This window comes from Lissotriton vulgaris, chromosome 6 (assembly GCF_964263255.1).
Source record: "Lissotriton vulgaris chromosome 6, aLisVul1.2, whole genome shotgun sequence".
Lineage (NCBI taxonomy): Eukaryota > Metazoa > Chordata > Amphibia > Caudata > Salamandridae > Lissotriton > Lissotriton vulgaris.
The window spans coordinates 17,011,719-17,155,897 of record NC_141694.1 but is presented as its reverse complement, the minus strand read 5'-3'; the positions used below and the strand labels follow the sequence as shown (position 1 = coordinate 17,155,897).

At 45.8% G+C, this 144,179-nt stretch overlaps 1 protein-coding gene across 1 annotated transcript; it reads left to right on the top strand.

Annotated features, from left to right (window-relative positions):
• The first annotated feature begins 36,565 nt into the window (after positions 1-36,565).
• DRC5 (dynein regulatory complex subunit 5) lies at positions 36,566-142,761 on the top strand. Its single transcript, XM_086925116.1, has 5 exons — positions 36,566-36,855; positions 97,397-97,646; positions 107,670-108,241; positions 110,686-111,135; positions 142,256-142,761. Exons 2-5 carry the CDS (start codon positions 97,463-97,465, stop codon positions 142,442-142,444), a joined length of 1,395 nt encoding a protein of 464 aa, XP_086781242.1. The 5' UTR covers positions 36,566-36,855; positions 97,397-97,462; the 3' UTR covers positions 142,445-142,761.
• The last annotated feature ends 1,418 nt before the right edge of the window (positions 142,762-144,179 follow it).

Below are 144,179 nucleotides of genomic sequence, written 5' to 3'. Positions count from 1 at the left end.
AAGGGAAGTTTTAGGGACTGGCAAGTGGGTGAACATGCCCAGTCAGCTGACAGTACCAGACTGCATGCAGGCTCCGCAATTTTAGAAAAAAGTCAATGTATCTGCCAAGAGGCTCAATCCCTTGCCCGAAATAACGAGGTTGTGATCAAACCAGCCGATAAAGGCGGTGCCATTGTTGTCCAGGATGTGTCAAAATACAAATCTGAAATTCTTCGTCAATTGAATGACGACATAAGTTACCAACAACTGAGATCTGATCCTTCCAAAGCTATTGCCCTGGAAATCTTGGAATTGACACAAGCCGGCCGTGATCAGGGTTTCCTGTCCTGAAAACGAGTTTCTCTATCTCAACCAAAAAAGCCCTCGACTGGCCACCATTTACACCATACCCAAAATTCACAAAAGCATGGTGGACCCCGCTGGACGCCCCATCGTCTCGGGGTGTGGCTCCATGCTTGAGCCTCTTGGCAGATACATTGACTTTTTTCTAAAACCCCTTGCTGAATCTACCCAATCCTATTTATGTGACACCATGCACACAATAAACATCGTCGAGAATTTATCCTTCGACCCTCAACATCAAGTGCTAGCAACATGCGATGTGGTCTCGCTATATACCTGTATTCCTCAACAAGAAGCTCTAGCTGTGATAACCAGATGTCTACAACGAAGACCCGCTCCTGTACCAGTTCCTACTGAATTCATTGTGGCCCTTCTAAGATAGCCATGACAAAAAAATGTTTTATATTCAAAAATCAGTTCTATCTCCAGACATCAAGTGTAGCAATGGGGGGCTCCCTTTGCTCCAGACGTGGCTATTCTCTATATGGCGGCTTTCGGGGATGACACTGTCCTCAATGATTTCAATCCATTCAGAGACCGACTCAGTCGCAGGATGAGATACATTGACGACATCCTGTTAATCTGGGACGGGGATTCGGATGGACTAATTTCCTTCTTTACATGGCTCAATCAACAATCCCCGCATCTTAAATTCATGATCCAATCAGACAATCGGACCATAAATTTTCTTGACATTACCATTTATGAGAATTCAGGTACCCTACTTACCACACTTTACCGCAAACCGGCCGAAAGGAATTCTTTGTTACAATACAACAGCCATCATCCTCGAGCACTTCGTGACAATGTGCCTTTCGGGCAGTTCCTACGTATTCGTAGTAACTGTTCAAATAAAGACCACTATTTCAAGGAATCTGAAGATCTTTCAAATCGTCTCCAGCAACGTGGATACCCTTGACGACTTGTCAGAAGAGCAAGGAAGCGTGCCTGGTTCTATCCGCGAGAGCAATTACTTTCGCCCAAAGACAATATTGGCCAACAAGAAGACAGGATTGTGTGCGTAACAACATTTACCACCAAAAGCAATAAGATCAAACGCATTGTGAATCAACATTGGAAATTAATCTCTGATGATGTCAACCAGATGGGCACACCACTACACGCTTTCAAGAAAGCAAAAAGTGTTAAAGACTATGTAGTACGGTCCTTCCTACAAACTCCTGATGATCTAACTATTACTTCACTATGGAACCTGCCACCAGTTGTAGGCCACTTCAGATGTGGCCACTGCAAGGCCTGCGACACTACAATACAAACTAAGGAATTTGAGCACCATCAACATAAAATCCAGCTCAGATCGCACAGTAACTGCAACACATCCAATATTATCTACGCGATAATATGCCCATGCAACTGTATCTATATTGGTCAAACACAACAGAAGGCCAAAGTGAGAATCCTCCAACATATGAGCCGGATTAGGTGCGAGGTCCAGGGTGCACCGCTTGTAGATCACTTCAAACTCGCTGCACATCCCCCAGAAAGTCTCCGATGGGTTGTGTTAGAAAAGGCAGTGTTAGGACCCCGGGGGGGCAACATTTCCAGTATTCTAAATACACATGAATTGAAGTGGATGCTTTTTTTCGATTCAATCCTCAAAGGTCTCAATGAACAGGACAGTTTGTTTTCCCAACTAGCAACCCTGCCTTAAGTTCTTCTTAGGCCACACACCTAATAGTAACCTGCAAGGCCCAATGTCGCTGACCAGAACTGGCATATACCCTCCTGTGAGAGGTACGCCATTGCAGGAATTAGCCATACACGCATACCCCAAAAAAAGGGATCAAGTGCAATTATTATTAACATTCTTTGTCTAATTATTAATCATTTGTCATGTTTTCTACTGTGGCAATAAATGGCCTTACCATTGTATGACAGGTACGCCATACGGATATATATATGGTTCCCTTGACCCTGTCTGTAATTGTTTTGTAATTACAAATGTATGCACCATGCACTGTACTAATCTGTTCCCATGTGGGATTTTCACCACCAAATGGCGAGTACAGCAATTCTCATCCCTTTTGTTACTCTACTGCTTCTTGAGTATGCATTCATGCCAGTTAATATTAACATTGTGATGATTCCAGGGTGTCATTGGTCGGCCTTCATTGTCCATTGGGCGCTGAAAAGCACTCCCCTTGCCTGGCATCACTACGTATAGTTAACACGCATTGAGTGTTCCTTATGACAAACACCTGGTTGTGCCAGGACAACACTATTTTTCAAATGTAGCCATGCTAGAATTATTTTTAATCATTTCCAACCCTGTCCAATTCATATTAAATGCTTCATTCATTTTAAGATCTTATACAACTGATGGTCTTTCCACTATGTCCACACCCCAGCCCAGGGTCACGTGACACGGTCACCATAGTTACGGTAAAACCAGGAAGCTCGATTCGCCATTGCAAACACGAGCGGCACAACACGCCAGATTCATTCGGCTTACGGTGAGTCATATCTCCCTGCTATTTCGGCCCTAAGCAGCCCATATTTGCAATTTATAACTCAATCTAAATCAATGACACGCTTTTCGTGTTCTCCCACAGATGCCGTGGAGCGATTCTTCCTTTAATCAAAATACCCTCGGACCAAAGCGCCACCGTAATTCAGTTTCCGGGTAAGCAGCGTTACTCCACTAGTGATGCGGAATATATTTGTCCCGCATGGCCACAAATCCTAGCAAAATATCTTGTTCCAGATATTGCCATATCCACCGTCCCCGGGCCAGATTCGACCTCCACCGCTCCCAGAACGCCCTCATTGTAAGTCAATTTTATTCACATATACGGGCTATGTGATGCACTGCCATGCCTAGTAATGCTGCTTAAAACGACATGTCTATTCCTCCTCTTCCAGACCTATCGGTTGTTACCAACTTAATGAATTCTTTTATTTCCTCTTTTTTAGGAATTGAACAATTTCCTGAGACGCTATTCCTGTCCTTTATTTACAAGATGAGCATCAACTAAATTGGTATGCTCTATCTCTTATTGTGTGCTTATGACTTTAATTTAATGAAACGTGTTGTGTCTCACGACCAGTTGAGCAATTATAATTAAATAATCCCTTTAATATATATTGATTAGGTTGCCTGCCCCGCACCCTGTCCTGATGAAAACCCCACAGCAAGGGTACTACTAATCCCTGCGAACTACTGAGGGTCGAAACGTCGACAAATGCTCCTTGTTTATCAGCTTCACGCCAATATTTCAACATTAAAGGTAATTTGTGAAGTATGATATATGTTTAGTGATGCATTGAACCTATGGTCTTTTGTTTTGTATATTGAAATTCACATACAAATGCATCTCTGATACTTGGTTGATTTTACTGTCACGATTCCCTTTACCGCACTATCCTCACCTAATCACCTCCCCCTCTCCCCTTAGGGCACTGCACAACTGATTATAATTTGTAACTATCTGATACTATATTGGATAAACCTAACCCCATTGTGAATAAAAACAATGCGGATTGATTCATTGTCTTTCTAAATTCTTTTGTAAATTGTGTGCTCATTGTTATATTTACGCTGGGACCCCTCCCTCTCAGTACTTACATAACCCAGGTCCAGTGACTATGTTTGGGTAAACCCTCTATATATACAACGCAAGCCCACCAGTAGCATTTGGATGTATACGCCCTGGGCACACTCAGTGCACTGTACTAGGGTCTGACAAGTAAACCAAATAGACTATCATGGATTCACAAGTTAATACATTCATTTACAGTAGGGAGCACTTGCACTGTGGCACTGGACACCAGTGGCACAGTGCCCAAAGCATCTAACACCTGCAAAAATACATGAGGCAACAGCAATAAACGGAAGGGAGATTCACGCCAAGGGTGCCAGGTCTAACATGCGCACTTTGCATCTTCCCCACCAGGATGCATAACACAGCCTAGTGAGGAACATGCACAGGCTCCCTATCCCCATCTGAACACTGAACCGTGGCGCTCATACCAATTATGACGCTGCACTGCAGCATTGTGATTGGCTCAGGGGAGCCTGGGTACTTCCTGCTGCCAGCCAATGGAGACTGGAAGAAGGAAGCTGAAGAAAATGAGGACGGAGGAGAGGCAGCGGCCGGCCGTTTCGGGTAAGTTATTTTCTCTGTTTTCATTTCCTCCCGTTGACTCCCTCTGTAGACCCTGCAACCCTACCACCCCACCAACCTCTCCGGTAGCAGCCGCTACTGGACTGTGGGCTGATCCTTTAATTTCCAAGAGCGCCTGGATAGCTGTGCCGTAAAATTAAAGCTACTAATTTAAAATAACAATAATAAATCAATGCAGCGATCTCAGAGGTGGGGCCGGGAAAGCTCTGTTGTGAGATGGGAGTGGGGGAGACGGCAAAAGGGAGATTAAATGAGGGCACTGCACTGTAAATCATGCGTAAATTAAGCAAATGAGAAAAACAAGCAGTGGCCTCGAAGGGGTGGCGGGAGCCGGCAAGCAGTGTTCAGGGAGCAGTGACTACGGGAGAGGCACAGGAGATTAAGCGACAGCACGCAAATGAAGTGGACCGAAGTTTCATTGCACAAGTAAACAGAACACTTAACCAGCAGAGGTAGGTCAACCAAAAAAAGAGTGCTCTCAAAGTATAAATAACTGGAAGAGTAAGAACACATGTAACAGGGGTAGTGCATCCTTCTAAGAACCCAATATATTTATGCACGTGCTTGTCACAATGAACCCTATCTATTTATGCACGTACTTGTCACAATGAACCCTATCAATTTATGCACGTGCTTGTGACAATTAACCCTATTTATTCACGTATTTGTCACAATGAACCCTATCTATTTATGCACGTGCTTGTCACACTGAACCCTATATATTTACGCACATGCTTGTCACAATGATCCAATCTATTTATGCACGTGCTTGTCACAATGAATCCTATCTATTTATGCACGTGCAGGTCACACTATATCCTATCTAAGAACCCTATCTATCTTGTCACAATGAACCCTATCTATTTATGCAAGTGCTTGTTAGAATGAACCCTATCTATTAATGCACGTGCTTGTCACAATGAACACTATCTATGTATGCACGTGCTTGTCACAATGAATCCTATCTATTTATGCACATGCTTGTCACAATGATCCAATCTATTTATGCACATGCTTGTCACAATGAATCCTATCTATTTATGCATGTGCAGGTCACACTATATCCTATCTAAGAACCCTATCTATATTGTCACAATGAACCCTATCTATTTATGCAAGTGCTTGTTAGAATGAACCCTATCTATTAATGCACGTGCTTGTCACAATGAACACTATCTATGTATGCACGTGCTTGTCACAATGAATCCTATCTATGCACGTGCATGTCACAATATATCCTATCTAAGAACCCTATCTATTTATGCACGCGCTTCTCACTATGAACCCTATCTATTTATGCACGTACTTGTCGCAATGAATCCTATCTATTTATGCACATGCTTGTCACAATATATGCTATCTAAGAACCCAATCTATTTATGCACGTGCTGGTCACAATGAATCCTATCTAAGAACCAAATATATTTCTGCACGCGCTTGTCACTATGAACCCTATCTATTTATGCACGTACTTATCACAATGAATCCTATCTATTTATGCATGTGCTTGTCACAATATATCCTATCTAAGAACCCAATCTATTTATGCACGTGCTGGTCACAATGAATCCTACTAAAAACCCAATCTATTTATGCACGTGCTTATCACAATGAATCCTATCTATTTATGCACGTGCTTGTCACAATGAACCCTATCTATTAATGCATGTGCTTGTCACAATGAAGACTGTCTATTTATGCACATGCTTGTCACAATGAATCCTATCTATTTATGCACGTGCATGTCACAATATATCCTATCTAAGAACCCTATCTATATATGCACGCGCTTGTCACTAAGAACCCAATCTATTTATACGCGTGCTGGTCACAATTAATCCTATCTAAGAACCCAATCTATTTATGCATGTGCTTGTCACAATGAATCCTACCTATGTATGCATGTGCTTGTCACAATGAATCCTATCTATTTATGCACGTGCTTGTCACAATGAATCCTATCTATTTATGCACGTGCTTGTCACAATGAACCCTATTTATGCACGTGTTTGTCACAATGAACCCTATCTATTTACGCACATGCTTGTCACAATGAATCCTATCTAAGAACCCTTTCTATTTATGCACGTATTTGTCACAATGAATCGTATCGATTTATGCACGTGCTTGTCACAATAAACCCTATCTATTTATGCACATGCTTGTCACAATGATCCAATCTATTTATGCACGTGCTTGTCACAATGAATCCTATCTATTTATGCACGTGCAGGTCACAATATATCCTATCTAAGAACCCTATCTATCTATGAAAGTGCTTGTCACAATGAACCCTATCTATTTATGCATGTGCTTGTCACAATGAACACTATCTATGTATGCACGTGCTTGTCACAATAAATCCTATCTATTTATGCACGTGCAGGTCACAATATATCCTATCTAAGAACCCTATCTATCTATGAAAGTGCTTGTCACAATGAACCCTATCTATTTATGCACGTGCTTGTCACAATGAACACTATCTATGTATGCAAGTGCTTGTCACAATAAATCCTATCTATTTATGCACGTGCATGTCACAATATATCCTATCTATTTATGCATGTGCTTGTCACAATATATCCTATCTAAGAACCCAATCTATTTATGCACGTGCTGGTCACAATGAAACCTATCTAAGAACCCTATCTACTTATGCACACGCTTCTCACTATGAACCCTATCTATTTATGCACGTACTTGTCACAATTAATCCTATCTATTTATGCACGTGCTTGTCACAATATATCCTATCTAAGAACCCAATCTATTTATGCACGTGCTGGTCACAATGAATCCTATCTAAGAACCAAATCTATTTATGCACATGCTTGTCACTATGTACCCTATCTATTTATGCACGTACTTGTCACAATGAATCCTATCTATTTATGCATGTGCTTGTCACAATATATCCTATCTAAGAACCCAATCTATTTATGCACGTGCTGGTCACAATGAATCCTATCTAAGAACCCAATCTATTTATGCACGTGCTTGACACAATGAATCCTATCTATTTATGCACGTGCTTGTCACAATGAACCCTCTCTATTACTGCATGTGCTTGTCACAATGAAGACTGTCTATTTATGCACATGCTTTCACATAGAATCCTATCTATTTATGCATGTGCATGTCACAATATATCCTATCTAAGAACCCTATCTATTTATGCATGCGCTTGTCACTATGAACCCTATCTATTTATGCACATACTTGTCACATTGAATCCTATCTATTTATGTACGTGCTTGTCACAATATATCCTATCTAAGAACCCAATCTATTTATGCACGTGCTGGTCACAATGAATCCTATCTAAGAACCCAATCTAGTTATGCACGTGCTTGTCACAATGAACCCTACCTATGTATGCACGTGCTTGTCACAATGAATCCTATCTATTTATGCACGTGCTTGTCACAATGAATCCTATCTATTTATGCACGTGCTTGTCACAATGAACCCTGTGTATTTATGCACCTGCTTGTCACAATGAATCCTATCTATTTATGCATGTGCTTGTTGTAGGAGAGTAGGGTCTGCAATCCTATGATCACCCAGATTTTTTGCTTTTGTTTCACTGGTTTACGACTTTCTCTGGCTGTGGGCCTGCCAATCAGACCCACAGCCTGGCTGTTCTCTTTCTAAATTACGATATGTACCCTAGGTGCATTTACCAATTGGTACTGGGCCACCTTATCAGACCCCGTAACGCAGGGCATAGGTGTACCCAGGGCCGCCAGGGGCTGCAGCATGTATTATGCCACCCCTGGCTGGCCTCCTAAATTTGACACAACTGGCTGCATGACAGCTGGGGCAAAGTTGTGTAATCACCCTTTGCTTTAGGTATAGTAGCTCTATATCTAACCATACAATGGACACCCGAGTTCCTATCAGTCACTCCTATGGCAGGCCTTGACAATCCTGAAGGCAGAGTGCGTGGGCTCGTGTGAACTAGGTTCTGGCCCGAGCCGAGCCCGGTTGCAGCTTGCGGAATCAAGACCCAATGGCTGTTCCATGATAACGCGTACCACATCGGTAACTTCGGTGTCGCGTTATCAAGGCATGTCGAGTAAGGTGTCATACGAATCGGGATGCTGCCCCCTCACCAATTCTGGCGACGAGGTTAGCATTCCGCCCTTCTAGAGGGACACGACATGTACGTAACTGTGAACCCCGGTTAAAGTTAACTAAAGCCTCAGCTCCACAAAATGGAGGCTGCCACCACAGACACGAGTCTGACCTCCTGCTGCTGGGAGTCCTTCCAGCGAGGAGAGCTTGGACAAAGGGTTTCCTGTCGAGGGCGGTGTTCGCACCGTCCCAGACAGGGTTTGTGTATTCTGGGTAGGTAGGGCTTTTGCGAGAAGGTGACTGCGGAGTGGCACCCCGGTGCTCACTACGCATCTGCCGGTCAGAACCAGTTCCAGGGGCGCCAGCCCTGGCCTGGGGAAAGTCCGGCAGGGGAGAGGGGTGTAACTACCCCCCTTCCTGGTCCCACCCATAGGGCAGGACCTAGTCATGTACCCACCCCTTTCTTTAGAATAAAGGCCGGAGCGGGGACCCTTCCAAATTAGATCATCTTTGAATCAAGAACTACTTTCTACGAAAGGACATTCGAGACTCTTCTCAAGATTTCTCCCTTGTGACTAAGGAGTAGTCACCCTGCATCAGCAGGCACCATCTAAGAACTCTGCGGTTTGCTGTAAGTCCTTCCTCAAGGAATCCGACGGCTCAGCTCGACGAGAACCGACTTCCCTGGCACCTCTGACCTCTACCCACGTCATCAGCTCAGCTGTGATCTGTGGGTGCGACGAGACCTCGAGGGACTGGCCATCATCAAAACCTGCACGCTTTCTTAACCAGCACGACCATCGAAGTAATTCTCTGGTGAGTGCTCTGGGGTCCGAGAAGCCCCGACCCTGAGCCGCTCCAGCACCGAAGTGCAGTCTCCCAGCATCTCCACGATCTGCGTGGGGCCCTTCTGCTCGCTGCTCAGCACGTTGTCTGGTCACTAGCCGCTGGCTTGTGCCCTTCTGTGACGACATCCGACAATCACCTCTGCTGGTCTGGTTGCTCCAGACTGGCCCTTGCTTCCATCATTGCGAGAAGCACCCCGGACCCTCCTGGTCCACTCAAGACGCCATCTTAGGCCCACCACGTGGCCCTGAGATCTGCCAAGGCTTGTTGCCCCATCCTGGGCCCAGCGACGCCGACAGCATCATCCTTCGTGGGACAGCTCGCACCTCCACCGTGGTCGCCGACAACGCCTCCTGGTCCGTGAGACTGCAGAGCTTAGCGTCGCCCACTCACCTGGTCGAGGTGACGGCCAACCGGTGCCTTCCTGGTACCCTCTGACTACTGGCTAGTAGTACGAACTTGGTCCCCTCTGCTTTCAGGTATCATCAGTCTCTGATCCAGGCTTGGATCCCTACAAACTATTCATCACTGGTCGCCGGCCAGCAACTCCGTTTCTTCCGGCTCCTGGCTCGTCAGCGAGGACCCCGACGCCTGTAAGACTTGTGCAGCCGCAGCCCTCGTGGCTAGGTAACTCGGCATTACTGTGCCTGCATAGCCTCTTTACTCTAGGGTCCCGAGTCCCTCGCTTCCGACTTGCCTTATCGGGTCCGCCCGAGACCTTAAACTTTCCGTGTCCTCGGACACTTGTTTTAATTGTGCACTTGAAGTATTTTCCTAAGAGATTTGGTTTGTGCTTAGTACCCTGTCCTCATAAAGAGTCCAGGGCTGTTTTGAATCTTAATAAATATCCTGTTTATTTTTCATAACACTTGTGTGGTGTCCTTTCACTGGGTGTTCAAGGGGTACATGTGTGGTAAACAGCTGGCTTAACGCGCCCTCTCGAGTCTTTAGCCTTAGACTGCTCGTATCCACGCTACTAGGATAGCTGGTCTATAGGTTGACTTACAACCAAACACCATAAGGGTCGTTGGAACGATACATAGCGGTCGCTAGAATAGCGAACGTTGCATATCGGGCCAACTTCTCACATTGGTGAGCAGCGGTTGGGATTTGAGCTTGCTGTTGTTTTACCACACGTATCCTAAGAATATCTTGTTGAAAGATCACATAAGTACTGTTAGTACATATAACTAAAGCTTAGAATACTCTGAGTTCTACTGAACCAGCTGTTGCAGCTCCTCAAGGCTTAGCACACCTTGGCTGCAACTCTTAGCAAGGGAATAGTAGGTAAACACATAGTGTAGGTAGGTGCATCACTTACACCACACTAGAAACAGTATGTCGGACAAAGGAGGAAACTCTGAGTCTCCCCTTGTGTCAGTTGACCCTCCACAGGTCATCCCTTCGAGATATACTGTGCTGAGCTTCAAGGAGTTAAGACAAGTGTGTCACTCCAGGAAGATCAAGCAGGGGTCTAACCCCACAACGTCCTTTCTGATTGGTCTCTTGGAGACTTATGATGCCAGAAAAGCTGAGATCCTTCCCAGCTCTTCTAATCCAGAAGGAGACATGCCTCCCCTCGAGGGAACCAGAGACGATCCTGACCTCATCCACCTCGCAACTGAGAACGAAGATGTGGAGGATGATGAGGATGAGGATCCCTCTGGGGATGAGGCAGATAAGGGACAGGTAGAAGTCGTTAGACTAAGCAGGTCCAACTTAAGCAAGCATGACAGTGGTACTGGGGGACCCCTGGGGCCACTATCAGGTCAGCTTAACATTGGGAATGGACGAGCCCGATCTCTGTCAAGAGACTCTGGCAGATCCCTTCAAACCAATGGCTCTCACAACTCTTCTCAAAGAGGGATGACGTCCCCTCAGAGGAGAGTGTACGAAGCTAAAGAAAGGGCAGCTAATCTGAGGATTGAAAGGGAAGAACTTGCCCTGGCCAAAGAGAGGCTTGCCTTTGCTAGAGAGCAACAGTTAAGTGGGGCAGTCCCCACTGGTGGCAGCAATGTACCTAGCAATAGGGAAAGGAGTTTTGATACGAAACACCTTGGTAAGATAGTGCCCCCCTTTAAACAAGGGGACGACATCCACAAATGGATTACTGCTTTGGAGAGGGCCTGCACTGTGCAGGGTGTTCCCCAGAGTCAGTGGGCAGCTATCTTGTGGCTCTCCTTTGAAGGAAAAGGAAGAGACAAGCTCCTCACCACAAGGGTAGAGGACGCTAACGATTACCAAGTCTTGAAAAATACACTCGTTGAAGGGTTCGGCCTAACCACTGAGCAGTACAGGGTGCTGTTCAGGGATACCCAGAAAACGCAGTCTCAAGATTGGTCTGACTTTGTCGATTGTGCCACTAAGGCTTTTGAGGGCTGGTTGCTGGGCAGTAAGGTTACTGATTACAAAGGATTGTATAATTTGATGATGAGAGAACAAATTTTAAACAATTGTCAGAACCAGTTGTTGCATCAGCATCTTGTCGACTCGGATCTGACCTCTCCCCAAGAATTGGGAAAGAAGGCAGACAGATGGGTTCGTACAAGAGTTAAACAGAACCAGGGCCAGAATCAAGGTGGTCAGAAGAAAGCAGACCAGAAGGGTAAAGATTCTAAGGGGGAACAAAATGACCAGAAGTCTTCGACAGGTCCCCAACAACCCAAAGAGGGTGGGGGTCAGGCTCCCCAAAAGAAGAAAGAAGGCCAATCCAAAAGATGGTGCCAGTACTGCAAAAGTAAATCTCACTGGTTTAGTGAGTGCACCAAGAAAGGAGGAGGGCAGGCTCCTGCCACTGCAGCCCCTAAGGCACCTGTGCCCCCTAGTACAGCCAGCAGTGGTAGTGCACCTCCCAAGGGTTTAGTAGGGTTAACCCTGGGTTCTGAGGGGCGTGACAACTTAGTTGGCACACTCACTCAGGCTGTCCTTGTCAGTACAGGGGACGTGGACGTGTCCCCTGACGTAAGCCCCAATACTTTGGGCAAATACCGACAGACGCCTTTCATAAATGGAAAGATGGCTCAGGCCTATAGGGACACTTGTGCCAGCGTCACCATGGTGACGCCTAACTTTGTGGACCCTGGACAGATCATGCCAGGTACGGAATTCCTGGTGACCAATGCAAGCAATGTCACTACCAATCACAGTATGGCAATTGTAGCTTTCTCCTGGGGAGGGGTAACTGGCCAAAAGAAGGTTGTAGTTAGTCCAGACCTCCCAGTGGATTGTTTGTTGGGCAATGATTTGGAGTCATCACAATGGTCAGAAGTGGAGCACCGGACTCACATGGAAATGTTAGGCTTGCCAGCACATGTGTTCGCTGTGACCAGGTCACAGGTCAGGAAATGCCCCACTGAACAGGTGCTGGATCCTGGAACAACGGACCAGACACCTCCCAAGAAAAAGAGCGGTAGGGTTAAGGCTGCGCCTTCCCCCTTGCCCCAGGTCGTGGATCAAGTCTCAGAGGAGGCTGACCTACAGGAATTGAGGGAAACTGAGCCTAGGGAGTTCGAACTTGATCAAGTTGAATTCTTGGGTTCAGGGGGACCCTCAAGGGAAGACCTGGGGAAGGACCAGTTAGACTGCCCTTCTCTTGAACCCCTCAGACAGCAGGCTGCTGCTGAGGCTGCTGGGAACGCCACAGGTACCCACAAGGTATACTGGGAAGATGGACTCCTGTACACTGAGTCAAGAGACCCCAAGCCTGGCATGACCAGGAGGCTGGTTGTACCCTTGTCTCAGCGTGGTTTCCTACTTACCTTGGCCCACGAGATTCCCTTAGCAGGTCACTTAGGCCAGACGAAAACGTGGGACAGGCTTGTCTCACACTTTCACTGGCCTCATATGAACGAAGATACCAAGGAGTTTTGCCGCTCCTGTGTCACTTGCCAAGCCAGTGGTAAGTCAGGTGGCACGACAAAGGCCCCCCTTATACCAATGCCTGTGGTGGGGGTGCCCTTTGAACGGGTGGGGATCGACATCGTCGGTCCCATGGAACCACCAACAGCATCAGGGCACAAGTTTATACTGGTGGTAGTGGATCATGCCACCAGGTATCCTGAAGCTATTCCCCTTAGGACCACTACAGCACCTGTTGTGGCAAGAGCCCTAGTTGGAGTATTCTCCAGAGTGGGCTTCCCTAAGGAGGTCGTCTCCGACAGAGGTGCAAACTTTATGTCGAGCTACTTAACTGCTATGTGGAAGGAATGTGGTGTCAACCACAAGTTCACTACACCCTATCATCCACAATGCAATGGGCTTGTTGAGAGATTCAACAGGACCCTTAAAGGGATGATTCATGGACTACCTGAAAAGCTTCGGCGTAGATGGGACGTCCTGATCCCCTGCCTTTTATTCGCTTACAGAGAAGTCCCACAGAAGGGGGTTGGCTACAGCCCTTTTGAACTTTTGTACGGGCATCCTGTGAGAGGACCCCTATGTTTGGTGAAGGAAGGATGGGAGAGACCTCTCAAAAAGCCTGCAGCCAACATAGTGGACTATGTGCTTGGCCTCCGCTCGCGGATGGCTGAATACATGGAGAAGGCATCGGAAAACCTTAAGGCCAGCCAAGAACTCCAAAAAGCTTGGCATGACCAAAAGGCTGTCTTGACTGTTTACCAGCCCGGACAGAAGGTGTGGGTGTTGGAGCCAGTGGCCCCAGCAGCACTCAAGGACAAATGGTCCGGGCCCTACACCATCCTGGAGAAAAAGGGAGAGGTCACCTACCTGGTCGACCTGGGAACTCCCCGGAGCCCCCACAGGGTGCTTCATGTCAACAGGCTCAAGGCATATGTCGACAGGAAGGACATGAGTTTGCTCATGGCCCTAGATGAGGGACAGGAGGAGGAGAGTGACCCTCTCCCCGACCTGCTCACTCAGAATCCTGACGATGGATCGGTAGATGGTGTTGTCTTTTGTGGCAGCCTCTCCGAACATCAACAGAAAGACTGTAAACAGGTTCTTCAGTCTTTCAGACATATGTTTTCTCTAACACCCAGTCAGACCGATTGGTGCACCCATGAGGTTGACACTGGTGACAGCTTGCCAGTCAAGAGTAAAATCTACCGGCAGCCTGATCACGTTAGAGACTGCATCAAGAGTGAAGTGCAGAAAATGTTGGAGCTGGGAGTCATTGAACCCTCGGATAGCCCTTGGGCTAGTCCCGTAGTTCTAGTGCCGAAACCTCACACCCCGGGCGGTAAGAAAGAGATGAGGTTCTGCGTAGACTACAGGGGTCTCAATGCAGTCACTAAGACTGACGCCCACCCAATACCAAGGGCAGACGAGCTTATCGATAGATTGGCTTCGGCCAACTACTTAAGTACGTTTGACCTGACAGCTGGGTATTGGCAAATCAGGTTAGCTGAGGACGCCAAGCCTAAAACCGCATTTTCAACCCCTGGTGGGCATTATCAGTTCGTGGTGATGCCTTTGGTCTGAAAAATGCACCTGCCACCTTCCAAAGGTTGGTGAATCAAGTCCTTACTGGGCTGGATGACTTCTGTGCGGCGTATCTTGACGATATTGCTGTCTTTAGCTCCACCTGGGAGGATCACCTGGTCCACCTGCGGAAAGCGTTAGAGGCTCTGCAAGCAGCAGGCCTCACTATCAAGGCCACCAAGTGCCAGATAGGGCAGACACAGGTTGTATACCTGGGCCACCTTGTAGGTGGAGGCCAGGTTCAGCCACTGGAGAGCAAGATACAGTCAATCAGGGACTGGGCTCCTCCAACCACCCAGACGCAGGTTCGAGCTTTCTTGGGCCTGACTGGTTACTATAGGAAGTTTGTCAGGAACTATGGTTCACTTGTGACACCATTAAATGAACTGACAAGTAAGAAAATGCCAAAAAAGGTTCAGTGGACAGCGAGCTGTCAAAAAGCATTCGATGACCTAAAGCAGGCCATGTGCACGGCACCTATCCTCAAGAGTCCGGACTACTCCAAACCATTCATTGTCCAAACAGATGCTTCTGAGTTGGGTGTGGGAGCTGTTCTTTCTCAACTGAATTTTGATGGTCAAGACCAGCCCATTGCTTTTATAAGCAGAAGGCTGACCCCTAGAGAGAAGAATTGGTCAGCTATTGAGAGGGAGGCCTTTGATGTGGTTTGGGCCCTGAGGAAGCTGAGGCCATACTTGTTTGGCACTCACTTCAAGATTCAGACCGACCATAAGCCCCTCTTATGGCTAAATCAGATGAAGGGTGAAAACCCCAAACTGCTTAGGTGGTCCATTTCCCTACAGGGGATGGACTTTACAGTGGAACATAGACCTGGTACTGATCATGGCAATGCCGATGGGCTCTCCAGATATTTCCACTTAGAACAAGAAGACTCACCTGGTCAAGGTTAGCTTATTGTTCCGACGTTTGGGGGGGGGTCATGTAGGAGAGTAGGGTCTGCAATCCTATGATCACCCAGATTTTTTGCTTTTGTTTCACTGGTTTACGACTTTCTCTGGCTGTGGGCCTGCCAATCAGACCCACAGCCTGGCTGTTCTCTTTCTAAATTACGATATGTACCCTAGGTGCATTTACCAATTGGTACTGGGCCACCTTATCAGACCCCGTAACGCAGGGCATAGGTGTACCCAGGGCCGCCAGGGGCTGCAGCATGTATTATGCCACCCCTGGCTGGCCTCCTAAATTTGACACAACTGGCTGCATGACAGCTGGGGCAAAGTCGTGTAATCACCCTTTGCTTTAGGTATAGTAGCTCTATATCTAACCATACAATGGACACCCGAGTTCCTATCAGTCACTCCTATGGCAGGCCTTGACAATCCTGAAGGCAGAGTGCGTGGGCTCGTGTGAACTAGGTTCTGGCCCGAGCCGAGCCCGGTTGCAGCTTGCGGAATCAAGACCCAATGGCTGTTCCATGATAACGCGTACCACATCGGTAACTTCGGTGTCGCGTTATCAAGGCATGTCGAGTAAGGTGTCATACGAATCGGGATGCTGCCCCCTCACCAATTCTGGCGACGAGGTTAGCATTCCGCCCTTCTAGAGGGACACGACATGTACGTAACTGTGAACCCCGGTTAAAGTTAACTAAAGCCTCAGCTCCACAAAATGGAGGCTGCCACCACAGACACGAGTCTGACCTCCTGCTGCTGGGAGTCCTTCCAGCGAGGAGAGCTTGGACAAAGGGTTTCCTGTCGAGGGCGGTGTTCGCACCGTCCCAGACAGGGTTTGTGTATTCTGGGTAGGTAGGGCTTTTGCGAGAAGGTGACTGCGGAGTGGCACCCCGGTGCTCACTACGCATCTGCCGGTCAGAACCAGTTCCAGGGGCGCCAGCCCTGGCCTGGGGAAAGTCCGGCAGGGGAGAGGGGTGTAACTACCCCCCTTCCTGGTCCCACCCTTAGGGCAGGACCTAGTCATGTACCCACCCCTTTCTTTAGAATAAAGGCCGGAGCGGGGACCCTTCCAAATTAGATCATCTTTGAATCAAGAACTACTTTCTACGAAAGGACATTCGAGACTCTTCTCAAGATTTCTCCCTTGTGACTAAGGAGTAGTCACCCTGCATCAGCAGGCACCATCTAAGAACTCTGCGGTTTGCTGTAAGTCCTTCCTCAAGGAATCCGACGGCCCAGCTCGACGAGAACCGACTTCCCTGGCACCTCTGACCTCTACCCACGTCATCAGCTCAGCTGTGATCTGTGGGTGCGACGAGACCTCGAGGGACCGGCCATCATCAAAACCTGCACGCTTTCTTAACCAGCACGACCATCGAAGTAATTCTCTGGTGAGTGCTCTGGGGTCCGAGAAGCCCCGACCCTGAGCCGCTCCAGCACCGAAGTGCAGTCTCCCAGCATCTCCACGATCTGCGTGGGGCCCTTCTGCTCGCTGCTCAGCACGTTGTCTGGTCACTAGCCGCTGGCTTGTGCCCTTCTGTGACGACATCCGACAATCACCTCTGCTGGTCTGGTTGCTCCAGACTGGCCCTTGCTTCCATCATTGCGAGAAGCACCCCGGACCCTCCTGGTCCACTCAAGACGCCATCTTAGGCCCACCACGTGGCCCTGAGATCTGCCAAGGCTTGTTGCCCCATCCTGGGCCCAGCGACGCCGACAGCATCATCCTTCGTGGGACAGCTCGCACCTCCACCGTGGTCGCCGACAACGCCTCCTGGTCCGTGAGACTGCAGAGCTTAGCGTCGCCCACTCACCTGGTCGAGGTGACGGCCAACCGGTGCCTTCCTGGTACCCTCTGACTACTGGCTAGTAGTACGAACTTGGTCCCCTCTGCTTTCAGGTATCATCAGTCTCTGATCCAGGCTTGGATCCCTACGAACTATTCATCACTGGTCGCCGGCCAGCAACTCCGTTTCTTCCGGCTCCTGGCTCGTCAGCGAAGACCCCGACGCCTGTAAGACTTGTGCAGCCGCAGCCCTCGTGGCTAGGTAACTCGGCATTACGGTGCCTGCATAGCCTCTTTACTCTAGGGTCCCGAGTCCCTCGCTTCCGACTTGCCTTATCGGGTCCGCCCGAGACCTTAAACTTTCCGTGTCCTCGGACACTTGTTTTAATTGTGCACTTGAAGTATTTTCCTAAGAGATTTGGTTTGTGCTTAGTACCCTGTCCTCATAAAGAGTCCAGGGCTGTTGTGAATCTTAATAAATATCCTGTTTATTTTTCATAACACTTGTGTGGTGTCCTTTCACTGGGTGTTCAAGGGGTACATGTGTGGTAAACAGCTGGCTTAACGCGCCCTCTCGAGTCTTTAGCCTTAGACTGCTCGTATCCACGCTACTAGGATAGCTGGTCTATAGGTTGACTTACAACCAAACACCATAAGGGTCGTTGGAACGATACATAGCGGTCGCTAGAATAGCGAACGTTGCATATCGGGCCAACTTCTCACACTTGTCACAATAAACCCTGTCTATTTATGCATTTGCTTGTCACAATGAACCATATCTATTTATGCACGTGCTTGTCACAATGAACCCTAAAAACCCAATCTATTTATTTATGCACATACTTGTCACAATGAACCCTATCTATTTATGCACGTGCTTGTGACAATTAACCCTATTTATTCACGTATTTGTCACAATGAACCCTATCTATTTACGCACGTGCTTGTCACAATGAACCCTATCTATTTATGCACATGCTTGTCACAATGAACCCTATCTATTTATGCACATGCTTGTCACAATGATCCAATCTATTTATGCACGTGCTTGTCACAATGAATCCTATCTATTTATGCACGTGCAGGTCACACTATATCCTATCTAAGAACCCTATCTATCTTGTCACAATGAACCCTATCTATTTATGCAAGTGCTTGTTAGAATGAACCCTATCTATTAATGCACGTGCTTGTCACAATGAACACTATCTATGTATGCACGTGCTTGTCACAATGAATCCTATCTATTTATGCACATGCTTGTCACAATGATCCAATCTATTTATGCACGTGCTTGTCACAATGAATCCTATCTATTTATGCATGTGCAGGTCACACTATATCCTATCTAAGAACCCTATCTATATTGTCACAATGAACCCTATCTATTTATGCAAGTGCTTGTTAGAATGAACCCTATCTATTAATGCACGTGCTTGTCACAATAAACACTATCTATGTATGCACGTGCTTGTCACAATGAATCCTATCTATTTATGCACGTGCATGTCACAATATATCCTATCTAAGAACCCTATCTATTTATGCACGCGCTTCTCACTATGAACCCTATCTATTTATGCACGTACTTGTCGCAATGAATCCTATCTATTTATGCACATGCTTGTCACAATATATGCTATCTAAGAACCCAATCTATTTATGCACGTGCTGGTCACAATGAATCCTATCTAAGAACCAAATATATTTATGCACGCGCTTGTCACTATGAACCCTATCTATTTATGCACGTACTTATCACAATGAATCCTATCTATTTATGCATGTGCTTGTCACAATATATCCTATCTAAGAACCCAATCTATTTATGCACGTGCTGGTCACAATGAATCCTACTAAGAACCCAATATATTTATGCACGTGCTTATCACAATGAATCCTATCTATTTATGCACGTGCTTGTCACAATGAACCCTATCTATTAATGCATGTGCTTGTCACAATGAAGACTGTCTATTTATGCACATGCTTGTCACAATGAATCCTATCTATTTATGCATGTGCATGTCACAATATATCCTATCTAAGAACCCTATCTATTTATGCACGCGCTTGTCACTAAGAACCCAATCTATTTATGCGCGTGCTGGTCACAATTAATCCTATCTAAGAACCCAATCCATTTATGCATGTGCTTGTCACAATGAATCCTACCTATGTATGCATGTGCTTGTCACAATGAATCCTATCTATTTATGCACGTGCTTGTCACAATGAATCCTATCTATTTATGCACGTGCTTGTCACAATGAACCCTATTTATGCACGTGTTTGTCACAATGAACCCTATCTATTTACGCACATGCTTGTCACAATGAATCCTATCTAAGAACCCTTTCTATTTATGCACGTATTTGTCACAATGAATCGTATCGATTTATGCACGTGCTTGTCACAATAAACCCTATCTATTTATGCACATGCTTGTCACAATGATCCAATCTATTTATGCACGTGCTTGTCACAATGAATCCTATCTATTTATGCACGTGCAGGTCACAATATATCCTATCTAAGAACCCTATCTATCTATGAAAGTGCTTGTCACAATGAACCCCATCTACTAATGCAGGTGCTTGTCACAATGAACACTATCTATGTATGCAAGTGCTTGTCACAATAAATCCTATCTATTTATGCACGTGCATGTCACAATATATCCTATCTATTTATGCATGTGCTTGTCACAATATATCCTATCTAAGAACCCAATCTATTTATGCACGTGCTGGTCACAATGAAACCTATCTAAGAACCCTATCTACTTATGCACACGCTTCTCACTATGAACCCTATCTATTTATGCACGTACTTGTCACAATTAATCCTATCTATTTATGCACGTGCTTGTCACAATATATCCTATCTAAGAACCCAATCTATTTATGCACGTGCTGGTCACAATGAATCCTATCTAAGAACCCAATCTATTTATGCACGTGCTTGTCACTATGTACCCTATCTATTTATGCACGTACTTGTCACAATGAATCCTATCTATTTATGCATGTGCTTGTCACAATATATCCTATCTAAGAACCCAATCTATTTATGCGCGTGCTGGTCACAATGAATCCTATCTAAGAACCCAATCTATTTATGCACGTGCTTGATACAATGAATCCTATCTATTTATGCACGTGCTTGTCACAATGAACCCTCTCTATTACTGCATGTGCTTGTCACAATGAAGACTGTCTATTTATGCACATGCTTTCACATAGAATGCTATCTATTTATGCACGTGCATGTCACAATATATCCTATCTAAGAACCCTATCTATTTATGCATGTCTTGTCACTATGAACCCTATCTATTTATGCACATACTTGTCACATTGAATCCTATCTATTTATGTACGTGCTTGTCACAATATATCCTATCTAAGAACCCAATCTATTTATGCACGTGCTGGTCACAATGAATCCTATGTAAGAACCCAATCTAGTTATGCACGTGCTTGTCACAATGAACCCTACCTATGTATGCACGTGCTTGTCACAATGAATCCTATCTATTTATGCACGTGCTTGTCACAATGAATCCTATCTATTTATGCACGTGCTTGTCACAATGAACCCTGTGTATTTATGCACCTGCTTGTCACAATGAATCCTATCTATTTATGCATGTGCTTGTCACAATAAACCCTGTCTATTTATGCATTTGCTTGTCACAATGAACCATATCTATTTATGCACGTGCTTGTCACAATGAACCCTAAAAACCCTATCTATTTATTTATGCACGTGCTTTTCACAATGAACCCTATCTATTTATGCACATGCTTGTCACAATGAACCCTATCTATTTATGCACGTGCTTGTCACAATGAACCTGATCTATTTATGCACATGCTTGCCACAATGTACCCTATCTATTTATGCATGTGCTTGCCACAAGGAACCCTATCTATTTATGCATGTGCTTGTCACAATGAACCCTATCTATTTATGCATGTGCTTGCCACAATGAACCTTATCTATTTATGCATGTGCTTGTCACAATGAACTCTATCTATTTATGCATGTCACAATGAACCCTATCTAGCCATGCACGTGATTGTCACAATGAATCCTATCTATGCATGTGCTTGTCACAATAAACCCCTGTCTATTTATGCATTTGCTTGTCACAATGAACCATATCTATTTATGCACGTGCTTGTCACAATGAACCCTAAAAACCCTATCTATTTATTTATGCACGTGCTTTTCACAATGAACCCTATCTATTTATGCACATGCTTGTCACAATGAACCCTATCTATTTATGCATGTGCTTGTCACAATGAACCTGATCTATTTATGCACATGCTTGCCACAATGTACCCTATCTATTTATGCATGTGCTTGCCACAAGGAACCCTATCTATTTATGCATGTGCTTGTCACAATGAACCCTATCTATTTATGCATGTGCTTGCCACAATGAACCTTATCTATTTATGCATGTGCTTGTCACAATGAACTCTATCTATTTATGCATGTCACAATGAACCCTATCTAGCCATGCACGTGATTGTCACAATGAATCCTATCTATGCATGTGCTTGTCACAATAAACCCCTGTCTATTTATGCATTTGCTTGTCACAATGAACCATATCTATTTATGCACGTGCTTGTCACAATGAACCCTAAAAACCCTATCTATTTATTTATGCATGTGCATGTCACAATGAACCCTATCTATTTATGCACGTGCTTGTCACAATGATTCCTATCTATTTATGTACGTGCTTGTCACAATGAACCCTATCTATTTATGCACGTGCTTGCCACAATGAACCCTATCTATTTATGCATGTGCTTGCCACAATAAACCCTATCTATTTATGCACATGCTTGTCACAATGAACCAATATCTATTTATGCATGTGCTTGTCACAATGAGCCCTATCTATTTATGCACGTGCTTGTCACAATGAACCCTATCTATTTATGCATGTGCTTGTCACAATGAATCCTATCTATTTATGCACGTGCTTGTCACAATGAATCCTATCTATTTATGCTCGTGCTTGTCACAATGAACCCTGTGTATTTATGCACCTGCTTGTCACAATGAATCCTATCTATTTATGCATGTGCTTGTCACAATAAACCCTGTCTATTTATGCATTTGCTTGTCACAATGAACCATATCTATTTATGCACGTGCTTGTCACAATGAACCCTAAAAACCCTATCTATTTATTTATGCACGTGCTTTTCACAATGAACCCTATCTATTTATGCACATGCTTGTCACAATGAACCCTATCTATTTATGCACGTGCTTGTCACAATGAACCTGATCTATTTATGCACATGCTTGCCACAATGTACCCTATCTATTTATGCATGTGCTTGCCACAAGGAACCCTATCTATTTATGCATGTGCTTGTCACAATGAACCCTATCTATTTATGCATGTGCTTGCCACAATGAACCTTATCTATTTATGCATGTGCTTGTCACAATGAACTCTATCTATTTATGCATGTCACAATGAACCCTATCTAGCCATGCACGTGATTGTCACAATGAATCCTATCTATGCATGTGCTTGTCACAATAAACCCCTGTCTATTTATGCATTTGCTTGTCACAATGAACCATATCTATTTATGCACGTGCTTGTCACAATGAACCCTAAAAACCCTATCTATTTATTTATGCATGTGCATGTCACAATGAACCCTATCTATTTATGCACGTGCTTGTCACAATGATTCCTATCTATTTATGTACGTGCTTGTCACAATGAACCCTATCTATTTATGCACGTGCTTGCCACAATGAACCCTATCTATTTATGCATGTGCTTGCCACAATAAACCCTATCTATTTATGCACATGCTTGTCACAATGAACCAATATCTATTTATGCATGTGCTTGTCACAATGAGCCCTATCTATTTATGCACGTGCTTGTCACAATGAACCCTATCTATTTATGCATGTGCTTGTCACAATGAATCCTATCTATTTATGCACGTGCATGTCACAATATATCCTATCTAAGAACCTCTCTATTTATGCACGCCCTTGTCACTATGAACCCTATCTATTTATGCACATACTTGTCACATTGAATCCTATATATTTATGCACGTGCTTGTCACAATATATCCTATCTAAGAACCCAATCTATTTATGCACGTGCTGGTCACAATGAATCCTATCTAAGAACCCAATCTAGTTATGCACGTGCTTGTCACAATGAACCCTACCTATGTATGCATGTGCTTGTCACAATAAATCCTATCTATTTATGCACGTGCTTGTCACAATGAATCCTATCTATTTATGCACGTGCTTGTCACAATGAACCCTGTGTATTTATGCACCTGCTTGTCACAATGAATCCTATCTATTTATGCATGTTCTTGTCACAATAAACCCTGTCTATTTATGCATTTGCTTGTCACAATGAACCATATCTATTTATGCACGTGCTTGTCACAATGAACCCTAAAAACCCTATCTATTTATTTATGCACATGCTTGTCACAATGAACCCTATCTATTTATGCACGTGCTTGTCACAATGAACCTGATCTATTTATGCATGTGCTTGTCACAATGAACCATATCTATTTATGCATGTGCTTGTCACAATGAACCCTATCTATTTATGCATGTGCTTGTCACAATGAACCCTATCTATTTATGCATGTGCTTGTCACAATGAACCTGATCTATTTATGCACGTGCTTGTCACAATGAACCTGATCTATTTATGCATGTGCTTGTCACAATGAACCATATCTATTTATGCATGTGCTTGTCACAATGAACCCTATCTATTTATGCATGTGCTTGTCACAATGAACCCTATCTATTTATGCATGTGCTTGTCACAATGAACCCTATCTATTTATGCACGTGCTTGTCACAATGAATCCTATCTATTTATGCATGTGCTTGTCACAATGAACCTGATCTATTTATGCATGTGCTTGTCACAATGAACCATATCTATTTATGCACGTGCTTGTCACAATGAACCCTAAAAACCCTATCTATTTATTTATGCACGTGCTTTTCACAATGAACCCTATCTATTTATGCATGTGCTTGTCACAATGAACCCTATCTATTTATGCATGTGCTTGTCACAATGAACCCTATCTATTTATGCATGTGCTTGCCACAATGAACCCTATCTATTTATGCATGTGCTTGTCACAATGAACCCTGTCTATTTATGCATGTGCTTGTCACAATGAACCTGATCTATTTATGCATGTGCTTGTCACAATTAACCATATCTATTTATGCATGTGCTTATCACAATGAACCATATCTATTTATGCATGTGCTTGTCACAATGAACCTGATCTATTTATGCATGTGCTTGTCACAATGACCCATATCTATTTATGCATGTGCTTGTCACAATGAACCCTATCTATTTATGCACGTGCTTGTCACAATGAACCTGATCTATTTATGCATGTGCTTGTCACAATGAACCATATCTATTTATGCATGTGCTTGTCACAATGACCCCTTCTATTTATGCATGTGCTTGTCACAATGAACCATATCTATTTATGCATGTGCTTGCCACAATGAACCTTATCTATTTATGCATGTGCTTGTCACAATGAACTCTATCTATTTATGCATGTCACAATGAACCCTATCTAGCCATGCACGTGATTGTCACAATGAATCCTATCTATGCATGTGCTTGTCACAATAAACCCCTGTCTATTTATGCATTTGCTTGTCACAATGAACCATATCTATTTATGCACGTGCTTGTCACAATGAACCCTAAAAACCCTATCTATTTATTTATGCATGTGCATGTCACAATGAACCCTATCTATTTATGCACGTGCTTGTCACAATGATTCCTATCTATTTATGTACGTGCTTGTCACAATGAACCCTATCTATTTATGCACGTGCTTGCCACAATGAACCCTATCTATTTATGCATGTGCTTGCCACAATAAACCCTATCTATTTATGCACATGCTTGTCACAATGAACCAATATCTATTTATGCATGTGCTTGTCACAATGAGCCCTATCTATTTATGCACGTGCTTGTCACAATGAACCCTATCTATTTATGCATGTGCTTGTCACAATGAATCCTATCTATTTATGCACGTGCTTGTCACAATGAATCCTATCTATTTATGCTCGTGCTTGTCACAATGAACCCTGTGTATTTATGCACCTGCTTGTCACAATGAATCCTATCTATTTATGCATGTGCTTGTCACAATAAACCCTGTCTATTTATGCATTTGCTTGTCACAATGAACCATATCTATTTATGCACGTGCTTGTCACAATGAACCCTAAAAACCCTATCTATTTATTTATGCACGTGCTTTTCACAATGAACCCTATCTATTTATGCACATGCTTGTCACAATGAACCCTATCTATTTATGCACGTGCTTGTCACAATGAACCTGATCTATTTATGCACATGCTTGCCACAATGTACCCTATCTATTTATGCATGTGCTTGCCACAAGGAACCCTATCTATTTATGCATGTGCTTGTCACAATGAACCCTATCTATTTATGCATGTGCTTGCCACAATGAACCTTATCTATTTATGCATGTGCTTGTCACAATGAACTCTATCTATTTATGCATGTCACAATGAACCCTATCTAGCCATGCACGTGATTGTCACAATGAATCCTATCTATGCATGTGCTTGTCACAATAAACCCCTGTCTATTTATGCATTTGCTTGTCACAATGAACCATATCTATTTATGCACGTGCTTGTCACAATGAACCCTAAAAACCCTATCTATTTATTTATGCATGTGCATGTCACAATGAACCCTATCTATTTATGCACGTGCTTGTCACAATGATTCCTATCTATTTATGTACGTGCTTGTCACAATGAACCCTATCTATTTATGCACGTGCTTGCCACAATGAACCCTATCTATTTATGCATGTGCTTGCCACAATAAACCCTATCTATTTATGCACATGCTTGTCACAATGAACCAATATCTATTTATGCATGTGCTTGTCACAATGAGCCCTATCTATTTATGCACGTGCTTGTCACAATGAACCCTATCTATTTATGCATGTGCTTGTCACAATGAATCCTATCTATTTATGCACGTGCATGTCACAATATATCCTATCTAAGAACCTCTCTATTTATGCACGCCCTTGTCACTATGAACCCTATCTATTTATGCACATACTTGTCACATTGAATCCTATCTATTTATGCACGTGCTTGTCACAATATATCCTATCTAAGAACCCAATCTATTTATGCACGTGCTGGTCACAATGAATCCTATCTAAGAACCCAATCTAGTTATGCACGTGCTTGTCACAATGAACCCTACCTATGTATGCATGTGCTTGTCACAATAAATCCTATCTATTTATGCACGTGCTTGTCACAATGAATCCTATCTATTTATGCACGTGCTTGTCACAATGAACCCTGTGTATTTATGCACCTGCTTGTCACAATGAATCCTATCTATTTATGCATGTTCTTGTCACAATAAACCCTGTCTATTTATGCATTTGCTTGTCACAATGAACCATATCTATTTATGCACGTGCTTGTCACAATGAACCCTAAAAACCCTATCTATTTATTTATGCACATGCTTGTCACAATGAACCCTATCTATTTATGCACGTGCTTGTCACAATGAACCTGATCTATTTATGCATGTGCTTGTCACAATGAACCATATCTATTTATGCATGTGCTTGTCACAATGAACCCTATCTATTTATGCATGTGCTTGTCACAATGAACCCTATCTATTTATGCATGTGCTTGTCACAATGAACCTGATCTATTTATGCACGTGCTTGTCACAATGAACCTGATCTATTTATGCATGTGCTTGTCACAATGAACCATATCTATTTATGCATGTGCTTGTCACAATGAACCCTATCTATTTATGCATGTGCTTGTCACAATGAACCCTATCTATTTATGCATGTGCTTGTCACAATGAACCCTATCTATTTATGCACGTGCTTGTCACAATGAATCCTATCTATTTATGCATGTGCTTGTCACAATGAACCTGATCTATTTATGCATGTGCTTGTCACAATGAACCATATCTATTTATGCACGTGCTTGTCACAATGAACCCTAAAAACCCTATCTATTTATTTATGCACGTGCTTTTCACAATGAACCCTATCTATTTATGCATGTGCTTGTCACAATGAACCCTATCTATTTATGCATGTGCTTGTCACAATGAACCCTATCTATTTATGCATGTGCTTGCCACAATGAACCCTATCTATTTATGCATGTGCTTGTCACAATGAACCCTGTCTATTTATGCATGTGCTTGTCACAATGAACCTGATCTATTTATGCATGTGCTTGTCACAATTAACCATATCTATTTATGCATGTGCTTATCACAATGAACCATATCTATTTATGCATGTGCTTGTCACAATGAACCTGATCTATTTATGCATGTGCTTGTCACAATGACCCATATCTATTTATGCATGTGCTTGTCACAATGAACCCTATCTATTTATGCACGTGCTTGTCACAATGAACCTGATCTATTTATGCATGTGCTTGTCACAATGAACCATATCTATTTATGCATGTGCTTGTCACAATGACCCCTTCTATTTATGCATGTGCTTGTCACAATGAACCATATCTATTTATGCACGTGCTTGTCACAATGAACCTTATCTATTTATGCATGTGCTTGCCACAATGAACCCTATCTATTTATACATGTGCTTGCCACAATGAACCATATCTATTCATGCACGTGCTTGTCACAATGAGCCAATATCTATTTATGCACGTGCTGGTCACAATGAATCCTATCTAAGAACCCAATCTATTTATGCACGTGCTTGTCACAATGAATCCTATCTATTTATGCACGTGCTTGTCACAATGAACCCTTTCTATTAATGCATGTGCTTGTCACAATAAAGACTGTCTATTTATGCACATGCTTGTCACAATGAATCCTATCTATTTATGCATGTGCATGTCACAATATATCCTATCTAAGAACCCTATCTATTCATGCACGCCCTTGTCACTATGAACCCTATCTATTTATGCACATACTTGTCACATTGAATCCTATCTATTTATGCACGTGCTTGTCACAATATATCCTATCTAAGAACCCAATCTTTTTATGCATGTGCTGGTCACAATGAATCCTATCTAAGAACCCAATCTAGTTATGCACGTGCTTGTCACAATGAACCCTACCTATGTATGCATGTGCTTGTCACAATGAACCCTATATATTTATGCACGTGCTTGTCACAATGAATCCTATCTATTTATGCATGTGCTTGTCACAATGAACCTGATCTATTTATGCATGTGCTTGTCACAATGAATCCTATCTATTTATGCACGTGCTTGTCACAATGAACCTGATCTATTTATGCATGTGCTTGTCACAATGAACCTGATCTATTTATGCATGTGCTTGTCACAATGAACCATATCTATTTATGCATGTGCTTGTCACAATGAACCTGATCTATTTATGCACGTGCTTGTCACAATGAACCATATCTATTTATGCATGTGCTTGTCACAATGAACCATATCTATTTATGCATGTGCTTGTCACAATGACCCCTTCTATTTATGCATGTGCTTGTCACAATGAACCCTATCTAGTCATGCATGTGCTTGTCACAATGACCCCTTCTATTTATGCATGTGCTTGTCACAATGAACCATATCTATTTATGCACGTGCTTGTCACAATGAACCATATCTATTTATGCATGTGCTTGTCACAATGAACCTGATCTATTTATGCACGTGCTTGTCACAATGAACCATATCTATTTATGCATGTGCTTGTCACAATGAACCATATCTATTTATGCATGTGCTTGTCACAATGACCCCTTCTATTTATGCATGTGCTTGTCACAATGAACCATATCTATTTATGCATGTGCTTGTCACAATGAACCTGATCTATTTATGCACGTGCTTGTCACAATGAACCATATCTATTTATGCACGTGCTTGTCACAATGAACCATATCTATTTATGCATGTGCTTGTCACAATGAACCATATCTATTTATGCATGTGCTTGTCACAATGACCCCTTCTATTTATGCATGTGCTTGTCACAATGACCCCTTCTATTTATGCATGTGCTTGTCACAATGAACCTGATCTATTTATGCACGTGCTTGTCACAATGAACCATATCTATTTATGCACGTGCTTGTCACAATGAACCCTATCTATTTATGCATGTGCTTGCCACAATGAACCCTATCTATTCATGCACGTGCTTGTCACAATGAGCCAATATCTATTTATGCACGTGCTTGTCACAATGAATCCTATTCATGCACGTGCTTGTCACAATTAACCCTATCTATTTATGCACGTGCCTTTCACAATGAACCCTATCTATTTATGCACGTGCTTGTCACAATGAACTCTATCTATTTATGCATGTGCTTGTCACAATGAACCCTATCTACTTATGCACGTGCTTGTCACAATGAATCCTATCTATTTATGCACGTGCTTGTCACAATGAACCCCTTCTATTTATGCACGTGCTTGTCACAATGAACCATATCTATTTATGCACGTGCTTGTCACCATGAACCCTATCTATTTATGTATGTGCTTGTCACAATGAACCCTTTCTATTTATACACGTGCTTGCCACAATGAACCCTATCTATTTATGCATGTGCTTGTCACAATGAACCCTATCTAGTCATGCCTGTGCTTGTCACAATGAACCCTATCTATTTATGCACGTGCTTGTCACAATGAATCCTATCTATTTATGCACGTGCTTGTCACAATGAACCCCTTCTATTTATGCACGTGCTTGTCACAATGAACCATATCTATTTTTGCACGTGCTTGTCACAATGAACCCTATCTATTTATGCATGTGCTTTTCACAATGAACCCTATCTAGTCATGCCTGTGCTTGTCACAATGACCCCTATCTACTTATGCACGTGTTTGTCACAATGAATCCTATCTATTTATGCACGTGCTTGTCACAATGAACCCCTTCTATTTATGCACGTGCTTGTCACAATGAACCATATCTATTTATGCACGTGCTTGTCACAATGAACCATATCTATTTATGCACGTGCTTGTCACAATGAACCCTTTCTATTTATACACGTGCTTGCCACAATGAACCCTATCTATTTATGCACGTGCTTGTCACAATGAACCCTTTCTATTTATACACGTGCTTGCCACAATGAACCCTATCTATTTATGCACGTGCTTGTCACAATGAACCCTTTCTATTTATACACGTGCTTGCCACAATGAACCCTATCTATTTATGCACGTGCTTGCCACAATGAACCCTATCTATTTATGCATGTGCTTGCCACAATGAACCCTATCTATTTATGCATGTGCTTGTCACAATGAACCCTATCTAGTCATGCCTGTGCTTGTCACAATGAACCCTATCTATTTATGCACGTGTGTTAGACCTGTCAGCCTTAGCGTTGTCTTTCCCTATTTTTTTCGCTTTTACCTAATTTTTCCCACCTTCTTTTTGGTTGGCCTTAGGTCTCTGGGCACCTTCCCATTGCTATACAATGCTAAGGTGCAGGTGCTCTCTTCCCCTAACAAGGCTGCCACTGACCCCTGCTAGTGCAGCGTGGTCTTTTTAGATGCACTATAGTAGCCAGGAGCTGGCTGGAACCCTTAAACATTGTTGCAATACCAGCCTGCCTGTCCATAGCTAAAGTGGGGAAGCTCCTGGAACCTTCCAGAATGGGGGAGTGGTCACCAACTGCCACTGCCAACTGCCACTATAAAAGAAAAGGGAGGGAAACTTTCCAGTCAGTTGGGGCATCACTTACCTGGGGGACCCTACGTAGGAGACGTAGGTGGTCGGGCCTAGTCAGTAACCTATACCACTGGGGGTGACAGGGTTTAGGTGCTGCTCACCAAGCTGAGTAGGGAACACTGAACTAGCCCACTGATCTGGCCCGGAGGAAGGGGAACCCAGGGCCACCTGAAGTGACCTGCTGAGGAAAGCCTTCAACTCCAAACCCCCCGCCCTCCAGAAACCAAGAAGCTGTTACCACAGAAGGGCGCCTGAACCACCAAGCGCCGAGAAGCCGACTTTTCTGTGCCACCAGGACTACGGGGGTCAACCAGGTCCTGGACTGAGCTGCACCTGCGCCCCCTTGCCTTCACCTGCGCCTGAGCTGTCCTGCCTAATTCCCCCTGATTGAACTGCCTGAATTGCTGTCCTGTCTGACCTGATCTGGCTACCCCATGCTAGCTCCCTCACCTGACTGAACTGCCTGCTGTGCCTCCTGAGAAGCGCTCTAATCCTCAAAGTCCTGGGAGCTGCTGTTCAGTGCTGTGTCCCGTGACCCCCTGTACCTGGAGCGGCCGTAAATCGTCCGCGCCAGCCTGCCTTCCACCTGCGTGTCCAAAGCGCTATTGCCTGGGCGGCACTTGTGTCCCCTCAGGCGCTACACCCTTCAAGCGCCGTCCTGCCGTGAAGCGCTGGGTCCTGGCACCCTATTGTTTGTTGAAACGCTCCTCTGCCCAACGAGGCGCTGCCTCCCCACGCGTTGTGTGTGACTTGAAAGGGCTGTGACCCTGTACGCTGTGGGGCCATCCTCGAAGCACTGCCCCTTCCTGACTCACCGCTGCTCACCAAGCCCCTCTCATCGGCGCTGGCCAAGAGCGTGCCTGGGGCTGGAATCCCTGCCATCAGCCCGGATACCAGGAGGGCCTTCCCACCACTGCCAGCATGGTCGCGGCAGCCCCACGATGTCAGGAGGGGGCCGCCGCAGTGTTGTAGCGGGCCACGTTAGGCCCTGAAGCGAGGCTACACCCATAAACGTGATGGGGGTGCCCGGCCACATCACTGGCCGTGCCCCTGCTCCACCGGTGTAACGACCGGATTTTCGGACCAGATAGGATCAGCTCACCAAGACACCACCAACCTAGCCAAAACTTAACCACCTCCCTCCTCAGGACCCATCTATCCAGGCACCTGGGTACCTACCTGAGGATGGGGAACTAGCAATATACAAGCTCATATCATCAAAAACACCACTAAATCTATGGGGATTACTAGAAATACTCACTGATTACTAAGGACGACCATGCCCTACACCACACTCATACCTTATAGTCTCGCGGCAACTCAGACCCAGACTATGCTACCCTCCTACTCATAGTGAAGGGGGCAGTTCCAATAACTTACCATTACACACTGACACACTCAGTGCTCTCTCAAGCCACAATCCTGTGGGTGTATGCACTGTGTCCTCCCAGTGCTCTCACTATTTCATACATACACAAGCCACAATCCTGTGGGTATACACACCGACCACAATCAGTGCTCTCACTAATGCCACTCTCTCTCTAGCAGCAATCTCACTACACACCATGTCCCCCCGGTGCTCTCATTAACGCCGCTACACAACGACGATCACTTTCCTATGAATACCTTCAGCTCTCTCTCTCTCTGTTGGGAAGTTTCTCTCATACATCTAATACCTACTGGGAATGTGTACACAAGGATGGCCAAATTACAATATGCAAAGGTTATTATCAAATACAAGTGCTCCTCTACTCCCTTTTAATCCATCAGTTACCATTACAGTATCTGGCTAGAAGAAAGGTTAACTTTATTATAAATAATAACAGTTACACACTATATGCAAAAGTTATTCCCTGATGTAGGCGCTCCTCCTCCCTTTTGATCCATCAGTTACCATTACAGCATCTGGCTAGAAGAAAGGTTAGCTTTATCATAAGAATAACATCTACACAGCTGTTTATTAAGAACTGGGGTTCCTTTATTATAATGGAAAGCTTTATTACTATAACACATCCACATGTAATTGACAGGGACTGTAGAAAGCTAAAGAGGGAATGGATTATACTGCACACCGCTGAAAGAAAAAGGATTAGCAATACAGTAGGGGAATCTAGCCTAGGAAATAAAAGACAAGATTAAGGTGTAAGTGTAAAGCAAACTAGTTTAGAATACCTCACCCTATTAGAAAGGAATGTTTCTCTCTCTCTCTGGTGGAATCAGGGCTCTCTCTCTCTCCCTCCGTCACCACAGCTTCACTCCTCTGGCTCAACTGCTCCAGCTGGCAGCTTCAACTCCTCCATCTGACTGGTAACTGCTTTAATGCATCCTGATAAACTGGCAGCTCCAGCTGACAGTTCCAACTTCATTCCAAGATTTATCTGACTGCTTTCTCCGGCTTCAGCAATCATCTGCCTTCTCTCTCCATTCCAGAAAAACAACTGAACTGAACTGTTCTCTTCAGCTCCAAACAAACCATCTGACTTCTCTCTTTCCAAGAACCGACTGACTGACTGACTCTCCTCCTCTTCTGCAATTCGTTAAAATGGAATGCTCTCCTCTAGTGTAAAGTTCCAGCCAGTAGCCTCCTCCCACCAGGTCCATGCACCAGGCTCCCTGCTCCAGACGCCCTCACAGTAATCAGCTGCTTGTTTCGTCTAGAGACTTGAGCCCAGGGACACTTCTTGATAAGATTCAGCTCTGGTCGGTTCTCTCTAGTTTGCAAAGAGCGAACAACACCTCATAACTAAAACATCACCTTTACCCTGCAAGCATCTCAGTCTGCAGGGACAGAAAGCAAAATGGAGTCTCTCTAGTTCTGGGCCTTGTAGGCCCGAAAAGGATGAAATAACACTTAGCTCTATCAGAGTACATACACAAACCATAATATAACGTCAGGACTACAGGATCCACCCTCTACTATAGGTAGGATGATGAAAGGACACATAATTATGTCAAAGCCAATAGGCAATAGATGGATTAGAGTCTAGAATAAGGGATCTATCATCATATTAAGCAGCTATCCTCTAGTTTATGCTTCTAGGTCTGGAAAAAGGCCTGAAAAGGACCAACACAAACCAAGAATAGGGATTCAGATTGGTAGCAAGCTTAAAGTCACCATCACTCAGAAATAGAGCCAAAAATACGGTCACAACAACCGGGACTGGCCAACCGGGCCGCGCCCTCACCGCGAGGCCCGGCACCCGGGGAGAGCTCGTTGCGGAGGGGGCCGTGGAGCACGAGAGCCCCCTCCGATCTGCTACACCCACTGGGTCTGCCCCTCCATTGGCGCTGGTGCCCCATAACTGCCCCCATCGCGACGCTGGGCCGAGTGAGGCCTACAGGAGGGCCGGAGCCCTCCCTTTCACCCAGACCGCCGCAAGGGGCCCGGATCGGCCCGAAGAGTCAGGTAAACCTGGGGGAGGGGGGCAGAAGGCCAGAGAAGGACCCTAGTTCGCCCCTCCCCAGGGGAAACGGTTGCTGGGCCCCATTGGCCATAATTCATTGCCAAAAGTGAAGCAAACCCCCAGGGAGGAGGGCGGAAGGCCCCGGGAGGCCCTGAGCTCGCCCCTCCCTGGGGAAAACTGGTGACTGGGCCCCGTTGGCCCCCATTAGCCCCGTGAAGCACTTAGCCCTCATTAATTTGAAGAGGAGGTTAACCCCTGATTAGGGGTTGTTCTGAGAGTGTTTATTAGAGTGGCCCAAGGAATGTAATGCTTTCCCTACGCTTAAGGAAGGGTTGGTCCTATGCTTCATGACATGATGTTCTGATGCTCAGTTAAATCTTCTTCCGGTGTTTCATGTAATGGTTTTCCTATGTATAATGAAATGTTTTATTCCTGCCTAATGTCAGGATTATTCTGATCTGCTGAAGTGTTTCTTCTTGATGCAATGTTTAGTCCCGCATAATGGGGAGGTTGCCTGCTCTTCCATAAAAGGTTTTACTCCTGTGTATAGAAGTGTTCTATACTCCTGCCAAATGCAGTGTTTCCTGGAGGCCTTTAGTTACTCAATGAAATGTTTACTGCAGAGCAATGCAACTTTATTCCTCTAATGAAATGCTTGAATGAGATATTGATGCCTTGAATATTGATTACCCTAATTCCAATCCAGATAAATGTTTACTGATTTTAACCAAATTTACAGGTGTGGTCTCAGTCCTTGTGTGTGATCGCTGTCTCAGTGGATGTGTGTGCTGTGTAGTCACGCAACATCTAAGCTTTTGGGTGTCTACCTGCTCGTGCCAGGCTACCCCCCGGGGAGCTGGTGAACCCAGTTCCTACATTGCCACAATGAACCCTATCTATTTATTTATGCACGTGCTTGTCACAATAAACCCTATCTATTTATGCACTTGCTTGTCACAATGAACCCTATCTATTTATGCACGTGCTTGCCACAATGAACCCTATCTATTTATTTGTGTAGTTGTGCAGCTCAATGGTGGAGAAGTGTGGCTCAATGGTTAGAGCGGCAGACCCTGATGCAGAGGGACCAGGGTTCAATTCCCGCCTCGGTGGGTCTTGGGCTCAATTTCCCCGAACCTGATAATTCTCGCCCCGGTGCCTAATTTAATCATGGGTCCCACGCTGCCACTCTGGGTAATAGCTTGCTTAATCTCCACAACTGCCCCAACAGTGCTAGGATGCCTGGCTTTCACCCTGGGGGTGCCCAGGAGTGGGCAATTCACAGGGAAAGGACAGGAAGGGTTCCTCAGCGGTATGCTTACAGTGCCTTGATGCCACGTCTGGGGTGATACGTGCGCTATAAAAGCAACACTACATTTACATTTATGCATGTGCTTGCTACAATGAACCCTATCTAATTATGCACGTGCCTGTCACAATAACCCTATCTATTTATGCATGTGCTTGTCACAATGAACCCTATTTATGCATGTGCTTGTCACAATGAACCCTATTTATGCACGCGCTTATCACAATGAACCAATATCTATCTAAGCACGTGCTTGCCACAATGTTGCACGCGAGGACAGATCCGCTGCAGCCGTAGCGCACATGCGCGCGCATGCGCTGTTGAGCGCTAATGCTTTCTTTCCAGAGAGCGGGGCGGGAGGAGGGCCGTGCTCTCATATCTCGCAGGTGATTGGCTGACGGACGCTGCGCCAACCACAACATGGCAGCTCAATGTTTAGCGACAGTTCGGACCGCCACGTCTGCCAGCCACAGAGAGCCGCCGCCCTGCTCCCGTACCCCAGGGGTGCAGTGCCGATGAACCGTCCGCGCCGCGCTCACGGTGTCCCTGGCGACACTTGTGCTTCACGCCAGAAATCTGCAGCGGCCCTCCGCGACTGCTGGCAACACTGCGCGTCCATGGCAACTGGCTCTCGAAGCACTTCCGGTGACGACTTCCGGTCCGGTCTCTATAGCGACGGCTGTCAACGGAAGAGCCTGGAGCCGGGTGAGAGATCCTCCATTTGTCTCAATTGCACTTTATCCTCCCTGCCTGCCGAGCTCCCTCCCTCCCACCGTCGCCGACCCCTCTGCCCGTTCCTTCCCTCTCCTGTCTCCTCAGAGCCGGGCCAGGTGTATTCTGGGAATTGTAGTTCTGCTTTAAAGTTGGACAGTGGGCATAAATAAATGCACACCGTTAGACCTGGCCCTGGGTGATGCAACAAATAAATCTTTCACAATATAAAAAATATGATAAACTGTCTTCAAGATTAAAATTTGCATTTCTTTAATAGGTGGGAGGGTCTCATGTCAGTGCATCAGATTTTATCTATTTATTTATTTATTTAATGCGATTTTCTATAGCGCGAACATTACACGAAGGTGTCAGAGCGCTTTACAAAAGAACCAGTTGCGATACATACAGACTTAGGATTATATGCGTTGCATACAAGATACAAACAGAAATAAATTGCAAATGTACAAGTTATAGAGTCACACAAGGAGGACAAACAAACAGAAAAAAAGGTGTATATCATAAAAGGAATCGTTTTTAAACATAAAACATTCATACCCACCGGTGAAGACAACGCCACCAGTGAAAGAGGCAAGTCGCTTGTCATGTGAGCCGTATATGTGGTCTAGATTCTTATACAAGAGGTTTTTGTACAGCGCCCACCCTGAACGCGTGGATTTCAAGCTGCTCTGATATGTGATAATGAAGACAAAGGAGGCCCAGTGAAATAAAATATATGCTTAGAATCACACAATTTGGTTAACTAAGTAGGCCAAGATTGAGCCTAAGTTTAGCAGTTTATAATAATATTAATAATAATAACAGTTTAACATTGTGTGATTCATCCACCCGATAGGTATCTATTTCTTACTCATTTTTAGGTTGAGCATTCGAGACCTCTTGTATATACTTTAGTATATACTTATATGTGTTGTGTATATACTTTCTTGGCTCTGGAGATCACCACTAGGACTTTTCTCCTTCCATTTAGGGACTTTTTTTTCAATTCAACTGCCTCTATTTAACTGTCTTAATAGAAAACAACCAGTAGAGATCAGTAAAATACCAGAATTGCTTTCTGCTTGTTCAACTGCCTCTATTTAACTGTCTGGATAGAAAACAACCAGCAGAGGTCAGTAAAATACCAGAATTGCTTTCTGCTGAGGGACTTTCTTTTTTAAAAAAAATTCTGACAACTGCCTCTATTTAACTTTCTTGATAAAAAACGACCAGCAGAGGTCAGTAAAATACCAGAATCACTTTAGTATTCTCTAGATTCCAGTGCATAGAACTTGTCTTTTACAAGCACCAGTAAACAATAATATTTTTTTCAAATTTTGTATTTTCAGTGATGTGACCACCGAAGGCCCTGATTTTATATTAAAAACAGAGCTTTGGACTTTACCATTTCCCGCTGAAAGGCAATATTTCTCTACATGTGTTCCCATACCTGGCGTGTCGCGTAATTCAGTGCTTACTTTCCCTCCATCTTAAAGAACAGTAGATGTTTCAGCACCCTGCTACTGGGCTGCATAGCTAAATACATATAAGGTCCCAAAGGCGAGACCGATTGCATTGCAAATGCTTGTTTATATCAAAGGCCACTCAGATAAACTTGAAGTTAGAGCGTGGGTTGCGATCAAAAGTCACGAGAAAGCTTCACACGTTTTGTTCTCGACAGTCCAAGAGAACTTTGAGCTGAGCAATTCATCTGGCTCAAGCCTGTTTTCAGCTTGCAGTGCTCTCCCACCTTTAACCATCTTACAATGTGCTGATACTTAAAAAGATAGTGCTGAAAGTGCACCCACTTGGGCTCTGCTTTCTCATTGTGTCCACCTTCACCATGCCTGGTCATCCTCTCTTTCTCAATCTCCTTCTGTACCCTGCTCTCTTCCCACCGCTTCTTCCTTCCTGTCAGCCCCCTCACTGCACTTTTCTTCTTTCCTCCTTTCTGCCTGCCCCACAGACCTCATCTGACTTTTTTTTCCTATGTGATTTTTCCCCAGGCTTGAATGCATTGGTTTATACTTCATCTGTTGATTGCTAGAATTGTGCATCGTTGGTATCCTGGCTTATAACTTTATGTAGTTTAGGTCATGTGATCCAAACAGGCAGTCAAAAATGTTTGACTTAGGGCCGGATGTACTACTGTTTTTTGCATTCCGATTTCCCTTTTGTGACCGCAACATAGGTCTTCCCTATTTACAAACCCTATTTTGCGATTCAGTAACTTATTAGCTCAACCAAGCCACCACCACATTCCAGTGGCGGCTGGTGACATTTGAAAGTGGTGGGTTGTAAAAGTCTGTATTGAGGGCCACTTGGCAAGCGAGTGAGCTCGACAGACTGTCATAAAATGGGTTTGGGGGGTACGTCTGGAAGAATTTTTTTTTCAAGAGGACAAATGGTGCATTTTCAAGCAAATTTGAGAAACCAAAAATGTTTATAAAGCAATTGTGAAATGAAACTTAGAATATTGAAAGACATAAAGATACTCCATATATTAGTGAATGAAAATTGTTCAACGGTTAGTTTAGTTTATAAATTCAAATTGTACAATGCGACAAGCAAGGTCTGCAATTATCCTACCTGGACACATGGTTGTCACTCTCTGCACTGCATCTGGTTGGCACTTAAAGCTGAAAACCTTCCTACAATAAAGATTATGTAATAACAAGCAAACACATGGGTATTGCAAAATTAAAATGTACATTATAGTTCCAGCAAAATGTTAACATGTTGTAATTACATATGTATTAAACTGAATGTTTGAAGCCTTCCTTCTCTTTAAAACCAACTTTAGTTATGATGACACCAATAAAGAGATTCATTTCATTTAATGGATTTCCTTTCTCAGCGTTTACACAGTGCAGACTACAGCCTGAATCCATATGTCCTTCCATTTGTTACCAGGCCCGGTATTTTTGTGCTGGCAAATGGTTTGTATTTATTGCTTGAATTTGGACCTAAGTGCCTGCTTTCTGTAATTTTATTCAGACTGAATTCATTTGTTAAGACTGAAACACAGAGTTTTAAACTACTTTGGTGAAGGAATTAGCCCAGGCACCTTTTCTTTGATGCCACATCACACAGACAATCTACATATATTGCCACAACATCAACAACATTGTTGATTTTTTTAATACGTGCACAGGCAGCGCTCTATGAGCTGTTTTGTATTGCCTTCATTGCTTGCCTTGCCTGCTGTGCTTATGGCTTTTCATTCAGGGGCAGGCCTGAGCTGAGAGTCGCATAACCGCGGGACGGTTTCTTAAAGCTCTCTTGGAGACTCTCGTCCCCAGAGCAGTAAGATTTTCTCGTTTTTTGCTGCTCGGTGACTTAAACATTCATGTAGATTGCCAGGAACGTCAGGAAAGTAAGCTCCTATCCGACTCCTTCGACCTGGCCTCTCTTACCCAATGGGTTTCCTCCCCTACTCATTCAGGCGGTCATATTTTAGACGTCATCTGTTCTAACTTTCCGCTGAAGGTTGAGGCCCCTCAAATACTAACTTGGACTGATCACCAGCTTATTAGATTTTCTTGGTCAGCCTTGAAAGACTCACCTAAAGCCTACATGAATACACGCCTCCCAAAGATCAATGTAGACAATTTTTCTGCTTGGCTTGATCAGAATAGGCCTTATTTGGAAGGAGAATTAGATTCCGCTGTTCAGATTTTTGATAGGTGGATTCGAGCAGCTTTGTCTGTCTCATCGAAGGCAACTGACCCTGGTAGAAACAGGATGACTCCCTCACAACCATGGTATTCGCCCCATCTTCGAGCTAGTAATTTAGTCTGTAAAAAACTGGAGCGAGCTTGGAGGTTGGCTTATTACCCACAAGCAAAGGTAGCTTATCGCTCCGCTCAGCGAGAATACTATGCCAATATCAAACTGGCCAAAACTGAATATTTTGCCAGAAGAATTGAGAGGGCGAATAATAATAGCCGCGAGATTTTCTCTATAGTAAAAAGTTTCCTTTCTCCATGTGCTGAACAAATTTCTATCAAACCCTCTACGGAATGGTGCGAAAGTCTCTCCTCCTTTTTTTTTGACTAAAATTGCTAAAATCCAGCAAAGTCTTAGAGCTATCGGTGGTGGGAGCGGGACTGATGATAAGGTTGGATCTAATGTTGTTCCTACACACACCATGAAGAGCTTTGCTCCACCCTCGGTGGATGATACCTTAGTGGCAATTAAATCGTTAAAATCTGGTGCCCCTGGGGATACCTGTCCGGCCAGGGTGTTGGCTGAAGTGGCAGAAGCAGTGAGGTTTCACAAATAATGGGTCTATCTTTCACATCAGCCAGGGTTCCTAACGAATGGAAACAGGCTAAGCTGCTTCCTTTGTTAAAAAAGGTAGGTCCAGATCCTACTGTGCCTAGTAATTATAGACCCATATCTCTACTTCCAGCTATGGCAAAAATTGGGGAGAAACTTGCATTTGCCCAGCTGAATGCCTTTGTAGAATCCTCGGAGGTCCTACATCCTGCCCAGTCTGGCTTCCGTGCAGCTTATAGCACTGAGTCGGCGTTGGTGGAGATTACTGAGGCTATCAGGGAGTGTTTGGACAGTGGCGGCAGAGCGGCTCTGATTTTATTGGACCTCTCTGCCGCGTTTGATACTGTCCCACACTCACTCCTCCTGACTCGCTTGGCTGAGATTGGTGTGCTGGGCTCAGCACTGGAATGGGTGAAATCTTTTCTATCGGACAGGTCTCAGCAGGTTTGGATCCCACCTTTTTCATCCTCAATTAGGCCCCTCACTACCGGGGTTCCCCAAGGTTCCACATTGAGTCCCCTGCTTTTTAATATATACCTTACTCCTCTTATTGTGCTGGCCGAACAAATGGGAGCTAAAATCATAGCGTATGCAGATGATACGCAGCTTTTATTTACCTGGCAGGATGCAGCAACTAATACAGAGGTTGTCCGTTCGTGCCTCTCCGCTGTGTTTAACTGGTTAGCAGTGGCACAGCTGAAGTGCAACGAAGACAAGACGGAAATTGTTCTGTATGGCCAATTCCCACCCAATTTTAGAGAACTCTTGTGGTCGCCTGATTTTCCCCAGCCAGGCTCAGTTACCATCACTGCCAAGAATTTGGGAGTCTGGTTCGGAGAGGATCTGAGATTCGAGGCACACATAAAAAAACTCACTGCTGTGTGCTTTGGATCTCTTAAAGCCATGAGAAAGTTCTTTCCATATCTGCCTTCATCAGCTAGAGAGTCGGTTGCGAGAGCTTTAATTTTATCTCGGCTCGACTACGCCAACTCTCTTTTTAGTGGCACTCCAGCTTTCTTAGTCGCCCGACTGCAGATTATCCAAAATGCGACAGCACGGTTGCTGTGTAAAATTCCAAGTAGAGAAAGCGTGCGAGCACACCTAATGGAACTTCATTGGCTGCCGATTGCTCAAAGGATAACTTTTAAAATCCTTACTTTAGCATTTAAGGCAGTCCATGATATGGGTCCATCCTATCTGAGAAAAAGATTCAGCCGCTATGTCCCCACTCGGCCGCTACGTTCAGCTGGCTGTAATTTCCTGAGTGTGCCCCGCTTTCAGCGAGTACGACTGGGAGGCTACTCGCTTGCTGTTGTCGCAGCTCGGACTTGGAACTCTCTTCCTCTTTCCCTGACATCAATTGACATTTTTTTCTCTTTTAAGAAAGCACTAAAAACTCATCTTTTTAGAACAGCCTATTAGTGTTATTATTCTTTTTAGTTGGCCACTTGCTTGTTTTCTTTTTCGCGCCAGGATACTCTGGTAGTAATGGAGCGCGTTATAAAACAGCAAATAATAATAATAATAATCATTCACCAACACTACACACAGGTAGTACACCACATGCTAGTTATTAAATACTATTTCACTGTAGTTAAATATACCGATCTGAATCCTGATACTTAATCACCTCACACTGCTACCTTACAGCCGGAACAATAACCGAAAGAACACATTAGGCACTGCAGGGCAGTTTAGTGGTAGTTTGCAAGGTTAAACAGAAAGATAGATATCCTTGGTGAGACGGTAGAGTGCACAACATTGCTGATTTTTCAAACATGTGCCATGCTGCAAGTGCTGTAGCGATACATGCACTGCTCTTATGATTACATTGCTTGCCTTCCCTGTGACTATGGCTTTTCATTTAGGGGCAGTCTTGACCTCTGGGTCAGTTAATTCAACAACACTGCACACAGGAAGCACATCACAAATGAGTTGCTATGAGACACCCAATCAGAATCGCAATACATAATAATTTTAAACTGCTGCCTTTCGGCCCGGACCTATACATGCAAAGAACGCTCGGGCGCTGCAGTCCAGGAGTAAAACTATGCAAAGAAAACACACATTTTGTGAGCTGTGGTATTTGATTTTTTACAATGAGGGACTTAACAAAGGCGAGGTCTCTGAGGCCCGTTCCGAGCTTAAGTTAGCCTGTGATTTACAATGGCAGACCTGAGCAGAGGGTCACATAATGCAAGACTTAAACACATAACATAGTGACATAATAGTTGTGAAATGCTATTTCACTGCATTTATTTTTACAGATCCATCCGACTCCCGATCCTTACTTATTTGGGCAAACACAGACAGAAGACCACAATTGATGCTGCTTAACTTTGCAATGGCAAGTAGCTGAGGCCCGCTCTGAGTTTGAGTTTACCATCTGATTACTTTGTGAGACGGCAGCGTGCAGCGCGGCCTGCCCGGCTTTACTGCCATTTTGTAACTCGTCGTGGACTGTGTGACGCAGTATGTAATTGTAATTAATAGAACAGCAGGGGAGACCTTTCAATGCCCTTTTTTTTAAAAACGAACATTTAAACTTCAGGAATGTCTTGTCACACAATAAACATACTACATCCCCACAATCAGGACTGCACTGCCCACAAAAAGCCATTATGCCACGGCACGCACAGTTTGTCTCAGCGGCGGCCGGCAAGCTCGAGGGAGGGATGGGGGGAGTCACGGGTGGAGAATAAAACAGTTTAAATAAAAAGTACCTAATTGCGGGGGTACCGCACCGCCTCCAGGCCGGCCACGCTCTACTGGTGGGTCCGCATGTTCCTGCTGCAGGAAGCAGCCAGCTTCCCTCCCCTACGCAACGCAAGCCAATTACAACGCTGGTAGGCGCAGCAGGCGAGTGCAGCAACCGGGACATTTTCTCTGCATAGAGAAAAAGGCAGAGTCGGCGGTCCTGCTCAAGGGTGGGGGGGGGAGTGGCTTACTTACTCACTGTTGTGGGTACTAACTGGTTTGTCGGCTCCAGGACCGACCAAACAGTCAGTACCCACAACAGTGGGTAAGCCACTCCCCCCCTGCCCTCGAACAGGTCCTTCCGCCCGCCGCCCCAACCAGGCACAGAGTCACTTCTGCTTTCTCTCAATGCGAGAATGCAGAAACATAAATGGTAGTTTTTACAGTTTATGTTTCTGACTTCTCGCACAAACGAGAATGCAGTGGAACGACGCCCCAATGGGGGAGCCGCCGCTGCCGCATTCAGATTCCTCAACTGTATGCAGGAAGGTGGGATACAGTTGGGATGTAGGCAGGGGTCCCATGGACCACGGCCTTCTCTTAAAAAATGAAACTGTATCATTGTATTTTTCTTTTTTAAATGCATCCCCTTTTCCTTTAAGGAAAACAGCTGAATTTTGAAAAAACAGCTTTATTTGAAAAGCAGTTACAGACATGGTGGTATGCTGATCCCAGCAGGCCACCCTCCCTGGAAGTGCAAGCCATTCCCAATGGGGTTGTAAATTACGCCTGCCTCATAAATACTTATGAAGCAGGCACATTGCAACCCATTAGAAATCGCAAACAGTGTCTGAGATACTGTAGTAAATTCCAATTTGTGATTCGCAAATGACGCAATTTGCAACTCGCATATTGGAAGGGTTGTACATCTTGCCCTTAATGTGCTATGTCCCAGTCAACTGTTCAATATTGTTTTCTTGACTTTCCCAGGTTTTTCCTCTATTGATAAAAACAATATAAGGATTAAACAAATCCTTACCCAGAGTTCCCTCTCTCCCTGCCTCTCTCTATCTCTCACACGCGTACACCACATATCTATCTATCTATCTATCTATCTATCTATCTATCTATCTATCTATCTATCTATCTATCTATCCAGATATATATATATATATATATATATATATATATATATATTTTTTTTTTTTCACAAAACTCCTGGAAACCAGGAAAGAACGGGTCGCACTCACCAAAGGATTTCGTTTCAGTAAAGTTTCTTTTTAATTCTTAGCTTTGCGTTTCCATCGGTTCACTCAGCAAGGCAAACAAAAAGCTGACGCGTTTCGCAGCAGCCGCTGCTTGATCACGGTAACTTACAAACAATGACTTGATAGTGGTTTACATACGTTTGAAAAGGTCATTACATCCTTTCCTGTACAAATTAACCGATACAAGCCCATAAGCTTTATGGGACATGTAGTTTTATATTTTAGCTGATATATAAGTCGTGCAAATTTACAAAACCATAGTGGGTAATCTGTCAGTAAAAAGATTTCCATTTATATAAAACACAGTGCTGTTAACCCCATTCGATATTGGTATGACATTTGATATACCCACATTTGTCCTTTTATATGTGCACTGATTTTCAAATATTAAATCATTTGTATTTGCATTTGCATAATGGTCATGCATTTGTTTCCTACAAGTGCACATATAATTCCTCCGACTGATTTAAACCAAAAGGGGTCATTTTCCTGAATTTTAAGATGTCGAGATTCTTTCTGACGAAGCAATTTTTCTAAATTTCCTCCACGTTTATTGTCTGTCACTTGGTCAATGCCATAAAATTTCAGTGTTTTCCAATCCCCCTTGTGGGCCAATTCCATATGTCTGGCTATGGCATTGTTTTTGTCCTTGTTTGTGGTTGCACGAGTATGTTCTAAAATTCTCTTTTTTAGTTTGCATGTTGTACTCCCTATATACTTAAGTCTACAGGGGCATTCTACGATGTACACCACATATCTTCTTTTGCAACTGATCAAGTTTTGAATTTTCCACATCCTTTTGTTGGCCATTTGGATTTCCAAAGTTGGTTTGGCTATTTGGCAGACCTTGCAACTGTAACATTTGACAAAGCCTTTAGTTTGTAACCATTCTTTGCTTTTGTTTTGAGTATCTAGATGGCTATGCACTAGGTGATGTTTGAGATTCCTTGCTCTGTGATATGTTACTATGGGGTGATCACCCACCATTTTTCCAATGGTACCATCTAACTTGAGGATTTTCCAATTCTTTTTTAGAATCGAGTTCACCATTTTGGAGTGCTGGGTATAGTCCGTTATGAATCTTATCTCTGTTGTTCTTTTTATAGTTTTTGTTTTAATTTTCAAGCATTCACTTCGTGTTTTTTCATTTGCCTTTTTCCAACAATTGCTTATCGTGCCAGCATTGTATTTCCGATTTTTACATCTTTTTCCTGAGTTGGTGCTATGTTTTAGCCATTCATTTTCCTAAATGCAGATTCTGCGAATCCGGAGAAATATATATATTCGAGTGATATATATATATATATATATATATATATATATATATATATATATACATATATATATATATACATATATATATATTCTACTGGCGATCGCCAGTAGATAGTTATAGTTAGGACCTATTATCCATAGGAAAACCGCAAAATTCTATTGCCAATAACTTTGGCGTGGATTGATGAATCTTCTTGAAATTTTCCAAACTTTTGGCCAGCTCAGTTCCGCTCCTTCCCGGAATTCTAATTGGCTGTCAAGCGGTTGTAAACATTCGAAACCAGGAACTGTTGGCAGCCATTTTGTGTCTCGGTAGAAGCGAGGGTGAAGAAGTCTGTGAAATATGTTGGCAAAACGTGAACAGGGGCAGGTTAGACAGACCCTGACCCCCCCAGGCCTGCTGAGGGGGTGACTTACGGACCCGTAGGGCAAAAAATGTAAGAACATTTTTTTACAAAAAAGCCGCGAGATGCGCTTAGGATCCGTGCATTTGGTCGCTGAAAAAAACAAAGCATGTATTTTTGAGATATATATCAAGTTTTTTTTTAAACTTAATTTTTTCAGTTTATGTAACAGATACAACCCCCACCCCCTTAATTGGCATCGTTAATACACATGTACACAGATCGACCTTCTCATTATGGCACTTGGGGATATAGGCTTCACCTGGAGAGGCACGGACACATGAGGAATAACAGATTAGCAGGCAAATAAATAACATTGTGAGGATGCAGCAGGCCTTGCACCACTCCCTGTAATAAATAAACTCTAGGAAACCCCCCCTCCCTCTCCATCAGATCCAGACCCCCTTGGCGAGAACAATTCGTCACTTGCCCCATCAGACTTGCTCTGGGAAGACTGCCCTCTCTCTGCCAGTCCCGAGGTACACATGCTCCGCCAGGCAAGTAAGTCCTCCTGCAGTTTCTCATCCCTCCGAGTGAGCTGCATATGAGTTTCCTCAGCCAGGGACCACTCTCTCACATCTCTAAGCCAGGTGTGCACCTCCGGGGCGAGATATATATCAAGCTTATGTGTATAGATGTTGGGTGGCTCTACAAAGAGCCCTTGTGTTTATTGAGAGATTTTAGTACTTACAAGTAAGTACCGATGCAGAGTCTAAAGTTCATGAGGAAGACTCGGTTTCCTTCCTCTGTAAAATGTACACTAGCTCTTTAATAGATGCCATGCACATTGAAACACAGATTGTTGTGGTATATGGACACTATTCCATAGTCTCGTAGAAAAGTAGAAATATTTATTCACATGTTTATTCACTTATCTGCGCAGATCAGGTGTTCCAGTCTTCCCCTATCTCGAAGACTGGTTGTTGAAGGCGGGCTCGCCCCAGACAGTCTTCTCCCACCTCCAGACTACAGTCGACCTCCTGCACCTGCTGGAGTTATCCATCAACATGCTGAAGTCGCACCTATGCCCCTCTCAGAAGTTGTTCTCCGCGTGGTAGCGGGTCAGCTGTTTGTTGACAGTTTTCTCGATGACCTTTGCCGGGAACGGGAGCAGGGAGATGGGCCGGAAGTTCTTGAGGTCCTTGGGGTCTGCTTTGGGTTTCTTGAGCAGGGCGCTGGTCTCGGTGTGCATCCAGCTCTCCGGGAAGGTTGTGGTCTCGAAGGAGATGTTGATGGCTTTGTGGAGGTGGGGTGCGATGGTGGTGCTGGCTTTGTTGAATATGTGGTGAGGGCAGTGGTCTGATTTTCGAGGCCGAGTGGATGGTGCTCATGGTTTTGATGGTGTTGTCGTCGTTGATGTTGGTCCAGGTGATTAGGGGGTCACCATGGGTGGTGCCCATGGGTATGGGGTGTCATTGGCTGCAGTGGTGGCCTGGTTGTTGAAGCTGTCGAAGCTGTCATGGATGTCTGCAATCTTGCGGTGGAAGTAGGAGGCCAGGGAGTTGCACTGGTCTTGCGAAGGTGGGATGTCTTTGGAGCTGGAGCTGGGGTTGGAGAGTTCCTTCACAATGTTGAAGAGCTCTTTGCTATTGTGTGCATTGTTGTCAAGGCAGTCTGATGCTCACCTTAGGGACTCTCGCGGAAAGCCATGCATAGCAATGACATTTAAGAACTATTTCACACAGGAAACTAGAACAATCGTGGTTAGTTTTAAACTGTCTTCGATTTGCTTTGTGATGTATTTCCTGACAAAAGCTTTTCCTTTCAGAACATGCCCAGGGCACTAAACTCCTTGACTCTAAAGGGTCTAAGTATTAGATTATGTTCCCTTTTGATGTAGTGTAACAAATAGGATAAACCAGGTATTTTTCCAAGTAGAACTTTTATTTGCAGCACAGCAACATGACAGAACTGGTCAATGCGAAGGTCCACTTCCACTGACTCTTCAGCTGACCAACAACAGTGTTAGAATTAGAATTAGAATATAGAACATAAAATGAAAAGCATTAAGGATTGAGGTGATAGCAGAACGAGGTGTATGCCAGAATGTAACACATTTCCCTCATATAAAACAATGAAATAAAAGAAGAGAGTGTGAACAAAAAGGAGAAACACAAAGAAAACAAAAATAAAGTTTCTCGTACAAAATCATGCAATTACAATGGAAACTGTCTTATGCGACAGGGACCCTTTACTCTTGAAGCAACAGAATCATTATAACAATTAGTTGCATCAGAAACATTTGACTGTCCGAAACATGAACCGGTGGCCATATCCTGATTACAACTGTGGACAGGATTCTCCAGACTCACACAAGAATTTTTATTTAATTCATCAACATCACAAGAACCATAGAAATTACCCGGACATTTTGCAACTTGTTTTACATTCCACAATTTCCCATCTTGCGTGATAACACTGTTTTCAAAGACTTTGGTAATCGTCATGGCTTTACTAAACCTATTTGTGCATTTGCTAATGAGACCAGGTTTCCTGATTTTCACCCAATATCCAACTTTAAAATCATGAGTTTTGGTTTTCCACTTATTGTCATACCACACTTTAGTTCTACCTTGTTTTATTCTCTTCCTTTTTGCAGTACTATGAACCGTATTACCATTTTTACAATTTTTCTTGTATTTGTCTTTAAACCACCAAGGACATATTTTGGATGCATGATCCCTTCCTTTCGAAAGACGGAAAGGGCTAACTTCAGTGACTGAATGTGGGGTAATGCGATATGACCACAATGTTTCCCTTGGCAAAGTCTTCTACTCATCCTCCAACTTAATGGCATCAGAAATGTAGCCCTTCAAACCCGGCCTGAAGCGCTCAACCTGGCCATTTTCATGCGGTTCATAAAGTGACGTGGCAATGTGTCTTATGTTGTGACATTTAAGGAACTCTTCCATCTCATTTGAAATGAGCTGTACTCCATTGTCAGTAACGAGGATTGATGGACAACCTTCCCTCACAAAAATTTCCTTAAAAAACTCCAACACAATATTAGTGGACGATTTTGAAACAAACTTGACTTCTGGCTGCTTTGAATGATAATCCACAAGTATCAAAGCATACTTTGAATCATATGGTAAACACATAAAAGGACCAGAAATATCAAAATGCAATTTTTTCCATGGCTCATCAGGCCACTCAGAATTTTCAAGGGAAGGTACATAGACTTTTAATTTTTTTTCGCTAGATAGACACACAACACATTCTCTGACAGTGCGATCAACCATGCGGTCCATTCCCAACCACCAAAAATAATTCCTTACAAGACGTTTCATGGCAGACATACCAGGATGATTTTTGTGAGCTAATTTCAAAATTACATCTTGCATTCCAGTTCGGTGAACACATTTACTTCCTTTATACATGAGATCACCATCCAATTCTAGTCTTTCATAAACTTTTAAGAAAGGCATAAACTCCTCACTTATGTCTTTCTTCCTGGCCCAACCTTCCAAAATTTGTTTTTTAACCATCTGCTATATAAATCTTCCTTTTCGCACAACTTCCATTTTTCTTCAGAAATATCCTCAAAACCATGAAGAACAACATCTTGAATGGTGGTAACTATTTCAGACTCATCGACACTAGAAAAAATACTCTTGACAAGGATGATGCAACATAAAATCTACTGTCACGTTATTTTTGCTAGGAAAAAACCCAGTTTTGAAACAATATTCTTGTAACCTAGAGCTTAGTCTCGCAATGTGTACAGTGGAATTCTAACCTCCACCTGGTGATAAAATATTAACCAGAGGTTTGTGATCTGTCTTCAACGTGAACTTACTTCCCCAAACATAATTCTGAAAATGTTCAATTGTCTACACACAAGCTAATAGTTCCTTTTCAATAACAGCATATCTGTACTCTGTATTATTCAACGTGCGAGATGCAAAACACACATTCCATCCATCTTTTCCACACCTCTGCGACAGAACTCCTCCAATACCATGCAAACTGGCATCAACGGTGATAACACTCTTTGTTCATACAGAAAGGTCTCAAAATGGGAGCTTTTACGTTTTCTTCTTTGATAGCTATAAACGCATCTTGTTGTTCTTTCTTCCATTCAATTACTGCTTTGTGTCTTAACAACCTTCTTAAAGGTTCCATTTTCGTTGCAAAGTTGGTAACCATTTACTATTATACTCGCACATGTCGGCAAAAGAAAACAGTTGTTCTTTGTTCTTCGGAACAGGAGCATTTATAATACCATCAACATTGGCCTTCTTCGGAACAACTCCATCACCTGTAAGAGTGTGCCCTAAATATTCTACTGTGTCTTTGAACATGTTACATTTGTGTGCTTTAAGGGTCAAACCATTACTCTTTAACCTTTCACAGACTTCCAATAAATGTTTCAGATGTTCCTCCTCATTAGGTGAAAAAATCAGTATGTCATCTTGAGAACATTTTACAAAATTATCCACATCCCTAAAAATATTAAATATGACTCTTTAGAAAACCAAGGCAGCCAAAGCTAAACCAAATGGCATCCTGTCGTATTGATATAAGGCCTGTGGGATAATAAATGCAGTTAAGAATCCAACATGTAGGCCTTACACTATGTTGTCCCTGATAAAAACTCTTCCAAGAGGTCTCCGGCAGCCCTTCGACACTTGTTTGCTGATTTCACTCTTGCTGTTCCTCTTCCAGTGTGTAAACAACAGGATACGGACATTGATATGTTAATAGTTCAGCCATCTTTGACTAGTGAACACTGTTATTGGTCTGGCTTGTGGCTGAGCGATAACCGCACTAGTAAACTAATGCATCCAATTTAAGTTCCCTACTTTATACCTATTTACTGATACATACTTGTGTTCTTATCTTGCTTTTTGTTCTCAAATTGTCTGAAAATACTTCTAAAATATGTGTGTGAGATTTGAGTTGAAAAGGAGCATGCATCATCGGAGTTAAGTAACATACAATGAATTAGTACTAAGCTGTCGAGCAAATATATGCACTTTAGCATTTTATATTAAAGGTCACTGTTCCTATACTTCCCTTCCCAAATACTCCGAGCTCTTTGTGGACAGCGACAGACCAGCATGTCTGGTGTACTTTATCAAAACACGCTGTCGTTTCTGTAAGTATCGACAAGGGCATCTGCTGCTCCAGCTCAGCCAAGGGCAGCGCATTAGGGATTCATGTAACGCATTTCAGTTTATACAGAAGCCGGTGTATGTGACCAGATGACGTGCCATGCGAATGAAGTGCATTCCTCCTTTGCATGTGTCCACCCTGCCAGCAGGCGTCTTGTTTTCTCTGCAGCCTTGACCTAGATACAGCCGAATGTGGTCTTTTGTCATAGCGCCAGCTTCAGGAACTTGTAACTGTAGCCTGAGCAGACACAGGGCCTGCAGTGATAGCCATCAGAGTGGTCCTTTACTTATTTAAAGCGCTTCAAGTGTCACTTTCCATCCACAGTCTGGCGCGAGGCACCTTACAGGACCTCTCCAAGTAGGCTGGAGTGGGGTACTGGTTACAGGGTGGAAGGATGTGATGCTGTCAGGGGCACTAGTTGCACTCAAGCCACCAGACCTACATGCAGCTGTGCACACATGCCACGAGTCCTGTATGCATACAGAAGGCCAGACCAACATGCATCCTTGCACTGCGACCTCTAGGCCTGCATAAGCACATAGAACAACAGATCTACAAGCACCATCGCATGTAGGCGACTGGCCTTATGTAAATCTGTGCACACAGAGCACTAGACCCACATAAGCACATAAACAACAGACCCTCATGTGCCCACACACGTAGGCCACCAGACCTATGCACATCTATGCACACAGACCATTAGACCTGCATAAGCCAACACAACAATAACAGAATACATGTGCCCATACACGCAGGCCACCAGACCTGTGCACATCTGTGCGCACAAACCACTAGTCCTGCATAAGCTCATACAACAACAGACCCACATGTGCCCATGCACACAGGCCACCAGACCTATGTACCGCTGTGCACACAGACCACTAGACCTGCATAAGCACACAGAGCAATATACCTACATGTGCCCATGCACTCAGGTCACCAGAGCTATGTACATCTATACACACACCACTAGACCTGCATAAGCGTATAAAACAACAGACCTACATGTGCCCATGCACAGGGGCCACCAGACCTATGTATGTCTATGCACACAGACCACTAGACCTGCATAAGCACATAAAACAATAGACCTGCATGTGCCCATGCACACAGTCCACCAGACCTATGTACATCTAAGCACACAGACCATAAGGACATGCATGCAATAGGCCACCAGACCTATGTACATCTGTGCACACAGACCACTAGACCTGCATAAGCACACAGAACAACATACCTACATGTGCCCATCCGCGCAGGTCACCAGAGCTATGTACATCTGTGTACACAGACCACTAGACCTGCATAAGCACACAGAACAACATACCTACATGTGCCCATGCACACAGGTCACCAGAGCTATGTACATCTGTGTACACAGACCACTAGACCTGCATACGCACACAGAACAACATACCTACATGTGCCCATGCACACAGGTCACCAAAGCTATGTACCTCTGTGCACACAGAAACTAGACCGGCATAAGCACATAAAACAACAGACCAGCATGTGTCCCTGCACGCAGGCCACCAGACCTATGTTTATATGTGAATGCAGCCACTACAGCACACAGACCAATGCATGAAGGCGCACATTCAACCCACAAGCAGTCCCACCCAATGCACATACACCCAGACAGCAAATAGACATGTACACATAGACGGGTCTAGTGGACAGACAGACAAACAGACAGATGAATGGGTGCTCAGTTGATGCTGCTGACATCCAGGCTCACCTAACCCTTCTGTGGGGGAAGTCCTATTTGCGGTGGAGCAAGCAGTGACATGTCCAGGCTCTCTCGATCCTCGCTTGCCACGTTGATAAAATCAGTTATTATAATAATATTTTTTTTTATTAGTATGCATGTTTTATAAAGCAGGTGGCTACCTAAAAAGATGTCCCAGCGCCCAGCTCATGGCGAATGGTGGGTCAGTCATGGATGGTGTCTAAGGAGAAGGAGGATTAGGAAAGATCAGGGGATTGAATCAGCCAGGTTTTAACTGTTTGCAAATAAGTGAGAGCAGATTTCACTCTCCTGCCCACTGAAACCTGGTCTTCTGTGCAGTACACACCTTTATCTAACGGTGGGTTGTGTACTGCACCCCCAGTCCATGCCCAGCGTCTCTGGTGTAAATAAAAGGGCCATGTATTGCTAGAAGACTTCTGCAATACAAGGCCAAGCAGCACTGGCACTCGTTACGTCACTCTATCTAGGAATGATTGTGATTGCATTTCGATAGCGCTTACTACCCCATACGAGGCATTGAAGCACTTTACGCAGCACGCTGCTCCGTATCTCAATATCAGTAGTAAATTGATGGTTACTGCAGGTCATTGGGCTGTTTCTGGTTCCCCCATGGAAGCCAGTCCATGCATGGACCCCAGGGTCCTTGTGGTGGATTCAATCTGGAGGAGTTGAGTGTCCTCATTGGTGAGGGGCAGGGCAAGGGTATGTGAGTAGTTGACGATGGTTCGTGAGATTAGTAGATGAGCTAGAGGAGATTTGCCTGGTGGCTATTGAGATGAGGCGTTGGCAGTTTGCAGAAATACAATAATAGAGATTAAAGGAAAGACGCACATGCTGTAGAGTAGGCAGTCCTCAAGAGAGAGGAACCACGCAGAGAGCGGGAAGCAAGGAGAGGATCATTCAAGGAAAAGGAGAGGCCACGGTTGAAAGATTTTTATTTACGAACAAAAACAATAACACAAGCATCAGGTGACTGTTTACTTTGGTGCAAAAATAATATGTACATTACCAACCAACACATTACTCATTGCTGATTTTCGAAATAATTATGGAGATTCCAACACTTCAGCTTCGATTTGCACATTGGGAGGGGCACAAATATCTCTTCTGTAGCTATTCCATGCACCCCAGATCTTCCCAAACTTCTTGGGACGACCCCTAGCCACATACACCGACCTTTCTCTAAACATGTTCTAGTCAAGATCCTGCATCCATTTCCCTATTTGAGGCGCCTGAATAGGACCCCATAATAGCGCAACGTTACGCTACACGATCATGCAAGCTAGTGTCACCCATTGTTTCCCGTGTGTTGTGAGGTCAGAGGGCTCCCAGACATTCAAAAGACAACGTCTAGCCTCTATGCGTACCTCCACTCCCAACACCTCCCGCAACTTCTTGTGGATCTTTACCCAGTATTGCTGTATTTCCGGACAGTGCCACAATATGTGCATGAATGTTCCTGTCTCTCCACATCCTCTTCGACACCTATCATCTTCGGCCAAACCCATTCGCACCAATATCGGCCCCGTCACATAGGTTCTGTGTAGGATTTTCAACTGTACCAGTCGCAACCTCATGGGAATAGCCACTATCTTGGGGGACGACACAGCCTCTCTCCAGTCCTCATCATCAATGACCAGACCATCCACTCACCACTGTTCTCTAAGCACCACCAACGGATCCTCCATATGATTGATTCGTTTTCTGTAAATCAGTGATATGGTTTTGGTAGGGAGGTGTCCATCTAGTATTCGGTCTTCCAGCGGGGAGGCCTCAGGCGGCGCAGTACCCCGGGGGATGGTAGTCAATAAAGCATGTCTCATTTGGAGATATCTAAATTTTTCGCTCTCGCTTAACTGATAGCTTTGCTGCATAGCCTCGAATGAAAGGATCCCGTCTTTCCCCCACACATCTTTAACCCGCGAAATCCCGATGAGATCCCACCAGTCAAAGCCCTTCGATCTCCACAGATTCCCTTACCTCCCAAAGGAGCCGCCGCTGGAGTAACTCTATCTCCTTGAAGTATGAAGGAGGCACCGGGTCCATACTTTTTTGAAGTGCATACAAAAATCGGGGAAGTGCCATCATTTTGAACAATGTGGCACATCCCAGCAGAGTAAGTGGCAACTCCTTCCACTTGTCTACATCCCGGCGCAGCAGAGCCAGTGGGGGCCCCAAATTCTTGTCATATCTCAGTGTAGGGTCCAAAGTGATATATATCCCCAGATATCTGAAGCCCGCAGCCTCCATCCGCAGGGACCATGAACTCGGGACAACGGGTGGGTCACCGCTGAGTGCGAAGAGAACTGACTTTGTCCAATTAATGGCAAAGCCCGAATATCTCCCAAATATGGAAAGGATGTCTAGGAACGCAATCAGGGAAGCTCGGGAGTAGTCAGATAGAGCAGAATATCATCAGCGTACAACAATATCTTGTCCACCCAGTCTGGCGACCTTCTCAATCCTCTAACTGTCCTGTCCCATCTAACCCATGCCGCCTGCGGCTCAAGCGCCAATGCGAACAATAGTGGGGAGAGTGGGCACCCCTGCCTAGTACCACGTCCCAATGGGAAATCAGCAGATCTGTGATTGTTCACTACAACTCTGGCAAGGGGGTTCGTGTACAATAGGCGAACCCACCCAATAAATCCCGGCCAAAGCCCATTTTACTCAGAGCCGCAAACCAATATGGCCACTTGACCCTATCAAACGCCATCACGGCTTCCAATGACAAGATGACAGCTGGCTCATGGATATAGGACGCACTAGCCAAAATTCCGTGCAGTCTCCGTATGTTTAATGCAGTGTTCCGATGGGGCATGAAGCCCGACTGGTCTGGGTGTATCAGGGTCGTGATGACTTTAACCAATCTGGTAGCCAGCAACTTTGCCAGGATTTTAGGCTCTGCATTAAGCAACGAGATTGGCCGGCAGGAGGAGCACTCCTCCCGAGGCTTACCCTCTTTGTAAATAACCACTATGTTAGCAATATGTTGGTCATAAGGAAGCTGGCCTTTCTCCCTGCTTTCCTGATACATATCACGCAGGAAAGGTGTCAACTTGTTGGCATATGGTTGTACAGCTCTACGGGGATCCCGTTAGGGCGGGTGGCTTTCCCAGACTTCACCCCTCTGATTGCCTGAGCGACCTCATCGTTAGTCAGGGGAGAATCTAAGAATTTCCGGTCTTCCTCTGACAGCGACGGCATTTGAATATCTTGCAATATATCCACATTCTCAGTCTCTGTGTGTGCATTTGCAGCTGTATAGACCCGACTGTAATAGGACAAGAACACCTCCGCAATATCTTGAGGGTCTGTGATTTTGCCTAGTTCCGCCGTGTGTAATTCTGGCACCAGTCTTGTCAACCTCTCCCCCATTTCAAGCCAGGTAATCAACTTCCCCGCCTTATCACTATGCTCGTAGATCCTACTTTGGGTGTCTGCACACTGCACCTCTGCCCTCCCCCTCGCCAAGCCCTTATATTCATCTCTAAGGAGTTTCAGTCTGTGGCTCCCCTCCGTCACCTCGGTCGTCGACTCCTCTCCCTCCAGTTTCGCCAACTCCACGTGGGATCCATGTGCATGACACAAGATGGGGTGTGAGGAGAGCTCCATAGACAGGGGAGTGCACTGGCTGCCTTCCTTTACCTGCAGAGAGGAGACCCCGACACTGACGTGAGGAGCGACAGACCAGGCTAGAAACTCCAAGAGCCATTTTGTTTAGATGCAGATTTGTTTTACTGAGGACTGGTTTAAGGGCAATAGCCAGGGTGAGGGGTTTCTGTCTTTCAAGATGAGGATGTCTCTCGGCCAGGCCTGTCCTATGTGTGTCTTCATGGCTACCTTAGGAAGCAATCGCACGTCACTGTGCCCATGTCGTGGGTGCTCCAGCTTGGAGTCTGCACCGTTGCATCATACTGTGAAAAGCATCACTTGACACAAAGGGTGTTTCTTCAGAGCAGCCTGATAAAGTGAGCTGAAAGAGAAACCATTCCACCCCAATGCCTACTTTACAAAAAAATTAATGCAACCACACCGATATATTTATGTTATGTTATAACCCATTTGTAAAGCGCACGTAGACCAAGGTTTCATGGCGCTGTTCAGAGTAGGATGCGGGCAGGACTAATTTACTCATGTGCCTGTGTGAACAGCCAGGTCTTAAGCTGCTTTCTGAATCGGAGTAACTCAGAGGAGGAGTGGATCTCTAATGGAAGTGTGTTCCAGAGTTGTGTATATATTTACACGTCTGAATTCTATAGCACGTTCCACATACAGGTTTGCCAGATCGCTCTGTGTGTACTCTACACAACATGTAACCAGTCACATGCTTTTGTTTTGCAAATCATTGCTCGTCCGTCCCAGCGAGCACTAACTCGTTAAAAGAAATGCCGGACTATCCACATGGGAGTGAGTGAGTGAGTGAGCGTGTTGAGACCTGACAACCCTGTTTAAATCCTGCACTTTGCATGAATTCACTCTACCAAATTTAACGGTGAACATTAAAGAAACGAGTTGCAAGTACAATTAAAATGTACTATTTTTGAGCACAAAAATAATTACTCGTCAGGTCCGTCCTTGCACTGATGGTCAACTTGAAATGGACGTGGGCTGCGTTACATCTTAGCTTCTTCAAAGCTTTCATATCCTAAGGGATTTTTCTGTATCCGCAGATGCATCAGGCTGACATCCTGTCTCCCACCAGGCACAGAGCCTGACATCCTCCGTAGTCATTATGCACTTGTCCTTCTTAAGGAAATTCTTGATCTTATTAATCAACTTCTTTTTTTTCCTCGTCCTCTTATTTAATTTACTTGATAAAAATCCAGAAACTCTTCCGTGTTTTCATTAAACCTATAATCCAACACTCGTCCAATGTCTGCACGACTCACACCAACAAACACATCAGAGCTTCCTATGTATTTCCTTCTCCACTCAATACCAGCACGCTACCAGTCTATTGACCAATCAGACCTTTCAACACACCCACTTCTCTGATCAATGCCAGCTTGGCTCTATTGAAGTCAATATTACTCCTTCTACTGACCCTCCCTTTACAATCTACAGTTTTCTCACTCCCGCTGCTTCAACCAATACTAGCGCAGCTCTCTGTGACGTCAGTACGGCTCCTGCTACTGACCCTCCCTTCACAAGGTAATGCAACAATGTATTTTACGTCTATCGTTAAAAAACTCCTGTTCGTAACAACGTGAAAACAGCGCTACTCTGTCTGTTCCACTAAACCACGCACTGCAAAGAGAAAATTCTTTCCTGTCACTGAGAGTAAAAACCACTGTTTACCCTTCACTTAAGCTCGGGGAGTGCCTGATACTCCTCTAGGGATACTCAACCTTTAGGTAAGGCCCAAGTTTCACAGACGGGCCCCCTGCTGTCATTCTCACTCTACTCCTATACTATACAGTCCCTAATATACTACTGTAAGCCCTGAGTAGCTTCTCAGTATTATGACAACAGACGAGTAACCTTCCGCAGTGTGATTTCCATTTACCACACTCTTCTAAATTCCATTTCCGGGATTCCCTGGTATCTCTGTACCTGTGCTTCCAGACAACATAGAACGCAACACTAACTCTTAGTGTTAAACATATAGTCAATTAGTCAGAACACTAGTCAGTAATCTATGATCAATAATCACTAAACTAATTGATAATAACCATCACACTGATACCAGAAAATCTGATCCAGCGAAAGGCCAGGATGAACATTTCCCAATCAACAAATTACTCAAAATGGGCCCATAAACATATTCAAGTTTCCTTTCTGTGTCGCTGGGGGTCAAGTTTTATTTCCCTTTGATCTGAATTAGTCAATGTCTAACTAACCTTCACAGATCAACATTCTTCTTTTGGTGAATGGACCATTAGTCGAGTAGTTGTTGGTGATATTAACAAATTCATTAATGTATCTTATAACTAAATTAAATAATCACAGACTCCAGGTAAGATTCAATACATTTGATCTAATAACTCATTCAAAATGAACAATCAGTTGTACGGATTCACAGTGTAAACACCATCAACTTTCATGGGAGAAAAAAAATAATTTATCAAATTTCATCCAAAATACAGACACATTCAACAACTTAAATACATTAGGAGTGATGGATGAAGAGACCATATGCACAATAAATCATTACTCTGCAAAAGATATGCAAATTCAAGACAGAAATACAATTACCTGATAGTGAAATGGGGAAACCCAATCCCTGGCCAAAAGGATTGATGGAGGTCACTAGATAAAGAGTCAGGAGACAAATACTATAGGATAGTTGCAAAATAGGATTATACTTACTATGCTTCTTTAGAACCCGACGCACCAGAACGCATCCCTCTCTTACACTCTCTCCCTCCTCGATATTGTTCCGCAAATCTTTAATCTAATCAAGCTGTCTTTCAGTATTGAATCTTCCCAGTCTGTTCTTCTCCAGCAGCAGCTCTCGCCCACTCCTCACTCAGCATGGACGTCTCTCATACCCTTAGCTTTAAGTACCTCAAGTTTTACTCTTTAATTCTGCATGTCCCACAATCAAAGTTGTAAGTCTCAGTGAATCACGGATTCTGATTGGGCAGGGGCATAGGAGTTGTCATCACCTCATGCGGTCATTCTTGATTTCTTAACTAATTCTTTGTTTAGCAAACCTTTCCCATTTAATGTATTTTCCGGGAGACCTGGAGCCTGGTGCCCCACTATAAAGTTGGTTATACTACCTTCTTTTTACCAGCAGTATCCCCCCCCCCACAGGGAGAGGCCGCCCTTCAGTTGGCCTCCTAATATGGATTAGCATTTCTCTGGGATGCAGCACCAAGCAAATGCAATGTAATTCCCCTGACATCTTAAGGATCTCAGTAAGTGGCGCACAGAGAGGGAGAACAATGGAAATATTTAACATCTATGTCTGTGGCACTAAAGGTGGTACTCCATCCCCCATAGTCACACTTCTGGAAGACGAACTCCGGCAATGCCACCATAGCGCACATGTCCGGGTTGCATGGGACTTCAATTGTACATTTGAGCCCCTTGCAGGAGAGGACATCCTAGATATTGCCGAGGACGATGCAAGGAGGGGTATCCCTATACTTTCAATCCAACCGATAAAGAGGTGGTCGCAACGGGCTATACAGCTGAATACACTTGTCATGGAGTTTGGCTTAAGAGCAGCAAATGGTAGAACTGTTTCAGACAAAAGAATTTCAGATTACGCACTCCACTGTTGAATGAGTTAAACAAGTTGTGGCGTGCACCAGAGATATCACTCCCCGACAAAGGTGTGGTAATCAATGTATAGTCCGCGGCGCTTAGGATAAGCGTCGACTCTCTGAGCACAGCCGATGAAAACGTATAAACGTTTATTAAGCTTTAAGTAAATAAAGTTCAATGAGTGATATTGTTGAGTATCACAACGATTTATTCCATGTTGTTTTCACATGAATATTCGCTTGTTCATAAGATCATGGTAATTTTATATCCATATATCATTCCCAGAAGTAATACATTTAGTTCATCACAAAACCCAATGCATTTCGGACCGGAGAATTCCTTCATCAGGGGTAATCTGAAAACAATGCAAATGCAAGGTTGGTAGGATCTGCCAAAGTGTCTAAACACGAACATAATTGCATAACATGCTCCAAATTAATCAGAGTGATAGTGAAAAATAGCAGAAATGGTATAAGTGAAACCAGATGGGAAAATGAACCAACGTGTAAGGTGAAATAACAAATAAGGCTATGAATTAGCACATAGCCCGGTGTGAATTAAATCCAGAATGTGTATATGCGGTGCATAGAAGAATAGAACGAGATAGACTGAGCATGAGTACGCTAGTGAATTTGCGCTGCCCGACGTCATGTCGGAAAATTGGCAAAGCTGTAGTCACCCACGTGAATTAAATGCTAACAAGCAAAATATGAAGTCCATAATCATGCGTCATGATTCACGAGAGCTTACTAGTGATTAAGGGTAGAGTGGCAAGTCTACATGGTGCAACCATCGCTACTCGAAAATGTTTACCGGTATCGTGTATGCGGAAATAGAATCATACATACATGCATATAGAAAGAGGACAGCATGAGCGGCGCCATGATGTAAGGGTGTTGAACCAAAAAGTACCAAAGCGTGGTGATAAACAAAGGTATTGTCAGTGTATGTGGTGTGAACTCAATGAAGAGAACAACCTAATCAAAGGGCCAACCATGAAACATCCGATGAAAGGCACCAATATCAATTTGAAACTTAATGCTACCTGCGACACCGAAAATGTAATTTACATTATCAAATGTCCGTGTGGATTGATTTATACTGGTAAGACTTCACGCAAATTGAAAACCCGGATCAACAAGCACAAAAGTAATATAAGAACTGAGAATGTTAAATCTAATTTGGCTTTGTATTTCAAAGACAACAGACACAATGTTAGTAAACTTAGATTTGCTGCTGTTGAAGTGGTGGCCAAGCGTGTTGACAGAGACAATAATAATTTCCTCTTGCAGCGTGAGAATCATTGGATCAAATTTCTCCAATCTTCCAAGCCTTTTGGTTTAAAGGATAGGATGGAATTTTCTTGTTATTTGTGATACAACAGAATTCGTTAATTTGTTCGTTGACTGTTTATTTAAATTTGTTGTTATTTTAATTTGTTGCGGTTTACTTGTTGAATGCAATTCTCTTCATTGAGTTCACACCACATACACTGACAATACCTTTGTTTATCACCACGCTTTGGTACTTTTTGGTTAAACACCCTTACATCATGGCGCCGCTCATGCTGTCCTCTTTCTATACGCATGTATGTATGATTCTATTTCCGCATACACGATACCGGTAAACATTTTCGTGTAGCGATGGACGCACCACGTAGACTTGCCGGTCTACCCTTAATCACTAGTAAGTTCTCGTGAATCATGACGCATGATTATGGACTTCATATTTTGCTTGTTAGCATTTAATTCACGTGGGTGACTACAGCTTTGGCCATCTTCCGACATGATGTCGTGCAGCGCAAATTCACTAGCGTTCTCATGTTCAGTCTATCTCGTTCTATTCTTCTATGCACCGCATATACACATTCTGGATTTAATTCACACCAGGCTATGTGCTAATTCATAGCCTTATTTGTTATTTCACCTTACACGTTGGTTCATTTTCCCATCTGGTTTCACTTATACCATTTCTGCTATTTTTCACTATCACTCTGATTAATTTGGAGCATGTTATGCAATTATGTTCGTGTTTAGACACTTTGGCAGATCCTACCAATCTTGCATTTGCATTGTTTTCAGATTACCCCTGATGAAGGACTTCTCCGGTCCGAAATGCATTGGGTTTTGTGATGAACTAAATGTATTACTTCTGGGAATGATATATGGATATAAAATTACCATGATCTTATGAACAAGCGAATATTCATGTGAAAACAACATGGAATAAATCGTTGTGATAATCAACAATATCACTCATTGAACTTTATTTACTTAAAGCATAATAAACGTTTATACGTTTTCATCGGCTGTGCTCAGAGAACTGTTTCAGATCCATCTGGGGCCCACATGTATAATAGGGTCAATCATTCCACAAGGATTGATTATATTGTCCTTGATTTTAAGCTTTGGCACTTCTTGCAGGACATGGAAGTCCACCCAACTACCGATAGCGATCACAATCTACTTTCCTTGAGTCTACACCCTTTGTGGCCGCGTGCGCACGGTGCTATAGCATCAATCGCAACAATGTCAACTTTAAAAGTTTGTCCATCTAATTGTGGTAGGCGCCTGAAATGGTGCAAAGTTGCTTTGAACGAGTGGAAAGTCAAGAATATTGGGGCCATCCTGTTAGCAGCAAAGACCAAGGTAGACATAACCCCCCCAGATCGATGTGACCCATCTAGGGTGTCGGTAATTTTTCAAGAGACCATTAAAGAGTTGGATAAGCTATTCTTGGTCCAAAACAAAGGTGTTGCACAGAGAGAGCCCCGTAAGTCTAATTGCAAAGAGGGCTGGTATACAACAAAATGTCGACATAAGAAATCTGCATTAATCAAGGCAGTTAAGTGTAAGTCCCAAGGGCAGATCCAGCTGGCCATGAAAGAGTACAAGCGGACAGTTTTAGAAGCAAAAAAAGAGTGGGAGGACCAGTATTGGCAATCACTTAAGGAGGCTAGCATTGGGAGAATGGGGCCCCCAGGGGCAGAAGACAAATAGAATTCCAGTGAATAGTGGTGTCCGCCAGGGATGTGTTCTTGCTCCCACTCTGTTCTCACTCTATGTGAACGGCGTGGTGGACTACCTGCTGAAAAGTCCATCTGACGCACCATCCCTGGCGGGCGAGTGAATTCCAACTCTCCTATTCGCCGACGACACCCTCCTCGTTTCTAAGTCCCGTGCGGGCCTCCAGAGCCTCCTAGATAGTTTCCAGTTCTTTTGTATCCTGAGAGGGCTTGTAATAAACACAGATAAGACCAAGTATTTGGTACTGAACCCACCAAAAAAGCTTGGCAGGCCCCCAGCTCTGAACCTCGTATCATTGGAAAGGGTTGCCGTATTTGATTATCTTGGAATACACATTTCCGATACCATGCAGTGGAACCCTCACATACAGAAAATGTGTTTATGCCATAAAAGGGTAGTGGGGGCAATCCTCGAGGAACAGCGCTCCTCATCAACTAGACCCATCGCCCCAGTTATTGAAATATACAAGGCAAGAAGAGTAAGCTCGGCCCTATACAGAGCCGAACTGTGGGGTACAAGTAATATGGATCAGCTAACAAAATCTGAAAATAAATTCCTTAAAGATCTAATGGCACTCTCTCAGAGTACCCCTACGGTCCCACAGTTACTTGATCTGGGGTGCCATTTGAATAATGACCAGGCAAAACTCCGACTGCTCTTATTATGAGCTCGGCTGTGGCAAGCGCCGGAGTTAGCAAAGTATGCGGAAGGTCGGTCGGAAATAATGTCCATGATGGGATGGCATAAAATTAAGTGGCTCAAAGATGTCAAATCCTTGCTTTGTGATTTGGGCCTCAAAGATGCATGGGTAAATAGATCTGCCCCACCGAAAGTAGTATTGAAGAAACTTTACTGGAGTTGGATATCTACTAATTGTAACTCCGAACCCAAATTAGGTAGAATAACTGATGACTTTTTGAGGATCAAGAATGCTGCATTTAGTGAACCCTATTTTGACATTATTCAGAAGCCCTTTGATAGGGCTTTGTATTTCAAATTTAGGGTTGGTATATTACCAATACAGGAATTGACTGCCCGTTGGAAAGCCCCTTTTTAAACATCCCCTTTTTGCCCTAGTGGCGAGTCTAGAATAGAATCAATGGCACACATCTTGTTCGCATGTCCGGAATATAAAACACTGAGGAATTGCTGGCTCAAACCGTTATGTAGAGAACTGGATTCTAGAGACCATTCTGTAGCGCTGCGCATTCTCAAATCTGATACTCGATTATTGTACGTATGTGGCCTGTCAAAGTTTTTGAGATGGGCTTGGTCCATCAGATCAAAAAGGCTAAGAGAAAATATTTAATCTGTGATTTTACTTTTATATGCAAGTAGTTCCTATTTTTCTACTTTGCGTTTTATTCTTGATGTAAAATGTCTACTTTTTAAGAAAAATTGTAAGAAGTCTACACCTAGGTGCTCATGTTGATGAAAAAACGAACTCTTTTCATGATGTTAAAGTATTGTTTTATGTTCATGCTTTTAAGATATGTTTTTATCGAAATAAAGCCTTTTTCACACCCATACTCATTACTCGCTAGGGACTGAGTCGCCATACCATCTCTGTACCATGAGCCCAGGTCAGACTTGTTATAGTGCATCACTTGCCCACCTACTCGTACCCAGAGAAACCAGTGGATCGTCACCCCAGAACACAGAACTCCTGACTCTCTCTGAGATTGCGGTGACAAGAGATCCCCTTTCGCTCACACACTCATACTCACCCACAGTAAAATATAACAGAGTGACGAAGGAAGTTTGAAATGTTTATATAAACTATCATGCTCTAGAATGCAGTATACGTGCCACAATCAGAAAACAGCTGCCCAACAAAGATACCATCACATATTCAGTAAACCGTATATTATGAAAATCTCTGTCATATTATAAGACAGGATAGCCTAACCTCCCTCTCTTTCTACAGAACCAAAACTGATTATACAGCAAAGCTCTCTGGGTTTAGAAGTGTACCCCATACCTTAGCATACACAGATGGAAGTTCTACATCTCAGATACAGCTGTGATCTTCTCCCAAGAAATATTTCTCCCTCTCTCTCTTTCTCTCACTCTCTCTCTCTCTCTCTCTCTCTCTCTCTCTTACATTTCTGTGCATACCTTTATGACAAGGTTTACATGTTCATAAACACCAGCTGCATTTCTGTGTTGTGTCTAGGTGCGAGTGCCTGACCAGAACAAAATAGCAGGGACATTGTTATTTGACCTTGTCAGACTAAATCCCAGAAAAGAACAGAACAAGAAGATTCTGTGTGAAAATATAACGTGGCACAGAAGTAATAGTATAAAGTAACGTGAGCAAAGCCAATGTGGCCTGTGTCATGCGCTCCCAGGCTAACATAGGGAAAACTGCAATGGGCCCTGTACAGAACACATGACAATCTAGTGCCGGGTTTCTTGCTTTATATTTACTTAAGTGTCGCCTAGATGTTTAGAGCCTGACGCGATAGCAGGATGGTGTTTAAATACAGGACACATTCAGGACACATTCCAGCTTGATCAGTTCCTGTCTCTTGCCGTTGCCGTTGTAAATGACTTTAGTAGTGATCTTTCTGTCTGCTGCTGTTTTACTAGTTTACTAGTTTGAAAACGTTGTGAAGTTCAACAGTAATAATGGTAGCAGCTCACACAAACTCCGAATATAAGCTCTTTAGTATGCTTCATTTTTTCAACCCAGTCTGTCTTTCTTTTGTTCTTTCTTTTTTTGTGTTTTTTTCCTTACTGTTTTCTTTCTTTCTTTCTTTCTTTCTTTCCTTTTATCTTTCTTTCGTACATTCTTTCTCACTTTGTCCTCCCTTTTTTCCTTGTTTTTCCTTCTTTCTTTCCTTGCTTTCTCTCTTGCTATCCTTCCTTGCCTCTTTCTCACCCTCTGTCTTATTTCTTTTATACTTCCTTTTTCCTCATTTTCTTCACTTTTTCTTCTCTTGTTTTTTTCCTTCTTTCTTTCCTTACCCTCTTCCTCTTGCAATTATCCTTTCTTTTTTCATTCCTTCTTTCTTTTTCTTCCTTTCTTTTTTGTTTTTCTTCTTTCTTCTTCTCTTTCTTTTTCTTCCCCTTCTTTGTTCCCCCCTTTTTCTTTCTTCTTTTTTCTCCTCCATTCTCTTTTCTCTCCTCTTCCTTCCTTTCTTTTCTTTCTTTCTTTGTTTCTCTCTTTCCTTCTTTCCAAATCAATTGTTTTTTTTGGGTGAGTTAACCAAGACCTTTTGATTTTACTAAATGTATGTTACTTATGGGGGTTTTCAGCCGGACTTCATCCATTAGTCTGTGGTTGTGTCTTCTACATTTTTCTTTCATGCGCTCCTGCATGCATCAAGCGGCAAAGCCTCCGCCCACTTCAGCCGTTGACTGGCTACATTGTAAGTTACATCATACTGCCCTTTCTCCAGGAGCACAATCACAAACAAAAGAGTTCCCTTCAGTGCCTGGCATCGCTATGATAATGTTTGCTTTTTCGAGACAAAAACATTTTTTTTGCCATTAGACAATGTTTTTTCTTTTCTCTTAGAGTGAGGAAGACCGGGCAGATGCCTGGACGATAATGTTTTGCAAAAATCATGACACAACAAAATAAGAATTGCCAAAAGGCAGGTGGCCAATACCAGATCTTTTGGCTTTGCCAGTGCTTGTTTTAAATGTTTCCATTTGACCTTAAGGTCAGTACCTCCGGGATCCCCTGCTCCCCTTCAAAAGAAGGGCTAAGGCAACACAGTAACCTGTAATGACGGCTGCAACATTTTCCTCAATCTTACAGCCAGCCAATCAGATCACTCTGGACCATTGGACAGTGTCAGTCCTGCGTTACTAAGATGGCAGAGGGACATTTCCCCCCCCCTCCTTTGGTCAATCAGAATGCTCTTTTTTTTTTTTAATTTGTGGTACTGCAGTACTCGTGCAGGACTAACCGTCCAAATAGTGCTTAATTCAACATCAACATTCAAGATCAACATCTACATAGCCCCGCTCGCCCACGTCACCCGACTACACAACCTCAACATCATCTCCTATGCTGACGACACACAGCTGAACCTCTCCCTCACCAAGAACCCTTGCACCGCCAAAACCAACCTCCACGAAGGAATGAAAGCCGTCGCCGATTGGATGAAGAACAGCCGTCTGAAGCTGAACTCGGACAAGGCGGAGGTCCTCATCCTCGGCTCCACCCAATCTGCCTGGGATGACTCATGGCGGCTGACGGCCCTGGGAGCATCCCGACACCCACCGACCATGCACGCAACCTGGGATTCATCCTTGATTCAACACTCTCCATGACCAAGCAAGTCAATGCCATCTCATCCTCCTGCTTCAACACCCTCTGCATGCTCTGAAAGATCTACAGGTGGATCCCCACCGACATAAGAAGAACGGTCACCCAGGCCTCGTCAGCAGCATACTGGACCTCAGAAATGCCCTCTACGCGGGAGCCCCGGCAAAACTGCTGAAATGACTACAACGTATACAGAACGCCTCTGCACGCCTGATCCTCAACATCCCTCGCTACAGCTACATCACACCCCACCTGAGAGACCTGCACTGGCTTCCAGTCAACAACAGGATCACCTTCAAGCTCCTCACCCACGCACACAAGACACTCAACAACACCGGACCAGCATACCTCAACAAACGACTCACCTTCTACACCCCGAATCGCCAGCTCCGCTCCTCTGACCTCGCCCTCGCCACATTCCCTGCCTCCAAAAAGTAACCACCGGCGACAGATCGTTTTCCTACCTTGCCGCCAAGTCCTGGAACACCTCCTAAGGCAGACCGAAAACCTACTAACCTTCAGGAGGCTACTCAAGACATGGCTATTTGAGAAGTAGCTTACAAAAAACAATTTGATGGACAGAATGTAGATCAATGTCTTACATTCACCCCAGTACAAGGATCTGGGCCTAAATCCATCGTTTTTTGCACTCCACACCACCCTGGGTCAGATAATGGCTTTATGCAAATCAGCTCTGACCCTGGGCCCCATGGGAACAGTCCAGTCCGAACTACAACAGCCATGTCTTTCCCAGACCGGAATCAAGCATCAGAGGACCGGACCGGTTTCGAGGTAACACCTCTCATCAGCCCGGCTAGCTTGACTCCAGTGGTGTGGAGGCTCTGGGACCCACGTCTGAGCTACCCCAGTACACTCAGGGAGAAAATTACAAAAAACAATTTGATGGACAGAATGTAGATCAATGTCTTACATTCACCCCAGTACAAGGATCTGGGCCTAAATCCATCGTATTTTGCACTCCACACCACCCTGGGTCAGATAATGGCTTTCTGCAAATCAGCTCCGACCCTGTGCCCCATGGGAACAGTCCAGTCCGAACTACAACAGCCATGGCACTCCACACCACTAGAGTCAAGCTAGACGGGCTGATGAGAGGTGTTACCTCGAAACCGGTCCGGTCCTCGGATGCTTGATTCCGTTCTGGGAAGGACATGGCTTTTGTAGTTCGGACTGGACTGTTCCCATGGGGCACAGGGTCAGAGCTGATTTGCATATCACCATTGTCTAACCCAGGGTGGTGTGGAGTGCAAAAAAAACGATGGATTTGGGCCCAGATCTTTGGACTGGGATGAATGTGTGACATTGATCCACATTCGGTCCATCACCTGTTTTGTTTGCAATTGCCGCCCTAAGTGCGCTGGGGATGCCCAGACGTGGGACCCAGGCACTCCACACCACTGGAGTCAAGCTAGCCGGGCTGATGAGAGGTGTTACCTCGAAACCGGTCCGGTCCTCGGATGCTTGATTCCGTTCTGGGAAGGACATGGCTTTTGTAGTTCGGACTGGACTGTTCCCATGGGGCACAGGGTCAGAGCTGATTTGCATCTCGCCATTGTCTAACCCAGGGTGGTGTGGAGTGCAAAAAAACGATGGATTTGGGCCCAGATCTTTGGACTGGGATGAATGTGTGACATTGATCCACATTCGGTCCATCACCTGTTTTGTTTGCAATTGCCGCCCTAAGTGCGCTGGGGATGCCCAGACGTGGGTCCCAGGCACTCCACACCACTGGAGTCAAGCTAGCCGGGCTGATGAGAGGTGTTCCCTCGAAACCGGTCCGGTCCTCGGATGCTTGATTCCGTTCTGGGAAGGACATGGCTTTTGTAGTTCGGACTGGACTGTTCCCATGGGGCACAGGGTCAGAGCTGATTTGCATATCGCCATTGTCTAACCCAGGGTGGTGTGGAGTGCAAAAAAACGATGGATTTGGGCCCAGATCTTTGGACTGGGATGAATGTGTGACATTGATCCACATTCGGTCCATCACCTGTTTTGTTTGCAATTGCCGCCCTAAGTGCGCTGGGGATGCCCAGACGTGGGTCCCAGGCACTCCACACCACTGGAGTCAAGCTAGCCGGGCTGATGAGAGGTGTTACCTCGAAACCGGTCCGGTCCTCGGATGCTTGATTCCGTTCTGGGAAGGACATGGCTTTTGTAGTTCGGACTGGACTGTTCCCATGGGGCACAGGGTCAGAGCTGATTTGCATCTCGCCATTGTCTAACCCAGGGTGGTGTGGAGTGCAAAAAAACGATGGATTTGGGCCCAGATCTTTGGACTGGGATGAATGTGTGACATTGATCCACATTCGGTCCATCACCTGTTTTGTTTGCAATTGCCGCCCTAAGTGCGCTGGGGATGCCCAGACGTGGGTCCCAGGCACTCCACACCACTGGAGTCAAGCTAGCCGGGCTGATGAGAGGTGTTCCCTCGAAACCGGTCCGGTCCTCGGATGCTTGATTCCGTTCTGGGAAGGACATGGCTTTTGTAGTTCGGACTGGACTGTTCCCATGGGGCACAGGGTCAGAGCTGATTTGCATATCGCCATTGTCTAACCCAGGGTGGTGTGGAGTGCAAAAAAACGATGGATTTGGGCCCAGATCTTTGGACTGGGATGAATGTGTGACATTGATCCACATTCGGTCCATCACCTGTTTTGTTTGCAATTGCCGCCCTAAGTGTGCTGGGGATGCCCAGACGTGGGTCCCAGGCACTCCACACCACTGGAGTCAAGCTAGCCGGGCTGATGAGAGGTGTTCCCTCGAAACCGGTCCGGTCCTCGGATGCTTGATTCCGTTCTGGGAAGGACATGGCTTTTGTAGTTCGGACTGGACTGTTCCCATGGGGCACAGGGTCAGAGCTGATTTGCATATCGCCATTGTCTAACCCAGGGTGGTGTGGAGTGCAAAAAAACGATGGATTTGGGCCCAGATCTTTGGACTGGGATGAATGTGTGACATTGATCCACATTCGGTCCATCACCTGTTTTGTTTGCAATTGCTGCCCTAAGTGCGCTGGGGATGCCCAGACGTGGGTCCCAGGCACTCCACACCACTGGAGTCAAGCTAGCCGGGCTGATGAGAGGTGTTCCCTCGAAACCGGTCCGGTCCTCGGATGCTTGATTCCGTTCTGGGAAGGACATGGCTTTTGTAGTTCGGACTGGACTGTTCCCATGGGGCACAGGGTCAGAGCTGATTTGCATATCGCCATTGTCTAACCCAGGGTGGTGTGGAGTGCAAAAAAACGATGGATTTGGGCCCAGATCTTTGGACTGGGATGAATGTGTGACATTGATCCACATTCGGTCCATCACCTGTTTTGTTTGTATTTGAGAAGTAGCAGCACCCCCCCCGCGCCTTGAGACCCTTGCGGTTGAGTAGCGTGCTTTACAAATAGATTGATTGATTGATTGAATTTGTCAAATAATAAGTGGCAGAGCCCTGACCACGAGGTCACTGCAGCTCCGACCACCCATTGTCACATCATTGCTAATGACGGTACAAAAACAACTAGTAACCATTTCTCTCGCCGTCAAGTGTGACCGTTAAGATTATTCCAGCTAAAAGAATGGCTGGGGAGGCAGGTATTTGTGTTTATTAATGTAAATTGTATTCATAAACAATCATTGTTCTGCTCATCTCTAAATTAGACTAGCAGCACCACCATGTGGCAAAGTGTCATAAGTGTGGGGATGACAATTAAGTGCCGGTGCCGAGCACCTGGAAACTAATTAACTGCCGGTGCCGAGAACCGGAAACCACCAGCTCAAATTAACCATTGTGTTCAGATACCTCTTTTTTTTCAACCTTAATTTCTTTAAACCGGCTGAACAGATTTACAGCAATCACAAAAAGCACACCTTCCGAGTGAAGACTTGGCTTTTTGCTAAATTTGATGTCATTCTGTTCAGCAATTTTTCTCTGTATCGGAGTCTCAAACTCCTATGGGAATTTTTTCTGTCCCCACTTGACAGATCACCGTGAAACTTTCCAGGGACAATGTATGGTGGATGAATGTTTTTGTTAATAGTTTGTGAAGATTCATCAAATGGCACCAAAATTTGTAGCAAAACAAAAACTGCTCTTTCTATGGAAACTCTGGCCTTACTATAAATACACAGTGGCAACTGCCAATGAGTAACATAAATGTGTATGGTTATATATTCACAGAAAAAACAGAGGTTAAACCAGCGTTCTCGTTCGGTGAATATGTCTGTGACGACATTAAAGTTTTGAACTAAAATAAAACACAGAAATTCACTGATTATAATAAGCGGAGCTAAGTATAACTTGTGCCCCGCCATGCACTGATTATGACCTCTCATATTACATCACTCATGACGTGTTCTGTTACATCATTGATGACATCAATCAATCAATCAATCATAGCATTTGTATAGCACGCTACTCACCCAGAGGGTCTCCAGGTGCCGGGGGGGGGGGGGGAGGGGGTCCGCTACTGCTCGAAGAGCCAGGTCTCGAGTCGCTTCCTAAAGGAGAGGTGGTCTTGGGTCAGTCGGAGATGGATGGGGAGGGAGTTCCATGTCTTGGCTGCCAGGTAGGAGAAGGATCTTCCTCCGCTGGTGGCTCTGTGGATGCGTGGAACGGTGGCGAGGGCGAGGCTGGTCGATTGTAGCTGATGGGTGGGAGTGTAGAAGGTCAGGCGGTTGTTGAGGTACCTGGGGCCCAGGTCGTGGAGGGCCTTGTGTGCGTGGGTGGGGAGTCTGAACGTGATCCTCTTGCTGACGGGGAGCCAGTGCAGGTCTCTCAGGTGGCCGGAGATGTGGCTGCGGTGCGGGATGTCCAGGATTAGTCGTGCTGAGGCGTTCTGGATGCTCTGGAGTCTTTTCTGGAGGTTGGCTGTGGTGTCAGCGTAGAGGGTGTTTCCGTAGTCCAGTCGGCTGGTGACGAGTGCGTGGGTGACCGTCTCCCTGGTTTCGGTGGGGATCCACCGGAAAATCTTTCGGAGCATACGCAGGGTGTTGAAGCACGATGACGAGACGGCGTTGACTTGTCTGGTCATAGCTTCACTGTGCGCAAAACGTGTCACGTTTTAGTAAATGGCGAGTTTAAGTTGTTTTACCGTTATTTTGTGACTACTTCGGTCACCCCTCTTCTTGCTATGGCAGGGAGAGTACATTTTTTCTGTGGGCGGCTTCTGTTAAATGTATGTATGTGACTGAGTTGTTTTATCAGTAGGGGATGTCTTTTTGACCTGCATGTGCACCTTGCTATGTAAGGGGAAGTGAATGCTTAATCATTTATAGGGCTTTTGTGGGTAAAGGTGATGTTTCCGTTGTCACATGCATGTCCCTCTGGTCCCTGCACGTGGGGAATGATGAGGTTCTCCTTAATCAAACTGGGTGATTGGGTTGCACCCTCTTTCTGGAAAGTTGGGGTTTTTGGGCTACTTTTGGGCTTCTTTTTGCAGGTTCTGTTGGGTGTTGGTGAGACTTTCATAGCTCGACCAAAGCTGGACTTGGATAACTGGACCTGGGTGCCGGTCTTTATGCATCAATTGGCGGCCGCCCTGCTTCCTTGTCAGACTATCTGCCCCCCTCCATCCCCCCGGGGGCCTGGCCTGCCATCCCTGCCCCAGGGGGAGCAGCAGCAGAGGGAAGCCCAGACCCTGCTGGCACCTGGATGGCAAACTCTTTTGTGAATTCCCTATCGTACTGCAGTCCTAAAGGTTGATTGTGAATGCAGGTAAGGAAATGTATCTGGAAGCAGTATAAAGATGATGTGTCATGTTGGGGCTGGTGGTTTTGGTCTCACTACATGTTTGTATTTTGCGATTATGCAAGGTCGTTGCCACCCCAGACAGTCACCACTCCCTGCCGTGGCTGTGGCCCTGATCCTTTCTGGCCTGGGCTTCCTGTCTGCTGCGGCGGTTACCATATGTTCAGTCAACCACCCAGCCCCTGCTGCGGCAGGTGGCTTTTGCCTGATTTCCAAAAGGCTGATTGTACTGTCCTGGGACTATTCCTTTCTGCTTGTGGTATGTTTTTAGGCACCATCGGTCGGCCATGTGGCCTATTCTGTGACAATAGTAGCACTCTATGAGGCCTGGCTGTAACCTGCTTCCCTGACCTCTACCTCTAGGACTGGATGGATGCCCCTTGGGGTCTGGAGGCAGAGCTCCCTTCAAGACTGGTGCCATTTGTACATTTGTGGCCAACGCAGCCCCCTTGAGGGTGTTTTTTTTCAGTTTCTGTCAGACCAATTTGGTGGTGTGTCCTTGGACTTGCTACTGCTTTTCCATGTCCTTCTGTTTTTTCCGGTAATAATGTAATATGGGGGCCTGTATTTCTCACCAAGGTGTGGTGTCTAGCCCTACAACACCACCTCGTCCAGTCTGTATCTCAGTGGTTAGTCGCTTTTTGAGGATGATGCAGAGAATGCAACTTGGGGACCCTTGTCAGTTCAGTGCTGTCCTGTCTCTTGTCCCCATCGTTCCATCATTCTATCTAGGAAATCAGTCACGGTAACTCTGGGCTTAATGCTTTCTGCCATCAATCCTCCTACGTCTGGGCGATTGGGGAATATCTCCACCAGGGCCGCCCATATATGGTGTCTGAATGAGTTGAGTGTGGGTCCTTCATTATCAGTGTTGATCAGCATAACTGCAGGGATGCAGGCTTGGGAAAACACTGTGTCGGTCTGCTTCCCGATGTACTGCTGAGCAGATTTTTGACATCACCTATAGCTAAGTTGATTCCTGCTGTGTTTTTCTCAAAACATGAGATCCACTTTCCTGCCCCGCCCATCAATGGGAGCAGTTTGTTCCTGAGCCCTTCTTTGTCCGTCTGTACCCATGGCACATAGATTGTCCCTGGCACAGTCTTCTGTAGCAGCAGACATATTTTGGTGTGGTGCACCTCCGTATGTTTCTCCCCGGCCTTGCACTCCCACCTTTACAGACATTCCTGCATGTGATGAAGTTACACTGAAGATGTCCCCACTATGCCTGATGCAGTCTTCTGAGACTGCCATGTTGTCTGGTTCTAAAGATCCCTCATCTGGCCAAAGTCTATCATACTGGCCGTTCCTTTTGGTCTATTAGGCCAGCAGATGGCAAACCAGTCAAGCTTAGGCCTCGCCTTGGTCTCTAGACTCAATCCAATCCAACAAGCTGTATTCAACGTCAAGTCATAAAAGCACAGTACATACATACGATACAAAACTCCATAAAACACAATATATAAACACATTTAAGACCATGGATTGGTACTTCAAGACATCGAAAAATTCATAAAAGAGATAAAAAAAAATTAAATTACGATGGGATACCAGGGCATAGATACCAGGGCATAGAATCAGTAAGACTTCATTACAAACATGAATATATATATATAGTAAAATCACAGTGAATAGGATGCATTTCTAATTTTAGGTATTAATCTTATCCAGGTAAAATTGACTTAAGAGCCCTTCAAAGTGCTTAGAGTGCCTTCGATCTAATAGCCCAAGACCATCCAACAGATTTTTCCAGTGCAATGACGATGGGGGCTGACGTATTCGTGCGCATTATTCTTTGTGCCTCTCCACTCAATCTAGTGCCCAATGTCCTGCAGATTGGTGCCAGCCATGAATGACGCGGGCCATTATATGCGGGGCAGATGAACAACAAATGGGCCACTGACTACGTCTGGGCCTTGCACGTGGGGTAAACTCTGTCACCCTCTGTGACCCCTCTTGCTGTGTAGGACTTAATTGGTAGTGAGCCTACCTTGAACTGAAAGTATAGTTTCCGATCATGAGGTTTTGTTATTGTGTCCCAGTACTGCTCCAGGCATGGGGATGGTTTAAAATCCATGAAGCAACCCGTGAGCGAGGACGTGTCCGCGTTTCTATATGTATTTTGAATAATTGTATCCCAGTATTTTTCTTTTAGGGTCTCCTTAGGAGTAAAAGGTACACTTGAGGGGTTCTCCCAGAACGTTTCCATGCCTATACTTGCTAAGGTAGCTCTAATCTCCCTGAGCCATTTGATTTTATGAAAGCGGTCAGAACTGATTAGGTCTTTTAGGCCTGCAGCATAGGTTGCCAATTCAGGGGTGCACCAGATTCTTCGCCATTATAATATAGGGCGGAGTCTTGCTGTATCAGCCAGTGCTTTTCTGCCTAAGTCATATAGCAATGGGCATACTGGGGTACTTTGTGGGAGGCTCGTTTTCAGCAGCAGTTAGCTTTGGCACCTTCTCAAACCCCCAGAGTTCCGCTCCATATAGGGCAGAACTAACCACTTTCAAGTTGTATATTTAAAGCACTGGGCTAACTGGTTTTGTTGGGGAGTGTAGGAGAGTAGGATCTGCTTACTATGGTTACCCCCACTTTTTGCTGGTGTTTCACTGTTTTTCGACTTTAGTCTGGCTGGGGACCTGCTAACCAGAACCCCAGCCTAGCTGCTTCCTCTCTAAAATGATTGCATGTACGTTAAGTACACTCCTGATTGGTTACTAGGTTACCCTCATGAGTCCCTAGTATATGGTACACTAGGTACTAAGGGCATAGGTACCCCAGAGGCCTACCAGGGGCTGAAGCATGTTTTATGCCACCCCTGGGAAGCCTGCCAAAATGGCACCACAGGTCTGCTACTGCAGCTTGGGTACGGTGGTGTATGCACCCCTTACTAAGATATAGGTTACCTATATGTACCTTTAATCACTGACACTATACACCTATAAGTCATTTCTATGGCAGGTCTTACCAATCCTAAAGACAAAGTGCTTGGTTTCGTGTGAGAGGGTGCCCATGCATGAGCAGGATCCCTCTGCAGCTTTGGCAATCTATTCCTTGAGACTGTACTGTGATGCAGCCAGACCATATACTCATAACTTTGCGGTAGAGGCTAACTTTGGAATGGCTGCATGGAAACATGTTGTGTTTGGTGTCAAACACTTTGGAATCCTACCCCCCCCTCCGCCGCCAGTCCTGGCGGCGGGGGTAGAATTCCACCCTTCAAGAGGGAGAGACATGTACACACTGACCTAACCGGTAATAGTTTAAAAGAGCCCCAGCATCACAAAATGGATGCTGCAGCCACAAACACGAGTCTTGCCTCCTGCTGCTTGATGAAACTCTGGTAGGGGAGGCCTGGACAATAGGTTTCCTGTCACAGGGAGGTGTAACTACCTCCCAGACAGGCTTTAGTGTATTGAGGCTGGGTGGGTGCATTCAGAGAATGCTTTTCAGATAGTGCTGGGGGCACACTTGGTGTCCCTGTGCATATCCCTGTTCAAACCGGTTGCAGGGGCACTCAGCCCCTGCTCTGGCATGAAACTGGACAAAGGATAAAGGGTGTAGCCACCCCCCTCCCTAGATCCTCCCATAGATGGGTCCCCAGAGTATGTCCAACCCCCTAACGTAGTATAAGTATCGGAACCCAGTCCTTAGGACTTCAGATTACACCTGGACGAAACTCTGCAACATGTATCCTAGAACTTCGACATTCTTTATCGTCTAGAAGATGGAAGAATCTCCCTTGGGGTCAAGGAGTGACTGCCCTGTTCAAACAGGCACCAAAGAAGCATCTTGCCTGCATTTCCAAGGCTCCCGCCTGATTTGCAACTGAGGACACGGACTTCCAGACTTCTCAGAGGCCGACACAAGATCCCAGCAAAGCTGAGACCCGCAGCCCTCTCGAGTGATGTGAAACCGGAACTCTTGGACACAGTGCACATTTTCTAGTGTATCGACTTCCTGAGCTTTCCTGAAGTTGAGCATTTGGGGTACTTGTAGTCCAAGCCCTTAGCACCATGTGCACCGAAGATTGTGGGCCTACACTCCACGAGTGTTCCGTGAGCCCGCTCCATCTATTTCTGCTCGAGGCCCCTTTGCGATCCCTGGTCCGTCGACTGGTGGGTACCCACAAAGGTAACTCTTTTGTTTCTTGGGCTTTCCTGGTTGCTCCAGATGTGCTCTGACTCTCCTCCAAAGGGTGAGTCCCTCTGACCTTGCTGGTCTGCACCGAAGCCAATCTCTGCTTTCTGCGTGGGTTGCTGTTGCCAAGGCTTGTTGGGTTCAATCTGGAAACCGCCACCTCAGCACTCGACATCCTTTGTGGGACAGCTCAAATCCAGCTCCTGGTCATCGTCAACGCCTCCTGGTCCTCGTGACTTAAGAGTCAAGCTTCACCTTCTTCACCTGAAATCACCCGACATCGGTTGACCCAGACTCTGTCCCTCTGCTTTCAGGTTCTTCAGATCTCCAATCCACCCTTGGATCCACCCAGACACTTTTCACTTGGTCGCATGCAGCACTTTTCAGCAGCTGCCATTGAAATCGACAACGAAACGCGACATGAAAAGACACCTATGCACTCGGATTTCCCTCGGTGAGGTAACTCGAGTACTCTGATGCTCCCTTGGGCATTCACTCTAGAACCTCCTAGTTCTAAAGGGGTTTGCTCCAAGTCTTCTTCTAAGTGTCCTTAATCTGTAATTTTCCAACCGCGACTTTCCCCATAGAAGTTAATAGTGATTTGCGGCTGTGTTTAGACACTGCACGTGTCCCCAGTGGGTCTCGGTGTCCCTAACTTGGGTGGTTCCTGATGACCCCAGTGGTTCTAAAGGCTCTAGGCCTTGTATCTATGTCAGTCGTGGTCCTTATACCACTTTCCTAATATATGGTTTGGTACGCCCCTAGGGCTCAACATATACTGTGGTAATTTACTGAGTGCTAAATTAGATTACTGAATGTACTTTAGCCGCTAGCCTCATAAAGAGACTAGAGTGATGTGTTTAGAATAAATACATATATTTTATATATATATATATATATACCTGGTGTGGTTCTCCTTTCATTTGGTCATTCATGAGATTAAAGACTGGTAAAACAAGCTGCTTTACATTCCTTCAAGACTTTGAATTGGGTCCTGGAATGTAGCAGGGCAAGGGTCTAAGCTGCATAACCCGGAGTGGGGAGAGTTGATGGATAGCTATGACTTGTGTATGTTCCAAGAGACCTGGCTCCTATTTCCTCCTGTTAGGGTAGGCGTTGCGTAATTCTATACACCGGCAGTGCAGGGTCTCAGGGGAAGACCCTCGGGGAGGCTGTGTATCTGGGTCGGCGCGCACTTGGGGTGCTCAGCGAAGGTAATAGACATCCATTGCCCGGATATTCTTTGCACTGTACTTAACTTTCTGGATGGATTGATACTGGCCATAATTAATATGTATCTACGCCCCTCATCACACCAGTTGGGCTTATCTATTTTAGAGGCCCTCCGTATCTCATTTCCCTCATCGTATCACAAAATTATCGGCGTTGATTTTAATTGCCATTTTGAACCGCTACCTGGGATCCCCTCAGTAACTGTGGACGAGGATGACATCTGGCTTATTCCGAAATGCATTATGTATCCGGTAAAGTGTTTATCGCCTTTGGCCCTTATGATTAACAAACTGGTTGTAACATACTCGCTTAGGGTCTGCAATGGCTGACGTCCCGGGCACAAGCTCCTTTAATAGACCAGAGAAAAGCACGACCATTGATTACATCCTGGTTAATGTAGAATTCTGGTCCCGACTGAGAGCCTTTTCTGTTATCCCAAGGGTCGATTGTGACTATAACTTACTGTCACTAGAGTTAATTAAAACTATGGGCCACCGAAACGAATCGGGACCAGTTGAGCCCATTACCAATCTGAACCTGGTTACAGCGGCGCATGGCAGATGCATTAGGTGGGTAAAGGTCGCGCTAGCTCCTGATAAGCTAGCTGAGATATAGAACCTTGTTGCAAGCTCCTTAGTAGAGGTTTGCGATCTCTTGAGCCCCAATTGTGATCAGCCCCATCTCCTGGCTTTACAGTGTATTCATAATAAGCTTCTTGTTACTCTAGCCGATTATTTTTATTTTACTGATAGCAAGAGGCCATGGGTAAAAAAGCGTGATCATTGGTTTAATAAAAACTGCAGGGTGGATAAAAACAACCTTATAAATGAGGTAAAATCGGGGTCCCAGTCAAGCATCAGAAATGCTAGGCAAATTTATAAAAGAATGATCATGGAGGCCAGGTCGGAGTGGGAGGTGGTAAGGTGGGAAAGCATTAAAGAAGCCTTGGACGATCGAGACTACAGGTCCTTTTGGAATCTAGTTCATGCAGGGTCGGCAGAGGGGCCGTCTGCTATCATTCCTAATCTCAGCGAAGAGGCTTGGCTAGCCCACTATAGGCCCCTCTATTCACTCATAGACCCTGCATCTCCAGTAGATCTCGCTATCCAACAGTGCACACCGGAACTAGCTTCCCAAGAGGGCTCGTGTTTTGATTGCCCACCCTGCACCCTGCTTGAAATTCAGGCGGCCCTCAGAAGTCTGACCATGGGAAAAGCACCGGGCCTAGATAGGATCCCTGGTGACCTATACCTGAGCGAACAGAAAGTTTGGGCCCCCTACCATTGGCTATACTTCAACGCCATCCTACAGGGCATGGAGATTCCGCCAACCTGGTTGGGCACAGAAATTATACCCATCCATAAAAAGGCTTCCCCTCTTGACCCGGCCAACTACCTCCCCATTAGTTTGATCGACGTCCTCCAGAAATTATTTGCCCGCCTCTTACTAACAAGGTTGCAGAGTTGGATGGACGAACATCACATCCTAACCTCCCTACAGGCGGGCTTTCGTGCAAAGGTTTCCACTATCGACCAACTGTTTAGATTACAGTTAATCGATTGGAAGATGGTCTCCCTGGCGGCGGGCAGTTTTTATTTGATTTTCGTGGACCTTCAGTCCGCATTTGACCTGGTCCAGAGGGATAAGCTTTAGGCAATACTGCTAGAGATGGGTGCCCCGGCCTACCTGTGCCATTTATTTAGACGTATGCACCAAGGTACATATGCAAGGGTGAGGTATGGGAGGAATGGGGAGTTGTCGGCTCCGTTCCCGGTGGAAAAGGGAGTGAGGCAGGGGTGCGTGCTGGCCCCCACACTCTTCTCCCTTTTCCTCAATGGGCTGATTGAACATCTACTGGGAGCGAGAGACCTAGACTCCCCAAATTTAGCAGGGCGCAAGATACCTGCCCTAATGTTCGCTGATGATACCCTCTTATTATCAAAATCGTCTACGGGCTTTCAGCAAACATTAGAGGCATTCTGCTCCTTTTGTAGACTGAGGAACTTGGAGATTAATCTCTCAAAAACTAAGTCCATGGCCTATAAAACCAAATTATCCAATTGTCCCCACCCCCACCTTGAGGGAACAGTGTTGGATCGAGTGTCTACCTTTGACTATCTGGGGGTTACACTAAATGATAGAATGGATTGGGGGCCTCACATGGCTAAGGCTAACCTGAAGCTGGCCCAATTATCTGGCGGTATCCTAAAGGTCTTTAACGAGACCTCTCTCAAACAGTTGGGTCCGCCCGTGGAAATCTAGAAAGCCCAGGCGAGAGGGGGTGCGCTGCATGGTGCAGACCTATGGGGCCATGCCAGCGCCGCCCGTCTAGCCCTTACTGAGAACAGTTTTATCAGGCCTCTTCTGAGACTTCCCCCGAGCACCCACTTGACCCCCCTACGGATGGTTCTAGGATTGGTACCTATTCAGGAGATTGTTTTAAATCATCCACTGTTGTACTGGAGACGACTTTGGTCCACCCCAGGGCTCATAAGCTAAAGGGAGGACCTAAGGGATCTTCTGTCTAGAAGGGGTGTGGGGAAAATCCCCTGGCTAAACCATAATAAGCACCTTTGCCAGGCTATTGGAATGGGGGATATGTGGTCCTCCCCAGAGGAGACTTGTGCTTTGATCTCCAAGAAATCGTTGAGCTTGGTACTCAAGCGTCATCGAATGGCTCTCACACTATCTAACTCCTCTATGGGTAGGTTGACCAACACCTTCCTGGATATTAAGGGCCATCCCTTCTTTGAGAAGTTTTTGGATGATATCCAGCCCCCTCTGGCTAAGAAACTATATATCCAGTTCAGACATGGTTCATTACCTCTCAGGGCTGTAACACACAAGTGGTCAAAAGACCCAAGTACACCGAGTTCTTGCCCGGGGTGTGAGGGTAGCAGTGAGACAGATCTGCACGTTCTGCTCTTCTGCCACTCCTATTCTAGGGCAAGAGCCAAATGGATCATTCAATTTTGTAAGGCCAGGGGTCTTAGGGATTACAGGGAGGCTTTCAGAATCCTCAAATATGACACCACCCCACTGACAGTGTTTGCAATTGCCAGATTCCACCTGTCCATGTGGAATTCAAGGTGTGAAAAATTAAAAATCGGATGCCCCCAATCTAGCGCACCTGTAGTAACAGAAATATTGTAATCTATGAGGCTTCCCACAAAAAATGTCGAGGGATCGTCCAGTGTGAGCGCTATTTTAAAGTATACTGATCTTTTCTATGTCTGTACTTTTTTAACCTTTTAACCACTGATATGGAGTTAGTATGTCTTAAATTTGTAATGCACTATTGCCTAAAGTTTTATATTTTTATCTGTAATTGTGTATTTATGTCTTTTTATGGTTTTTAACCGATAATAAAAGCTTTGACTGACTGACTGACAAGACTTAGCCTGGAGGCTGCTCTCCACACCTACACTAGGATAGCTTTCTATATAGGTTGTCTTTAAACCTACCATCAATAAGGGTCGTTTGGACTGGTGCACGGTGCCCATTAGAATAGTGGACAGCATATGCCTGGCCAACTTCTCACAGGGAGATTTTATATTTAGTTTTTAAAACTCCAGATAGCTGTTGGTGCTTTAATGTGGCCATTTCAAGATGCCGGTCCCACCTCATATCGTTCTGTAGTATAATCCCCAGGTATGTGAAGGTGACGACTTGTTCTAGGGGGCGGTCGTTAATGCATGAATTTTGTTTTGGAGACGTTAATTTCCAGACTCCGTAGTAAGCAAAACTCCTCAAAACGTTTCAATGCTCGCTGAAGACCATTTGCAGTTTTCGAAATGATTAATGTATTGTCAACGGACATTAAAATCTGGATTTTTACACCAGCTAGACCTAGGGTGTCAGTTGGGGTAGACTCTAAGAACTTTTCAATTTCATTGATGAACAGGGAAAACATTGTGGGCGCATTAATGCAGCCTTGGCGCACGCCTTTCTCCATGGGAAAAAATTATAAAAAACAATTTGATGGACAGAATGTAGATCAATGTCTTACATTCACCCCAGTACAAGGATCTGGGCCTAAATCCATCGTTTTTTGCACTCCACATCACCCTGGGTCAGATAATGGCTTTATGCAAATCAGCTCTGACCCTGTGCCCCATGGGAACAGTCCAGTCCGAACTACAACAGCTATATCTTTCCCAGACCGGAATCAAGCATCCGAGGACCGGACCGGTTTCGAGGTAACACCTCAATCAGCCCGGCTAGCTTGACTCCAGTGGTGTGGAGGCTCTGGGACCCACGTCTGAGCTACCCCAGTGCACTCAGGGAGAAAATTACAAAAAACAATTTGATGGACAGAATGTAGATCAATGTCTTACATTCACCCCAGTACAAGGATCTGGGCCTAAATCCATCGTTTTTTGCACTCCACACCACCCTGGGTTAGATAATGGCTTTATGCAAATCAGCTCTGACCCTGTGCCCCATGGGAACAGTCCAGTCCGAACTACACAGCCATATCTTTCCCAGACCGGAATCAAGCATCCGAGGACCGGACCGGTTTCGAGGTAACACCTCTCATCAGCCCGGCTAGCTTGACTCCAGTGGTGTGGAGGCTCTGGGACCCACGTCTGAGCTACCCCAGTACACTCAGGGAGAAAATTACAAAAAACAATTTGATGGGCAGAATGTAGATCAATGTCTTACATTCACCCCAGTACAAGGATCTGGGCCTAAATCCATCATTTTTTGCACTCCACACCACCCTGGGTTAGATAATGGCTTTATGCAAATCAGCTCTGACCCTGTGCCCCATGGGAACAGTCCAGTCCGAACTACACAGCCATATCTTTCCCAGACCGGAATCAAGCATCCGAGGACCGGACCGGTTTCGAGGTAACACCTCTCATCAGCCCGGCTAGCTTGACTCCAGTGGTGTGGAGGCTCTGGGACCCACGTCTGAGCTACCCCAGTACACTCAGGGAGAAAATTACAAAAAACAATTTGATGGACAGAATGTAGATCAATGTCTTACATTCACCCCAGTACAAGGATCTGGGCCTGAATCCATCGTTTTTTGCACTCCACACCACCCTGGGTTAGATAATGGCTTTATGCAAATCAGCTCTGACCCTGTGCCCCATGGGAACAGTCCAGTCCGAACTACACAGCCATATCTTTCCCAGACCGGAATCAAGCATCCGAGGACTGGACCGGTTTCGAGGTAACACCTCTCATCAGCCCGGCTAGCTTGACTCCAGTGGTGTGGAGGCTCTGGGACCCACGTCTGAGCTACCCCAGTACACTCAGGGAGAAAATTACAAAAAACAATTTGATGGACAGAATGTAGATCAATGTCTTACATTCATTTCTCCATGGGAAAGCGGTTGGTTACAGTGCCCTGAGTGCCCCAGTGAATTTGGGCAAAATTGCCCTCGTGGAGTCTAACAATAAGGGAAAGCAGTTCAAAAAGCATCCCCAACTCCTGCAGCACTATCCATCATTTCCTACGGGGCACGAGGTCAAAAGCTGACTTGAGATCAACAAAAGCAGCGTATAGGTTGCCCATGCCTAGGACCACCGACCTCCAGTATACTAATTGGAACTTGAACACCTGATTAGTTGTGCTCATCAATTTAGTCTTGGACCTTGTTTAAGACTAACCGCCCTATTATTTTTTGCAGGGAGTCTATCAGGCAGATGGGTCTATAGTTGCCTGGGAGGGATTTGTCCCCTTTATTTAAAACGGGGATAATCTCCACCCCCTTCCAGGAATCGGGCACCGGTTCGCCTCGGGCAATTGCATTTCCTACTAGAACAATATGCGGGCACCACTTTTGCTTGTGGACTCTATCTAGTTAGTTTGTGTGTTCAACTATGGTTTAAATGTGTTTCAGTTAGACTATCCTAATTTCTTTTTTTGTTTGGTTGAACCCTCCCCTACGCCAACGAAAGGGTGGAGTGTGGGTTTCTGTTAGGGGACTCTCATCTAAGTCTTAGCCCAGAAACTAGTGCTGGCTTCCTTCGGGGGAGGGTGCCTTGTTCTCCCTACTTGTTAGGCTTCCCAGGCAAGAGCGCTTTCTCTCTCAATTCTCAACTTACGCCTCTCAGTGCTGCCTGCTGTTCTTCATGGTACGGGTTGACCTCGAGCTCACTCCCTGATGCTTCCCCCGCAGTCTGAGCATACCCTGGGAGAATATATGCTATGGCTCCCCCATCAGCGTCAGACCACGGAGGTCTGGGACCCCTATATTCCCCTCCTCTGGGTGGTTTCCTTCTCCAGAACTGCTATGAACCTCCCTCTGACTGGGAGGGGGCTGGCTTCAGGGGAGTTGGTTGGTCTGGAGGTCTCCCTACCATAGGTCTGGTGGCTTGTTGCCCGGTGTATGCCCACCGCCCCTCTGACCAGGGGATTGGTGTAACCTAGCGCAGGGGCAGCTGTGATGGCAGACATCAGAGAGAGCACTTCCCTGCCGGTGTATGGTGCGGCGGTGGGTGCGGATGCCTCGATTACAAACTTGTGGATGGCCTTTCAGGACGGGGCTACCTCGAAGATGACCCAAAGTCCTAGTAGGGCCTCCTGTGTAGCCCTCCTTTGACCTGCATATCTGGTCTGTATGTGTGTTCTTGTGTGCTCTATTATGTTCGTATTGAATGTCCCCCTTCAGGCATGGATATGCATATGCCTTGGTATGGGCATGCCGCTCACTGAAGTGTTTCTCTAGCTTCCGAGCCTACGTAAGGAACTTCGCTCCCATGTATCTAGTGGTGTCTCCCTGATGGATTTAGGAGACTTGTTAAGGAGTTTATGAAATGATGACTTTCTCGAGTTTTAAATCATTACAAATGCTACTCTGATTGTGGAGAATCTGTGTACCGTGGGTTGTACCGGCAACAATCTGCTGTTTGTGAGCTCTATTTAAGAAAATAACTAACAATTGACAAAGACAAATGCAATTAGATATTAACGACCTCTAAGAAGGTGCAATGGTTAGTGCAGAACAGCCCAAGTGGATTTTTAGCAGCAAAATAAAAAATATGGAATTCTGATTTGTGGAAAAGAATGATTAATATTTCATAAACGCATAAACTTACCAACAGGACATAACATTTAAGCATAATTTACAATTGCAATTGTCCAAAAATCTTCGCCCTCTCCTAGCGCCTACTGCCCAAGGAGCGGGGACACTCTGTGTGGTCCACTGCAAGTGAGCTTGACAATCCATCAGTATCAGCTCCGGGACAAAAATAGCAACGATCTGTGCATAGAAAGAGGAACAACCTGACAATTATCGGCCTTCCCTGGCCAAACACAAGCTACACCTTATTCACCAAGGTGCACATTTTCCTAACTTCTGTAATACACCATATATCACACCTAGGACCTTTGTGTACCATCTGTGTAACATTCAGCAGCCCAAGCGAGAATAAATAAGTGACCCTATATCACACTCAGGGCGTACCATCTGTGTAACATTCAGCAGCCCAAGCGAGAATAAATAAGTGACCCTATATCACACTCAGGGCGTACCATCTGTGTAACATTCAGCAGCCCAAGCGAGAATAAATAAGTGACCCTATATCACACTCAGGGCGTACCATCTGTGTAACATTCAGCAGCCCAAGCGAGAATAAATAAATGACCCTATATCACACTCAGGGCGTACCATCTGTGTAACGCTCAGGTATCCAAGCGAACTAAACTACAAACTACCTCCACCTTCGCTAGCATGCTGACTAGGAAAAAAGTGATTTAAAGCCTTTTCCTAGTTTACCACTCACCACATGCTGGGACGAAGGATCATATGCAGTCTCTTACCCTGTGACAGCGGCCTCCGGATGGACCTATGCCCCGCGGATTCAGCAGAACCTTTGACCAATCATGGTGTCTGCTCACCGGTCTTGTTGCGTAGATGTGAATCAGATTGAGAAGGGGTCCTTATCCTTCGGCAGCAGTCGGACACTTTAAATCAATCTCTCATTGCTGGCTTTCCAAAATGTTGCTCGGTTATAAATGTACCTTGAAAAAATGAAAACAACAAAAGGCTTTTGGCAAAACAGGAACAAGTTGGTTTAATTAAATGCAGCAGCCAGGAGAACATCAAAAGAGTCATGTCTGAAGACAGTCTCAATGTACAGAAGTTTTTGCCAGTATTTTATACAGCTCTTGGGGTATAACAAAGCCATTACACTTTTTTGTAAAGCATGTAGACCCGGGCCTATTCATGAACCATAAATACAGCCATCTGATAAGGGGGACACAGGTGCCTCTCAGCCCTGCCAAGTACCACGCATCAGGCTTTAGACTAATGCATTTCAGTGTGGTGGTCCGCATCACCGCAATGAAATGCAAAGTCACATATCATAGCACCTCCTCAGCTGTCAAGCTGAGAGTGCGCTATCATTAGCACTGAGCAAAACGTGGTCCGTGCTATTTGCAGCCAGGGGGCTGGCTCGGCAACAGGCCTCCTTAGCTCCATTCGCCCACACCGCGGCAGGCATGAGATTTAGTTAACCATGTGTCAGGTAGGGTCTGCTGCAATAAATGATTTCTGCCCAATGGCATGCTCCGAAAAAGATAAAGGCGGGGCCACAGTGAGAGCAGGCAGCAGATACGTTTTTTTAAAGTTTCGGCAGGTGCACAGAGCTGCTCGCACCACTAGTGTTTGCTGCACCAGTTTGTTCCTGCATCCTCCTTTGAGTAATCAGGCGGCATGCAGGCGTGGAGAATAGATTCAGCTGACCAGATGGACCTCAGCTGCCGGACTCAGAGTGTGCTGCCTTGTGCTGCAGCTGCCTTTAAAGAATGCTGCCCCATGTGAGTCACTGGCTTGGACTGCGGCTCGCTAGTTAGTGGTCACTCTGGTAATAATTTTTTTATTATTAAAACTTGTATCGCGCATGAATCATCCCCAAACGGATCTCTCGGCGCCTTAGCTGCGCACTACCGGTAACTTATGACGGGTAGGCCCCAAAAAAGAGCAGCAGATGACACACACACATGCGTGCGTACGCATGCACCCACACCCACACACGCACCCACACCCACACACGCACCCACACCCACACACACACACACCCACACACACACACCACACATTGGCAACAGCTTTTCTGATAGATACATCTTCCAGTCGATTCCTCATCTTGTGAATATCCCCTTGCGTCAGCAACATTCGGAAATTATTTTTGTAGCTTCGCACCGACGTGGAAGACGTCATAGAGACACGGTATCGCGCGCGACTCCACTGACGTCACCGACACCATAATAGGCCCACGCCGGCGTGATGACATCAGTTCCCTTTTTTCCACGTCGTCGACGCTAACGGTTTTCAAGGGATTGTCTGTAGCTGTTACTCTGTGATTTTTCTCTGTGTTTTATTGTCTTCTGTCGAGATGTCGTAGAAGAAGACCGGATGCCAGGGGATCTTCTGCAGGATCCGGTGGGACGGGAACATGTGGAGACGTCCCTGCGTAATTATCTGGACCTGAACTGGGAAGTGGGTGATAGCCCTTTTGCGATCAAATGGGATGCCCTTAAGGCAGTCGTGCGGGGCGCTTGTATGGGTCTGACATATGGGGTTCGCAAACAGCTGCTCCGTGATCTCGCGAGTGCTGAGGAGCGCCTCAGCCACTGCCAGTCCTTATCGGACCCGGATGGGTCGAACATGGACTCTGAGCGGACAGCCCGAGAAGGCGTCCATGATATCCTAAACCGGCTGGATAGATTCACTCTTGGTCGATATCGCCAACGCCTTCACCGTGAGGGGGACAAGTCGGGCCGATTGCTGGCCTGGATTCTCCGAAGAGAATCGGCCCCTGCGCGGATTGTTGCGTTGAGAAATCCCGCTGGGGTCCTAGTACACTCGGAACGGGACCTTCTTGCGGTGCTCCGCACACATCTGCAGAAAGTCTATACTGCTGACCCCCTGGTGACAGAGGCGTCCTATCAGCCATACCTCCGGGATTTGCCCCTCCAGACCCTCTCTAAAGAGGATGCTGAGGACATGGATACCCCGGTGACGCTTCATGAGGTCAAGGTGGCGGTGGCCGCCCTGCCGAAGGCTAAGTCGCCGGGTGGAGACGGTTTTCCACCAGAGTTTTACCAGGCGTTTGTTGATACTCTCGCGCCCCATCTCTTGCAGGTTTACCATGAAGCGATGGTGCGAGCTGCGCTCCCGCCCACCATGCAGCAGGGTGAGGTCTGCATGCTCCTGAAACCGGGTGGGGATGACTGTGATCCTACGGCCTACCGGCCGATCACTTTAATCAACACCGACGCCAAAATTCTTACTAAGATCTTGGCCACCCGGCTGGCTCCGCATATGACACACTTGGTTCATTCTGATCAGTGCGGGTTCATTCCGGGCCGCAACACCGCCATGAATCTCCGGCGTCTAAACCACGTTCTACATGAGGTGCGCGATAGGGAGGATCCTCAGGTCCTGGTCTCGATAGACCTGGCTAAAGCTTTCGATACAGTTAGCTGGGGGTACCTATTGGAGGTGCTTCGGTTAGCGGGGATGGGGCCCCTTTTCTGCACCTGGATTCGGATCCTTTATAGTGCGCCCACGGCCAGGGTCAGGCTCGGAGCGGCCCGCTCGGAGGAGTGGAGGTTGGGCAGGGGCACCCGTCAGGGGTGCCCCCTGTCACCGCTCCTGTTCGCTCTGGCGATTGAGCCCCTCGCAGTGACACTACGCGCGGAGATGGCACCCTGGGGAATACGAGTGGGGGATGTGGTACACCTGGTTTCGCTTTATGCGGACGACGCATTGTTCTACCTGACCTCCCCGCGGGAGTCGCTGCCGATCCTGTTACGCCACTTGGAACGCTTTGGTGCAGCTTCTGGGCTGCGTCTTAATCCTGAGAAATCCCTGATCTTTCCCCTTGCGGGATGCGGTGAAGACCCTCGTGTGGGTTTCCCGCACCTGGGGCTGCGGTGGGAGATGGAGGCCTTCCGCTATTTGGGTATTCAGGTGGCTGTCTCTGATGAACAATTGCTGGCCCGCAACGCCGACCGTGTGCTCAGTTCCCTACAACAATCTGTGTCCTTTTGGAATACGCTTCCTCTCTCCCTCATGGGACGATTGGCCGTCTCAAAGATGGTGATGCTGCCTAGAATATTGTATATCCTACAGAATACCCTCTGTCCTCTTCCCCCTCGAATCTTCAACAAGCTTAACACGATGCTTACCTCCCTGCTTTGGGCAGGTAAACGCAGCAGAGTTGCGCTGCGCACGATGGTCAGGCGCTGGGAGGAGGGGGGCTTGGAGGCCCCACGCTTTGATCTCTACTATTACGCGGCCCAACTTATACCGGCTGCGCGCTGGTTCGCGGGCGCGGAAAATTGGGAATTGCAACTCCTGGCTGGTAGCGCAGATGAGAGGGCGTTGCAATTGGCTCTGATGCGTGGCAGAGGCGCGGATGGCAACCTGCCGTATATTGTTCGGCATACTGCGGGGATCTGGCAGCGAGTGGTGGAAAGAGTGCTGAGACGGGCCCCTTTTCATAGGGAGCTGCCGATATGGATATTGGCACCGGTCGCTCTAATGGAAGAGCACATGTCGTTTCGGGAATGGCGTGAGGGCGGCTGCGACACATTGGCAGACTTATATCCGGACGAGTCCTTTGTGACCCTGGAGAGAGCTGTTGAGGCCTTCAGTCTTACAGGGGGCCAATACCTTCACTATGGGGGCCTGCGGGACATGGCGAGAGCGACGTGGCCACAGTTCCCTGAGGCGCCCCAGGTGTCCCATACTTTGAATATCTTGCTATCGTGCGGCGCGGGACGGCGATTGATAACGCTTTTCTATACAGCGATGAGAAGCGACTCGGCGCCTCCGGTGTCTCCGTCCTGGGCGGCGTGGGAGGCAGATTTAGGGGTTGCCTTGGACCCGGGACAGCGGAGGCGGATAGGGACGCTCACCAAGAAGGTATCGTGTAACGCACGTTTCAAATTAATCCATTTTAATTTCATGCACCGCACTTACGTAACCCCAGTTGCTCTGCGCCGTATTGCGGCGGATAAATCGGATGCCTGTCCTCGGTGTGGTTCAGCAGGAGCCGGATTTCTCCATCTAGCTTGGGAGTGCCCGCTAGTCGGGGACTTCTGGAGGGTAGTGGTGGCCTACATCCGGAGGGTCACGGGACTGCGGCTTGACCTGTCCCCGATCCATTGCTTGTTAGCCCTGGTCCCCAAACCTAAGAAGAGGAATCTGTCATATAAAATGCTGCAGCTGCTCTTAGTGCTGGCTAGACGGCGGGTGGCTATAACCTGGATGGGGCAAAGGGCGCCAGATATGGCATTATGGCTTCGGGATGTGGGGGAATGGACATTGGCTGAAGAAACGCACATGCAGCATACGCGTAGGGATGAGCGGCTACAGGAGGACTTACTTGCATGGCGTATGATGTGTGCGGTGGGGTCGGCTGACAGCGACTCCGATGCTACTAGTGCTGCATTGTTCTCGTCCGAGGAATCGGGACCTGAGGAAGGGGTGGCGGGGGAAGGGGAGGGAGAGTAGGGGCTGGGGTACTACCCTGATGACTACGCACATGTTCCTTATGTCAGTTTCTGTACTTGCACTGTATCCCGTGGATCTGATTCTTGCGTTTCCTGTTCTATCTGCAACTGTTGGAGCCGGGCTGGGGGGGTGAACAGCGTACACATGTATTTTCTGTACTTTGATGCCAATTTTGGGGAGGGAACGTATTGTTTATTCTGTTGAAACAATAAAGTTTTTTTTTCTTCACCCTTAAAAAAAAATATTCTGACGGAGGTCCTTCGTTCACCTTCCTCTGTAATTGAACCAATGCTGCCATTCAATGATGCTTTGGCTGAGCCAATCTATGAGTGTGGAAGAAACCTCTGTCAGCCCCTGCTGTTTCAAGGGCGGTTGCGAGGAGATATAGGGTGGCTCCTAATGACCCTGACTTTTTATCAACACACCCCCTGCCTGAAAGTTTAGTTGTGCAGGCTGCCTGCTCTAAGAAGTCTGCGGGGGCTTTTCCGCAGGTTCCTGGAGAAAAAGAGTCGAGAAAGCAGGATCAGGCAGCTAAGAAAGTCTTCTCCTCAGCCAGCATGGCATTAAAATCTACTAATGTGACTTGCCTGATGGGACCCTGATGGATTCTGTAAAACAGTTAGTGCCCAAGATTCCTGAAGGGGATAGAAAGGACTTTCAGGAGGTTATATCGGACACTCAGGCTGCAGCAAGGCAGGTAATCCAGAGTGGGCTGGACACGGCAGATTCGGTGGCGAGAGTCAAGGGCTCTTCGGTGGCCACTAGGAGAGCTGCGTGGTTAAAGTCGTCAGAGTTCTCAACAGATGTACAGTCTGCCTTGATGGATTTACCCTTTGATTGGTCTGGACTGTTTGGGAAGAAGGCTGACGCTGCTTTGGAGCATTCTAAAGACAGCAGAGCGACGGCGAAGTCATTGGGCCTTCAGACAAGAGGCACATTTGGGAAGCGCTTCAGAGGATTTGGCAGGTCTTCCTTTCGAGCCTACAAACAATCTCAACAACAGCCACAGCAGCAGCAGAATACACTGTACAAGTCTTATAGGGGCAGATAAAGAGCTCGTCCCAGAGGTCGTCAAGCCTCCTCCTCTTCTTCCCCTTCCCAGCCCCCTGCCAACACAGCAAAGCAGCCCTAGATCCGCCATTCCGGATCATGTGGGCCCATTCGGGGTTCAGCTTACCCATTCCCTACGAGATTGGGAATTGATTACATCAGATCTTTGGGTTCTCAATCTCGTGGAAAATGGGTATGCTCTTCCTTTTCGGGATTTCCCCCCAAATTACCCTCCTTGCCAGGGTTTTTGTTCGGAGGACCACCTGCTTCTCCTGCAGGAAGAAGTCCTGCCACTGTTCAGAAAGGGTGCGATAGAGGTGGTTCCGGAGCAGGAGAGGGGTCAGGGATGCTACTCCCGGTATTTCCTGATCCCCAAAAAGGATGGCAGACTTCGTCCAATCCTGGACCTCAGGATTTTTAACCTCTATCTCAAACAGGAGAGGTTCAAGATGCTCACCCTTGCGCAGGTTCTTCAGGCGCTGTTTGAAGAAGACTGGATGGTGTCGATTGATTTACAGGATGCGTATTTTCATATTCCTATCCTGAAGTCGCACAGGAAGTATCTCCGTTTCACGGTTGGGTCGCAACACTACCAGTTTGCGGTCCTTCCATTTGGTCTTACTACTGCGCCTCGAGTCTTCACCAAGGTGATGGCAGTGATGGCTGCACATCTCAGAAGGTCGGGATACCTGTATTTCCGTATCTGGACGATTGGCTGATCAAGGCAGAATCTCCAGAGATAGTGCTCCATCATCTGCAAGAGACAACTCAGTTGTTGCACAGGTTGGGTTTTTCAATAAATGTGCCCAAGTCTCACCTGGTGCCCTCCCAGCGCAACCTGTTCATAGGTGCGGTACTGGACGCTACTGTGTGTCGTGCATTCCCTCCTCCTCAAAGGATTCACGACATACAGGAAATGATTCCTTTATTTCACAGTGGAGCTGTTGTTCCAGTCCTGAAGGTCCTTCGTCTGCTCGGTCTGATGGCTTCTTGCATTCTGTTCGTCAACCATGCACGCTGGCACATGAAGGCGCTCCAGTGGTGCCTCCTCAGGCAGTGGTATCAGCACAACAGAGATCTCAGGGAGTCAGTCAGGATCTCAAGGGAAACTGCGGCGGATCTGTCTTGGTGGAGCGTGGAGAGCAATCTGTCACAAGGAAAGCCTTTTCAACTACCTCCATCGGTGGCCACAGTGATAACGGATGCATCCACTCTAGGCTGGGGTGCTCATCTGGGGGATCTGGAGGTCAAGGGTCTTTGGTTTCCAGAGGAAAAGTTGCTTCACATCAACCTTCTAGAGTTGCAGGCCATATGTTTAGCGCTCAAGGCCTTCCTCCCTTCCCTTCGCGGTCGGTCAGTTCAAGTCCTGACGGACAACACCACCGCGATGTGGTATGTTAACAAGCAGGGAGGAGTAGGGTCGCAGTGTCTCTTCAGAGAGGCTCTGCGTCTCTGGTCCTGGGTTCAGGACCATCAGATTTGTCTGATGGCAAATCATCTGGACGGGGTTCTGAACGTACGTGCAGACAGTCTCAGCCGGCAGTTCTCGGCCGACCACGAGTGAAGGCTTCACCCGGAGGTGGTTCGTCACGTCTTCCGGACGTGGGGAACTCCTCAGGTGGACCTGTTTGCCACTCACGAGAATGCTCACTGCCCGTCATTCTACAGTCTCCAGTTTCCGATGCAAGGAGCACTGGGGGACGAGTTTCAGTTGAGTTGGGACTCGCAACTCCTTTATGCGTTTCCTCCCATACCCTTGATTCCTAAGGTTCTGAGGAAGATTCGCCAAGACCGGGCCCAAGTTATATTGATCGCCCCAGATTGGCCAAGAAGGGTGTGGTACACAGATCTTCTTCACCTCTCCTCGTGCTCGCCGCTCTGTCTCCCTCACAGGGCAGATCTCCTCTCACAGATGGAGGGGCAGGTTCTACACCCCACCTCCAGACCTTACACCTTCATGCCTGGAGATTGAACTGGGCAATCTGAGTTCCTTTTCTCTCCCACACGATGTGGTTGATGTCATTTTGTCGGCCAGGCGTGACTCCACTAAGTCTATCTATTCTTATAGCTGGTCTAAATTTGTTACTTGGTGTGGGGAGAAGTCCTTTGACTCTTTAAGGGCTCTTGTGTCCAATATACTTCAATTTGCACTTTCTTTGGCCCAGCAGGGTTTTGCGGTGGCAACTATCAAAGGTTATTTATCAGCCTTATCGGCTTTCCTTTGTTTGCCGGACCAGCCCTCTTTATTTAAATCTCCTGTCGTATTACGATTCATTAAGGGCCTTACAAATAAATTTCCTCCAACACCTTTTATTGTTCCTCAATGGTATTTGAACCTTGTGCTTACGTTTTTGATGGGTTCGCCTTTCGAACCATTGCACAAGTGTCCCATGAGACTTTTGACTTTCAAGACTGTTTTTCTGGTGGCAATTACTTCGGCAAGGAGGGTAAGTGAGCTGCAAGCTCTTAGTTCAAAGCCCCCGTTTTTTTCCATTCACGCTGATCGAATGGTTCTCAGGACCAGGGCTGCTTTTCTGCCGAAGGTGGTAACTCCATTTCATCTGGGGCAGTCCGTTACCCTCCCTACCTTCTATCCTCCCCCCTCATGCTTCCAAGGAGGAGGAAAGGCTTCCCCGCTTGGTGAGTTTCTACATGGACAGGACGAGAGAGTTCAGGTCGGACGACCAGCTGTTCATTGGTTTTGCTGGCTGCAAGAAAGGGAAGGCGGTCGCCAAGCGCACGCTCTCGAGATGGATCATACTTTGCATCAAGATCAGCTACTCCCTGGCGGGTAAGGAACCTCCAGAGGGTAAAAGGGCTCATTCTACTAGAGCTAAGTCTTCAACATCTGCTCTTTCCAGAGGTGTACCTGTTGAGGATATTTGTAGAGCCGCGACTTGGGCCTCCCTCCACACTTTCGTGAAGCATTACTGCTTGGATACCGAGGTGAGGAGGGACGGCCACTTTGCGCGCTCTGTCCTCCAAGATTTTCTGGTATAGGAGAGTGGACACCCTCCTCCGGGAGTGGGGACTGCTGTGGGAATCCATTCACAAGGTGAGGAATCCACTGGCAGATGTATCTATCATAAGAACAAGTTACTTACCTTCGGTAACGCTTTTTCTGGTACAGTATCTGCCTGTGGATTCCTCACTGACCCACCCGCCTCCCCGTTGTCCACTCTTCTATTCCTGAGTTTATTGTCAAGGACATGTTTTATTTTAACTGCATTTCTGCATTTGCTTCACACTGTGTGTGTTATCTTGGCATTTGTGTACTGTGTATACTGTGTATATATCTACTGTCATTGCTCCGTCCGTGTGCCTCGAAGGCACGGAAAAAAGGGCGAAACTGATGTCATCACGTCGGCGTGGGCCTATTATGGTGTTGGTGACGTCAGCGGAGTCGCGCGCGATGCCGTGCCTATGACGTCGTCGGCGCGAAGCTACAAAAAGAATTTCCTAATGTTGATGACGCAAGGGGATATTCACAAGGTGAGGAATCCACAGGCAGATACTGTATCTACCAGAAAAAGCGTTACCGAAGGTAAGTAACTTGTTCATCCCACAGTCACATTGAAACCGAGAGCCCCACACTGACAGCTGAGATTTCAGCTGTTCTTAAAACTAAGCTCTTAGACTCTTACACACAGCTAGATGATCCCTCCCACCCAATAAAAAATGAGCGTTACATGCTTGAATTCTATTGAAATTAAAGATGTATTGATTTCTACATAGTGTTTAAAGACACAATGTTTTGCCGATGGTAGATGCTGTATGTACGACTACTGTCATCCAATATAATGATGCTCCATGTATTAAACTCAGAAGGATAAGAGCTTTGGCAAAGCCTTTTCAACGTATTGGCTTTGCCAATACTGTAGAGCTACAGCAAAAATAAATAAATAATAATATTAGTGCAAAAAGAGTGTGATGACGTCAATCATCAAGGATTCTATGGCAGCACAGTGTGATGACTTATGAACAGATATATCGTGCCAATTTCTTTTATTTACAATTCCAAAAAGGCAATTACCACCTGAAGCAGTACAATAAAAAAAACACATGTGATTTCTGATATTTATATGTTTCCCTCGCTCGGGGTTGATGGGGAGGTCATCTTGGGTGAATTCGAATGCAATGATACGAGTTTGTTATTACGTGTACACAGAACATGGTGGTCATTGATATCATATTTACAGACATTCTTATTATTATGCGTACATTTTGCCATAGCGTACATCAACATCCTTTTTACCAGCATTTACATTGCTATACATGCATATATCCTGGCGTACATTAACATTGCCTTCACCGAAATTAACAGTATTGCACAAAATAATTGCATCACAGAAATGAGGATTGAGTGCTACTTTCCAACATTGAAGCTTGGAAAATCAGAAAACGTTGAAAATGGGTACAACGCTTTCACTGCTAGCACAGAATGTTTCTTCCGCCATTTTGGGAACATACTGGATTTTCTTATGTTTGCTTTTAGTAGTATGAATTGATGGTAATTCTGGGATCCTTAACTTTCCCAATTTCTTTCCCTAGGACGGAATCCCTTGAAGGTCTTTACTCCCTGATCAGTGCGGCTTTGGATCGTGGCAGGTTGCAAACATGCCGGAGCCCAACATGTCCCCCACAGCAAACATCCCTCCCCCAGTAGAGACGTACACCATGAACCCAGCTGCGGACCCCCGCCGCATGCGTCGCATCATTGCAGAGGATCCGGAGTGGTCGCTGGCGATCGTACCGCTGCTGACCGAGCTCTGCCTTCGGCACATTGTCAATAACTTTGAGAGTAAGAATATTTTCATTTATTGCGTCTACACCAGGTGTCTCCAACTAGTCTATCGCGAGCTAACCAGTAGCTCGCAGAAACCTCCACAGTAGCTCCCAGCCTTGAGTTCATTTTTAACTATGATCTGCAATTAATACGTGCTGTGTTTTCCTTTTAAAGTGAAGGAAAGGCTATGTTTATTTTAAATTATTATCAGTCTACTGCTGTACTCAGATTTATGACCCACGTGGGTCACAGAGGTTCAGACCTGAAGCACTGAAGCATTGACTCTCAACTCAATATTGGAGCCTGGGAACAAAATGATATTTCTGAATGCTTTTAAATGAGATACAATTAAAATGATGAGTTAACTTATTGATTAATTCAGCTCTTCATGTATTTTAATGTTCTCCCTTTTCAAAGAGTAACATTTAAAAACAGCAGGAATCTAGCTGCCAGTGGCTAGTAAACACCATGCCATATATATATATATATATATATATATATATATATATATATATATATATATATATATATATATATATAACTGAAATTTGTAATTTTCTTTTAAATGGGAGAAATTTAAAGTGATGAAAAAGGTTTTTATGAAGCATGATCTAAATGTTTTTCTCTACTTTAAATTAAGCCAATTACATCCTTATATTTAATGAAGCATGTCTCCTTTCTTTAAAATTCTCACATTTAAATAAGTATTTTCCTATTATAAATATGGCACCATATATACAGGCCACTGAGGGTAATATACCTGCTGTTTGAAAAAAAAAATGATATGGGAGAAAATTCAAATGATGAGTTTTCGTAATGCATAAAAACAAAGTTACCTCTTCCGTTGAATTTTCTCCCATTTCAAACTTTTGCATTTATACACAGCAGGCATCTTGCTCCCCGTGGCTGGTAGACAAGCTGCCATATTTATAACTGAAAAATACTGCAATTTTTTTATATAGGAGAAATTTAAAGTGCAGAAAAATATTCCATCAAGTGCCGAAAAATGTTCCTTACAAGGAAAATGTTTGCAGAACATTTTTCTGCACTCAAATATTTTGCCATTTGAATAAAAAAATGGTTGTATGCTTGTGTTATATATGTAACAGTGCCACATATGGTGAAAGGTATGTCCTGTGCTACAAGTATGTACAACACAGGATCTCAGTCAGCAATACACATTTACCCCATTCATTCACACACATGGTCGTACATCCCCATAGACCAAGCTCTCACTGACGCACATGGCAGCCTATCCTAGTACCCCGAGGCACAGTACTTTGTTCAAACACAGTATTGGGCTCCATGGACATTAGGTTTAAAGTCAATGAATCTCGGCGAGGGTGTATCTGGTAACCTTGCACGCGTGGCTTGGCCTTCAGTAGCTCACAACGATTTTAACTGATCAGAAGTTGCTCTCATTACAGAAAAAGTTGGAGAACCTTGGCTTCCACTCATATATGATACTAAAATATGTTTTTTCTTCTTACAGGGACAGTGGGCAACAGGATAATGCACTAAAGCTAACACTTCTCCACTCTGACACTTTTTCCATGTTCTCCCCTGACACTCCTATTTCCTCTCCTTGCTGCCACTTGACAGCAGTCTCTGACCGGAAAGCACGTGTTCATAAAGAGTGGTTATGGGGAGAGAAAGCATTATCAGTGTCGGAGGGAGGGACAATGCCCCTGCTAGTTCAAAACAGTGGTGATGTCACCAGTGTCAGGAAGTAGGAGGAAATTCTAGTCTGACTCTACACAGAGGCTGAGTTCATTCTGTCTTCCAAGCAGCAGTAACATACACTCCTGAAAGTGGACACATCCTCGCCTCTTGGCCTGATTAGAGTTAATTCTCTCCACTGAGTCACGCTGTTGTAGATCTCTATAAGTGGGCAGGTCCTGAATTCTGGGATGATTATAATCAGTTCTCTCAACCAAGCTTCAGTTGCAGACCTGGCCTTCCTGGCTCTTGGCATAATTGAACAAGTAATAATGTATCTGGTATGAGCTCTGTCCAGCTGCAGATTTCTTACCTTAGAATACTCCCCAGGTGTCTTACTGGATCCGTAAAATCTTGAACACTACCCTTACGTGCTGGTATTTGGCATCTAACGACTCCACGTCAGAATCAAAGGGATACTCTGCACCGGCAGTGATGTGCCTAGTAGATCTTAATACAGAGTACAGTCCTTTTGGAGAAGGTTTTCTCACTGCTTTTCCCTTTTTCGATCCAGTGAACCTGACGAAAAGTTGGTCATCCACCCAATGTTTCTTGGTACTGTCTATATAGAAGGGGACTGCCCTCGTAGGGTCTGGCAACCTGAAAAAACAAGATGGTGGAAAGTTACCCCTTAACTGTGTCCAGAGCAAAGCCTAACAGGGCTAAGAACAAAACAAACAATAACACTTCGACAGGGGTGTTATTGTGTTTTTTCGGCGCACCATACCACAAATTTGTCCCAACAGCAGGCACATACAGTTTTTGTTGATGAACACTTGGATGTCAAGATGATGTCACAGATCTCAGGAGGAAGGTTGAAGACCCTCAACTGCCACCGCTCAATCTCCTTGCATGAAAGTGTGCGCAGGTTCGGGTGGAGAACCCTGCCCTGTTGCTGCGACAGGAGATCCTCTGGAAAGGACAACCTGATCGGAGGACAGATACACATGCTCAGTAGGTCTGGATACTATACACTTCTCACCCACGCAGGAGCCTCCAGAATCACTTGGGCCTGGTTGGTTCGGATCTTCTTGAGAACGCGGGGGAGAAAAGGTATCAGTGGAAAGGTTTATAGGAGTCCTGTATTCCAGTCTAGTTGGAATACATCTCCGATTGAGAGTCCTTTGGAAACTCCTGAGTGCAGAAGGGCTGACATTGAGAATTGTTGGCAGTGGCTAACAGATCTAGCCAAGGTTCTCTCCAGTACTGGAAGATACCTTTGGCTGCAGATGCCTTTCATGGTCTGAGAGGCATCAGTGACTGAGTTGGTCTGCCCTGGTGTTTAGAGATGCTGCCAGGTGCCGCATGGCCAGAAAAATGTCTTGACATTCCAACCATGTCCGGAGGTGCAGAGCCTTCTTACACAGGGTCCACAACCCCACTCTGCTCTGCTTGTTTCAGTACCACATGGCAGTAGTGTTGTCCATAAACACCTGGAGCAGCCTCCCTTTGATGGAGTATTGGTCCTTAGCATAAGAGTATGTATAGGAAAAAAGATGATATAGACCAGGATGGGTTCTATATAAGTCCAATGTCCAGCCGGACACAGATTTTTAATGTGTCAATTTGCAATCCTGCACCCGGTACACAAAACACAAGTGACCAAAAAAGAAATGAAACAAATATAACAAATATATATATTTATTTTTATTTATTTATTTATTTATTTTTGTTTGTTTTGAAATATTTGTTTTGATATATATATATATTTTTTTGGGGGGAGGGGCCCACATGAATGAATGGCAATTACCGAATCGGTAAATACCGATTCGGTAATTACCAAAACTTACCGATTCGGTAATTTTTAACGGAAAATTACCTACATCCCATTTACCTATTCTTAAATACTGAATCTGTAAAATTCGGTATTTAAGAATAGGTAAATTGAGATTACCTACATATGGCCCACAGCCTTTTAGGGAACATTCTAGGCACAATGAGAGCCAAATGCTCAAAAGAAGACTTCAAAATGTCGAACGTGGTCAAAAAATGACTGCAGTAGCTCTTACGGAGCCACACCACTTTCAGGGAAAGGAAAGAACTGAAGTCAGCCCGCTGGGATTGCTCCTAGATGGGCACTGTGCATGTCACTTCTGTTGTGGATGTTGCTGACTCAGAGCCATTCAATGCCACCTACTGGCACGCAGGGATACTGCTCAAGATTCTCCAGATCCAGTCTGACACCTGGTAAATATTCTGAAGTAAGGAAGCTGTGGCTAGCAGCCTCTATCAGACTGAGTCAATTCTCTATACCGAGCCACACTTACGTAGGTCTCTGAGGCTGGGAGCTTCTTGACCTATGGCCTATTTAGAGTCATTTCTCCCTACTGGGGCACACTGATGTAGGTCTCTGAAGGTGGGACTCTTCCTGATCTGTTGGCTTGATTAGTGTCAATTGTATCTACCGGGCCTTTCTGCTATAGACCTCTGAAGATGCGCTGCTGCCTATCCTTCGAGGCTGATTGAGGTAAATACCCTCCACCGAGCTGCAGTAACATAGGCCTCTGAAGGTGGATGCTTCCTCGTCTTTTGGCATGAGTGAAGTAAATCTTCTGTGCTGAGCCTCACTGATATAGACCACCGACGTTGGACAGCTTCATGACGTTGGAGAGCTTTATGACCTCTGACATTGGTAGGGGCTCGTCGCTGAAGCGTTAGGAAGACCCCTCCTGAAAAGAGGGATCAGTGATAAAGTATTCACCAGAGTTGTGCTGATTCCGCGGAAAGCTCTATAACTTTTTGTGGTTGTAGGAACTGGGGTCACCAGTTCCCCGGGAGTAGCCTGGTATGAGCGAGTAGGCACCCGAAAGCTCAGGTGTTAAGTGACTACACAACACACGCATCCACTAAGACAGTAAGTGCACGCAAGGACTTAGACCACACCAGTTACGTTTGATTCAAATTAATAAGTTTTTATATAGGCTTGAAATCAACGCAATCAATGTTCACCGTAGCAATAACTCTTTGGCATATTTTTTTGAGGGGAAGCAAAGGGAGCAATTCATTATTCAGGGCATCAAGAACTCATGAGTACATTTCATTAGAGCATTTCAGTAACGCATGTATCAACAATCAGTGCATCAGGTAAGTGGAAAACATTTCATTTGTTAGCAGTGAACCTCTCAGTATCAGGACCAAACATCTCATTAATTATGCATCACCATTTCTGTAGGAATAAACACTGCATCAGGCAACAAGGAGTAAAAGACATTTCATCAAAAGATCAGGCAACATCTCCTTAGGTAGAAGTAAAACATCGCGTCAGGCAGGAATAAACATTTCATTTAACCTGGGTAGTATTAATTCTCTCCAACGGAATTTCCTTATTCAAAAACCACCCGCTCATTATTATTATTATTATATTATATCTGATTTTGTAGAGCGCACAGCTACCCGTAGGTTTCCCGGCGCTAAGAGAACAGAAGTGAAAGAGGACAACGGAAGATAAGGAGTCGGTTACAGAGAAAATAACCAGGTTTTCACACCTTTGCGGAATTTGATGTAAGATGTTTCAGACCGCAGAGGGATGGGATGTGAGTTCCAGAGCGCAGGTGCCAGGTGGGAGAACGAACGTCCGCCGACTCTGGCACGCTTGAAGCGGGGAACAGAAAATCTGCAATGAGTGGAAGACCTAAGGGTGCGAGAGGGACAGTATTGCTGGACTAAGGTGGAGAGATAGTGGGGGGCTTTTCCAGCTTTGATGCGGTGCATAAAGCAAAGTGCTTTGAATTTGGTCCTAGATTCTATGCGCAACCAGTGAAGGCTACGCAGGGAAGAAGAGACTGAGGTTGTTCTCGGGAGATTACAGAGTAGACGGGCAGCCATGTTCTGAACTACTTGGAGCTTCCTGGTAACCTCCTTACAGGCACCCAGAAGAAGTACGTTGCCGTAGTCCAGCCGCGATGTCACTAGGGCCTGGACCACTGACTTCTGGGTGTCTGGAGGCAGCATCCATGTGATCTTCCTCAGCCACCTGATGATGGTGGTACAGGTGGCCGAGACCTTGACCACATGTTGTCTCATGGATAACTGATTATCAAAGAGGACCCCCAGATTGCGTGCTGACGTTGCTGGGACCGGTAAAGGTCCCATTTGCTGAGGCCAATGTTGTGGGCCCCAGAGAGCGGAATCCGGCCCAAACAGGAGAAGCTCTGTTTTATCGCCGTTCAGCTTAAGCTTATTAGTCAGCATCCAGTTGGAGATATCAGTAAGTCCAGCACAGAGAGAAGAGGAAGGGGAGTGTTGGTTAGAGGAGAGAGAAAAAATAATCTGGGTATCATCAGCATAAGAAAAGATAGAAAGTCCCGCTTGTTCCGCAAGAAAAGCAAGAGGTCTAACATAGAGGTTAAAGAATAAAGGACTAAGAATAGAGCCTTGGGGAACACCATACGGAGAATTGTGAACAGTGGACACAGAAGAGGGGGAGAAAACCTGGAAAGTGCGATGAGAAAGAAAGTCAGAGATCCAGGCAAGGGCGGGGCCGCAGATACCCACAGACTTCAGGGCAGACAGAAGGATGCTGTGGGAGACGGTGTCGAAAGCGGCACTCAAATCCAGAAGGATGAGTGCCACTGTCTCCCCTTTGTCTACCTGGCGCCTAACTGTCTCCGAGACTCCCAAAAGGGTGGACTCCGTAGAGAAGCCCGCGCGGAAACCAGACTGGGAAGGGTGGAGGACGTTTGCTGATTCAATGTAGGTGGTGAGATGATGATTGACATGTTTCTCCAACACCTTTGAGAGGCAGGGGAGCAAGGAAATGGGCCGGAAGTTGGCAGGATTGCTGACATCCGCATTAGCTTTTTTCAGCAATGGAACCACCATCGCATGCTTCCAGATATTAGGAACCACTGCCTCAGTGAGGGATGCATTCAGAAGAGCCAAGATGCAATCCAAAGGGGCAGTGTCCAGAGTACAAAGAATCTGGGGAGGCATGGGATCCAATGGAGAGCCGGATTTAATCTCTGCCAACAATTTCTGGAAGACGGGCATGGAGATACATTCCCATTTATCTAGTCCAGGAGAAGAGAGTCGTTCAGGATCATCCTGTGTGGAGAGTTGGTCGTATAGCTGGGATGGTGGCCTAAGTGAGACGGAAGGAGAAACGCCAAAGCCTGCGTAGATGTTATCAATTTTTGATGTAAAGAACTCTGCCAGGGAATTGCATTGATTGCTATTCAGGCAGGAGGCTTTGGGGGCACATGACATACCCGATAGTTCCTGAACTGCCTTAAAGAGGGCTTTTGGACGATTCTGGGCTTTCAGTATCGTGTCATTAACATGATTAGCCCGGGCAGTGTTACATAGAGTGTGGTATTTATGTAATGCACGTTTGTAGTTCTCTTTATCAGCCAACAGGTAGTTGGATCTCCAAATGCGCTCCAGTCTTTTGCAGCGTGACTTTTCCACTTTGAGTTCTTCATTGAACCAAGGGGCAGGAGGGTGCAGGAACTTTTGTATACATTTACGTGCTGGAAGGCAGGACTCAATGGCAGAAGTAAGCCAGGTACTGATCTTGCCCACGTCATCCGTGGTGATATTAGCCGAAGGGGGCAGAGTTTCTTTTAAGGAAAAATTAAGTTGCTCCAAATTCAGTTTTTGCCAGTTCCTTCTTGTTCCAAGGGAAGGTGGGCTGCCAAGGGGGCCGGGTGCAGCCGTTGTCTTGATGTGAAACTCTACAATGAAGTGATGTTCATCAGATATGAACATTTCATGAGATATAACCATTGCATCCGGCCCCTTGCGATGGTCTTTTGCTGGTAGGGAGGGCTCCGGCCCTCTGGCAGGCCCCACGCGGCCTGCTGGTTTATTCCAGGCCCTTTGGGGGCCTGCACGGGCAGGTGGGGGCTCTCGCTCTTGACAGAGTCCTCCGGCGGTGTTCCCAGGCCTGCCGGGGGCCTGCGCTGGCCGGTGGGGGCTCCCGCTCTCTCACGGAGCCCTCCAGCGTCTCACCAGGCTGTTCCCGGGCCTTCCATGGCTTCCAAACCCGGAAACCAATCGGGAGGAGGCTGGTGGAGGGGCCCAACCACAGTGGCCAATCGGGGAGCGGCTGCCGGGGGCGGGTGAACGGCAGCTAATGGCTGCGCGGCTTTAGGCGGGGGCGTGGCCAATGACGCGGCCGGGCGCCCCCGTCACGAGGGAGGAGTGTCCCGACTTCAAGGCCTAACGTGGCCTACCTCAGCAAGGCGGCGGGCCTCTCCTGGCTCCGAGGGCTGCCAGGACGGAGTCAATGGCAGCGGAGGTGGCCACAATTCAGCGCCGGCCCGCGGTGGTGATGAGGGCCTCAGCGGGGCCCCGTGGTGGTGCAAGGCAGCGCTGGTCGTCTCCGTGCCCAGGGAGTAGATCGGTACCCGCAAATAGGCTCTCCGAGGACCCGGGCTGCAGCGGTGAGTGGGGGGAGCAGCGCCACATAGTCCAGGCGCCTAGAAGGGCACAGTGCTTCAGTAGGCGGCAGAGGCACAGCACTAGAAGGCGCAACAGCAGTTCTGGGCACTCGGGGTTCCAGCTCTTCGGCAGGGGGCTACAGCGCTTGAGCCACAGGCAGCACAGTCACATGAGGCAGTTCAATCAGGACAGAGTAGGGGCACAGGCAGGGCAGCGCAGGGGCCCAGGTGGAGGCAGAGGGGCACAGACTTGGCACAGCCCAGGACCTGGTTGATCCCCAGTAGTCCTCCTCAGCAATAGGTGGTCTTCTTGGTGCATGATGGTTCTGGTGCCTTGTGGATAGTTCCTTGTTTCTTGAAGGGGAGGTTGAGTTGAAGGCTTGTCATCAGGTCACTGCACATGGTCCCTGGGTTCCCCTCCCACCGGGCCAGATCAGTGGGCTAGTTCAGGGTTCCTCACTCTACGTAGAAGGCAGCACCTCAGCCCTGTCACTCCCAGTGGCATAGGCCCCTGACTAGGCCCTACCGCCTAAATCTCCTGCGTGGGTCCCCTAGGTCAGTGATGCCCCAACTGACTAAAAAGTTTCCCTCCCTTCCTTATATATGCCCAGGTCAGGTGACCACTCTCTGAGGTGGCAAAAATAGGCTCCGCCTCTGTTCTGGAAGGTTCCAGGAGCTTCCCCACTAACTATGGGCAGGCGATGGAAGGCTGGCATTGCAACAATGTTTGGGGTCCCAGCCAGCTCCTGGCAACTAGGGTGCTACTAGAAAAAGACCACGCTGCAGTAGCAGGGGCCAGTGGCAGCCATGTTTGAAGTAGAGAGCACCTGCACCTTAGCATTGATTGGCAATGGGAAGGTACCCGGAGACCTAAGGCCAATGAAAAAAAGGTGGGAAAAATAAGGCAAGGACGAAAGAAATAGAGAGAGAGACCACCCTAGGGCTGACAGGTCTAACAGTGGTCTTTCTTTTTTGTGTGAAAACGTAGCTCCTCATGGGTAGTGTGACTCCAGGTTACTCAGGAACCTGAAGGAAAGGAAAATACATTATGGGGACAGAAAGGAATCACAAGCAGTACTGTGTGACACCAATCCGTCGGCATACACTGTGCATTGTGATTGTGTGGCTACATAGACCAACACTGTCCCTGCGATGCAGTGTTATCATTTCTTCTCAGTTACAGTCGATGGACCTTTACAGTCAGTGGCTCAAAAACTCACCTTCTGCTATGTATGTCTTAGTTCTAAAAACAAAGATACATAGAGGGGGTGTGGGTACCCTGCGCAATATCTGCGTCAGAAACCGAGCCGGGGATACAGAGGTGTGTGATGTTCCCCTTCCTCCAGCTCTTTGTGCGAGTGCTGCACTCCATGCTGTTCAACATTCACACATTAGGGATAGAAGGCCTGCAGCAGGGTTCTTCTGCTTAGAAGGCAGAAGTGAAGGAAGCACCCAGACAGAACTGTTTGGCATCTTACAGAATTTCGGATAGATCCCTCAGTCCTGGGGACATAACTAATTTCAAGTGTACAAAAACCCTCAGTATTTTGGTACTATGAAGGATTAGTAGCTCAGAGGATTTCTTGAAAAACCATGTTAATTAAATGGACATTCTGGGAAAAAGAGATGTCACAAGGCTTGATATGAGCACAGTTGCAGTCCAGTAGTGTGCCATTGTTAAAGGAAAATGTCTACATTTTGTTTCATTTACCTTGAACTGTTAAATAAACACTGCTTTGGTTAAACATAGATTCAGCATGTTTTTTAATAACAATAAATCCATCTAAAGTGGTTTATTCTTCACAGCATGGTTTGGTTTGGTATGATGGAACCTGCCCCACTATTACATGGTGGGCAGCTTTTATCCCATTTTTATACCATATTTCTTACTTATATATTGACATAAGTTGCAGATTTAATTCATCTCCTCTGTCCGCAGACAAACCGATCCTGGATGAGCTCTTGCCTAAGCATAAAGTGAAGGTGCTTGAGAAATTGCCCACCACCGTGCCCCTCAAAGTGACCGCCAACCTCGTCAGCGATGAGGGCTACTGGAAGAGATGCTGCTTGAAGCAGTGGCAGATCTGCGACCTCCCCCAGTATGGAGGCAGCTGGAAGAGAATGTTCTTCGAGCGCTACCTGGAGAACCTCATTGAGAACTTCATCCCGGATGTGACGGATCTTGGTCTTATTCTAGAGGCCATTCCGCTCTGCAAGGACCACGTCCGGAAGCTGGACATCCGGCAGCTGCTGCCACCCGTGAAGATGAACCACAAGAAGGAAGCTGAGGATGAGCTGTCTGAGTCGGAGAGCGACATTGCCATGGACATGCCCTCCATCGACCACTTTGATTTTGGGACTATCGCCAGCGCTCTCTCGTTCCTCGAAGAGCTGCATCTGGTCTACGGAGTCAGGGGCTGTGGCATGAACTTCGAATGGAACCTCTTTGAGTTCACCTCTCGGGATTGTTTCTCACTGGCCAGAGCACTCAAAATGTGCAAATCTTTGAAGGTAAATTAGAACAAGTGGATGGCTGTATTTTTGCCACTTTATAGATTTTATAAAAGCATCATATTTAATTGTTGACTTTATTTGCAAAATCTTGTGCAAATCATATAGGGCCCCATGTAGGTCGCCAATTACCGGTCGATAATGGCTGATTTCGGCCGTTACCGACCGGTATTTGGGATTTGACATGTAGGTAGGCTTAATTTACAGAATCGAATTTACCGATTCAGTAAATTTACTGATTCTGTAAAATACTGAATCGGTAAATGTACTGAATCGGTAAATACAGATGTAGGTGACACTGAAAACAGCAGCTGCCGGATGTCCAGCCTATGGGCCTGTAGGCCCATAGGAGTCAATGGCAATTACCGAATCGGTAAATACTGATTCGGTAATTACCGAATCATACAGATTCTGTAACATGGCACACAAGGCAAAATCAGGGGTGCAACAGGGTGTCAAAGTGACACCCTGTCACCCTTGCAAAATCAGTAATTTTACCGAATCGGTATTTACTGAATCATACAGATTCTGGAAAAATTACCGATTTGTTACCTATATCTGATTTACCGAATCTACAATACCGAATCGGTAAAATTCGGTATTCTAGAGTCGCTAAATCAGATTTACCTACATCTGGGCCATAATGTGTTAACTTTAATAATGTCAGATATTCTTATCGATCAATGTATCTTCATCGTGTTGCTCTTGTTAGATAAAGTGCATCAGATAAGATCACATTCTGTCACTTCATCAGGTATTATTCACTCCTACTTACAACACTGTCCACGTACATAAGGTTCCTCAACTCCCCCCAGACATTTCCTCAGTTGAGAGACTCCTTGGAACGGGCACAAGTAGAGCTGATAAAACACACCAGGTGATGGACGGAATGTTGCACAATGGCAAAACATTCACCCCCAGTCGCAGATCTGGGTTTAATTCATTGTTATTTTGCTCACCAAGCCACCCCAGTTCAGACATGGCCAAATGCAAATCAGCCTTGACCCTGTGCCTCATGGGAACAGTCCAGCCCGAACTGCCAAGCCATGCCTTCCCTGGACCGGAAACAAGCTTCCTAGGACCGGTTTCTGGCTATCAGCCTTCTTCAGCCAGGATAGCTTGACTCCAGTGGCTTAGTGAGCACGGGACCCACGTCTGGGCATACCATCCCCACATAGGGTGAACAGCAAAACACACAAGATGATGGATTGAATGTTGCACAATGGCAAAACATTCACCCCCAGTCACAGATCTGGGTTTAATCCATCGTTATTTTGCTCACCTGTTCCCATGAGGCACAGGGTCCAGACTGATTTGCTTCCCATCAAAACAAAAGGACTGAATCCCCAAAGAGATGGCGTCAATCTCTAACCCCATACCATTTTCTTAACTTGCCATTTCCTCTTATTCTCACATGCAATCTGAATAGTTCATTTGATCCCCGATTAAAACGCTCAACAGCACCATTTCCAGCTGGATAATACACCAACGTTTTTACATGCTGTACAGCATTTCTCTGCAAAAACTGCTCCTCTTTAGATGCTTTAGAATTAGCTCAATTGTCATTCAGAAGCCTCGTAGGCAAACATCCTTTTAAAAACAGCTTTCCCAAAAATGTCACTACATTTCTCAAACCATTTCTGGACACTCCATAGGCATCAATTGAGGTCCTAAAGTATGTAAACTTTTATCTGAATTTGCACATTCAACACGCCCTCACTCTTTTCTCAACTTCAGGATCAATCCCAGGCCACCAATACGAACCTTTTACTCTTTTTTTAGTCCTTACTATTCCGAAATGTCCTTCATGACATAAATCCAAAACAATGTTCCTAAGACCAAGTGGGGTTACAATTTTTTGACCTCTCATCACAAATCCGTACTCTACACCCAATTCATTTCTCACCTCCCAAAAACTTCCCACTTCCGCCTTATCCGGCTTATTCTCACACCAACCTTCCAAAATCCACCCCTTCACTTTTTTCAGCAAATCATCCTTTTCATATTCCATCATCCACTCTTTCCTCTCAATTGAATTCATCCCTTCTTCTTCCACATATGCACATTGGTAATCATCTCACATACTTCCCGGTATTTACTTAATAGGCCCTTTCTGTTGATGCTGTTGAGAGTTCAGGCATACGCCTAGCAGACTGCTCAGAGATCTTTCCCAAATGTCTCTTTCACTTGCAGCACTTCTCAAGTAGCCCACTCTGAAGTGACTAGCTGCCAAACATCATTTCCTGGCCCACCATTGCTGGAGGTGTACTTACCTTTTGCATAGTGTTACATTTAGAGCTGTGTTTGTGGAGATGAAGGGCACAGGACATGAGTGTTCATATGTAGTACTTATCTTGTTGCCTGCAGCCAGTTGCCGATATAGAGACAATAAACCCCAAATGCATTGAGTAAATCTTCCTACAAACTTTTGTTCTTATGTCTAGGTCTTCAAGCTGCATAAGAGTAAGGTGGATGACGAAAAGGCGAGGGTGCTCATTAAAAGCTTGCTAGATCACCCAAGCCTCACCAAGCTGGACTTCTCCTACAATCACATCGGTGATCGCGGTGCCCGGGCTGTGGGGAAACTGATGAACAGCAGTAAGCTGGAAGAGCTGAACCTGTGTGACAACAGGATCCGGGCCCATGGGGCGCAAGCCATTGGCCATGCCCTGTCCACGAACACCACACTGACCTCCTTGAACCTCCGGCTCAATCGCATTGGGGATGAAGGAGGCCAGGCGATCTGCCAAGCCCTCCTGCAGAACTCTAGCCTGGTGGAGCTGAACCTGGGCAGTAACGAGCTGTCGGAGCCCACTGCTACTGTCCTTTCACAAGTCCTGTCGAAGAACACTACGCTGCGGATCATCAACCTGTCGTGTAACCACATTGGACTGGTAAGCACCTTCCTTCACAGCCTACAAGACAGAGCGTGTGACAGATAGATAAATGTTTGGTTTAAGGGGGAAATCTCACATTCACTCACTCTTGATGTTCAACTTTCTTTAAAAGCAGACTCTCCCCACTCTCCTAACTGTAAAGTATCCTATGCTGGGTGGAAGTATTTACTATCATTCCTAGGTGCTGCCCCTAACCTGAACATGGCATTGCTCCTAGACTACACGCCCATCAATCTTGGATGAGCACCTTACATAGACACATCACCCGTTGGTACTCCGCAGGAGACGTCCATGTGAGACTAGACTATGATAAAAAGGCACTTGCCCAAATATTTCACTTGTCTGGGCTGGACACAGGCTTGCAATAGCTTACAAGGGCTTGCAAGCGCTGTTGTATGAGCCCAGGCACCCTTATGAGGCATGCCTTTGAGGATTTCAGACATTTAGTCTAGTTCTCCTGGAACTCTGGGACTCAAGCACATCCACCTATCGCCATCCATGTACGTAGCATGTGCAGAAACCTGACCTATGAATTACATAAAGAAGAAGAATGAATTCACACTTCACAGATGACTGCAGGGCAACTTTGTTTATGAAGCTTCCCAACACGTTCCAACTCCACAGAGTTTTTCTCAAGGTGATGGCAGGGAGGAGATGTGAAAAAAAGAAAAACTATACTTAAAAGTCAATATTATACACCGTTCAATTCATCGTGCTCAATTTCCTGTGTCAGTGTATAAACAAAACAGGAAAGATAAAAGCGTGCATTGATAGAATGTTCTCGATAGTCAGTCAATATGATTTTTTTTATCACATATATGGTATCAAACCAATGAGATTAATTAACAAAATGTGCAAGAGAGGCATTAATTAGAATGAAATCTACATTTAATGAATGATAACCTGGGTTGACTAACAACAGGTAGGTATGGAAAGTGCCCTAGTGGGCTGTAGTAACATCAAATACAGTCATATTGTGTTACACCATCTCCAATTGCTGTATTGATTACAATTTCTTACCCAAATATGACACCATCTAATTAAATAAGGATATATCTCTATGGTCCAGCTTTCAAAAGCTTTATATCTTATCCTACATGGATGGATAGTTCTTCATCCACATTAGGACAATCTGGTGTTTGATATTGCAATTCAGGATACAACTTTTATTGTAAAGCAATGATGTAGGAAATTATTGACCACCATAACAGGAATTGTATATAATATTGACTTTGCTATACAGTCTTTCTTTTAGTTTCAGATTGGGTGTTGAGTCTGCTTTATGTGTTTAAGAAAGAAAAGAGCTTTTGAAAACCATCTGGTGTTGACCGTTTCTTGGAAGCGCTTTAGGAAAGATTCTTCAGAGTTTGAACGTGTGGGCAAGAAAACTTTATGCAGTAACCTCTGGCGTGCACATTCTTTCATCATCTATATGTATATTCATTGGTGAAACCAAAGGTAAAAAGTGCTGCATGATTAGGACCTGAGTTACGGTTGCTCTACATAATTATAAGTGGCAGGTTTCAGTGGCATTTAGGTATTCTTTTGTAATCATAACTACTCTTTAACTGTGCTTTTTCCCCAATGAATTTGAGGTTCTTTAAACCTACATTGAGGTGTTAGGACCAAAGCTAATCATAAAATCACCTAAACTTTTGTCCTTTTTTATTATCATACACCACTTCCAACAGTTGACTGCACCAGCCTTCAGCAGGTGGCCAACCCCGCTGAACAGCCTTGATAGGCCACAGAGCTTGGCTTTTGACCAGGCCTTTCACTCAACCCACCATCGGCAGCCAATCACCTCTGGATATGTCTTTTGGCTTTAGGCAGCAAGGGCTGGTGCAGGGCCTGGCTTTTGACCAGGCTCCGCTTCCAGCCAGCCATGGGCAGCCAACCCCGCAGCACATACCCTTCAGTTGTGCACAATAGTAGTAGGCCACAGGAATTGACCTATATCTATACCCTGTTTTTTTTACTCTGTCAAAGGGGTCATAGACTCTTGTAGCTTTTTTGGACAACCGTGGGGTTCACTGAACCAGTGCAGGGTCAGAAAATACAGTAGCAGGTCAAACAAGAGTTTAGTTGGCTTGTTGTGGGTTCATAGTCCCTTTGTACGTGTTTGGAGACCTCTGTGTGCCGGGCAGGGTGTTGCAATCTCAGTTCCAGGCTACATTTTTAATTTTGATTAAGGTGGTCCCCCAGCTTAAGGCATTTAGCAGTAGTAAAGTTGTGAATACCAAAAGTCGTAAAGTTAGGATTTTTCTCAGTTTAGAAGTAGTAAAGTTAGGAATCTCAACTTAATTACTACTAAATGCCTTTTGTGATTACCGAAAGTGGTAAAATTAGGATTTTGTCTCAGATTACTTTGGTGAATTGGGCCCACAGTGTGTGTTGACCACAAACCATTGATTAAAATGTTTACAGCCAAGGGTGCTGGCAAGGCTGCTCCAAGGATTACCAACTGGCAGTAGAGGTTGCAAGTGTATAATGTCAGTGTGAAGCATGTTCTGGGGGCCAAAAATATTCTTGCAGATTTCTTGTCACATTTTCCTGCAGAGCATTCAGAAGTAGAGAATGATGAATATGTTCAGGATCAGGTCTCAGTGTGCATTGTAGATAGATGCACAGAAGGGGTGATATCAGAAAAAGAGTGGTTGGAGGTTATAAACAGGAGTGAGGAACTTGTGAGTAGAAAATGTTGTGTGACTCAAGTTTGGGCCAATAATGACGATATAGATGACGTGGTTGCAAAGTATCAACACATGTCTATGAGCTATCTATTGAAAATGAGTATGGAGCATTATGTTTGTGAGTATATGTCATGTGCCGTAAGTGGTAAATCTCAAGTCACTGTTTTACAGACCTGTGGATGCAGTTCCTATTCCTGAGAAGGCCTGGAAAAGTTTAATTTGGAATTAATTGAGCCTCTGCCTGTTCGCAAGGGAGTAAATATATAAATATTGTTAATGACTGTACGCGTTGACCTGAAGTCAAATTTGTTAATGTTGCCAATAGCATGAACGTAATTTATTTTTTGGAGTTTGTTTGTGTTTGCCAGAAAGAGTACTCCTGATGACATTCTAACACCCCATGGAACTCAATTTACATTTTTTGGATTTGAGAGATTTCTGGGGGATTTGATGGTGAGCCATACTATAACATCGTGGTATCATCCAAGGAATAATGGTCTTGTCGAAAGAGGCAACAGAGTTATTAAGGATAACTTCAAGATATCATTGACCAATGGTTTAGTTTGCATTCAAGATCTGAGGAAACGTTTGTAGCCCATGAGGACTACTCCCAGTGTCGTCACAGGAATTTCTCCTTTTGTTCTTTTGAGAGTTGCAGTGCCAATGTCCAAGTTGTTAAGTTCTTGGATGAGTACATTTTCTAGACCACAGAAAACATTGCATTTGATCTTGACACAAAGGGAACAGTCTCAGTCCAAATATGTTGAAAAGAAGAAAAGGGAATTGCATGTGTCTGTGGGTAATTTTACAAGAGTCAAAGTACCAGGCATAATTCTTAAAGGTACGATTAGGTTCTCAGTTCCCACGTTGGTGGTTGTGGTGATGCAATTGGAGAATGGTAAGTGGTGGAATACGGAAAAATTGTTGTCTAGAAGACAAATGAACATACAGGTTGATGAGAGGAGCTTGTAGGGAGTTGGATGATCCTACTCATCTTTGTGTGTCACAGTACATAAAATATGTTCCCAAGAAGTTTCAAGAGTTTGTTATGTAATGTGCTTTTGCATGTCGGGATAATTGTGTACAGAGGATGTAATATACCTTATTCCCTATATGTCTTGTGTTTATTTATGGTGTCATGTGTGGCAGTGTTTTTTTCTGTCGTGACTTCACTCACCCGAAGGTGACATGCTTCATGTCACCTTGATAATGGGTCTCCCGCCTCACATCCGGGCTGCAAGGTTCCATGTGTGAGCTACTAACTCTTCAAAAAAAGATGTGAAGAGGAGCTGAGGTCTTTTCAATTAGGGAGGCCTAAGATTTGCATCTATTTCACCTTGCGGCCAAGGTGTGTGGAGGGGACCACAGTGTACTAGTGAAGTCATTGGGACCACAGTGTAATTGGGGGAGTCAAAAGGCTTCGGTTTTTGTTCTGTTTTCCTTTGGTAGTGGGGCTCCTGTCTGAGTGGTTGGACATGCAAGTGAAAGTACATAAATCAGTGACGTGGGGATAAGATTAAGACCCTGGCCCCTTGTGCTCAGTAGGAGTCACAGAGAGAGGCAGAGGCATGGCCTTGTCCGTGTTGTTGAGGATGTCTTTTAGTTGCATCACAGAGAGAGGCGTGGCCTTGTCCGTGTTGTTGAGGATGTCTTTTAGTTTAGTCTCAGAGAGAGGCATTGCCTTGTTCGTATTGTTGAGAATGTCTTTTAGTTGAGTCGCATCGAGAGGAATTGCCTTGTCCGTGTTGTTGAGGATGTCTTTAAGTTGAGTCGCAGAGATGTAGTAGCAGGCCTCAGCTAGACCCGCTAGTGCAAGGGGTTCGCCCTTCTCTGCACAAAGTCCTCAGACCAATAGGAAGAAGTTGGCACAGAAACTGGAATAGAAAAAGTAACATTTATTACACCTCATGAGGTGGTGCTACGGTTCAAACAGTACCCTTCGGTATTGTAAGAAGTAGCACCACGAGCCAAGAAAGCATGGTTTATTTATACCCGCACAGGGGCTCAAAAGAAGGCGGTACAAACACAAGAGCACAGTTTATGTACATATAAGGTAATATCGAGAGGCACAATCGATCAGTGGGAGGAGCTAACAGTTGTGGGGGTTGACAAACACATTCCTATCTGGAACTAATCACTGATTTGGACACTCTATTGTCATCTCTGTAAGGTACTTAGAATTTTACAGATGTGGACCCTAATTGGCATGCGCAAAAGTGAGGGATGCTAAATATAACTTGTTTCCGGGCAGATTTCAAGCGCCGTGAACAGGAAGATAGGACAAAGCACATGGTCAGCACGAGGCAGCATGTAGCAGACAAGATGGCTGCCGTAAATACAAAATGGAGTCAAGATAGCGACCAGAACTAAGATGTATTCTGCTAATGCTTAATCTAATCGCTGTCAAATTACAGAGAGAGTCGCAGAGAGAGGCATGGCCGTGTCCGTGTTGATGAGGATGTCTTTTAGTTGCGTGGCAGTGAGAGGCATGGCCTTGTCCGTGTTGTTGAGGATGTCTTTTGGTTGAGTGACAGACAGAGGCATGGCCTTGTCCGTGTTGTTGAGGATGTCTTTAAGTTGAGTCGCGTGGTAGCCACAGAGAGAGGCATGGCCTTGTCCGTGGTGTTGAGGATGTCTTTTAGTTGAGTCGCAGAGAGAGGCATGGCCTTGTTTATGTTGCAGAGGATGTCTTTTAGTTGAGTGGCAGACAGAGGCATGACCTTGTCCGTGTTGAGGATGTCTTTAAGTTGCATGGCTGAGAGAGGCAAGGCCTTGTCTGTGTTGTTGAGGAAGTCTTTTAGTTGAGTGGCAGAGAGAGGCATGGCCTTGTCTGTGTTGTTGAGGAAGTCTTTTAGTTGAGTGGCAGAGAGAGGCATGGCCTTGTCTGTGTTGTTGAGGATGTCTTTTAGTTGAGAGGCATGGCTTTGTCTGTGTTGTTGAGGATGTCCTTTAGTTGAGTGACAGACAGAGGCATGGCCTTGTCCGTGTGGTTGCGGATGTCAATTAGTTGAGTCGCAGAGAGAGGCATTGCCTTGTCCGTGTTGTTGAAGATGTCTTTAAGTTGAGTCGCAGAGAGAACTGTAGAGAGAGGCATGGCCTTGTCCGTGTTTATGAGGAAATCTTTTAGTTGAGTCGCAGAGAGAGGCATGGCCTTGTCTGTGTTGTTGAGGATGTCTTTTAGTTGCATGGCAGAGAGAGGCATGGCCTTGTCCATGTTGTTGAGGATGTCTTTTAGTTGCATGGCAGAGAGAGGCATGGCCTTGTCTGTGTTGTTGAGGATATCCATAGTTGAGTCGCAGAAAGAGGTGTGGCCTTGTCTGTGATGGCGAGGATGTCTTTAAGTTGAGTCACAGAGAGAGGCGTGGCCTTGTCCGTGTTGTTGAGGATGCCTTTTAGTTGAGTCTCAGCGAGAGGCATGGCTTTGTCCGTGTTGATGAGGATGTCTTTTAGTTGAATCGCAGAGGGAGGCATGGCCATGTCCGTGTTGTTGAGGATGTCTTTTAGTTGCGTGGCAGAAAGAGGCGTGGCCTTGTCTGTGTTGTTGAGGATGTCTTTTAGTTGAGTCTCAGAGAGAGGCATGGCTTTGTCCGTGTTGTTGTGGATATCTTTTAGTTAAATGGCAGAGAGAGGCATGTTCTTGAGGATGTCTTTTAGTCGAGTCGCAGAGAGAGGCCTGCCTTTGTCTGTGATATTGAGGATGTCTTTTAGTTGCATCGCAGAGAGAGGCATGGCCTTGTCCGTGTTGTTGAGAATGTCTTTTAGTTGAGTCACTGAGACAGGCGTGTCTTGTCCATTTTGTTGAGGATGTCTTTTACTTGAGTCTCAGGGAAAGGCATGGACGTGTCCGTGGTGTGTTGTTGAGGATGTCTTTTAGTTGAGTCTCAGAGAGAGGCATTGCCTTGTCCGTGTTCTTGAGAATGTGTTTTAGTTGAGTAGGAGAGAGAGGCACAGCCTTGTCCGTGTTGTTGAGGATGTCTTTTAGTTGAGTGGCAGAGAGAGGCATGGCCTTGTCCGTGTTGTTGAGGATGTCTTTTAGTTGAATGGCAGAGAGAGGCATGGCTTTGTCTGTGTTGTTGAGGATGCATTTTAGTTACGTCGCAGAGAGAGGCATGGACTTGTCCGTGTTGTTGAGGATGTCTTTTAGTTAAATGACAAAGAGAGGCATGGCCTTGTCCATGTTGTTGAGGATGTCTTTTAATTGAGTAGCAGAGAGAGGCATGGACTTGTCCGTGTTGTTGAGGATGTCTTTTAGTTGAGTCGCAGAGAGAGGGGCGCAGCCTTGTCCGTGTTGTTGAGGATGTCTTTTAGTTGCGTGGCAGAGAGAGGCATGGCCTTGTCCGTGTTGTTGAGAATGTGTTTTAGTTGAGTCACAGAGAGAGGAGTGTCTTGTCCATTTTGTTGAGGATGTCTTTTACTTGAGTTGCAGAAAGAGGTGTGGCCTTGTCTGTGTTGTTGGGGATGTCTTTTAGTTGAGTCGCAGCGAGAGGCATGGCCTTGTCCATGTTGTTGAGGATGTCTTTTAGTCGAGTCGCAGAGAGAGGCATGCCTTTGTCTGTGATATTGAGGATGTCTTTTAGTTGCGTTGCAGAGAGAGGCATGGCCTTGTTGTTGAGAATGTCTTTTAGTTGAGTCACAGAGAGAGGCGTGTCTTGTCCATTTTGTTGAGGATGTCTTTTACTTGAGTCGCAGGGAAAGGCATGGACTTGTCCGTGTTGTTGAGGATGTCTTTTAGTTGAGTCTCAGAGAGAGGCATTGCCTTGTCCGTGTTCTTGAGGATGTCTTTTAGTTGAGTTAGAGAGAGAGGCACAGCCTTGTCTGTGTTGTTGAAGATGTCTTTTAGTTACGTCGCAGAGAGAGGCATGGACTTCTCCGTGTTGTTGAGGATGTCTTTTAGTTGAGTCTCAGAGAGAGGCATGGCTTTGTCCGTGTTGTTGAGGATGTCTTTTCGTTAAATGGCAGAGAGAGGCATGGCATTGTCCGGATGTCTTTTAGTAGAGTGGCAGAGAGAGGCATGGCCTTGTCCGTGTTGTTGAGGATGTCTTTGAGTTGAGTGGCAGAAAGAGGCATGGCTTTATCTGTGTTGTTGAGGATGTATTTTAGTTATGTCTCAGAGAGAGGCTGAGCCTTGCCCATGTTGTTGAGGATGTCTTTTAATTGAGTCGCAGAGAGAGGCATGGACTTGTCCGTGTTGTTGAGGATGTCTTTTAGTTGAGTCGCAGAGAGAGGCATGGCCTTGTCCATGTTGTTGAGGATGTCTTTTAGTCGAGTCGCAGAGAGAGGCATGCCTTTGTCTGTGATATTGAGGATGTCTTTTAGTTGCGTTGCAGAGAGAGGCATGGCCTTGTTGTTGAGAATGTCTTTTAGTTGAGTCACAGAGAGAGGCGTGTCTTGTCCATTTTGTTGAGGATGTCTTTTACTTGAGTCGCAGGAAAAGGCATGGACTTGTCCGTGTTGTTGAGGATGTCTTTTAGTTGAGTCTCAGAGAGAGGCATTGCCTTGTCCGTGTTCTTGAGGATGTCTTTTAGTTGAGTTAGAGAGAGAGGCACAGCCTTGTCTGTGTTGTTGAAGATGTCTTTTAGTTACGTCGCAGAGAGAGGCATGGACTTCTCCGTGTTGTTGAGGATGTCTTTTAGTTGAGTCTCAGAGAGAGGCATGGCTTTGTCCGTGTTGTTGAGGATGTCTTTTCGTTAAATGGCAGAGAGAGGCATGGCATTGTCCGGATGTCTTTTAGTAGAGTGGCAGAGAGAGGCATGGCATTGTCCGTGTTGTTGAGGATGTCTTTGAGTTGAGTGGCAGAAAGAGGCATGGCTTTATCTGTGTTGTTGAGGATGTATTTTAGTTATGTCTCAGAGAGAGGCTGAGCCTTGCCCATGTTGTTGAGGATGTCTTTTAATTGAGTCGCAGAGAGAGGCATGGACTTGTCCGTGTTGTTGAGGATGTCTTTTAGTGCGTGGCAGAGAGAGGCATGGCTTTTTCCGTGTTGTTGAGAATGTCTTTTAGTTGAGTCACAGAGAGAGGCGTGTATTGTCCATTTTGTTGAGGATGTCTTTTACTTGAGTCGCAGAAAGAGGTATGCGTTTGTCTGTGTTATTGAGGATGTCTTTTAGTTGTGTCGCAGAGAGAGGCATGGCCTTTTCCGTGTTGTTGAGAATGCCTTTAAGTTGAGTCACAGAGAGAGGCGTGGACTTGTCCGTGTTGTTGAGGATGTCTTTTAGTTGAGTCTCAGAGAGAGGCATTGCCTTGTCCGTGTTCTTGAGGATGTCTTTTAGTTGAGTTGCAGCGAGAGGCACAGCCTTGTCCGTGTTGTTGAGGATGTCTTTTAGTTGGGTCGCAGAGAGAGGCATTGCTTTGTCTGTGTTGTTGAGGATGTCTTTTAGTTGAGTCGCAGAGAGAGGCATGGCCTTGTCCGTGTTGTTGAGGATGTCTTTAAGTTGAGTCGCAGAGAGAGCCGCAGAGAGAGGCAGGGCCTTGTCCGTGTTGTTGAGGATGTCTTTAAGTTGAGTCACAAAGAGAGCCGCAGAGAGAGGCATGGCCTTGTCTGTGTTGTTGAGGATGTCTTTTAGTCGAGAGAGGCGAGGCCTTGTTCGTGTTGTTGAAGATGTCTTTTAGTTGAGTCACAGAGAGAGGCACAGTCTTGACCATGTTGTTGAGGAGGTCTTATAGTTGCATGGCAGAGAGAGGCATGGCCTTGTCCGTGTTGTTGACAATGTCTTTTATTTGAGTCACAGAGAGAGGCATGGCCTTGTCTATGTTGCAGAGGATGTCCTTTAGTTGAGTGGCAGAGAGAGGTATAGGCTTGTCCGTGTTGTTGAGCATGTCTTTTAGCTTCATGGCAGAGAGAGGCATGTCTTTGTCCGTGTTGTTGAGGATGTCTTAGTTGAGTCGTAGAGAGCGGCATGGCATTGTCTATGTTGTTGAGGATTTCTTTTAGTTGCATGGCAGAGAGAGGCATTGCCTGGTCCGTGTTGTTGAGGATGTCTTTTAGTTGAGTCGCAGAGAGAGGCACAGTCTTGACCATGTTGTTGAGGAGGTCTTATAGTTGCGTGGCAGAGAGAGACGTAGCCTTGTCCGTGTTGTTGAGGATGTCCATAGTTGAGTCGCAGAAAGAGGTGTGGCCTTGTCTGTGATGGCAAGGATGTCTTTTAGTTGAGTCGCAGAGAGAGGCATGGCCTTGTCCGTGTTGTTGAGGATGACCTTTATTTGAGTCACAGAGAGAGGAATGGCTGTGTCCGTGTTGTTGAGGATGTCATTTAGTTGAGTCGCAGAGAGAGGCGTGGCCTTGTCCATGTTGTTGAGGATGTCTTTTATTTGAGTCACAGAGAGAGGAAAAGCGTTGTCCGTGTTGTTGAGGATGTCATTTAGTTGAGTCGCAGAGAGAGGCGTGGCCTTGTCTGTGTTGTTGAGGATTTCTTTTATTTGAGTCACAGAGAGAGGAATGACTTTGTACGTGTTGTTGAGGATGTCATTTAGTTTAGTCGCAGAGAGAGGCGTGGCCTTGTCTGCGATGTTTAGGATGTCTTTTAGTTGGGTCGCAGAGAGAGGCGTGGCCTTGTCCGTGTTGTTGAGGATGTCTTTTAGTTGAGTCGCAGAGAGTGGCATGGCCTTTTCGGTGTTGTTGAGGATGTCTTTTAGTTGAGTTGCAGAGAGAGGCATGGCCTTGTCTATGTTGCGGAGGATGTCTTTTAGTTGAGTCGCAGAGAGAGGCATTGCCTTGTCCGTGTTCTTGAGAATGTGTTTTAGTTGAGTAGGAGAGAGAGGCACAGCCTTGTCCGTGTTGTTGAGGATATCTTTTAGTTGAGTGGCAGAGAGAGGCATGGCCTTGTCCGTGTTGTTGAGGATGTCTTTTAGTTGAATGGCAGAGAGAGGCATGGCTTTGTCTGTGTTGTTGAGGATGCATTTTAGTTACGTCGCAGAGAGAGGCATGGACTTGTCCGTATTGTTGAGGATGTCTTTTAGTTAAATGACAAAGAGAGGCATGGCCTTGTCCATGTTGTTGAGGATGTCTTTTAATTGAGTAGCAGAGAGAGGCATGGACTTGTCCGTGTTGTTGAGGATGTCTTTTAGTTGAGTCGCAGAGAGAGGGGCGCAGCCTTGTCCGTGTTGTTGAGGATGTCTTTTAGTTGCGTGGCAGAGAGAGGCATGGCCTTGTCCGTGTTGTTGAGAATGTGTTTTAGTTGAGTCACAGAGAGAGGAGTGTCTTGTCCATTTTGTTGAGGATGTCTTTTACTTGAGTTGCAGAAAGAGGTGTGGCCTTGTCTGTGTTGTTGGGGATGTCTTTTAGTTGAGTCGCAGAGAGAGGCATGGCCTTGTCCATGTTGTTGAGGATGTCTTTTAGTCGAGTCGCAGAGAGAGGCATGCCTTTGTCTGTGATATTGAGGATGTCTTTTAGTTGCGTTGCAGAGAGAGGCATGGCCTTGTTGTTGAGAATGTCTTTTAGTTGAGTCACAGAGAGAGGCGTGTCTTGTCCATTTTGTTGAGGATGTCTTTTACTTGAGTCGCAGGGAAAGGCATGGACTTGTCCGTGTTGTTGAGGATGTCTTTTAGTTGAGTCTCAGAGAGAGGCATTGCCTTGTCCGTGTTCTTGAGGATGTCTTTTAGTTGAGTTAGAGAGAGAGGCACAGCCTTGTCTGTGTTGTTGAAGATGTCTTTTAGTTACGTCGCAGAGAGAGGCATGGACTTCTCCGTGTTGTTGAGGATGTCTTTTAGTTGAGTCTCAGAGAGAGGCATGGCTTTGTCCGTGTTGTTGAGGATGTCTTTTCGTTAAATGGCAGAGAGAGGCATGGCATTGTCCGGATGTCTTTTAGTAGAGTGGCAGAGAGAGGCATGGCCTTGTCCGTGTTGTTGAGGATGTCTTTGAGTTGAGTGGCAGAAAGAGGCATGGCTTTATCTGTGTTGTTGAGGATGTATTTTAGTTATGTCTCAGAGAGAGGCTGAGCCTTGCCCATGTTGTTGAGGATGTCTTTTAATTGAGTCGCAGAGAGAGGCATGGACTTGTCCGTGTTGTTGAGGATGTCTTTTAGTTGAGTCGCAGAGAGAGGCATGGCCTTGTCCATGTTGTTGAGGATGTCTTTTAGTCGAGTCGCAGAGAGAGGCATGCCTTTGTCTGTGATATTGAGGATGTCTTTTAGTTGAGTCGCAGAGAGAGGCATGGCCTTGTTTATGTTGCAGAGGATGTCTTTTAGTTGAGTGGCAGACAGAGGCATGACCTTGTCCGTGTTGAGGATGTCTTTAAGTTGCATGGCTGAGAGAGGCAAGGCCTTGTCTGTGTTGTTGAGGAAGTCTTTTAGTTGAGTGGCAGAGAGAGGCATGGCCTTGTCTGTGTTGTTGAGGAAGTCTTTTAGTTGAGAGGCATGGCTTTGTCTGTGTTGTTGAGGATGTCCTTTAGTTGAGTGACAGACAGAGGCTGGAGGTGGATTTCACTTGGCAAACCACGGACCTACTGCTCCAGTGACCAGGAAGGAGCTGAGGGCGGTCGTTGCTGCCTGTGTTGCCTGTTGCCTGCTCCCGCCGCTGCCCCTCGCCGGACCCGCTTCGCGGGTCCCGCTTCGCGGCCAGGAGCACCCTTAAAGGCAAGCAGGTGTGCTATTTCTCCAACCGGCAGGGCTGCGAGCCACAGCGGGGGACTCCAACTTCCAGGAGCCCCCGCGCGCCCGTGGTCACCTGGGCTGCTCTCCCTGCCGGCTCCGCCCCCACCAGGACACTCAAAGCTGCGTCCAATACCAGAGACTGCGGATTTCACTTGGCAAACCACGGACCTACTGCTCCAGTGACCAGGAAGGAGCTGAGGGCGGTCGTTGCTGCCTGTGTTGCCTGTTGCCTGCTCCCGCCGCTGCCCCTCGCCGGACCCGCTTCGCGGGTCCCGCTTCGCGGCCAGGAGCACCCTTAAAGGCAAGCAGGTGTGCTATTTCTCCAACCGGCAGGGCTGCGAGCCACAGCGGGGGACTCCAACTTCCAGGAGCCCCCGCGCGCCCGTGGTCACCTGGGCTGCTCTCCCTGCCGGCTCCGCCCCTAGAGTCCAACCAGTCAGCAACAAAAGAGGAGTGTCATCCCCGCAGCGCGGGAGCGCGCGGGAGGGCGCCGGGAGAAGCCCGGGACAAGGGCGGGACCGTTTGAGGCCGTTCGAGGCCTAAGAGGACTGGCCTGGCCCACCCTCCTTGGCTCTCCACAAGGTTTTCGTCCCTGGGCATTGACTCTAGCGAGCACTATATAGAAACTGCAACTGTCACGCATTATGTGTACCCGGGGGAGTCGCAGTAAGACCGCGCTGGGTTTAACCAAGCCAAAAGGTACCTTGGACGATTTCCTCGTAAAAACAAACCTGGCAATAGATGCTGAAATCTCAAAAATGCAGAAGAGGGTCTCCATCGAGTTAGATGCTGCACGCAGACTTTCCCAAACATTTGCTAACTCTAAAAAATCCTCCCTGGGAAATATCGCGGCTGCTGCATCTCCCCAACGGGTGGAACGTCCGCCCCCTTTATTGATCCTTGCCGACGTCCATCATTCCCCCCTTCCTTCCTCTCCTCCAGCATTAGACTCCTCATTTATTTTCTCCCCATGACCGTCCAACCTAATGAAAGTGACCCACCCAATGATCAGGGAAATCCCACCACCTTCCCGGTTATAACTGCTCCCTCTTTTTCTGTACCAAAAAGTACAAACCCAGGTCGCCAAGCACCGAGGAAGAAAAACAATGTAAAATCTGCCTATGCTCGTAAAAAAGCCAAAGTTGCAAGGCAGCAGTTTTTCAACCATAGAAGACCGTTACCCAATGTAGGGGATCATAAACAAACACCACCCCCAGCTATCCACCAAATAGGGGGGAATAGTAACCCCACTATGGCTCCTGTGGTAGAGAATCCCATTACCCCTGCAGATAATCCAACAGTGGGAGGGTTAAACAAGATAGAGAGGAACGAGGATAAAGTGGGTGATGACGAAGATTTTCTTCAGACAGTCTGGGTCACCTTAAAACAATTATTGACACCTTTCGAACTCAGACTGTCACGTATTGAGAGTCACTTACTCGAGATGGATAAAACGCTAGTATCCCTGGCCACGCTTAGCCTAAAACAGCTGGAAGCCGCACATCCCCATATCAATGAGAGTCCACCTCTGGTTAGAAATCCCGGCATCCAACTTGCTCCAGCCTCTAATATTGGCACTAAAACAGCTACAGCGCCTAAGGTGGTTTCTTCAGCCCCTTTGACTCTCCCTGCACCCGTACCCCCCCCGTTATCCAAGCCGACCCCAATCCCCAAACCGAGGACACTTGCAAATGTCGTTGCTAACCCCCCAAAAATAGAGGAAAAACCCCCTAAAAAACTTCTCCAGCCCAAACCCCCTCCTAGACCTGAGCAGAAGGCGAATAATCCCATCACTCTTCTCCCAGAGTGCATACCAAATTTACACCCAAATCACCAGAACTTTCGCGGAGGCTACATTGATCTTCCCCCTGAGGCTGGGCCCTATGTGGTTATCTTGGCAGCGGTACCACCGCTTGCCCCGGATATTGTTGAAACCCAGTGGTCCTTAAAAAACAAAGTGATCCACTGGTTGAATACTAATAGGCAGATCCCTCACCCTAATAGGAGTAGGGTACTAATGGTCAGGAGAGTCCCTTGGGTGGGCCGTACCCACAAATCGATATCAGGAGACTGTATCGTGGTGTCTTTTGCAGACCCTCATACAGCCCACCTCATTACCACGTGGGACCAATACGTGACTGAACAAACCATTGTCACCAAACCCCTAACCTTCTTCTACCCTCCAAAACAGCTAGTAGAGTATCCTGGGGCTTGGACCACTATCCACAACCACAGATGGAAGGGCCAGATGCAGGGATGGCAACACGCCAATGATGGGTGGGAAGGTGTACACACCATGAATAGATTTGGATGCTTAGATCAGGTGGACTGACTGGGAACAGTAGATCAAACACCCCGATCAAGCGATCAGAACCACGTAATGATTACCACTAATAGCTACTCATCCCCACCCATAGCTAAGAACCTGACCCATTCGATGGTGGTTCCGTCCTCCTCTGTCCAGTACCCGCCCCCTGTACAAGCTATACAACACCTAGACAGGGCACATCTCCAAGATCAGGTAGAGCTAATAGAGAGTGAGGGCCACATACATCAGGTAGACAGTGAACCGAAACACTCACTATTGTCCTGGAATGTAGCAGGACTAGGCAATAAGATCAAGCATATACCCTGGTTGGAGACGGTCCACAAGCATGGCATACTTTGCCTGCAAGAAACCTGGCTGGTGGAACAAAGGCATATCCTGGGGTACCGAACGTTCCATACACCTGCTGTTCCCGCCATTCAGGGCCGCAATAAAGGGGGTCTGTGTATATACGTTTCGAATATGGGGGACATAAAAGTGCATAATTTTCACTCAGACCAATACTTCCAAATTCTTTCTTTTAAATGGGGCACCACACAAAAGGTTATACTGGTGAACTTCTATAACAATATGCCACCTAACGAGATGGAATCCATCTTAAATAAAATGCTAAACCGCATCCATAAAGTGAGGGACCAAAACGCGGGAGACCATACAATTATTTGGGTGGGAGATTTTAATTGTGCAGTCTGCCCACTTTCTGAGTTAGGTTTGTGCGGCCTTGCAGATCGTGAGGAGGACGGCCCCTTTCACTTCTCACACACCAAACTGGGGTCTCTCCTTAACAGTATCATGTTTGCTTTTGACCTCACTTTCGTTAATCAGGCATGCTCTCCCCCAGTTCCCTTTGCCCCAACATATAATGGAAGAGGTTGCGAATCCACAATCGACTTTGCACTGATATCCCCCACCGCGCCCAACTTTATAACCTTTTGGGAGATAGGGGAAGACCCAATGAGTGACCATTACCCTATTACCTTTGGGGTTAGGCTCTCAGTGGAGAAACCAAAGGAACCTAGTGGCCCACTATATCCATTAGAGGTCACCTTAGCAAAGATAAATGGTTATGTGGTAAAGTGGGAGAAATTAAACCCCAGCGTTTTCTTCCACAAATTAATTTCATCTTGCCTTGAAGACATATTTGTCTGCTTAGAAGTAGATGCGGAACCTAAGGCGATTATGGCAGCTTTCGCCAATATACAGGAGTACTTAAAAGGGGTTTTAACTAAGAGCCACAATAAGAAGGGGAGATGTGCATCCAGGTGGTTTGATTCTAGGTGCACAGCCGCCCTAAAGAACTTGAAGAAAGTTTTAAATACCATCCCGAAAAATAGGGCCCAAATCTCTGAGGCAAGACGAGAGTACAAGAGAGAAATTAACCTCCGGAAAGCAACCATGAAAAAGGAGGCCTGGGAAGCACTGGGAGAAGCTGCCAGGAACAAGGACACCAACCTTTTCTGGAAAGTGATAAGATCAGTATACAACCCAACACATACTGATAATTGCATAGATGTAGCAATTACAGCAGAACTTTGGGTTGAACATTACGGGAAACTCTACACCGACAGACAGGGGAACTGCATGAATCAAGAAAAGGCACTTTCATCACCGAAGAACTTCATGCAGGACTTCCAGCAAAGCGATCCCCTAGTTTCGCCGTATCCAATTGACTTGGTCTTTACCACCCTAGAAGTTGAAAATGCAATCAGGGAAAGTCCTTCAGGGAAAGCTCCTGGTCCGGATCACACACCAGTGGATGCCTATAAAACTAACCTGGAATTTTGGGCTCCGCTTTTAACGAACGTTTTGAACATGGGAAATAAATGCGGCTTAATTAAGACCTGGTCAGATGCCATTGTAGTTCCCATCTTCAAAAAGGGAAACAGGGACGATCCGGCTTGCTACCGTCCCATATCCTTACTAGACGGCCTCATGAAAATTGCAGGAAGGATCGTTCTAAAGAGGATCCAGCACTGGGAGGTAGAAAATAAGGTTATTTCGGAATTCCAATATGGATTCCGAAAGGGACTGGGCACCCAAGAGCAATGCCTAAATCTGTCCTTATTAATGTCCAAATACATTGAGGCTAAAAAAGGGGATTTATTTGTTACATTCGTTGACCTTAGCTCAGCATTTGATTGTGTGGATCATCTGCAGCTCTGGTCAACTTTGGAGCTCATTGGGGTGGATCCCACCATAGTGGTTTTTATCAAAGAACTTTACAGAGATGCTGGTGCCAGGGTTAGGTTCGGGACCCAGGGGCAGTGTACACAGAAATTCCCTATAAATAGAGGGGTTAGGCAAGGTTGTATACTCGCGCCCCTTCTATTTAGTTTTTATATTAATTCTGTTGTAGAAGACCTATCAAATCTCCAGAATGACTATCCAGCTGTCAATGGTAGGCCTGTTCCCATCCTATTATACGCCGATGACGCGGCGATTATGTCTAGGACTAGGGTAGGGTTGCAGAGAGCGGTAAGAGAATTTTCGTCCTACATGGGGAGAAGAAATTTGAAAGTGAACATCTCAAAAACTTTCTCCATGCCGTGCACCCTAAAGAGTATAAGACCACAATGCTCGATATACCTTGACGAGCAAAGAATCGAGACCACAGACACTTTTTGCTACCTGGGTGTCGTTTTTGAGAGAAAAGGAGCCTGGAAACATGCAGTAACGGCTAGGAGGCTTGCCTTTACCCGTGCTATTGGTGCCCTGAGAACTTTTGCAGCGAAAATTGGGGGCAAACCAACTGCCGAGATGATACAGATTTACCAAGCAAAGTGTATAGCGACAGTCACTTATGGAGCAGGCTTATGGGGCTTTGAAGATGTGTCCTCCCTCCAAATTTGTGAGAATCTTTTTATCCGTTACCTATTGGGGGTGAGCAAATCTACTTCAACCTTCATTACTCATATTGAGACTGGCCTCAAATACCTCAGCGACTTCATAAAGCTGTCACCATGTTTGCTTTGGCACAAAATTTGGACTACTAGGGAATGCCAACTTAACAGAGAACTAATCAGGGATTGCATGAGCTTGGATGCCGCATCCAAAATCAAATGGTTGCGACATGTCCGGTTGATGTTCACCAAGGTTGGTTGTCCGGAATACTATGATGACCCAGAGTCCCTTGAAAATCTGTCCAGGTCGTCTCTTAAAAAACTTTTACTTACCCACCTGGAGGGTGTTAGATGGGATGCAGTGCGACTCAAAAATACTATCTTGAGTTACCAAAGAATTACTCCTACCGAAGGTTTGCAATTGTACCTCAGGACTGAAACGGCACCTTACCCTCGTATGCTTCTCACCAGGCTGCGCCTAGGTACCTTTTTTCGCATGGTCACTCTCCCTAAACAAAATGACTGGACTGCCCCAAACCTAATTTGCCCATGCGATGATCACTCATCACAAAGTAATATCCATATTATGTTCTTTTGCAATCTGTATTCTGCCCCAAGGAAATTGTACTTATTACCTCTTTTAAAACACTGGGGCATAAGAACATGTAAAGATGCTTACTTCAAATTACTTTTGTTAGATGAGGCGTATGTCATCTTTGTTGTTTCACGTTTTTTAATTGCAGTAATGAAATATAGAAATTCCATGATGTAACTCCTACATGTTTTAACCTTTACGTATGTTTTTACATGAGGTCAACTGCTATAATTTCATCATTTGAATCTTATGATCTGGAAAACTGTTTTATAGAATCTCACAAAAACTTCGTTGGGGACATCTTTTTAAACTTGCTGTATAAAATGTACTTGTATGCTTTTATGATTTTATCAAACAAATCGAATAAAGCTAAATTTGAATTTGAATTTGAATTTGAGGCATGGCCTTGTCCGTGTGGTTGCGGATGTCAATTAGTTGAGTCGCAGAGAGAGGCATTGCCTTGTCCGTGTTGTTGAAGATGTCTTTAAGTTGAGTCGCAGAGAGAACTGCAGAGAGAGGCATGGCCTTGTCCGTGTTTATGAGGAAATCTTTTAGTTGAGTCGCAGAGAGAGGCATGGCCTTGTCTGTGTTGTTGAGGATGTCTTTTAGTTGCATGGCAGTGAGAGGCATGGCCTTGTCCATGTTGTTGAGGATGTCTTTTAGTTGCGTGGCAGAGAGAGGCATGGCCTTTTCTGTGTTGTTGAGGATATCCATAGTTGAGTCGCAGAAAGAGGTGTGGCCTTGTCTGTGATGGCGAGGATGTCTTTAAGTTGAGTCACAGAGAGAGGCGTGGCCTTGTCCGTGTTGTTGAGGATGCCTTTTAGTTGAGTCTCAGCGAGAGGCATGGCTTTGTCCGTGTTGATGAGGATGTCTTTTAGTTGAATCGCAGAGGGAGGCATGGCCATGTCCGTGTTGTTGAGGATGTCTTTTAGTTGCGTGGCAGAAAGAGGCGTGGCCTTGTCTGTGTTGTTGAGGATGTCTTTTAGTTGAGTCTCAGAGAGAGGCATGGCTTTGTCCGTGTTGTTGTGGATATCTTTTAGTTAAATGGCAGAGAGAGGCATGTTCTTGAGGATGTCTTTTAGTCGAGTCGCAGAGAGAGGCCTGCCTTTGTCTGTGATATTGAGGATGTCTTTTAGTTGCATCGCAGAGAGAGGCATGGCCTTGTCCGTGTTGTTGAGAATGTCTTTTAGTTGAGTCACTGAGACAGGCGTGTCTTGTCCATTTTGTTGAGGATGTCTTTTACTTGAGTCTCAGGGAAAGGCATGGACGTGTCCGTGTTGTGTTGTTGAGGATGTCTTTTAGTTGAGTCTCAGAGAGAGGCATTGCCTTGTCCGTGTTCTTGAGAATGTGTTTTAGTTGAGTAGGAGAGAGAGGCACAGCCTTGTCCGTGTTGTTGAGGATGTCTTTTAGTTGAGTGGCAGAGAGAGGCATGGCCTTGTCCGTGTTGTTGAGGATGTCTTTTAGTTGAATGGCAGAGAGAGGCATGGCTTTGTCTGTGTTGTTGAGGATGCATTTTAGTTACGTCGCAGAGAGAGGCATGGACTTGTCCGTGTTGTTGAGGATGTCTTTTAGTTAAATGACAAAGAGAGGCATGGCCTTGTCCATGTTGTTGAGGATGTCTTTTAATTGAGTAGCAGAGAGAGGCATGGACTTGTCCGTGTTGTTGAGGATGTCTTTTAGTTGAGTCGCAGAGAGAGGGGCGCAGCCTTGTCCGTGTTGTTGAGGATGTCTTTTAGTTGCGTGGCAGAGAGAGGCATGGCCTTGTCCGTGTTGTTGAGAATGTGTTTTAGTTGAGTCACAGAGAGAGGAGTGTCTTGTCCATTTTGTTGAGGATGTCTTTTACTTGAGTTGCAGAAAGAGGTGTGGCCTTGTCTGTGTTGTTGGGGATGTCTTTTAGTTGAGTCGCAGCGAGAGGCATGGCCTTGTCCATGTTGTTGAGGATGTCTTTTAGTCGAGTCGCAGAGAGAGGCATGCCTTTGTCTGTGATATTGAGGATGTCTTTTAGTTGCGTTGCAGAGAGAGGCATGGCCTTGTTGTTGAGAATGTCTTTTAGTTGAGTCACAGAGAGAGGCGTGTCTTGTCCATTTTGTTGAGGATGTCTTTTACTTGAGTCGCAGGGAAAGGCATGGACTTGTCCGTGTTGTTGAGGATGTCTTTTAGTTGAGTCTCAGAGAGAGGCATTGCCTTGTCCGTGTTCTTGAGGATGTCTTTTAGTTGAGTTAGAGAGAGAGGCACAGCCTTGTCTGTGTTGTTGAAGATGTCTTTTAGTTACGTCGCAGAGAGAGGCATGGACTTCTCCGTGTTGTTGAGGATGTCTTTTAGTTGAGTCTCAGAGAGAGGCATGGCTTTGTCCGTGTTGTTGAGGATGTCTTTTCGTTAAATGGCAGAGAGAGGCATGGCATTGTCCGGATGTCTTTTAGTAGAGTGGCAGAGAGAGGCATGGCCTTGTCCGTGTTGTTGAGGATGTCTTTGAGTTGAGTGGCAGAAAGAGGCATGGCTTTATCTGTGTTGTTGAGGATGTATTTTAGTTATGTCTCAGAGAGAGGCTGAGCCTTGCCCATGTTGTTGAGGATGTCTTTTAATTGAGTCGCAGAGAGAGGCATGGACTTGTCCGTGTTGTTGAGGATGTCTTTTAGTTGAGTCGCAGAGAGAGGCATGGCCTTGTCCATGTTGTTGAGGATGTCTTTTAGTCGAGTCGCAGAGAGAGGCATGCCTTTGTCTGTGATATTGAGGATGTCTTTTAGTTGCGTTGCAGAGAGAGGCATGGCCTTGTTGTTGAGAATGTCTTTTAGTTGAGTCACAGAGAGAGGCGTGTCTTGTCCATTTTGTTGAGGATGTCTTTTACTTGAGTCGCAGGAAAAGGCATGGACTTGTCCGTGTTGTTGAGGATGTCTTTTAGTTGAGTCTCAGAGAGAGGCATTGCCTTGTCCGTGTTCTTGAGGATGTCTTTTAGTTGAGTTAGAGAGAGAGGCACAGCCTTGTCTGTGTTGTTGAAGATGTCTTTTAGTTACGTCGCAGAGAGAGGCATGGACTTCTCCGTGTTGTTGAGGATGTCTTTTAGTTGAGTCTCAGAGAGAGGCATGGCTTTGTCCGTGTTGTTGAGGATGTCTTTTCGTTAAATGGCAGAGAGAGGCATGGCATTGTCCGGATGTCTTTTAGTAGAGTGGCAGAGAGAGGCATGGCATTGTCCGTGTTGTTGAGGATGTCTTTGAGTTGAGTGGCAGAAAGAGGCATGGCTTTATCTGTGTTGTTGAGGATGTATTTTAGTTATGTCTCAGAGAGAGGCTGAGCCTTGCCCATGTTGTTGAGGATGTCTTTTAATTGAGTCGCAGAGAGAGGCATGGACTTGTCCGTGTTGTTGAGGATGTCTTTTAGTGCGTGGCAGAGAGAGGCATGGCTTTTTCCGTGTTGTTGAGAATGTCTTTTAGTTGAGTCACAGAGAGAGGCGTGTATTGTCCATTTTGTTGGGGATGTCTTTTACTTGAGTCGCAGAAAGAGGTATGCGTTTGTCTGTGTTATTGAGGATGTCTTTTAGTTGTGTCGCAGAGAGAGGCATGGCCTTTTCCGTGTTGTTGAGAATGCCTTTAAGTTGAGTCACAGAGAGAGGCGTGGACTTGTCCGTGTTGTTGAGGATGTCTTTTAGTTGAGTCTCAGAGAGAGGCATTGCCTTGTCTGTGTTCTTGAGGATGTCTTTTAGTTGAGTTGCAGCGAGAGGCACAGCCTTGTCCGTGTTGTTGAGGATGTCTTTTAGTTGGGTCGCAAAGAGAGGCATTGCTTTGTCTGTGTTGTTGAGGATGTCTTTTAGTTGAGTCGCAGAGAGAGGCATGGCCTTGTCCGTGTTGTTGAGGATGTCTTTAAGTTGAGTCGCAGAGAGAGCCGCAGAGAGAGGCAGGGCCTTGTCCGTGTTGTTGAGGATGTCTTTAAGTTGAGTCACAAAGAGAGCCGCAGAGAGAGGCATGGCCTTGTCTGTGTTGTTGAGGATGTCTTTTAGTCGAGAGAGGCGAGGCCTTGTTCGTGTTGTTGAAGATGTCTTTTAGTTGAGTCACAGAGAGAGGCACAGTCTTGACCATGTTGTTGAGGAGGTCTTATAGTTGCATGGCAGAGAGAGGCATGGCCTTGTCCGTGTTGTTGACAATGTCTTTTATTTGAGTCACAGAGAGAGGCATGGCCTTGTCTATGTTGCAGAGGATGTCTTTTAGTTGAGTGGCAGAGAGAGGTATAGGCTTGTCCGTGTTGTTGAGCATGTCTTTTAGCTTCATGGCAGAGAGAGGCATGTCTTTGTCCGTGTTGTTGAGGATGTCTTAGTTGAGTCGTAGAGAGCGGCATGGCATTGTCTATGTTGTTGAGGATTTCTTTTAGTTGCATGGCAGAGAGAGGCATTGCCTGGTCCGTGTTGTTGAGGATGTCTTTTATTTGAGTCGCAGAGAGAGGCGTGGCCTTGTTCGTGTTGTTGAGGATGTCTTTTAGTTGAGTCGCAGAGAGAGGCACAGTCTTGACCATGTTGTTGAGGAGGTCTTATAGTTGCGTGGCAGAGAGAGACGTAGCCTTGTCCGTGTTGTTGAGGATGTCCATAGTTGAGTCGCAGAAAGAGGTGTGGCCTTGTCTGTGATGGCAAGGATGTCTTTTAGTTGAGTCGCAGAGAGAGGCATGGCCTTGTCCGTGTTGTTGAGGATGACCTTTATTTGAGTCACAGAGAGAGGAATGGCTGTGTCCGTGTTGTTGAGGATGTCATTTAGTTGAGTCGCAGAGAGAGGCGTGGCCTTGTCCATGTTGTTGAGGATGTCTTTTATTTGAGTCACAGAGAGAGGAAAAGCTTTGTCCGTGTTGTTGAGGATGTCATTTAGTTGAGTCGCAGAGAGAGGCGTGGCCTTGTCTGTGTACTTGAGGATTTCTTTTATTTGAGTCACAGAGAGAGGAATGACTTTGTACGTGTTGTTGAGGATGTCATTTAGTTTAGTCGCAGAGAGAGGCGTGGCCTTGTCTGCGATGTTTAGGATGTCTTTTAGTTGGGTCGCAGAGAGAGGCGTGGCCTTGTCCGTGTTGTTGAGGATGTCTTTTAGTTAAGTCGCAGAGAGTGGCATGGCCTTTTCGGTGTTGTTGAGGATGTCTTTTAGTTGAGTTGCAGAGAGAGGCATGGCCTTGTCTATGTTGCGGAGGATGTCTTTTAGTTGAGTCGCAGAGAGAGGCATTGCCTTGTCCGTGTTCTTGAGAATGTGTTTTAGTTGAGTAGGAGAGAGAGGCACAGCCTTGTCCGTGTTGTTGAGGATATCTTTTAGTTGAGTGGCAGAGAGAGGCATGGCCTTGTCCGTGTTGTTGAGGATGTCTTTTAGTTGAATGGCAGAGAGAGGCATGGCTTTGTCTGTGTTGTTGAGGATGCATTTTAGTTACGTCGCAGAGAGAGGCATGGACTTGTCCGTGTTGTTGAGGATGTCTTTTAGTTAAATGACAAAGAGAGGCATGGCCTTGTCCATGTTGTTGAGGATGTCTTTTAATTGAGTAGCAGAGAGAGGCATGGACTTGTCCGTGTTGTTGAGGATGTCTTTTAGTTGAGTCGCAGAGAGAGGGGCGCAGCCTTGTCCGTGTTGTTGAGGATGTCTTTTAGTTGCGTGGCAGAGAGAGGCATGGCCTTGTCCGTGTTGTTGAGAATGTGTTTTAGTTGAGTCACAGAGAGAGGAGTGTCTTGTCCATTTTGTTGAGGATGTCTTTTACTTGAGTTGCAGAAAGAGGTGTGGCCTTGTCTGTGTTGTTGGGGATGTCTTTTAGTTGAGTCGCAGAGAGAGGCATGGCCTTGTCCATGTTGTTGAGGATGTCTTTTAGTCGAGTCGCAGAGAGAGGCATGCCTTTGTCTGTGATATTGAGGATGTCTTTTAGTTGCGTTGCAGAGAGAGGCATGGCCTTGTTGTTGAGAATGTCTTTTAGTTGAGTCACAGAGAGAGGCGTGTCTTGTCCATTTTGTTGAGGATGTCTTTTACTTGAGTCGCAGGGAAAGGCATGGACTTGTCCGTGTTGTTGAGGATGTCTTTTAGTTGAGTCTCAGAGAGAGGCATTGCCTTGTCCGTGTTCTTGAGGATGTCTTTTAGTTGAGTTAGAGAGAGAGGCACAGCCTTGTCTGTGTTGTTGAAGATGTCTTTTAGTTACGTCGCAGAGAGAGGCATGGACTTCTCCGTGTTGTTGAGGATGTCTTTTAGTTGAGTCTCAGAGAGAGGCATGGCTTTGTCCGTGTTATTGAGGATGTCTTTTCGTTAAATGGCAGAGAGAGGCATGGCATTGTCCGGATGTCTTTTAGTAGAGTGGCAGAGAGAGGCATGGCCTTGTCCGTGTTGTTGAGGATGTCTTTGAGTTGAGTGGCAGAAAGAGGCATGGCTTTATCTGTGTTGTTGAGGATGTATTTTAGTTATGTCTCAGAGAGAGGCTGAGCCTTGCCCATGTTGTTGAGGATGTCTTTTAATTGAGTCGCAGAGAGAGGCATGGACTTGTCCGTGTTGTTGAGGATGTCTTTTAGTTGAGTCGCAGAGAGAGGCATGGCCTTGTCCATGTTGTTGAGGATGTCTTTTAGTCGAGTCGCAGAGAGAGGCATGCCTTTGTCTGTGATATTGAGGATGTCTTTTAGTTGCGTTGCAGAGAGAGGCATGGCCTTGTTGTTGAGAATGTCTTTTAGTTGAGTCACAGAGAGAGGCGTGTCTTGTCCATTTTGTTGAGGATGTCTTTTACTTGAGTCGCAGGAAAAGGCATGGACTTGTCCGTGTTGTTGAGGATGTCTTTTAGTTGAGTCTCAGAGAGAGGCATTGCCTTGTCCGTGTTCTTGAGGATGTCTTTTAGTTGAGTTAGAGAGAGAGGCACAGCCTTGTCTGTGTTGTTGAAGATGTCTTTTAGTTACGTCGCAGAGAGAGGCATGGACTTCTCCGTGTTGTTGAGGATGTCTTTTAGTTGAGTCTCAGAGAGAGGCATGGCTTTGTCCGTGTTGTTGAGGATGTCTTTTCGTTAAATGGCAGAGAGAGGCATGGCATTGTCCGGATGTCTTTTAGTAGAGTGGCAGAGAGAGGCATGGCATTGTCCGTGTTGTTGAGGATGTCTTTGAGTTGAGTGGCAGAAAGAGGCATGGCTTTATCTGTGTTGTTGAGGATGTATTTTAGTTATGTCTCAGAGAGAGGCTGAGCCTTGCCCATGTTGTTGAGGATGTCTTTTAATTGAGTCGCAGAGAGAGGCATGGACTTGTCCGTGTTGTTGAGGATGTCTTTTAGTGCGTGGCAGAGAGAGGCATGGCCTTTTCCGTGTTGTTGAGAATGTCTTTTAGTTGAGTCACAGAGAGAGGCGTGTATTGTCCATTTTGTTGAGGATGTCTTTTACTTGAGTCGCAGAAAGAGGTATGCCTTTGTCTGTGTTATTGAGGATGTCTTTTAGTTGTGTCGCAGAGAGAGGCATGGCCTTTTCCGTGTTGTTGAGAATGCCTTTAAGTTGAGTCACAGAGAGAGGCGTGGACTTGTCCGTGTTGTTGAGGATGTCTTTTAGTTGAGTCTCAGAGAGAGGCATTGCCTTGTCCGTGTTCTTGAGGATGTCTTTTAGTTGAGTTGCAGCGAGAGGCACAGCCTTGTCCGTGTTGTTGAGGATGTCTTTTAGTTGGGTCGCAGAGAGAGGCATTGCTTTGTCTGTGTTGTTGAGGATGTCTTTTAGTTGAGTCGCAGAGAGAGGCATGGCCTTGTCCGTGTTGTTGAGGATGTCTTTAAGTTGAGTCGCAGAGAGAGCCGCAGAGAGAGGCATGGCCTTGTCTGTGTTGTTGAGGATGTCTTTTAGTCGAGAGAGGCGAGGCCTTGTTCGTGTTGTTGAAGATGTCTTTTAGTTGAGTCACAGAGAGAGGCACAGTCTTGACCATGTTGTTGAGGAGGTCTTATAGTTGCATGGCAGAGAGAGGCATGGCCTTGTCCGTGTTGTTGACAATGTCTTTTATTTGAGTCACAGAGAGAGGCATGGCCTTGTCTATGTTGCAGAGGATGTCTTTTAGTTGAGTGGCAGAGAGAGGTATCGGCTTGTCCGTGTTGTTGAGCATGTCTTTTAGCTTCATGGCAGAGAGAGGCATGTCTTTGTCCGTGTTGTTGAGGATGTCTTAGTTGAGTCGTAGAGAGAGGCATGGCATTGTCTATGTTGTTGAGGATTTCTTTTAGTTGCATGGCAGAGAGAGGCATTGCCTGGTCCGTGTTGTTGAGGATGTCTTTTATTTGAGTCGCAGAGAGAGGCGTGGCCTTGTTCGTGTTGTTGAGGATGTCTTTTAGTTGAGTCGCAGAGAGAGGCACAGTCTTGACCATGTTGTTGAGGAGGTCTTATAGTTGCGTGGCAGAGAGAGACGTAGCCTTGTCCGTGTTGTTGAGGATGTCCATAGTTGAGTCGCAGAAAGAGGTGTGGCCTTGTCTGTGATGGCAAGGATGTCTTTTAGTTGAGTCGCAGAGAGAGGCATGGCCTTGTCCGTGTTGTTGAGGATGACCTTTATTTGAGTCACAGAGAGAGGAATGGCTGTGTCCGTGTTGTTGAGGATGTCATTTAGTTGAGTCGCAGAGAGAGGCGTGGCCTTGTCCATGTTGTTGAGGATGTCTTTTATTTGAGTCACAGAGAGAGGAAAAGCTTTGTCCGTGTTGTTGAGGATGTCATTTAGTTGAGTCGCAGAGAGAGGCGTGGCCTTGTCTGTGTTGTTGAGGATTTCTTTTATTTGAGTCACAGAGAGAGGAATGACTTTGTACGTGTTGTTGAGGATGTCATTTAGTTTAGTCGCAGAGAGAGGCGTGGCCTTGTCTGCGATGTTGAAGATGTCTTTTAGTTGGGTCGCAGAGAGAGGCGTGGCCTTGTCCGTGTTGTTGAGGATGTCTTTTAGTTGAGTCGCAGAGAGTGGCATGGCCTTGTCTGTGTTGTTGAGGATTTCTTTTATTTGAGTCACAGAGAGAGGAATGACTTTGTACGTGTTGTTGAGGATGTCATTTAGTTTAGTCGCAGAGAGAGGCATTGCCTTGTTTGTATTGTTGAGAATGTCTTTTAGTTGAGTCGCATCAAGAGGCATTGCCTTGTCCGTGTTGTTGAGGATGTCTTTAAGTTTAGTCGCAGAGAGAGGCAATTCCTTGTCCGTGTTGTTGAAGATGTCTTTAAGTTGAGTTCCAGAGAGAGCCACAGAGTGAGGCATGGCCTTGTCTGTGTTGCTGAGGATGTCCTTTAGTTTGTCGCATCGAGAGGCATTGCCTTGTCTTTAAGTTGAGTTGCAGAGAGAGTCATGGCCTTATCTGTGTTGTTGAGGATGTGTTTTAGTTGAGTGGCAGAGAGAAGCATGGCCTTGTCTGTGTTGGTGAGGATGTCTTTTAGTTGAGTCGCAGAGAGAGGCGTGGCCTTGTCTGTGTTGCTGAGGATGTCTTTTAGTTGACTCTCAGAAAGAGGCATGGCCTTGTCTGTGTTGCTGAGGATGTCTTTTAGTTGAGTCTCAGAGAGAGGCATGACTTTGTCCGTGTTGTTGAGGATGTCTTTTACTTGAGTTGCAGAGAGAGGCATGGCCTTGTCCGTGTTGCTGAGGATGTCCTTTAGTTGCGTGGCAGAGAGAGGCATGGCCTTGTCTGTGTTGCTGAGGATGTCTTTAAGTTGAGTTGCAGAGAGAGTCACAGAGAGAGGCGTGGCTTTGTCTGTGTTGTTGAGGATGTCATTTAGTTGAGTCGCAGAGAGAGGCATGGCCTTGTCTGTGTTGTTGAGGATGTCTTTTAGTTGAGTCACAGAGAGAAAGGCGTGCCCTTGTCCTTGTTGTTGAGGATGTCATTTAGTTGAGTCGCAGAGAGAGGCATGGCCTTGTCTGTGTTGTTGAGGATGTCTTTTAGTTGAGTCGCAAAGAGAGGCGTGGCCTTGTCCGTGTTGTTGAGGATGTCTTTTATTTGAGTCTCGAGAGTGGCTTGGCTTTGTCCGTGTTGTTTGAGATGTCTGTAATTGCGTGGCAAAGAGAGGCGTGGCCTTGTCCGTGTTGTTGAGGATGTCTTTTAGTTGAGTCGCAGAGAGAGTCGTGGCCTTGTCCGTGTTGTTGAGGATGTCTTTTATTTGTGTCTCAGAGAGAGGCTTGGCTTTGTCCGTGTTGTTTAAGATGTCTGTAATTGCATGGCTGAGAGAGGCATGGCCTTGTCCGTGTTGTTGAGGATGTCTGTTAGTTGAGCGGCAGTGAGAGGCACGGCCTTGTCTATGTTGCGGAGGCTTTCTTTTAGTTGAGTGGCAGGAGAGGAGGAAAGAGAGTCCATACAGAGGTTTTCAAGTGTAAGGCAGCGACCCGCTGACATAGCACAGGATACTATGAGGTCTATGAATGAGTGAGGCCTCAAAGTCCAGTAGGGCAGGACTGCGGGTTGTTCTGCATAAAGATGAACTCACCATTAAGGATGAGGCATCCTATGGGTGCGGCGAGAGTTGTGCAGGCAGGGCCAGGATTTGGGGGGTGAGTTTTAACAAGTAAAGTTTGTTAAAGGTGGAAATTCAAGTTGATGAGAGTGAACAGTTAAGATTTGTAATAGAGGCCATGTGGAGGAAACCCATGGCTGGGGGTTGCATGAGGAGTTGAAGGTCAATAGCTCTGATCCCAATTCAAGGTCAAATATTCATGCCTGAGGCTTGAACATGACTTATGTCAGCCTCAAGTATGGCGACTAAATTCCTGAAGAAATTGCATTGGCTTTTATAGGAAGGCCAAGGAGAATTAAAGTGCCCTTATTTGCTAAATTGCAAAAATGGTTTAATGTCTTCCTTTTAAATTTAATTTAATTTATGACTACTTATTGTACCTGTTGTAAAGTGTTTGTGACATTGTAGCATTGCAAGTGACATTGTAGCATTTTAAGTGGCATTGTGGCGATTTGGGTTGGGTGGTGTTTTATTCTTGTGTCCTTCACAATAATAATACCAAAAGGTGCGGTGCATCTGAAAGGGTTGTTATTTAAAGACATAACTAATAAAACAGCTGCATTGGTGAATATGTCTGTTTTACATTTTTTATTGCAAACATATGGCATCAAAGCTTAGGTGATGGCATACTTTTTGTTCCTTTTTGTGTTTCTGGTATATGTTTGCAATGAAGAAACATAATAAAAATAACCAGTGCACCAGCTTGATACGTCTGATTCTGTTGGCTTTGCCAATGCTTGTTCTCTTCTGCACCAGTTCCTGGACTCTGTGATGGGAGAGCCAGAGTCTGTGATTTTAGTGGTTGTAGGTGACGCACGAGGCATGTGTGGATTTTCTGCACTCATAAGTGCTGGTGTGGGTCTTCTCTCACAGGAAGTGTGTGGTGTGGGTCTCTTCTCTCACAGGAAGTGTGTGGTGTGGGTCTCCTCTCTCACAGGAAGTGTGTGGTGTGGGTCTCCTCTCACAGGAAGTGAAAGGTGTGGGTCTTCTCTCACAGGAAGTCTGTGGTGGGGTGTCTCCTCTCTCACAGGAAGTGTGTGGTGTGGGTCTCTCTCACAGGAAGTGTGTGGTGTGGGTGTGTGCTCTCACAGGAAATGAGGCGTATGGGACTTGTCCAAGGTTGGACTGGCCTATAGGGCTATCGGGCAGTGTTCGATGAGCCGGTCGAACAGGTCAGTGTGGGCTGTTTTTGTGGCTGTTCGTGGGCCTGTTTTATGGTCTCATGGGCAATTTTTATACTGTTGCATTCAGTCTTCCATATCTTGCAAAGCTCTTATGCAGCCTGCCTTTAACAGTTCAAGGCTGCCCCCATTTGCAAATTTGGACCACTTATTAAGCTATCTAGTTCACTAATGTAGGCCACTTTTATTTTGGTCCCCGGGCCTCATTTCTATCCCAGATTGACACTGGTTTAGTCTCACAGGAAGTGGGTGGTGTGGGTGTTGTTTCACAGGAAGTGGGTGGTGAGATTCTCCTCTCACCGGAAGTATAAGGTGTGGATATTGTCTCCCACGATGTGTGCTGTGGGGGTTTCCTCTTTCCCAGGAAGTGCAAAGTGTATGATATGAGGGTGGTGGTGTGGGTTTTGTCTTACAGAGAGTGGGTGTGTGGTTATTGTCTGCCTTTTCTTAGGAAGCTTTCCTTCTATCATTTTCCGATCTGCTATATTTTCTGTTTGATCAGTCCCCATTAATGGCAGGTGGACCCTCTTCACTCTATTGTCATCTCTGTAAGGTACTTAGAATTTTACATATGGCGGGCAGACGTGTATGCTGTGGGTCTCTTCTCTGACAGGAAGTGCTTAGTGTGAGTCCTAGCTCTCACAGAAAGATCAAGGTGTGCGTCTTCTCTCACAGGAAGTGTGTGGTGGGGTCTCCTCTCTCAAAGGAAGTGTGAGGTGTGGGTCTTCTCTCACCGGGAGTGTGTGGTGTGGGTCTTCTCTCACAGGAAGTGTGTGGTGTGGGTCGCCTCTCTCACATGAAGTGCAAGGTGTGGGTCTTCTCTCACAGGAAGAGAAAGGTGTGGGTCTTCTGTCACAGGAAGTGTGTAGTGTGTGTCTCCTCTCTCACAGGAAGTGCAAAGTGTGCGTCTTCTCTCACAGGACAGGAAATGTGTGATGTCGGTGTGCTTGCTCACAGGAAATGGGGCGTATGGGTCTAGTCCAAGGTTGGACTGGCCTATTGGGCTAACAGGCAGTGTTCGATGGCCCGGTCTGACAAGTCAGTGTGGGCTGTTTTTGTGGCTGGTCTCATGGGCAATTTTTACTGTTGCATTTAGTCTTCCATACTTTACAAAGTTCTTATTCAACATGTCTTTACACTTACTAAGCTATCTAGTTCACTAATGTGGGCCACTTTTATTTTGGTCCCCGGGCCTCATTTCTATCCCAGTTCGACCCTGGTTTAGTCTCGCAGGAAGTGGGTGGTGTGGGTCTTGTCTCACAGTGAGTGAGTGGTGAGGGTCTCCTCTCACAGGAAGTACAAGGTGTGGATCTTGTTTCTCACAGGATGTGTGCTGTGTGGGTCTCCTCTTTCCCGTGAAGGGCAAGGTGTAGACCATGCCTCTTATGTGAGGGGGATGGTGTTGGTTTCCTCTCACAGGAAGTGGGTGGGTTGGTCTTGTCTCACAGGAAGTCGAGGAGTTGTTGTTCACATTGTTTTTGTTGTCCACAGGACGGAGGCAAGCAGTTGATGGAAGGCATGTCAGACAACAAGACTGTGACCGAATTTGATTTACGACTGACTGAAGTCGGACAGGAGAGTGAGTTTGTCATTAACCAAACTTTACGGGTGAATGAGGAAGGGGCCCGCGTGGAATCGCTTCGTAAGGTCCAGGCGGAGTCGTCAGAGTCTAATGTTTGAGTCAATGCTGAGGAGAACATCGAAGACTCCACTTGGTGGGAATTTACACTCTTCTTTATTTCACTTTTTCTTTTAAATATTTTTGTAACCTAGGCCTGATGGGCCTGTACTGGGCTGTATATTGAATTCTGTTCATATCCATGAGGCTCCTCCCAATGTATGAGCAAATGAGGGGAACCTTGGCTTGGTGAAGGCCCTGCAGACACTGAACACCCAGAAGAAATATAAAGAGACCACCAGAAGTAGAAACCATCAAAGGAGACAGATGGTTTATGCTACTGATGTACACTATTCTTTTAATAAATCTGTTAAACACAAATGAATGGAGTGTATTTTTTGCACACTGATGGTGGTGGTGTGTACCCTACAATAAATGTGAAGGCAGGTGGTTCTGCTCTTGAGTGCAGACAGAATGTCCCTTGGTCCCTCCAGAGGGCTCTGAGTGGGCATTGGAACCAGGCTCTCCTGTTGCAGGTGGTTGGTGTGACACATGCTCTGTCCCCTTTCACTTGTGAACCTTTACCAGGGTTTCTTTGAGTCAGGCTCCATGAGTCGGAGAACGGTGCTAAGTTCTGCACCCTTGGCGGATTTTGGTTTGCACCTTCATTTGGTGAGTGGATTCATAATTTTCTTGTCATTGCAAAAAATTGAAAAGAAATGGAGAAAAGAATGAAATGTCCACAAAAATATGAGGAAGTGTGGTCAGGTTACAGAAATTTCTTTGCATACTTTACATTGTTTTTCTACTCCGTCCTTTCTTTTCATGCTTTTTCTTCTGTTTCTTTTTTTTACCAGTGTTTTGTATAGCGCTAACTAGACCTGAGACATTGGGTATCAGAGCGCTTTACACGAGCACCAGTTTCGTTACAGGACACATTTCCTTTTTTTGTTAGTCACAGGGAAGATCCTGGGCCCGATTCACAGAACTAACTTAAGACAGTTCTGGGCAAATCACTTAGGGGCCGATTCACAGAACTAACTTAAGACAAAATCCTAAACTTACTACTTTTGGTATTCACAAAAGTTAGGATTTTGTCTTAAGTTTGTCTTAAGACAGACTTAAGACAGACTTAAGTTAGGATTTTGTCTTAAGTCTGTCTTAAGTTTGTTTTAAGACAAACTTAAGACAAAATCCTAACTTCTGTGAATACCAAAAGTAGTAAGTTTAGGATTTTGTCTTAAGTTAGTTCTGTGAATCGGCCCCTAAGTGATTTGCCCAGAATCAGGATGTTAAGCGTCGTTGCCGAGACTCGAACGTGGTTCCCCAGCTTCAAAGTCGACTGCTGTTGCCCTAAGGCTACATCCTCTCACCAATCCTACTTTTTAGGTCTGGCTTAACAGCGCAGCTCTTGCCAGGCCTTATGCGATCAACCTAAAAAAGAGCTTCCAGCAGTACTACGGAGAGGGGCTTTGGCCCTCTCTCTCGGTAGCCAGGAGTACATGTTGCGATTGGGCAGAGATTGTGTGCTACCACAGAAAGTGCTTCCCCTCCACTCAGCTGTGATTATTGTGTCTGCCTATTCAGCTGCCTGAGCCAACACCCTCCCTTTCCATCATTAACTTTAGACTTCAGAGTGCAGTTCTGTGTTTGACAGCAGTACAGGTGCCCAGGCTGCACTAATCCACATGGATCTTAAGGCCTGACTTGACAGTGCAGCTGTCACTGGACAGAATATGATCAACACAAACAAGCTTTCAGAGTACCAAGGATGGACGGGATTAGGCTGCGCCTACA

What these genes read in the sequence shown, in the direction of transcription:
- DRC5 (XM_086925116.1), top strand. Translation starts at nt 97,463, where the DNA reads ATGCCGGAGCCCAACATGTCCCCCACAGCAAACATCCCTCCCCCAGTA. An exon ending in AAATGTGCAAATCTTTGAAG is followed by an intron (nt 108,242 to 110,685) that starts GTAAATTAGAAC and finishes TCTTATGTCTAG; the next exon opens with GTCTTCAAGCTGCATAAGAG. An exon ending in CGTGTAACCACATTGGACTG is followed by an intron (nt 111,136 to 142,255) that starts GTAAGCACCTTC and finishes TGTTGTCCACAG; the next exon opens with GACGGAGGCAAGCAGTTGAT.